The 117,926-nt window shown below is 39.6% G+C and overlaps 4 protein-coding genes across 6 annotated transcripts; 1 reads left to right on the forward strand and 3 right to left on the reverse strand.

The window, feature by feature from the left end:
* Window positions 1-15,459: 15,459 nt before the first annotated feature.
* On the reverse strand, window positions 15,460-29,663 carry C1D (C1D nuclear receptor corepressor). 2 transcript variants are annotated; one of them, XM_053974633.1, is made up of 5 exons: window positions 29,575-29,663; window positions 20,808-20,954; window positions 19,435-19,501; window positions 18,891-18,946; window positions 15,460-16,030 (listed from the first exon to the last, which is right to left on the reverse strand). In XM_053974633.1, the coding sequence occupies exons 2-5, from the start codon at window positions 20,952-20,954 to the stop codon at window positions 15,854-15,856; spliced, it is 447 nt and encodes a 148-aa protein (XP_053830608.1). In that variant the 5' UTR covers window positions 29,575-29,663; the 3' UTR covers window positions 15,460-15,853. The 2 variants fall into 2 exon arrangements, with proteins under 2 accessions (XP_053830608.1, XP_053830607.1); XM_053974632.1 differs by lacking the exon at window positions 29,575-29,663 and adding an exon at window positions 29,270-29,348.
* An 11,738-nt stretch (window positions 29,664-41,401) lies between these two features.
* DNAAF10 (dynein axonemal assembly factor 10) lies at window positions 41,402-47,889 on the reverse strand. Its single transcript, XM_053973987.1, has 8 exons — window positions 47,675-47,889; window positions 46,536-46,636; window positions 45,363-45,493; window positions 44,801-44,902; window positions 43,946-44,061; window positions 43,460-43,594; window positions 42,604-42,701; window positions 41,402-41,878 (listed from the first exon to the last, which is right to left on the reverse strand). The coding sequence occupies exons 1-8, from the start codon at window positions 47,864-47,866 to the stop codon at window positions 41,671-41,673; spliced, it is 1,083 nt and encodes a 360-aa protein (XP_053829962.1). The 5' UTR covers window positions 47,867-47,889; the 3' UTR covers window positions 41,402-41,670.
* A 38-nt stretch (window positions 47,890-47,927) lies between these two features.
* PNO1 (partner of NOB1 homolog) lies at window positions 47,928-53,980 on the forward strand. Its single transcript, XM_053973988.1, has 7 exons — window positions 47,928-48,126; window positions 48,213-48,362; window positions 49,969-50,052; window positions 52,011-52,071; window positions 52,554-52,671; window positions 53,191-53,261; window positions 53,713-53,980. The coding sequence occupies exons 1-7, from the start codon at window positions 47,962-47,964 to the stop codon at window positions 53,778-53,780; spliced, it is 717 nt and encodes a 238-aa protein (XP_053829963.1). The 5' UTR covers window positions 47,928-47,961; the 3' UTR covers window positions 53,781-53,980.
* Window positions 53,981-55,393: 1,413 nt separating this feature from the next.
* On the reverse strand, window positions 55,394-93,385 carry PPP3R1 (protein phosphatase 3 regulatory subunit B, alpha). Of its 2 annotated transcripts, XM_053974192.1 has the most exons (7): window positions 93,211-93,385; window positions 72,252-72,276; window positions 70,052-70,091; window positions 61,395-61,571; window positions 59,901-59,960; window positions 58,995-59,179; window positions 55,394-57,563 (listed from the first exon to the last, which is right to left on the reverse strand). In XM_053974192.1, exons 3-7 carry the CDS (start codon window positions 70,062-70,064, stop codon window positions 57,516-57,518), a joined length of 483 nt encoding a protein of 160 aa, XP_053830167.1. In that variant the 5' UTR covers window positions 70,065-70,091; window positions 72,252-72,276; window positions 93,211-93,385; the 3' UTR covers window positions 55,394-57,515. The 2 variants fall into 2 exon arrangements, with proteins under 2 accessions (XP_053830167.1, XP_053830166.1); XM_053974191.1 differs by lacking the exon at window positions 72,252-72,276.
* Window positions 93,386-117,926: the final 24,541 nt, after the last annotated feature.

Genomic DNA, 117,926 nt, shown 5'->3' on the forward strand with positions numbered 1-117,926 from the left:
ATCTGAGAATTTTCCCCATCCTCAGTCATGCAGTTAGAATAAATGCCATTTCTTCTGCTCTGACACAATGCAAAGGCCTGGGAGTGAACCCAAAAATTCCTTACTAAACACTCTTCCAGAGCCAGTTCACTCATGCCATTCTTGGCTGGGGATGGGGGGTGGGGAGAGGGGGAGATGGAAGGAAACAAGAAAAAAGCAAAACAACACAATAAAATAATGAAGCCCTTCAAAATTAAGCCTTCAGAAGAAGACTCTGGAAGCCAATGTTGAATGTTACCATTCTGACTGCAGAGACAGCAAGGCTAAAATTAAGTTATGGTGTAGTCTTGCTTGACCTTAGAAGAGAAAGATCATGCATTTCAAAACTTCTCACTATTAGTAAGATTTATGCAATTCTGCACCAGTGACACTCACAGAATGTGCATTATGCTTGGCAATAGGCCTGCAATCCAGCTATTACTCCATCACGTATTATAACACAGAAACAGAGTCACACCTGCAAGGCCTATGACAAATGACATTTCACTAACTTTGAAGACTGTGGATCACTTTCCCAGGTTACATGTCAGCCAGGCTGTAATAGTCCTTTCAACAGTCTATCATGAATAGAAAGTCGCTAAAATGTCCCAGATATTTCAGGGAGTAAATACTTCTCAATTTGTTAATGATAAAGTTCTATGTCAATTAGATGTAATGGGATAAAAGCCTATCATTAGAGATCCTAGACCACACAAATTTAGAATGGTATTTCCCACTGCTTGTTTTGCCATTTCCCCGCCACTCTCTCTCTCTCTTATATTTATTTAATTTTTTACTGTTTCAAGTGACTAGCAGAGTGGTCCAGTACATTTCCCACTATCTGTTTTCATGGCAAACAGTCTTTTCAGGTGTTTCAGTCCCCTGATGATTTTGTGGGATCAACAAATCAAACTGTGAGGTTTTACAAACATGAAAATGTCAACAGAAGAACATAGGCTATAACACCTCAGGCGCTTTCTTTCCAAATAAAATTATTTTCCCCCCAGTCTGTGTCAGCTTAGTTACAACAACCAAACCCCATTTGGAATCATACATATTACAGGTGTACAAGGGCACCAGGATGTGCTGCCAGCAGAGAAGGGATAATAAAGCAGCTCTTTGTAGGACACATGTCCGTGTTTCACTCACTATGGCTTTTGCTGTGCTGAGCAATTGCACTTCTCTCTGCTGGAAGGAGAGGTGGGGATTACTCACACAGAAGCTCAGCACATCTTTAACAGCTCTGCTACACGAAGGCTCCAGACTTTGACCCAGACTTCCTCGTGAAACTCCATACAGCTCAGACCGTGGCCTGCAATTGGATCCCACAAGTGTGCAAGGTTCTGCAGGCAGCAGATCCAGGTGCGATTCAGCTCCTGAGGGCATTAACTGCAGCCCACTGGCCTCACAAAAGCCTAGCAAGGGAGACAGCATTCACCCCAGTCCTACAATTATTTCTCCAGCACCTGAGGATCACAGAGTGAAAGTCCTAAGGCATTCCTGGTGTGGGGAAACACTTGTAATAAACTGGCAGGTCCCCCTTTTGCTTAGCCAGAAGCAGAATCTGCCTGGACAGCTGCAAAGAGTCTCTTTGCAGGTCTTTGCTCTTAATGTGGACACGCTAGTCCATCAGTCTCCACTTGGGCTTATCCTGAAGAAGTTATCAGGAGCACCACAACCCTGCACGGTTTAACCGTCTGCTCTGAATGATATCCAGCCGCACCCCAGATCACAGCTTATACAGAACACTGTCAGAAAGCACCTGTAGATCCTCCCACAGAAGGCAGGCTGGCCCTCTATGCCATGTCATTATACATTTAGACATGAGAGCCTGCCCCTTGCTCTGGGCATTGCTCAGCCGCAGAGGAATTCGATCAGGATTAAGCTGCATGAGCTGCAAAGTCAGAGAGCTGCCAGGTCTCTGTCGGTGTCTGTTGGCTTCTCAAGGAATCATGCTGGCACCATTTATAATTGTAATGAAAAGCTATTTGCATCTTGAAAGCAAGAAAAAAAAAAAAAAGAAAAAAAAAATTCTAATATTCCCTAACTACAACCTCTGAGGCCAACTGAGGACATATTTCTCTTACGAGGACTCTGATTTTGAAGACACCAATGAATTTGACAAAGAGTAAACAACTCATTTCTAGAGTACAGAAACAAAGAGATGCAGGTGATAATGTGTCAACATGATGTTGCTCTTCCCTAAGGGAAGCAAACTCCATGGGAAAAAGCACAGCTTTGTAATTGTAAATACACCTACACCTAAGACTCATACTGCCTACGTTGCTCTGTGAGCTGCAAGTTACATCTCATAGCGTTTGGAAAAAATATCTGAAAGCAGTCTGTTATGTACAGATGGCCCATAAAAATTAGTCTTATGTATTGTGCTGATTTACTTAAAACAGGCTGTACTATTTTGGATTAGCTCAGAATGTTCTGCATCAAACACCATCACGATGATCTAAACTAGGTATTGATTGATTTATGTCCTTTTACCTTAAAACATACTATGTCAGGCTTCATCCATTAATTTTGCTCTGTTTAGGAGTTTAGGTTTATGTGTGTCTGTATTACTATTGTATTTCAGCTACATACCCTACAGTAAATAATCTTAATGATCAAATGACAGCCTTCATATCTCTCTGAGCAGAGTTCATCTGATTTATTAAAGTGACACCAGACATTTACTCAAGGAGTAAACAGAGCTGACATTATAGGATGATCTCTGAGGGAAACACTCCAAGGTAAATACTGAGGAGAAAGAGGAGTTATGCATTTCATTCCTTTGTATTTCTTGCCTAATTTTTTACTTTCTTATTTTTAATGTTCTTAGTATCTTTTGTGATCTTCAGGCAACAATCTGCAAAAGGGAGCCCTTTTAAATAGTTTTAACTGTCAGCTTTAAACAGAAAAAGAGTAACTGGTTGAATCTGGAGAAGAATCTGAAGAAACATCTGGAGAAGCCCAATGCCTCTTTGTCTGAAATCATAGTCTCAGTTAATCTGTGACTACTTGTTCTGCAGTGGGATCCTGCCTTTACAAGGCAGGAGGAATGCTGGCTGAACCTCCTCATCTCTAGTGATTACTTAAAAATAGCATTGCTGCCTTTCATCCCCTCAAAACATCAGCCAGATTTCCTTGTTAGGATCCTGTGTTTGTATTTGTTAATAAGACAAAGGGAAACAAAAGGGAAAAGGGGAACAATATATATTAAAAGTGATAAGTCTTCCAGTCTAACCACAAGTCCAGAATTTTCTCTTATGACATACAGACAAAATGACACATGGATTGGAATGACTTGATCCAGCAATCCTGCCCCTTCTGTGAATGACAGTAAGAAGCTCTGTAGCTCACTTTGAGCAGCCAATTAAATTAAAAGTTAAGATAAATACTGTTATTTGTATGCAAAATAAGCCTTACCCTCTTAAAATCTGGGACAACTTATTCTGTTTCAAGGCCCTGCTCTGGTGACCATGTATCCCTGCCCTCAAGAGCCTCATAGAAGCAAAATGATTTTCTATGCTCACTGACCAAAGCCAACAGAAAAGGGAACGCATGACTGTTGATTTTTAAATCACAAGCAAGAGCACAAGAGAGTAAGATGCATCTGAAGAGGGGAAACAAAATGTCAGGGCCAAGAGGGCTGCAAAGAACTTCTTTACAGCTTTCAGTTTTACAGAGATGGTGGTCTGGTGACAGCAGGGAGAAGACAGACCCTCAGACAATTAAACAATACCCACAGGCAGAACAAAAGGTAGGTCTGGCATGAGGCACAAAGAGGGGCAAGAGCACGCAGAAGACAGCTCTAGGTGGTCTAGAAGCATGCAAGCATTACCTCCTCTCACCTTTTTTCTGACACTCTTTGACAAAGTCCTTGGACAAAGCTGAAGCAATGCCAAACAGCTCTCTCTCTGTCAAAAAGAAAAGCCTTCACACTTGTACACAGGCAAGGGAGAAGCCCTTGAAAGTGCTTCATCTTTTCAGCTAAAATTTGGCTAAAATCCTGCTAAAAACCATAACTTTGCCTTTCAAGATTGTTCCACCTGCAACATGGCCCCACACATAGAGGTCCACTTCTGCAGCTGGCATAATTCAAAATAATACTCCTTCAGCCAGTAGTGATGTGAAGAGCACATATGGCTTCAAACTTAAAGGCCTCACTGCCATAAACACTAAAGACAACTAGAAAATTATATTTCACTATAACCAGCAAGTTAACCTGATTCTGTCATGAAAAATGTCTGTTTCCTTGACTCATCCATCATCAAGGCATAATAAACTTATAATCAAAATTATATCAATTCAAATGATTCTGCCAATCTTTCCTTAATGGATTTAATTTAATAAAATTTTTAAAAATTTTCCATGCCTGCCTATAATAGACAACAATAGTAACAATGGATTCATAGGGACTGTGGGAAAAAAACCCCAAAGTGGGTTGTGCAAAGTGCTGTGTGTACCAGCTGCTGCTGGGGAAGCACGGAGGGACTTACCCCCACAGGACAGAAGGGAGCTTACCTGCCCTTTCAGGGAAATGCAGGGAAAAGAGTTGACAGATTCTTTTCCCAGTTCTATTTTCTCTGCCACTGGCTGGGATATGAGCCCAGGAGGTTTGTTTGCTGCTGTCTGAGGAGGGTTTGAGGAGTTAAAAAGAGTTAGGTCTCTGCACCTGTAAATAACATTGCAAAGTCATGAGCTGGCAAGCTGCTGTTCCCCTTTGGCAATTTGCCTCATTATAAAAAAAAAAAAAATTAATCTTTAATATCCTCCCTTCTTCCAATTACTCCTGACAATGGGCACAACCGAGTGCTGACTGAAGTTTTGGGCCTCCTGCTGAGCTTGAGAAGACTAATTACTTCTTTCAGTAGAAAACAGCACCCACCATTAGAAGCACTCATTAGTAGAAAGGTAAATTAACTTCTGCATTCAAGGCAGAGATTCACCTCCAGATCCAGAAGATAGAAGGAAACTTGTAATGCAAAACCTAAGCCAAAGTCACTGGAAAATTTGCTTGGGACTTGAGATCAGAGTGCTAGTATGGTCTTTTCAGCACCTACAGACAGGTTTCTACCAGCTGTAGTCATACTTCCTCCATCACAAAGCAAACCTATGAATAACGAAGATTGTAATGGATCAAAACCGGAAAAAATCACTTCAGTTGCAGCAAAACTGGGTTTTCCATTTAAACTAAAGCAGTAGTTAGACACAGGAGCAAATGGCTTGTAAGCTGCACATGGGCACATTTTGGTTTGAAATAAGAAAGCTATCACTAAACCAACTGCTTCAATACAGGAATACAGCTATGGAGCAACTTTTTGGGGGTCAATAAACCTAGCTAGTTAGGGATGTTGATGGGATTTTTTAACAGAACTAGGCAAGTCTAACGAAGTGCAGAAACCATGGCTGTCTAATGGAGGACTTCATGTGCCTGTCTTAAAATCCATCTTAATTGTTACACCAGTGCCCTTTATGGTGATACTCAGGAGTGTTATGAGAAGCAGAACAAGTCTAGACAAATCATTTAAGAAGAAAAGGGAGGAGGAGAAAGAGTAAAAGCTCTTTTTTTTTTTTTCTCAATGGATGTGCATAAGAGTGTTTTCCCTCTAAAATGAGACAAGAAAAACAAACAAACAAAAAAAAAAAAAAAAACTAGATTCATTCTTTACAGGGTTTCTTCTGGAAGCTGAGTATTTTGCATTCACTCTCCAAGATTCAAACGGAATTAATCTTGGAATTCAGCCAGAATAATCTCATACCAATAGGTTGATTCAGGAGCAAAATCTTCAAAGGGACTCCAACTGCTGAAAATCTGGATAGAAAAAGAGAAAAACCAATGTGCAAGTAACTACATGGGTCAGTGGGCTGTGACTGAACCCAAAGGACTTGATTTTGCATTCCTCCTAAATTCAGAGGGCAAACTTGGGCAGGAGAAGTGAATCACCAGAAGGTTTGCCCATGGAATGTAAAACAGAACTCAAGCTCTATTTCCCCCATCAGGATTTCACAACCACATAACACCAGTGATTTCATTAGAGTCATACCTGATTTATTAAAAAACAGAATCAAATTTTAGGTCTAAGGAAACCCTTAAAATAAGTCATTATTAATATCTTAATATTTTTAATGGTGTAAATCCACAGGAATCAGTTAGGCTACCAGGATTTATACAGACATATAAGTTAAAGCAAGATTTAAGACTTAACATAGAAAGAAGAAACCTGTGATGTGCTTATTTGCTAGTTTAGGCACAGGCATGAAGATAATTAGTGACTAGCTGCTAAGCAGAGAAAAAAACCCACGAAAATTAGACTTTGCCTCAAAAAAACTTTCCCAGATAAAGTCATTAAAAAAAAAAAAAAAAAGGGTATTTGGGGCTACCATCCTGTGCTGGTGAAACTCAACACCATTCCATTAAGAGAGGAACATCTATTTTTGCTGGCCAAGCCCTTGATCATCTTTTCCCATCCAGGGGGAAGGACACAGCTCTGATCTGGAGAGGGCACTGCACAGATGTGCTCACCTCAAACACATCCAGTGTGACACATCAGGCCAGCAGTAACACCGAAAACAAGGCAACACCTGCTTAGCCCTTCTGGTAAAATCATTCCTTCCCAAAGAAATGCAGAGCCCTTAGAGCCCCCAGGGCACCAGCTGGGGTCCTGTTCTCCAGTCTGCAGTGGAGAAACGCTGCCCTTTTCCACTCAATATTTGGCACCTATCAGGATCCGGAGAATAAAGGACCTAATCTACTTCTTGCTTACACCACTGTAAATCAGGAGCAGAGCTATCCACATTAGCAGCCTTCCATGAGTATAAAACAGGTGTAAGTGAGAGAAGAAACAGGTCTATAAACTCAGCTGAATTTAGAAGTCAGTGTATTACTTTCCAATTTTGCAGAGATTACATTACATTATGTGCGTACATAAACACACACATATACACACACCATTTTTAAAACCTCTCCAGGAAATCAGACAAACTAAGCAGAACATATGGAAATTTAACTGGTTGCTCATAAAAAGCTGCTAAAATCTGCCAAAGTCAAAAGACACAGTGCAGTCTGCTACATGGGCTTGTTAAAAAGAGGAAAGGTTAAAAAAAGCAGCATTTTTAACTAAACTACCCGATGTAGCAGCAGTTTCACTTGTCTCAGAAATGCAGTATTTTCGCATTTTTAAAGACTTCGAGAGCTTGGTTTTTGGGGTTGGTTGGTTTTGTTGTGGGTGTTGTTGTTGTTGGGGTTTTTTTTTGGTTTTTTTTTAGGGGGGTGCTGTATGGGGTCTTTTTTCCCCCCACAGAACCCCGGGAGCAGATTTCCGTGACTGAAGCTCGTCTCGCCGCTGCCTCTTTGATGCTCCTTTGCTGCCACCGCGTGGAAAAGAAACGGGGTGGCAAAAATGTGCCAAAAGCGGCCGGAGCCGAGGCCGAAGCGCTCCTCTCCATCTGCTGTGCCAGTTATCCATCCCCTCAGGCACTGCCTCCGCAGGGATGGGCAGGTGGGAAGCACAGGGTCACCGCCGGCGATGCCACCCCGAGCAGCCTCCCTTAACTGGGGACACACAAAAAGAGACTGTGACAACACCAGAGACACGACAGCACCACACAGCACCTCTCACAGACACTGTAGGGAAGGGGCTCCTCAGGGATTCAATGTATTTCCTCAGTAACCTGTCCCCACTTTGCTGCTCCTCCACCGAGGGACGCAGGAGTGCTTGATGTAGATAGAAACACAAGGAAAAGTCGATGCTTTACTTGCTCTTCTTCTCGCAGAGGAAGTGAAGTACAGGTCAGCAAGTGCTGGGAAGCAAACACAGCACCTGCCAGGCCTGCTCAGGTGAGGGGAGGTGCCCCTTAAGGCAGCACCACTAAGCTCCTCTGCTGATGAGATGCATGAAGTGGTTAAAGGAACAAACATCTGTTTCGTTGTACTGTGAACAGATGATTTTGGGGCAGGAATGCTGCCCACACTGGAGGGGTGCACAGGACACTGTGGAGACTGCTGAGGGGGACACCTGGGTGAAGATGCTCTCAAGGAGCCCAGCAGTTCATACTGGTTTCCAGGGATGTATACACTGTTCACTTTTGCTTTTAATTTAAACTGATTTAACATACCTCAAGATATTCTCCCCGTTTTAATACGTCTTGTTTTTGTAGCAATTACTGTCTTTTAGGTAATATCACACAGATGTGCTCAAGGAGCACAGAACTGTGAGGAGCCCTGAAGAATTTCTGGCAGTATTTCTTTCATTCAGTCTAATTTCAGAGGCAGACATAGAGCCACACAGTTGAATTTTGTTGAAGATGAACATAGGAAAGGCAGCTGAAAGACTGAAAAAGAGATTAAATGACCTTTAAGCACTAACATAATTAAACATGAGAATTTGCCCACCTTCTCTGTTGTGCTGTAATCAAACTGAAAAAAAAAAAAAACCAACTTAATGACTTAAACAAGTTAAACAACTAAAAAAAAAGAAGTACAAGATACACTAGATAGAGAAAAATGACAAACTTCTAAGCTCATGGTTGACTGGTTCCCTTTCCAGGTGCTTTTCAAAACCTAAGCTCTGTGCTCAGCAGTTACATCAAAGATATATTCAGATATTTTAGCAACATGGGGAGTCACAAATGTGTTAACACACACACACTGCCAGCAAAGTCACTGTAGGTAATGCCAGCTGAGAATCAGCTTTCAGATTTTTGTTGGTTTTTTTCCCTGTTGTTGGTGGGATGCCTGAGTAGAGTAAATCATTGCTAATCTTTGCCAGCTGAGGTACTGACTACTGAGGCTCCTGAGGCCAGCCAGCTACCCTGTGCAGGCTTTGTCTTAAATGACTTAGGACCTTAAATTCTCTTTGGCCCAGATGAACTTACCATTATGCATTAACTGAAGGCTTGGCTCAATTATATCTTGCATTTTTGCCATGAGACTCTATGCATCAGATAATTCTGCAAGTCAGAAGTCACTGTAGCTAATATCAGAATCCAGCCTTTTGCATTCTGAAAACTTGTGCAAGAAAATTCATGGGCAAAATCTGGCCCTTCATTTTTCTGATAGTACAACCTCACCCAGGTAGCAAAAGACAAAACAAAACAAGAAGGTTTTTCCAAGCTTATTTTCTTCCTGTTAAATTGTGGAAGTGGGTATAAAGTGTGCAAGGTGCATAAGTCTCAGTCTGGGCAGTTTGTCCTGGTTTGGGGAAAAAGTACAGGTACACCTAGAAATACTAACCTATGCCCAGGAATTACTCATTTACCTACCAAAGGTCTTCTGTGTAATTCTATATATAAGGAATGAGGTTGAATTCTTAGTCTTTAATGAGCTATCTTCCAAAAAAAGGGATACTTCATTCTACACATCACAAGAACACCTATTAAAAAGAATATGTGAAATGGACTAGTCTTCATTTTACCAGCCCCCACAGCTTAAAAAAATAAAGGCACCTCCTTTTACAAAACAAATAAACAAACTCAGTATGACAACTGTAACCCTTTTTTATGCTCTGAGGTGAGACAAAATCAAAATTTCAGATTTTTAATACATTGAACATACTTAAACAGTGAAAAGAGTCACCCTTACACTGGAGTTGCCACTTAGGGAGGTGACACGAGTTCATTCCATCTTAGTTTAACTCGTACAAAACTAAATCCCAGTGTGATCATAGTGTAAATGAATCAGATACATATAAGAGCATCTGTGGTCTACATTAAGTATTTTAAAATCTGAAATTAATATAAAGCTACATTAAAACAACACCATTAAAAATGGCAAAGTTGTACTAGAGCTGCAATTCTTCAAGTATAGTATGTTACAGAGGCCTGTCATCATCTGAGATATACTGAACTTTAATTTTCAAGCCCATATTACTCCCTAAGCAATTTGTGGCCTCGGAACTGTGCTGGGAGCTTCTCATGCACTGCAAAACCAGAACACGAGCAGAGTAAGGGCCAGTACCTACCAAGGAGTTTGTGAGGTTCCCCAGAGCCCTTATCTGGATAAATTTTCACTGAGATAACTTTTCTTTTTAATCTCCTAACAATGCATTTCGAATTTTTACCTCAGTGAAGAAGAGTTACAAGCTTTAAAAAAACATTGTTGGAAATTTTAAGCTGACGTTCCAATATGGCCTGTACTTTACACACCATGTTCTTCAACAACTGTAAGAACTACTCAATCTTTCTGGTTTTTGGGGAATTCACTCATGGCAGAGACCAAAATGAAAAAGTCCAATATAAGTAGCTAAAAGCTGGCAAAATTACAGATATCTGGGAACACATTACCATAAGAAGTTGAGGCACTGTGTGGCAGTATGAATAGTAAGCCCTGTATATAATAAAAGGCTTAACAAATACTGTCAAAGCAGGGAGGGAGTAGACTTTAACAGACAAATAAATTTCACTGGAAGTAAATATCTCAGTGCTGGTTCTGTTACATAAAGATATTCATACCTACATAAAGCCAAATTCTCAGTTCTTTTGTACTGGATTTTTGCTACTGTGACCTTAATGAAATCAAGAGCTGAACTGACTTAAAGCAAAGAGAATTAAGCTTGTGATGTTACACAGAGTCTCCAACAATAGCATTTCAGCAACATGAACTTTGTATTGTTGAACACTGAACTTCCTGACAACCAAGAGATCTATAACACACAGGTGGATGTGTAATGTGCACATCCTCAGACAGCAGCACCCCATGTGATTAACTGCCTTAAGGAATCGCTCTCTCCATGGAAATTTTCACAGGGGAAAACGTGTTTTGTCTTGTGTGTGAGTTGGGGAGTAGGTCTGTCAGCCCAGGGCAACAAATTAAAAAGATTGTTTATGTTATCCAACTTGTCAGTGTTTGTAACTAGGCATTTCTCCTTCTCACCTTTCAATAATAGGGACCGGAATTTTGTTACTTTAAACAATGACTCATTTGTTCCCATGGGGGCAAAAAAACACCCAGGTGACAATGAAACAAAAAAGCATTCTAGAAAACAAATGCTACACTATATTCCTGGAAATATCCATACCACGTGAGAGAATATCAAAGACTACTTTTTCACTTGCAGAACTCAGCAGCTGCTCATTTACTTTAACAGACTCTGCTGGTAAACAGCAGCTAAGGATTTACCCCTAGAATTAGTACTTTAATAAGGTACATTTGCAACCACATTTGAGTTTTACTTCTTTTCTGTCTATTCTGGATCATTGTTAGGCAAGATAGAGCACAATAAATTGAAGGTGATCCTTCACTTAAAAATTAGTTTGTGGTTCATGTACTCTTTGGATATGCTCTCTAGGTACCTTTGATACCAAGACTGTCTTGAAGTAAAGTTGGAACAATATAGAGCAGAATTAAATCCATTTTCTATCACTTAGACTTTAAATTTGTCCATGGAACATGTCCACACTAGACTCAGAAGAAGCCTCTTGGCAATACTGAATTATCATACTGAATTGCTTCCATCAATTTGCTGGGGCTGCCAAGTTGAAATGATGCATGTCAAGGCAACCCTACACTGAAAAGTAAAAGATAGCCTCTTAAACGTTCCATTTATAAAGCTTTTTATTCACAGTCAAATTTAGTATCCCTTCTGAAATATATCACTTTACAAATTGATACCTTGCCATTACAAGATTTCCATGCTATATTCACTCAGCTTAGTAGTAAAAACAAGCTTTTGCTCTTTCCCCTTTGGTACAGCTGATGAAAACGGTGCAGTTCAAGGTCTGCTTCTTAGATCACCAGCACTAAATATTCCATAGATCTCTAATCTTCTGCTACAGGAAAGGTTAAAAGTCAGCAAAAAGATACACTGTTGGTTTTATCAATAAAATATCACAAGTGTATGCCACTGGAAAGCAGAAATTGAAGAAAAAAAAAAAACAACAATCACTAATGTTAAGATGCTAAGAGTGCTCTGCAAAACAAAAGCATTCATGTGGACTTTCTGAAACTTTGTGTAAGAAATACTACTCAAAGCAGATTAGGAGAAAGAAAATTACACTGTCCCATTGCAGAACATAAATGCATTTTTAAACAAATATGTATCATGTGTGATTCTAAAATGACAAATTGTATTTATTTTCTGTAACTGATGTAGCTTTACACCTTTTTTTTAAGTCACTAGCAAGTGAATGTGTAAGAAAGATAAATAATAACATAAACTAATAATGACCTGTTTTGACATCTTTACATCTCAGTTTATGAGAAATTAATTACATGTACACATTTGGGGTGCAACCACTTTCAATTATTTTGGCACTTCTAAGTTGGAAACCCTGTGCCACAGAAGCCACTTCCATCAATGTAACTCCACCCATGTTTCCAGTTACAGACTGGAGTTTGCTGCCGATGGCTCCCAAAAGCTGATACAAGTCTTGATCTAGGTAACCAAGGTCTCTCCCTCCAGAGCTGCAGAAACGGGTCACCATCACCTCCTGGGTAATGTATGTCATTTACTATGAAAATTAGGATTTCCCTCTACATTTGTAATATTCCCAGCCCTGCAGATAAAAACTGACTATCAGTCTACCCTCTTAAACCCAAGAAAGTTCCCAACCCTGAGAGAATTTTGTTTGCTTAGCTTTTATTATTCCAGATAAATATGTTTGAGATTTTCAATATAACTGCAACACTGACAGTTTTTGACAAAGCTCTGTGCTCGCACTGATTTTCAAGGCCAGGAAAAATAAGATGACTTAATAAAAAACAAACCCTTAGGAATGCAGTTCTCCAGTAATAAAAATACTGAAGGAGTAGAAATGAGCCTCATTGATATGTTGACTTCCCAAGCCATATGGCAAGCACTTTTAAGGCTGGAAATTTAAGCCCTAGGAAAATTCCCCCTTTGTTCACAGCCACAGTAAACTCTCTGTCAGATAAACATTTTCTAGGAAGAGACCTGTGGAAACTTCACACAGCTCCGAGAATACCTCGTTTCTCATGCCAGATAGTCATTTTGTTACAGTAAAAATCTCCTTAATGGCTAGGACAGTTAATGGCAAATTGCTATTTTTATGTAGTTATTTGCCACTAACACGAGTGGGATTTAACATCCTGAGCTGCATTTTCATTTCTCTTCTGAAATATATTTTTGTGAACTTGGAAAATTCCTCATGCAACCTCATACCAAATTCAAGTCCCAGCTGCTAATTTCACATGCTCTCACCAACCTCACCACTTCCTTGGTGCAATGAGTGGAAAGCAAGAAAAGTTCCAAGAACTCATTAAATGTCTGAATCAAAACAAAGTCTTTAACAAAGTAATCACTTCAATGATATAAAAACCACTTAGCATTCATAATCATGATTTCAAGCTTCTTTCAAATAGGGCTGTTAGTGAATAATAAGCACAGGGTGAGGATTCTTAGTTTGTGGGGTATTTGTCTGGGTTGTGTTGTGTCAGAAAACCAAAGCTGCAATCCACACCATTAACAGCTGTACTGAATGATGCAAGGCTTAAAAAAAAATCACAAAATTGCACATGCTATATCTATTTAAACTGCCCTATTACAAATGTCAAATACCTGCATATAATTAATTATGCCAGATGGACTTCTACCTCAGTAAGTCTCAGCTAATAGCCTTGCATTACTCTTGTTTAAACATTTACCAATGAAACCTGTGTACTTTACTGGACAATGAATTATGATCCTTTTCAGAAATTATCCTTTTAAAACAAAACCTATAATTGAAGCTTAAGAGGAAAATCATGTAATGGAAATGTCCTCCAATCCCCTTTTAATTAACAGCACTGCACATAAGTACAAGCTGAGCTACTCATTTCCTCAAGACAATGCCTCTCAAAGCAGAAGATGTTATCTCCCAGAAAATTTCTATATTAAAGTGCTCTGGTTTGTGCTACTTCAGACCACTTCTATCCTCCAAACGTCTTCCCCACTAGTCCAAAGAACACCTGACCTTCTTTCTTTTTTTTAGATCGGTGGGTTTGAGATTAACATTTTGAACCTCATGCTTTGTACATGCAGACCTCAACACTCACACCTAGTCCAGAAGTCTATTTATAACAGTCTAACACTGCCATCTGCAGTGTCACGTTGAACGGGGTACGAGACAGGGCACACAGACTTCCAAACAAACACCATCCAAACCTATTCAGAAGAACTGCTTCACATAAATGTGTTATTTAGGTCAAGAACACACTTTGGGTCTTTTGAATTTTTAACCTTAATTAAAAAAAAACAAAAAAAAAAACAAAAAAAACAAAAAAAAAAAACCAAAAAAAAAAAAAAAGGCACAAAACACAACTTTCCCAACTCTCCTATTTTTTTGACTCCAAAGTCCAACAGCTCCTTCATTTGACACAACCATGACATTAACCTGAAGAAATAAAGAACTGTCATTTGTCATTTTAGCTTTTTATAGGCCTTTGATATGTATACTCACATAAGCAGTCCTGTGATTTGAGGCAGCAAGGTTAGGTACCCACACCTAAATAGTTCTCTTGTTAGATGGATTGAAGGCATTGCTATTTACCTGAAGAGTTTATTGTAAACAATAATATGGAAATTCATACCAGTCACTAAAAAAGTTTCTAGACTTGTAATGAGTTTAATAAACTTGTCAATACATTTAATTTTTCCTTTCAAATGTGTATTTTTAGATAACAGTTAGGGAAAACCCTTCATTTTAATACCTAATTCAGTTTAGTTCACACTCTGCACTGCCTGCTGCAGTACAATGCCAAGGACAGCAACCATCCACTGAACATCATTCAGCTTGCAATACCAGAGCTTGTTCTTATCCTTTAGTCTTTCACACTAACAGCATTTCCCAAACACTTGTATGGACTGCCACCCATACTGCATTTTTTCGAGCAAAATAATCTATTTTTCCTTCGTAATTGTTAATTCCTTGCTAATTGTTAAATAGCTTTTGGGCAGTTAATTGAGCTTTGCATTGTAGCATATTGAAAACTGAACTCACCTAACACCCCACCCTTCCTAAATAACTAATCTTCAAATTTTGAGGGAAAATACAGTATTTCCAAGATGGAGCAGTAGTTTTTATTGCACCAGAGGATGCTTTCCCTAGTGAAGATTTGAGAAACACCAATAGATGGCCACACTCCTACCACCCCAGAGCACATTTCTCTGAGCATTAGCAGTAAGGGATGAGCACTGCAGCCAAAATTCCATCAAGCCCCTGCATGTGCTGTTTCCTAATAGCCATCCCCAGCCTGCTCCTTCTTTTTGGACCCTACAAACTGCCCTTAGGGGATATCTAACTTTTCCACTGACTAGACACAGGGGCTTAGAGCAGAATCCAGGGTGTTTGGTTGTGGCCCTTGAAGCCCTGCTTCCTCAGAGGCAAGAAAGTAAGGGAACATTGCACACCTTCAAGTTGAAAAGAGTTTAACACAGTGAATAAACCTTACAAAACTCTACAAATATGTCATTTCACACAATGCTCTTTCAGAAAACACCACAGACTGGATAGCAGTGTTTGAAACTTTTTAATATTGAGGAGATTGAGGACATATAAAAAAGTATCAATAAATCATTTAAAATGTTGAATTCATAGGCATTATAAACAAAACATCACTAGTATTTATTACCAACAAGTATATGTCAGGTCATTATCATCTGAGTAATGAAATGTCCAGTGTGCATCAAATGGCACTTTTAGATACACATTAAATGTGATCACCTCAGTGACAAATGGATAAAGTAGAATCCTGTAAAATTTATTCTGGATAAAATAGAATCCTGTAAAATTTGTAAGTATAAATTAATCTGTTATACAGCACTTCTTTGAGATGCATGCAGTATGCAAAACATTTCCAAGTAAGTTCTAGGTGTCTGCAATTCTTATGAGGGGAAAAAAGGATTTAGTCCCTCTGTTGCTTTTTTCCTTTAGCAGGAGTTTTGGAAGTATGTCCATTTTCTGCATTTGGTTCCCAGAGTGCATTTTTTACAAATCTAGAAGCAGCTCCTTTATCGAGTTTGGATGCCTTTTTCTTGTCTGCTATTTCTTTGACTTTGTTCATGTATGTTCTTATTCTCTCCTAGGGAGAAAAGAAAAAAGGAAAAGTATTTCAAACCATTCTCCCAAGATTACTGCTAAAATGAATCAATGAGTAGAAGTTCTCCACACTGTGCACTTCTAGAATTATAATACCTAGAAGATTAGTATTACTTAAATAAATATACCAGGCAATATATTGCAATCTTGAGACTTCCCTTTAGCATATTTTCCATCACAGGTACCTACCACACCATCTGCATGACACCTGCCATAACAGGAACACAAAGTCCTACAGAGATGCAGACTCTCAGACTCTGCATCTAATTTGCAGAGATATGGGGACTGCTCTTGCAAGCAAAGTTAGAAAATAAAATACTGAACTCAGTTTGGAGTTTGACCTACATAAAGATGCCAAAATAATATATATTTAGGTATTTGACACATTTATGGATGCATTATACTGCCTGACTACTGTCCACAAAAAAAAAAAAAAAAAAAAAAAAAAAAATCAGCAAGTCCAAGCAAAGCTAAAAAGGCATCTTAGACAAAATCAAACATGGCACAAGCATCACACATGCAACTACCCAGAAGTCTAGGGATTAAGTTCCTGAAATGGTCAAGGGGCCTTAGCAAAGAACTTGTTTAGGGCAGCCTGATGAATTTCCAGCCATTTAAGAAGTTCATTTTATGGCCATAAATAACAATACAGGCCTATTTCCAGGGAAAAGGGCACACTTACTTGACATATCTTAGCCTACCAGTTATTTGGTATTTATGGTTTGGTTTTTGGTTTTTTTTGGGTTTTTTTTGACCAAACCATGAGTTGGACTCAGCCCCACAGAACTATACCCTCCCAGCTTAACAATCTCATTTATATGCCTACTCATCCTCATCTGCTCCTGCAACAAATAAAGAAAATTACTTTGAGAGGGTACTAAGCAGCTTTAAGAAGGGAATCTACCTCTGATAAGTGCCTGCTTCTCTTTACTGATGAGGGAGTACACTTACAGTAACTCTGCAAAATATTTAACAATTTGGTTTACAGATTTCAGGGCTACATATTTAGACTAATATGGCCTTTAACTGTAGGGCCTTTGGGTGTTACTGTCATACAAACAACAGTAATATATATATACACATATATGTAGTGCTCTACCTGATACCTGAATTATGAATGTGGATTAACAGAACACGTGTGGATACTGCTAAAATGAATTTTGATATGTAACCCACACACTTCTCACACAGCCACTGCTACCTCTTTGTAACAAAAGTTACAGGACTTACACTACAGAACTGATTTTCAAATCTTCAGTGATCATTATAAGCAACTGTCAAAAACTTGGCCACTCTTTCTGTATCAAAATCACAGCTTTAACAAGGAGGGCTTTACAGGATCTGAAATCGTGATCAGCCGTAATATTTCTTTGGTGACTGAGATGGCTAATGAGAACAGATGGCAAACCTAATGCATTAACATGGGAAAAAGGAGCTGGAAAATGTCAACTTGACAAAAGAAATGAATTCTGATAGCCTGAGTGTAAGTTTTATTAATACAGTTTGAATACCTGCATGTACACAAGGAGAGCAATTCTACAAACAAAATAATCATGACAGAACAGTCTTTTTTAATGCCCTTTCCACATGAATAAGAACATCACAATGCCTTTGGAAGGAAGAAATGTGCATTCATTCAACCTTGATACTTGCAAAAGGAAAAGAGACCTGAGTAACAATCTAGGCTATGAAAATATTCACTCTTTCTTCAGAGTTAAAACAGCAGTTGTGAAGCAAAATACAAACATAAAATATCCACAGCAGAAGAGATAAAAGTTCTTGGTATCACTAAATTAACACGATATTCATACACAATATAATATAGGAGGAACAAAAAACTGACAGAAAGCTCATGAAGTATTAACTGATGCATTTTTTAATATGACACAGTCTAGACTACTGAAAAGCTCACAAAATTAAAAATAGAAGCATTCTTGTTATTCAGGCTAGCTTTCTGCATTTTTTAGTCCTCTTTCTCATTCCACTGATTATGTAAGGATTACATCTAAGCTAAGTACTTTACATCTGCTGAGATTTAATATTTTCATTTATTCAGGAACTAAAATGAATAGTGAGAAGTTTTGATTTCAGTTTTTTCTTCAGGCTAAATGATTTGGGTTTTTAAGTCAGCAGAATTTTCAAGATAGCTGGCCTTCTATACTGTAGTCATGCATCTAAATGGAATATAAAGACAAAACTAAAGATTTATTATAGGTCATAAATATGTCACTAATGCAGAATTACTGGACAATACACATACAACTGGTGCCAAAAAAGCTTTTAGCTTTGTTGCTGAACTGGATTCTTTACTGCTGAGAAAATGAATTAATGGAGGGCTTGGAAGGGGGAGGGGGGCACTTTCCCGTCTTCGCTAGTAAATCAACCACACTGTACTTTTAGAGTCAAACAAAAGTAAGAAAAGGCAGCCTCAGAGATTAACATGATTCCAAGTATTTGTAAGAAAAAAAATGCCATACTGGAAGTTATAAATTATTATCAGGTCTGTAACATTTTTCCATTTAACAGATACAAGTGAAAAGCTGCTCTGCACAGAATCCAATTCTCGACCAAAGGTGGAAAAAAAGAAAAGGTAATATCATTCATCATCCTTTTCTAATTTCAGCAGACTCTACAACTTTACTTTAAACAGTACTGTTTAAAAGTAAAAAAAAATACTTTCTTAATTTAGAGGCAGGGCATATAAATAGTTTTATAACACCATGTAGCATATGCACGCCATTAGAGTAATGTATCATTTTTAAATGTAGATATAAACATTTTTAAACTTCTATTTGGTCTAACCATCCTGCACAAGTAGGACACATGCAGTGTAAGCAACTCACCAGTTCTTGTTTCACTGGATGTTCCTTTGGATTGATTCCCTGGGTAGCCAAGTATACTACAAGAAAAAAACACGATTGTTTTGAAACTGAAAGCTGTCTATGACTGAGGACCCTATCAAGCAGTCACATAGGAAAACCAAACCTTCCACACAAAATCATTAATAAGAATTGTTAGCTGTGTCATTAAGTATCTGAAGAACTATTATTATTAAATATTGCAGCTAAAATACCCCCAACAACTAAAATGGTTAAAATTTAACAACTAAAATTGTTAAACTTTCAGTCCTTTAAAGAACAGAAAAGAGTGCCACAAAGGAATCAGAAACATACTTACACATGTGCAAAATTAGCTGTTCTAAATATAGATTTTTGATTTGGAATTTCAGCATCATTTACCCTATGGATGGCAATAATGTGGGTTCTCAGGGTAATTGCAAGTTTTTAGTTATTTGGCTATGAGATATGATTATTTAGTGTTTGTGGTTGTCTAGGTGTTTGAATGGTAATCATAAATACTATGTTTTCCTTTCTACCACATACTTACCCCAGAACATAGAATTTAATGCGTACACCGAAACCAAATCCAGCTTTGCTTGCTCAAGAGGATCTAACTAGAATGAAAAAAAAAACCAACATTTTTAAGATTTTTAAGCAAGATATGCACAGATTCTGTTAATGTGCACATTTTATAATTGAAAATGTATTAATAAAAGAATACACACTGAAGGAGCACGTTTTTGCATCACAAGTTCATGGAGACTATGCTTGTGCCTTATTTCCATGCCATCACAAGACCATTCATTCTCTCCTCTCCGAGTGTTCATGTAATTCTCCCAGTCTGAAGTTAAATGCCACAGTCCCATACAACCAAATGCACAATCCCTTAGCATGTAGCTCTTGGACTACTGCTCCCATAGTCAGAAATTAAGTCCCCGTTTTTCCACAGAAACTTAATTCAAAATAGCTGTTGCCATCAATGGAAGGGAAAAAAAAAAAGTTTAAAAGTTGCTGAAACACAAACATCAATATGCAATCAATGAATGTTAACACTACACTTGGCAGACTGGGTCTTCAATGCATGACAGAAGAATTATGGATATAAAGGAAAGGAAGGATAAAGGCAATGAAAGGGTTTTTGTTTCCCTTGACTGTCAAAGTCAATTTATTATTTTAGTCCTACACGACTTCCAGAAACTCTGATAAGATCATTGTACAGCTCACTAGTTCTAACATGGATACTGTCAAAAGATCTGTGTTGTCAAGACTGTTTTCTTCATAATTTATTTGTGTAAGAAATCCTCACAGGATAAAGAAGTTCCCTCATGTGCTGCCTTTTTCTTGCCCTACAGAAAGAAATTACACGTTAGGCTTTAAAAGTTACAAGACAAGAGATGCTTATATGAAATTCTCAGGCACTAGCTTCCTCTGACAAAAAGACACATTTTGCAGATTTATAGCACAGCTAGAGGAAACAGCTCAGATTCTGCAAGTCTAGACTTCTGGAATCAGATCAATTCTCACTTCTGCCAGCTCACCTTCACATCCTGCTGGGTACACCAGTTCCATTCAGTTTGATGTGAAAAAGTCTCAGTCAAAAATGTGAGTGACCTCTCCATTATGGACAAGCATGTTAAGGAAGGTCAGGAATAAGCTATAATGTCCCTGAGCTAAATGACTCACTGGTAAAGTCATCACTTACCAGCTTGGAAGAGCATGTGTTGCATTGCTGAGCTTGTACGACCATCTGGGTATCTTAGAAATGTAAGGATTTAACAGTAGGTGTCAACTGTAGGAGTGTCATTTTTGTTATTTCTCAGTGAAGTGGCTGGCCTAACCACTGACCCTTTTATTTCAATCCAGGCTCTCAAGTATTTGTGTATTAATAAGGAAAAGAGTTTCAAAAGGAAGATAACTTACCTTTTGCAAAAGCTCACTCCTAGAAACTGACATCATTGTCTTCAGCATCTCATCTACAGAACCAAGAGACTTTTCAAATGCTGTGAGATAATCATGAATTTCAGTGGGGTATTCTTCCATGTTATTATCATCTTCCGACATTTCCATCTGGAAAGCGGAAACAAAAATAATAATCCTTTTCATTAAGTACCTACAGACTGTAATTTACAACACAAAGCATTAGCATTCGTTCATTAAACGTTATAAGAAATGCCTACATGTGTAGAGTTCTAGCAGATAATGCCAGCAGCAACACAGTTAAAGGTCCTGCAATTTCAGGGATATCTCCTAAGTCCTGTGCAAAATGGCATGAAGGAGCATTACAATTTACATGACTTTAGTACCTGTTCTTGCAATAGTCCTAAAACAGTATTTAGCTTTTATGATCTATGATAGAAAGTAATTATTTGCATGTTTAAAAGAAGTGCTCTGTAAATCACACTATATAAAGAGCTACACCAAGCAGCAGGCAGGACACCAGGAAAAACAAAACTAAAACTAACTAACTAACCAAAAAAAAAAAAAAAAACCCAAACCACAAACCAAACCAATGGGGATACAGCTTCAATCTGTCTTAGGAAGAGACATTACTTCAGCACCAGTTATGTCATGGTCAGTTCATTTAGGAGTAGGTCCAAAAAATTCTGCTTGTGACCCCTGTATCCAGCTTTCTGAAGTCCCTACGGGGTATTATAATCCCCAATATAACTCTACCTGTAACAAAGCTGAGTTGATTATGGGATTTCAGAAAACTCTTGCAACCCTGTCAACAGATCAGTGCACAGCAACTGGGAAATAAGATGTGAAAAATTCCAAAGCACCCCTTTTTTGTTCCCAGAATTCATAGTACCACGCTATGGCTACTGCCAAGCCATCTGGCTGCTGGTTTATAATCAATATCTTTAATTCCTCTCAAATCATAAATCATGTATTATCTTGGGGAGTTAATGTTACTTAGAGCTATGTTATTTTCTACAACTTCTACTGAGCAACAACTTTTTGAATGTTCTAAGGAAAGAAGAGAAGAAATATGTAATTTTCCTGCCTATTTGGTGAGCTGCATCAAGAATAGTGGGAGTACCTGGATCATTGCAGACTTTTCTTCTTAGAATCAGTGTGAGAATCCCACTCTCCAGGTACTGAGTACAGAGGGAGGGAACAGAAATTGGAGAGAATGCACTTCATCTATGAACACCAAGCCACACAGCCAGTGCAAACAGCAAAGAGCTGTCACATCACTGCAGTTTGTTTTAGATAACCATTTGATCTTTCCCTGGCAAGAGCATGGGATGTGTGAGAGAGGTTTATTTATATTGTCTCTTGGAGGTCAAAAAGGAAGACGATTGGGAGAAAAAACAGTGTGGAGCTACTCAAACTTGTCTGCAACTTCAGTTTTAACCACACCATGTGATTTCAGAAATATGATCAGGCAGTTAACCAGCCCAGTTTTGCTGCTATTGTTTGCACAGTTAAGAATTATAATCCTACTCAGCTGCATGACTGCTCATCCTGGTCAGAGCTGGTTCTCACACTGAGTACAGAATCACAATGCCAGCCATGCTAAAGGTCCCCTCCCCACCCCAGCATGAAACCCACACACCACACACATAAGTATTACTTCTGTCAGCTGTGGCAGACACAAGGAAGAAAGCTGAGCTGGATCCACAAGATGCTGCCCACAGAAAGGTAAAATACCAATACAATTATTTCTGACATTCACAATAACACTGTTTGTGTTTCGTTCTACCCTCCTGGCCTCCCGCTTTATAATCTGCCATATTAGGTTGATTAAAAGGGTTCAGAAACAACATCTGTTGTTAACTTTTGGTCATATAATACAGCATTAAAAACCCCTCAAAACTACAAAAGAAACTAGATTTTCCTGGTTGTTAATACAGCCAAGTTTGGCTAGAAGGTGTCTGTCAACAGATGCTCCCTACACTTACACAAACAGGGAGAGAGGTAATCCAATCCAACAATCACCTACAGATCTTTCCAACACTGCAGTACTTAACCTACGATGGTCTTGATTTGACAGGCAGGCACAAACATAGTGATAAATTCCAACTTCTCTCTCTCCCTTAATCAGTGTATCCAGCACCAGCAAGAATAAAAAAGAGAACTAACAAAAGCCTGTACCAAGTATGTGTTACCAAAATTAATTGGAGCTGGTTTATAGGGATAAATAGTCACATATTTGAAATTCTTTTCAGTATACCAAGTTAGACTTAAGAAATAAGACAGAAGAAGAATAGGAACAAAGAAGGAAAAGATAACAAATACAGTCTGAAATACACTTTGCTATCATTGCTGTCTCATGAACCAGAAAGAATTATGTTTATCCTCATATTTACAGAGTATTTACTTGACACTATTAGCAAGGAAAGGGAAAAATCTGCATCAGTGTCTTGGTTTGAAAACCAGGTGTCTGCCAAAGAAGGCAGAAACCTCCCTTGGAATGGAAAAATATGACCCACTTCCCTCCAAATTATTATAAATTTGAAATTAAGGAGATTTCATGCAAAGATATGGGGAAAGGAATGACAGCTCTTTAGCAGTACGTACAGGGATAACAAGGCAGACAAACAAGGCCAGCAGCAGCACGGACGCAGTCCCAGCCTCTCGGGGCTGCAGGCACTTTCCCCTGCGGTGCAGTTCCGGGCACAGCCGGCAGGGGCGCTGCTGGCTCCCGGCCGGGCAGGGCGGGTGCGATGATTCCCCCGCGCCTGCAGGGGGCGCTGCGGAGCGAGCTCGGCCGCGTCTCCCTCACGCGGCAATGGCGGGCGGGCCGGATGGCGAAGTGGGACTGCAGGGGAAGGCACACCCGGGGGGCAAAACAAAATGTAACAGAAAACCCCGCAGCTTTAGCAGGAGCTTCGGGGCTCGGGTGGACATGGGGTGCTGGGTAAGAGTGTAGCGAAAAAGCCTGAGGCAGCGTCAGAAAACAGCGAGGCTGGGCAGCAGCAGCCGTGCTTCCCTGCAGCAGCTGCCGCACACAGCCGGGGAGACGCGCCCTCTAGGAAGGGGGAGAGGGTCGGGGTCCCCTCGGGTTTTCCCCTGAGACACCCGAGGAGATGGTGAGGGTCCTTTCCAGTGGGACCGGGTGTTAATTAGGTCCCAGTTCATGAGGTGAGCAAAGGCTCGCCTGTGGTAGGAGAAGCAGTGGGAGGACAAAGCTCTGTAGAGGCAGCAAATCCTCCCGGCAGTGACCACAGACCGGCTGTCCCTCTGTCCCCATGCCGAGAGTGAGAGAGAGCCGGGGCAAAGCCCAGCCCCTCATGCCCCAGCCAGAATCTCACCACATCTCTGCCCTTCCCAAGAAAAAGCCCCTCAGGTAAGAGAGGAGCCAGCCACACCCTTCCCCCACCTTGGCCATTTCTTTTGTCTCTTATAAGTAGCGGTTGTTATTGTCTCTTACAACAAATGGGACAAAATTCCATGAGAGAAAGATAAAAGAAAGAAAAGGAAAAACCTTAACCTCCAACAATCGAACTTCAATGGAACAAGGCTGCCCTTTAGCCTGTGTACAGAACCCTTCACTGTAAGTCTGCTGCTTCTGCCTGGGGAGCGGGAAGAAATTATTAAACTTGTGTTTTCTGTTCACTTCAACAGGAACTACCAAGCTCCTACTCCTGCTGTGTAGGGACCTCTGTCTTTTCATTACACTGCTGTTTCAGTATAACTAATCTCTAAGCAGGATATACATGCCAACAATGAGGCAAAAGTCAACAGCCTAAAATAATTTTGGTAACCTTAACAAGAGCAAACTACATTAGAAAACATGTACACCAGAAACTCCACAAAGCTGTTTCTGCCAAAATCAACGCATGGGTTGTGTACTCACACCTGCACAATGACAAAGCCAAGGACAGCAGGGAATTCCATGACTCTCTAAACATACCCAAAAGCTGTACTGCCCTCAGTAGTTATGTTTCAGTTATTAAATAACAAACAAATCTTTCCTCAAAGTTCTTCAAGTGTTTCTTTTTGTATTTTGAACAAGCAAAAACTTAAGTCAGACCCTGAAGACAATGTTAATTAGACAGGTTTTCTGTCTTGAATTTACTGACGTTCAACAAGCTTTTATTTGGCACTGAGTTCTACCTTTAAAAATTAAGGATAGTAGAAATATTCAGGTAAGAGAAGTAATGAAAAATTCTAGCTAGGTAAGTAATGTGAACAATGGGGAATTCTAAAGGAAGTAAGACGGAATTTTCATTATCAAGCAGTAAGACCTATGATGCACAATGCATAACCTGTGGTTGCGTTACAATTGTAACACTTTAAAAGATTATTTTTGAGAATGCAAAGAAAGGTTCATAAACCATAAACATAAAATGCAAAAGAAATGGACAACTTTGATTAAGGACACTGAGGCAAAAAAACTGTGATGAAAAATGTTGTACAACTTCCTAACACCAACTTACCAGAAACAAACTTCCCTTTTAATAACCTGAGCTGCCATGTAATTTTTGGGGAAAAAAAAAAACATAAGAATATGTATTTGATGAAGAAAAGGACTTTAGATTGCAAAAGTAAACCATTTTCATGAGAAAATTTATGCATTGCATTTAGGTCTGTTTAAAAAATGTTTATTAGTTTCCATAGGTGCAAAATTTCTGAATATTCTGAAATTTCTGAAAAATTCTGAATAAAACCTCATTTATTCAGAAAGATGACTCCATTTTCTGCTTAGAACACAAGGAACACCTTGTTCTCTTTGCAGCCAACATATCAATATACTATAAGCCAAAGTAGGTAATACAAACTGCAAAAAGGCAGGGAAATATCAGACATTATTAAAGAACCACAGAAAAGACACAAATATGAAAAGGAGAAAGAGAAGATATGTCATCTTCTGCAGACTCTATAAAAACAACTACACAGGTGACAATCAAATGCAGTTTACTGTAGTGTTAACATGGCTATTGATCTAAGATACAACAAGTGAAATGCCATATGAAGCTATTTTAAATAAAAACACACAGAATACAGATGGTTGACAATACTACTGGCAAAATTAGCTATATTTATCTTCCAGGATAAAAAAAGAGAAGAACTACAGACCCCTTTTAAGAAAAGCACACCCAGGAAAAAGAGAAACTGCAGTCAATTTTCAGGTGGCTTTTATGAATAATCCTTTAATATATCTAGAGGTCATTTAACACAAGCCTTCGAAAGCAATTGCCAGCTGTCTTCAAAAGCAAAACCAAACTTCCCTTCCTGCTCACACCCCTCTCTGCCCTCAGCAAAGCCCTGTCATACTGAAAGATACAAATTCTAATTTAGGCCAGAAGTACCTCCATGAGAGATTTTGCTGAAGATACATTGTGAAAGTAGTGGAAGCTACATGCATCTGTCAACACGGCAATAGGAAACCACTTAAGCAGAAATGAAAAATGCTCAGCGTTAGCATCATGCACGTGGTTTTCAACTGGAATTAAAACTGCAAGTCCAGGATAAAAATGGTGTATTTGAAATATTTTGTAACATGTAAACAGAAGACAAAAAGCGATTTAGCATTCTGCTAAATATTGCAATTCATACATCATGTTAATTCTTGCGTGTTTCTTAAGCATTAAAAGGTCTTTTCTTCATACTTAGCTCAGATCCTTTATTTTTTCAGATTTTTCACCTAATAAAAATCAGATTAGGTAATTAGATTATTTCTTCTTTTCATGGATATTTACTGATTGCAGAGAGGAAAAAAAATACAAACTAGAGAAAACATAAACAAACCCAAAACCTTTTGGTCAGGACACATAAAACTGTTCTCAAATTCAAAATAAACACATGAACATCATTGATATGACGAACCATCTCTGTCAGCTCCTGAAAACTGGCACTGTCCTCCCTCTTGTGAGCTCTGACTCTCAGCCTGCAGTGAAAGCAGCTGATGTGCAGGTGCAGCAAAGTGTAACTTCTACTCTAACACTGTAGGTCACTGCTGTGGCTGTAGGGCAACAGAACAACCAGCATCCTAAATTTAAAGCTACCAGAGATGAGGATTAGGTTCTTTGGCCACAAACCTCCTTGTTTGCAAAGTTTTGAGTTCGAAAGGCTCTAATCTGTGACAGACACGTCTTATTGCTCATAAAAAATAATTACTTGCCCCCTAGTCATCACTGTGTCCACAGGCCTGCTTTGCTTTGTCCTTTCAAGCCTGCTTGGTTGGGGCAGCTGGAGAGCAAAGCTAGCACAATTAGAGCACTCTTGCAATGCCAACTCACAATCCTGTTTGCAAGAAAGATTTCCATTGCAAAAGTAAAGAAGCCTACAATGAAATATCAGGTGTACACCAGTAGGCTTATCTTGATCCCCTTAAAAATATCCCAGCTCAAGCCACGGTAGTTAAGCAGGGCATCATTTGCACTACAGTACAACTGGGAAACAGCCTTCAAGAAATCCCTGTCTTCAAAGCCAGGCTCCAGCCACCAAAAAATCCTGCACTGAGCCATCCTACAAAACAGCTCACACCTATCAATCTCTTGCTGATGCCACTGAGTCACTTGAGCTTCAGAGGATTCGTGAAGTTTATTCTCATCTGTTTTAAAAGGAGATTAAAATTTTAAGGGAGAGAATAGTATTATAGGCTCATTTACACTTCAGCCAATAAAGGCTGAAGGATTTCCCATGGGAAAACAGCTTGGATTAAACATCCCTCATTCACCACAGCCCCACCTACATCCACTGATGTAAACCTTCAACTCCATCTGCACGATTTATAAAACATTCTTTTACTCTCTGTAATCAACTGTCTCGAATTCCACATCTTGGATGACACAGTGGTTTCTCTTTCTGAACAAATCCAATATAACCTGCCTCTTGTTCAGCTCCAACCCATCAGTACACCCAGCATAAGTACAATAATAAAAACAGCTTTCTTCAGGTATATGCAGAACATTTCTTCGTGAGAGGTTTTTATAAAAGCTCCCACATTCAGATATGCTGCCACACTTCCGTTCAAGTTCACTCTAAAGTGATACTAAATTTGTGTCTCTAAACTGGTCTTTAAAACATATACTTTTCTTGGCACTGAACCTACCAGGAACTTCTTGTGCAACAAATGACTGTCTCCTTGGACAAGTCAGTTTACACACAGTGGGGATAACAATCCATACGGAATACCTCTGTCCTACCAAATTTGCAGCAAACAGGAAATGACCTGCCTGCAGTTTGCACCGCCTGTATACCTGTAAACTATGGAGAGTTTACTACTACAACCTGCTGCCACTCTCCACTGATACCAGCACCATGAATATGAATATCCAGAATTAAAGCCAAGAGGTTTTTCCAATCCTTTTGAACTGCTGACCTAGTTTTCTTTAGCCACTAGTTCCACAATACATGAAAAAGCACTTCCCTTTACTGGAATGCAATTTTCTGTATTTGCAATTTATGTAGTGCCTCTCTGTACCATTTTGAACAGCAATTTAAATGTATTTTGGGCTGGTTTTTATTTGGCTGTGCTAACTATTATTTTTATTTGGCTGTTCACTATTAGAAGCATGTATACCCATTTTTTGGTTCAATATAATGTAGTAATTGTGGGATGTTTGTGTTCTTAGCATCAATTTTACTGATGCTGGAAAAAAAACCTAGAGCTATGGTGGCCAGTCCATTTCAGTGTACTGTTTATTTATTTAGGGGAAAAGCAGACCACAGATGAAAAAACAATGCTAAAAATCTTAAGCCACTTCAAAGGGAAAGGCACTTCTCATAAAGGTTTGTGTGCCTTGTGCACTGCTTTTCTGACATGAAGCCTGAAAATTCTACCAATTACTTTGAAGTTTCTCACACTCTGGAGAAGAGCCTTGGGTTGAGTGTTTTCTCATTTCTTTACCAATGGTCATACTGCCACAGGATTAGCAATATACAGGTATTTTAGATTTGAAGTGGTTTTTTATACTTTTAAAACCAAGAAATGTGCCAGACACATGCCAATGCTGATTCTAAAATCCAGTTCTTCCATTTTTGTTTGTCTCAAAAATGAAGCCTTTTAATCGGCATCACCTAAAGTTTAATTTGCTAGTGGAAGTCCATTCCACGATGCTGGCAGCAACTAAGCTTGTGGTCAGAAAGCTGAGACAAAGCCTAAGGAAGGGAACATCTTGACCTTTGCAGCAACACGAGAGCGACAGAAGCTTCACTCCAAGGTACTCATAACTTTAAGGACCACCTGCCCTTCTGTTAGGTGCTGCTCAGCTGCGTTCACGGCCTGCATATGCACACTGTACCTTCTCTTGGAAAAACTTGGCCAACTTCTCGAGGCTCCTCAAGTTGCATCATTTTTTGCCAATCTTTAACAGGAATCTAACAGTTTACTGCCTACAGAATAACCATCCCCAAAAATGCAAAAAAAAAAAAAAAAAAAAAAAATAAAAGCCTAAAGCCCATGTTTTGTTTTTTTTTTTCTCACGTACACGTAAGCAAGTCGTGAACACGTCAGACATTAAACATTCAAGGCCAGGCCGGATGGAGTGTAAGCAACCTCGCCTAGTGGAAGGCGTCCCTGTGCACAGCAGAGGGGTTGGAACGACACGATCTTTAAAATCCCTTCCGCCGCCCAGCACGCCGTGACTCCATGAACCGCGCTGATAACGCTCACTAACAACGCACGCACAGCGGCCCCGCCTCCCGGCAGCGCGCTCCCCGCTTCCCAAGGCCTCGGGAAAGGCCTAAAGCCACGGGAAGTCCGCGGGGAAAGCCGGCGGGTGGCCGCGCTTACCTGCGGGCGGGTGGCCGAGCACCCCGGGCGGCTCCCGGGCACGGCGGCGGCGGCGGCAGCGGCAGCGGGGCGGGAGCCGCGCCCGGCGCCGGCGGTGACGTGACGGAGCGCAGCGGAGGCGGAAGCGGCGGCCCGGGAGCCGGCCGTGAGGGGAAACGATTCCGGTCTCGGAATTGCGCTTGGGCGGAAGGGAGCCCGGCAATAGGGCCCGCAAAGAACCGGATTTGAGTAGGAAATCATGCACTCGGCGTAGGAGTTGGTGTGAAGTGTGTCCCTGGCATGCGCGGAAAGCGCACGGCAGGGGGTTTTGCATAAAGGGGAAGGGGGAAAGGGAAGAGTGAAAGGAAGAGAAGCATTAAAGGGGGAAGAGAGAGAAAGAGAGAGGGAAAGGGAAAGAGAAAGTGATCCAGCGGATGTTCAGTGCAGGGATACCTTTTTGTGGCTAGGTTTCCCTGCCCTGAAAACTCGTTTCTCTCTTTCTGTGTAAATTAGCTCTCATGCACAGTCTATTCTGTCAAGGGTCTGGGGTGGCCTTGATCCCTCCTACAGCCCATGCCCATGTCTTGGCCTCATTCCTGTGCTTGCACTGTGGTTTGTTGTGCTTATCTCCAAGAACTTAAGCAAGGATGTTTGTCCGAGGAAAGTGGTGCCCTACCTCCTCATGGCCCCCTTCTCCAGTCACAACTTGTTCTTCCTCACAGTGTGTTAATACCAACAGTCTTTTGGTCTTACCAATGTTAGGAATGAGACACTTGACTCAGCCAATATATCAAGCAGCAATTCAATTTATTAATTAATATGGTAATGTATGAGCAAAGACAGCGCTGGGTACAGTGGTGGGGGTTTTCCCCTCTGACTGCACACCAGTTGTTGGGCTTGCTGGTGTTTATCAATCATATTCATGCATATTCATAATCTTTTCCCAGTTTCTACATGAGCTTTCAACAGTTTCCATTTCTACCTTTAACATCACAATTCTATACTCCAGGATCATAAATCTATGATGGTGATGTTTGGTTCCTTTCCAATTTCTATACCCTATTGTGTATGTCCCAGGATGTGTGTCCAGATGGTGGGGTCCAATTTCTATTTTCTGGGATCATTAATCTATGGTAGTGATGTCCAGCTTCCCCTTTCGATGTCACTAATCAGCAATCTTGATGTCCATCTTCCTCCTCCAGGAGCTTGAGATAAGGTCACTTCCCTTTCTGTTTAAATCCTTTGTACATTCTAAAGCTACAGTTTAAAATCCTTAGTACTAAGCAACATTCTAAGGTTATAATTCAAAAGTTCTTATTACAGAACAGCTTAAGACTTATACTTGTTATTTGCAAACAAAAGATTGGTTCAAAAGCCTTATCTCATGCTTTCCTCGGTTGTTTATTAGAACTCATCTTTGTAGCTGTCCCATGGCCATGTTCCACACATTTCATAACCACAACTACACAGGTTGCCTTTATTTACCTGACACGAAACACAGTTTTGTATTTCACACCAAGAATTCTTGTCTGATGGGATTCCTGTCTGATTCACTGGCTCCACAGCCATCCAGTTATCAGTGTTTGAGACACACATTGGGCACTTATCTTCTGGGATTCTAGAGTGGGGAGGGAGATGCTCTTTTAAAGCAGGAACATGCTTTCCAGCCGCTGGCTCCTCCGAGTGGAGAAGGTAAACAGGCAGCATGACATATCTCCACCTGTTCCCAAGCTCTTGCAGTCGCTTCCTGGAAAAAGGAGGCACAAACTGTGTGTAGAGGTGGTCTCCTAAAGCCAGAGATTGCATGGAGTGTCCCAGGGGGTCAGCACTGGTTCCTGCCTGACATTGCACATCTTCACCTCACCCTCAAGAGAGAGCTGGTTTCCAGTTGTGTTATTGGCTGTGTTTTGGACTGTGTTTCTCCACAAGTCCAGAGGAGGCTACCACAAGGATTGGAAAGACAGAGCACTTCTTCTATGAGGGAATTCGTTCAGCCTGGAAAAGAAGTGGCTTTGGGGTGATCTAAGCCACTATCTACCAGATAGAGCGAGACTTGTTTACAAGGGCATGTGATGACAGGACAAGAGGGAATGGGTCCAAACTGAGCGTAGTTTTAGATTAGGTATTAGGAAAATGTTCTTGACTGTGGGGGTGGTGAGGCACTGGAGCAGGCTGTCCAGAGAAGTGAATGTCCCATCCCTGGAAATGTTCAAGGCCAGGCTGAATGTGGCTCTGGTCTAGTGGAAGGTGGCCCATGACAGGGGATTGGAACTAGAGGATCTCTAAGGTCCCTTCCAACCCAAGCCATTCTAGGATTCTATAAGATTTCAGCAAAAAATCTGGGTTCAAAATGCAGTGGATTAATATTTCTCCACTGCAAAAGCTCACTGACTGGAAGATTGTGCCAACACATCTGTGGCTCCCAAAGATAAGATACGCATTTTACAGGTTTACATTCTGATAAACAGTAAAGCAGAAGTCAGTATCTGCATCAACAGTATTGGCATTACTTGCCAAAGACCTCTTTTTGCCTCCTGTTCACAATCTCATCTGAAGCTTATTGTAACTCGGGTTTTGCAGCCTATCCCCTCCAAGACAAGATCACTGGAGTCTTTCATCATAATTGAAGAGGGCATCCACTCGGCCATAGGTTACCAGGAGCCTGCATGTGGCTGACTAACAGAGTTTCTAGAGGAAGAGAAAAACAGGTCCTGTCTGGAGAAGGACAAGTTCAAGGCTGGGGAAAGTAGAGTTGTATCTCTAGGGGAAACAGGAGTAGAACTTGGGGATCTTACCTAGCTTCAGTGCACCTCCCTGCACCTTCAGTGCTTTTAAAAATACCACAAAAGTGAGCTTCCTTTTAATAAGCTGGTTTACATCATCTAAGTGCTATACGATGTCAAATCTAATTAGATCAGTGTGTGCTGCAAATAAGAGTCTTTCTCCCTAGTCCCAGCTGGAAGCATATCTAAAGATCTTCAGATGACATTGTTACTTGTTTACATCTTGTCTCTTTTTCTGCAGGAGATTTGAAGGTTTAACTTTTCAGTTTCAACCAAAAGTGGCTGCAAATGAATAAAAACTTGGGTTTTATGAGTATTATAAAAACAGCAAACACAGGGATTATTTAAGAGCCTTTCAGCCATATGTGGGACACATACAAGTGGTAAAATCACTGGGGTAGAGAATGGTATCCCTACTGTGTGCTAATATTTTGGTGTAATAATAAAATATTTCACTGCATTTTCCTAGACATTTCTTGCTTTCAAAAAGCACAGTCTTACTTATTTTCTCATGTTCATTTTTACTAGTACAAGTACAAAATTGTGCACTGTAAATAAAAGGGAATTTAGGAGAGTTTTCTTTTCAAAATGTTCAGAAATGGAACAATCTGAAGGGTAACAGAGAATTAGCAAGACCTGCACTCCTAAATAGAATAACACTTTGCAATTCTAGTATGCCAAATGTCTACAAGGAGGTCAGAACACTTAACATATGATTAGTTCATTCTTACCTCAGTATTCACATGTCACAAACCAGGAAATACAGAGAGGGGATTTGACTGATAGACTAATTGATTTACCAAATGTTAGGTAGAAATTGTTGCCAGAGTCTTATTTCCTAAACCCAATATTTTGTTTCAATTACAAGATCAAAGGAAAATGCAACACTTGCCGATCAATGTTCAGATTCAGCCAACTCTGTTTGTAGAAGATTGTAACCATGTAGAGCATTAATGCAGTACAGATTGTGCTCCAGATTCCCTGGTCATACAGTGTGGCTCTGTCTCCTTCTACTGGTTTACATTTGTTGTAGATTTGCTCCTTCTGGCTCTGGACTACTACAGATTTATACTTTTTGTTCAGTTAACTGGAGTTCCTACGCTGAGTGCCTACACTGACTGCCAATTGGAATTTCTCAAGCCAATTCACTCAGGAGATTATTAGGTATAAAAACATTAATTCTCAGCTTAAAATGGCTGCACTGCCTGTTCGGTTTTCAGGAGCAGTGAGTGAGGAGTTAAGAATTCACATTTATCCCAGCCAAAATCTGATTGAGATACAGCTCATATAATTCAAATGGTTTATGCTGGTGCCACTCTGAAAATATATTATTATTTTATATATGGATATCTATAGACAAGTCTATCCACAAAAAGCTGTACTGGCATCTGGTACTTAATGGAAACCATTTCATTTGAGAGGCCTATGAATGATTATTGATTTTTCTCTATCATTCCCGAAACAAGAGCAAACAAGTCTGAATATTTTTGCCGAAGTAGTCAAAGTGACAGGCATCTTTAACATAATTACTGCATTATTATGATGCATCTCATCCACTGTACATACAACATCATGATTCCTGCAAAGTCCATGTTCTTTGTGGAGCAAAGTGGAGGCCAGATCCTGTAGTCTTGGCCTCATTGGAATCATACAGCCTGGGTCATGCAAAGCACCACAGCCTGATGTACAGACCAGCCGTGGCTACTCCATCTCCCTGAAACAACGCCACTGGAAAAGCTTTAGGAGATGTCATGCAGAATACAATGTACATTAAAAAATATAGCCTAGATTCTTCTGCTGTGAATCTGCTGTGACTATAACAAAGATTACTAGAAGCTACTTGTAACAAAAGGGTTAATAAACCATTGGCAGGATAAAAATACAGACTCTAAAATCAGACCAAAAGTCTGGCAAGCAGACCAGTTTGGGAGATGTTCGTGTGTGTAGTACACATGTGTCTGAAGGGCACCTTGGGCCTTTTGGAATAGGCATTTTGTTTTTGTGAGGCCCACTACTTGGCAGTGTAATCTAATGAATTTGCAATCTAATTTCTTTGCAGTGTAATCTAATGAATCTGCAATTCCACGTGTGGGCAGACAGCAAGTTACCAGAAGAGGGTGTAGCAGGAATAAACTGAAGCACAAACATCCATCTGCCAGTATCGATGTGCATTTGTTCCTTGGTAGAAGAAGGGTGAGTACCCAATGTTTCCTCTAGTAAATCAGAAGACAGACACTCCTAAAAGGACAGTGACAGGCAGCTGCCTGGCTCAATGCCCTGTTCATGGGAATTTATGTCTCTGCCTGAATTCTGCTGAGACCAGATGTATGCAGGGAGGGAGGGCAGGGATAGAGATTTTACAGTGATTTATTGCAATGCAGATGGTGAGACCAGAAAGAGAGACCGAGGTATCTATCTGGCTGCCAGTTTTGTTTTTCTTACTTGCTAGATGGTGTTAGAAGGAGAAGAGAGTCTTGAGGCTAACCCACATTTTCAGCAACTAAAAATCCTATAGTAAGTAGTGACATCATTAGCACTATGGAAAAGAAATGTAACCTCCAAAATTTTCCATGTTCTGTTACACTCTGCTGAACTTAGGGGCAGTGTATGTGGCAGTCTGAGCCCAAGTGAACTTAGACTCACCTTTCAGTTAAAATGGTCTGGAAGTGCCTTTTTTTTCTGCGCTCAGATTAAATTAAAATGGCTTTAAACCTACTAAACACAGACTCTTTTCTCTTTTGAAAACAGGATTTCTAATCAAAATACAGATGCAAAAGTACACAGAAAGAGGGAAACTGAGATTGATGTATCTTTGGTTTAGAGAGGAAAAATAATATAATTCAATAAGACTAGCTTAAGCCCTCTAATTACAGCTTTTTAGCATAACAGATAGGGAGTATGAGATCTACACTGAGATAGTGATAGTTGGTACAGATCAAAAGAGCTTGTGTTCATGCCAGCTAGATTAAATGACAGGATGTGGTGAAGTACTGGGTTACTTTACATACAAAGCCTTATTTACTCAATGTATATATATCTATTAGGTTAAATGCATTTATAAATGGAAACTGTAGAAATAAATTGAAAGCAATCTATCATGTGTAGAATATTTGTTCTGATGCTATTCTAAGATTGCATTTCTTCCAATTAGTATGTAAATCTGTAATTTTTTTACAGCTATCTCTCTTTTATTAAGATTTGAAGTAAATTGTATTAGAAATTGAGGTTTATTTTTATATGCAGTAGCATTCCACCTGTCTCACTTGTTAGCTTCTGTGCCTAAATTCAATAGAATCATATACTTTATACTCTGTTTTAGCAGAAAACCTAAGACAACTTTAGGAGTAAATTAAACTTAGGGTCCAAAATGTAGTTGTCATTTTAAAGTGTTTTATAATATTTATTTATCTGCACATGGCCCCTGAAGAAGCAGGATAGAAGCCTTTGGCCTAACCAAGTGTGGCTGCTGTTACGTTCCTTATGCACTCTGCAACAGCAGGATGTGGGAGGAAGGGAATGCAAATGTCAGGAAGGAAAAACACTGCTGGATATAAAGATGCCACAGGCCTGTGCCATCACACTCTTCTGCAGGGCAGGAGTGTCTGTCCCTCAGGTCTGCTGAACAGGCCACAAAGTCCTGCCTGGTTGAGCTGTGCTAGAAAGAAACAAGGAGGGTTTCTGTCATCTCTGCAGGAGGACTGATGACCCAAAAATCAAAGGTTTAGCATGGGAGGCAACTGAACTGGTTTCATTAGATGCATCTACCTGAGTTTTGCCAGTGGTGGTTTTACTGTAAGTAGACACTCCAAAAGCAGCAGGGACTTAGGGAGTTAACTAGGAATTTACTTGAAGGAAAGAGTAATTTCAGCTGCAAAGCTGTAACAGTCAGTCTAATAGTGAGCAACTGATACAATGTAATCTGGTGAACAGGCTGAGCTACTATTCTGGTCCACTGTCACATGAAAAGGTCCCATCATGTCTCAATTGCTGTGCAGTTCTGTGGGCTTTACTGCTCTTCTGCAACCCACATGTCCTCTGGCTTCAGAGAATGTTTTCAATGTTTCATAACCTTAAAATCACAAGCAACCTAGGAGAGCTTGCTTGTACTTATTTATGCTGCTGATGGACTTTTCATAGTGATGAAAATATTCAGCTTCACTGCCATGCTGAAGAACCATATAATCCGTACCATTGTTTAGAAAGAAATCCTTAGGAAAGATCATCAAGTTAACCCAGCACTGCCACGCCCACCACTAAACCATGTCTCTAACTGCCACATCTACATGGTCCTCTTAAAAACCACTAGGGATGGTGACTTCACCGCTTCCCTGGGCAGGCTTTTCCAAAGCTTGCTTACCATGTCTTCACCACAGTGAAGAAAGTTTTCCAACTATCCAGTCTGAACCTTCCCCGGTGCAAGTTGAGGCCCTTTCCTTATCCTGTTGCTTGCTACGTAGAAGATGCCAGCCCTTATGTGGCTACAACCTACTTTCAGAGCAATAACATCTCCCTTGGGCCTTCTTTTCTCCAGAGCTGGGGCTAGACAACCCCAGCTCCTTCAGCTGCTCCTTGTAGGACTTGTGGTCTTCTACTCAGGACTGAGGCAAACAAGGCAATAAGTACCTCAGCCTTCACCTTCATCTTTTGTCACCGTGCTTCCTCTGGCATCCAATAAAGGATGGATATACTCCTTAGCCCTCCATTTGTTGATAATGTATTTAAGAAGGATTTTTTTATTGTGTGGCAGTTGACAGGTTAAGTTCTATCTGGGCTTTGGCCCTTCTAGTTTTCTCCCTCCATAAAACTTCATGACATTCTTGTCCTCCTGAGTTTCTTGCCTCTTCTTCCACAAGTCACAAACTCTCTTTTTTTCCCAAGTTCCAGCCAACACTCTCTGTTCAGCTGCACACTTCAGGAACCTTCTCAACTGTTTCCTCTCTGCTGTATTTCTAGAAGACATCTGGCAAGTTGAAGTCCCTCACAAGAACAAGGACTATCAATTGTGGAATTCTCAGCTGCTTATAGAGTCTTTCATCTGCCTCTTCACTCTGGATGGATGATCTCTAACATATTCCCACCAGGTTATCTGACTTGTTGGCCTGCCCCCCTGATTTTCACCTATAAAGGCTCAACCCTTCTGCCACCATCATTAAGCTCTAGACAATCAAAACACTCCTTAACATATATGGCTACTCCAGAAGGAAATCAGGGTGTGAAGCAGAGATTGCCAGCCTAGGGTGGCCTCTTGCACATTGACAAGAGTGGAAAGAGCCATTGTTCTGGGAAGGGAACCCCAATCCATACATTCTGCACACGCTATTTTTACTGCCAGGCGTAACAGAAGAGGGAACTTACATGTGCCCTTACGTGGTTTTGCACCTCAGCTCCCTCTGCAAATCCCCAGACATGGAGATGGTGACAGAAGATTTAACTAAGATTGCAGAGGCAGGGGAGTACAGGAGGAGATCTCTTGGAAAGAGAGAAAAGTACTCTTTGAAGAGAAATCTGTCCCAGAGGCTGTAGTTGTACTAAGCTAAACAGCAGTGGGCTCACACTCTTTGGCTCAGACTGATTGATAAAATGTGGGACCATACTGTGAAATGGAGCTAGTCTCCAAAGCAGGGCTGCCACACACATATTGCCTATTAGAAGCAGCTCCTGCTCATGCTGCAGCTCCTGCTCATGCTACAGTCCTGAATCACACCAGCAAAGTATTGGGCCAGTTGGCCCAGATCAGCCATGTAAGAATGTAACACTGGAGAATATGACAGTATTCTGGGAAGAGATGCCCTGCTGTGATCACCTTTCCCGCAGGATCCTGCAAAACTTCCCTGACAATTTCCTTGTTGGTGGCTGAGGAGGAGACAGACCAGAATGTGGGGCAGCTACTCAGTGCCCTTGAGAGCCTGGATACTCTTGCAGCCATCAGGAAACACTAATCCAGTTCCAGTGTTCTCTACGGGTCAGTGTTGTGCAACTCCCAAGGCAGGCTGTGCTGTGGGAAGCAGGTCCTCCCAAAAAGGCCAGAAGTAATGGAAACATTTCGCAGCCAAGGCTAAAACTGGCCACCATCATCAAGTCGCCAAATAGCTCTGGCCCAGATCCACAGAACCCCATCTGGTCTTTCCTCTGGGCTGAACCTGCACTGCTAGAGGCAGTCCCACAGCCATGCTTGGCACTGCACTCCAGGTGATACAGCTCTTGGCTCCTGCCTCAGTCAACAGCTGCCCTTGCCCAATGTACTGGGACTTGGGTTTGTTACTGCAAAATAGTTTGCATGTAGAAAGGCTTTAAATACATAGACATACAGACTGTGGTCTGAACATTTTTGAGGAGTGAGCAGTTCTGTTTAAAGTGAATGCTACTGAAAACTTGACAGTAACAGCATCATGAGCAAGAAAATGCAGGATTGATAATGGGGTAAAAAAAAGCAGTAAATCAATGTATTTTCCTGGCACTTTGTCAATACCAACTTTAGACAACTTCATTACAGAGTTGAATATGCAGGCCACAAGCCTCTTACAGATAAATCAGCTTAACCCAAAATCCCTCTTTGCTATCAAATCTATTTGAAAGGAATAATTTGGGGAAGATGAGCTGAACTGTATTGACAAGCTGTGTCTGCTGTCTCTGAATGAATCACTGAAGAGCACATGGTCTTTCTTTTTCTGTGCAATTCCCCATCTTCCTTCTTTGTACCAATTCCATTGTGTCCCTAACAGAATCAGTGGTTTTGAAGAAGTGAGAGCACAGCATTGTAGCTTCCCATACAGAGTTACAACCTGCCTTATATTGCTTAAAATTTGGTCCGAGTCATGCCTCAATTGTAAATTATCTTTTTTTTTTTTGTGATGAAAACTATATATTGTATGCAAATACTGACTCCATGCACAGGAACCACGGAGGGCTGTAATCTCCAAGGACCTGTACAAATGATGAAATTCAAAAGAACTGGTGTGAAACAGAAGACCCAAACCTGATCACTGGGGATTTGAGCAGCATCTCGTTAAAAAAAAACACAAAGCACAAACCCAAAAAACGTGTAAAATGTCCCTGTACATGGGCTGCAGTCATGCTGTAAACAGATTTTTTTTCTTCCATGAGCACACAGGGATGGTTTGCACAGGAAACAAGCGAGAGCTGCCAGGCAGCTCCACTTGTTAAATGTAGTCACTCCAAATTTGGGAGCACATTCCATTTCCTGGCCTTGGGCGAGGCAGGGGTTTTCCAGAGCACTCCTCAGAGCTGTGTCAGAGAGTATTTGGTCTGGGCATGACATCTCAGATGCATTATGATTTTATTTAGAACACACTTCAGCTCTGCAGGCTGCAGAGGCAAGGTGCCACACTTCAGCAAGAAGGGGAAGGACTATAAATAGAGCAGGCTGGGCTGCCACAGGCAGCTTTTTCTGGTTTAGCCTCGAAGAAGCAGAAATCCAATCTGCTGAGGAGAAAATGCACAGTACAGGCACAAGCAACAGCTCTTCTCTCCAACCAGTAACTGTCTTTCATTTTGTAGGACACAGGTACAGCCACTTACCTTTAAGGAACAAGGACACACCACCTTCCATCTCTGCTTTCCTCCAGCTCTCAGTTTTTTGCAAGCTCCTTATATGCAAAGTGTCATGTTTTCATGAAATGATGTGTTCCCCTCTACTCACGAGGAGAACACATTCCTTCATTTACAGAACAAGGAATAAAATTAATCTCAAAATTAAGTGCACAGAGGCCTCATATTTTTGAGGCCCATGGAGCTTTAAGAATTGTTGTTTAATAATTTTTGCTCTAAGTTGTATCCCACTAGGAGATCTCCCCGGAATTGTTCAAATAGAGAAGGAACATTTTTGCTGCAGGACAAGTACATAAAAATAGCACCAAGAGCCCAGTCCTGTGCACAGGAGATTTTTGTTTTCCCTTGCAGGTACCTACACTGAGAGCTTTTTCTTCCCTTACTCTGTGCTTAGCTCAGTTACTGTTAAAGAGAGAAAACTTATTTCTACCTATTTCCACAGCCTTTCACACCTTTCAGTGAGGATATTTTATTTACAGCACAAAGCTAATGGAAGCCATCTTTGAACAGTGCATTTTAGACTCAAAGCACTTGAATTCTTTGAATTCCACACCCCCAAACTGCAGCCAAGAGTGCAGAGTAACAGTTCCCCTTATTCCCTCCTGCTGGAATGCACCCTAAGAAGGACAATATTTAAAATCATTTCAGAATATGCTCTCAACATTACACCATGCAAAAAAGGAGATGTGATTACTTGGGTCAAAAAAATCAGATAGTAACTATTACATTTGAAAGCAAACCATCAAGTCTTAGGGAAGACAGGTGAATCTCATAAATCTTTGTCTTCCACAAAATATTTAGCCTACATTGCCTGTGTTTTCGTCCCTGCTGGCCCTTGCTAAATCTGAGATACAAGAACCTAAGTTTGTAGAGGAGAGTATCAGTGACCTACTAAAACCAAGGACTTCCACAGACACACTTTGTTTATGGTCTACTGTAATGTTCCTCCTGCCCACCTTCTGCTACACAGGCATGAAGGATTTCTCCATTCCACAAAGTTTAGTGTTTAATAGCCTGTGAGGTTTTTCTATACATTACTTCTCTAAATCTCTGGATATTTGAATGATATACTTTGTTCATATTAAGAAAACACTACATGTAATTTTATTTGTAGAATATCAAGTTGAAAACAGATATAAAAACAACAGAACATATAAACTTAATAGGAAACCCAACTAAAATAATAAAACAGTGCATTTTGCTCGATAGTTTAATTTCAGTATGATCTTCAATAAAAATCTCACTCCTTTAAACCTGAGTATTTTAGCCTTTGTTATTGTTTCTCTATTGTAATAAAGAATCCTAAGTCACTTTAACAAACATTCTAATTAATAAATCCAGTAACACAACAAGTTTCTGTACAAGTTCCCACTGCATGAATGAACATGGACAACACTATATATAATAAAGCCAAACCATTTAACAAGTGTGAAGAGATTTGCACTATGAATAAACTGAACACAAACCCAAGTGAACTCTGAAATTACAGAGCTGTGTTAACACAAAGGCACATTTTATTTTCAGTGTAAATTCACATTTCTACAAGGTTAAATTTTGTGCCCAGGCAACTTCAAGTCATCACAGCACAATCAGCCAAACAACTCTGATTGCACATATCTGAACTTTCAATAGAAAAATCTGGCTTCTATTTCTTTAATCCAGTTTTATTAAAGAAGAAATTAAATTAGAAATAGAAGGGCTCCCCCTCCCATATTTACAGACTGCAAACTATATTGCTTTCTCATCAGAAATTCTAGTTTTCTTGTCAAATTTTGTTAAGCTTTGTAACTATCAGCACCCTCACAGTTTGGTCAAAAGACCCACAGACACAAAGTCCCTTCTTGTCAGGGCTCCAGTCCAGGCTAGAGATGGGCTGTGTTGACAGAGTCACATTTTGCAAGAGACTAAGAGACCCTGCCACCCCCATCTCAGATCCTTCCGAATCCTTCTTCGAGCGCTGGGCTGGGTACTCACTGCCAAGGAGAAAATTAAACAAAAACACCTACTTAGAAATGCATTGATACAAACACATCATCATCATCCTCTTTATTTCCTGCTCTACAGATAAGGCAAATAAATGTCTTAGAAGTAGTGAATAATCAAATCCAGCTGTATCTACGCTGCATACTTTAGTAGACATTTCATGAAAGAAAAAAGGAGGTGGGAAATTTTGAATCCTGACACCCCTATCCTATAGCTCTTCACTTTTTAACTGGTTGGCTTTTACCACAGCCAGAAAAATTTCATCACAACTATGCTTCTGAAACTTAATGCACCAACTTCATTGCATTTAGGACAAATAAATTATTTTTCCATTTAATGTAAGAAAATGTAAACATAAGAATGATTAAGTCAAGGCTTTCAATATTCTTCTCAGATGTAACTGCTACCATATTAGAATTTTAAGATACCCATTTTTTTCCATTTATCACCTTGTTAACCAAGGATATAATTAGATCTTCATTACATGAAGACAACAAGGGCAAAATTCACCTGTGCTGTAACATTCTCTTAGGGATTAATTCAAGATTCCAGATCAAGCACTGAAATCACCCTCTCTACTGCATTTGTAAGCAATAATTTTAACTAGATACTCTGAGGTTGAAAGCAGGAGCCCACTCATCATTTTCAGGAAGATTCTTTCTTAAAACATTAAATGGTTGGTTTCTTACTCCTGGCTGGAGAAGTGATCACTTACTATTTCCAGAGATGAAGGCTCCCAGATCCTCCACTTGTCATAAATATATCTCTGTTCTGTGGCAGGTGCCGAACCTGCCAAATGGTTGATTTTTGTGCCTAATAAAAAGAAATCAGCATTGTACAGAAGTCATTTGGAGATGAATTTCATAGGAAAGGACACAGAATGTTAAAACAGAGATCACTTGTATGAAAAGAGCCCAGCCTTCCCAAAGTGGATAGTTAATTTCACTGTATGCTATCTCTTAAAATCATTACTGGAAGGGAATATATTACAAACACTCTGCAAACACAACACACAGTCAACAACTCAAACCTCATCCAGGGCACTAAGATCATACAGCAACAGAAATCACTTAGGGAAAAACCCCAGCACATCCTCTGACTCAATGTATATCTGTCTGCAAATGTCCACAAGGAAAAGCTTAAATGCACTAAATGAACAACAAATGCTGTTTTCACATTTTACCTCAAAATTATTTATAAAAAAATAAAAATAAATTTATTGTTTTATTCTGTAAAAAAATTCTTTGATTCAGAACAAAGAACCTCCAACACTTTATCTGCTTTGAATGATAACATGGAAAATACTAAGAGATACTAAGTTGAAACTCAGCCTTTTCTAAAAAAAAAACCAAAAAAAACCAAAAAAAAAAAAAAAAGAAAAAAACCCCCAAAAAAACCCCCAAAAACACCACAAAACAAAACAACAAAAACAACACCAAAAAAAAACCAAAACAAAAAAATTATGAAGTAACCTGGGCATTTCTTACATATTTGTACTACACCTGTAGTAATTTGACAGCATGAATTTAGAAAGTTTGTCTCTTATTAAGAAATTCTCAGCCTCCCCATACCTTCTCTGAAACAGAAGCAAAACCTTTGGTTGGATGCTGAGTTCTCATATCAAAAACATGGAATTTTCCCTCAAGCGATGTTGCCACCAGCTTATTCATATTTATATCTTTTCTGTCAAACTCCACACTGCAAACCTGGATACAAAACAAAATAAATTCAGTCTTGTAATTTAATCATTGTTAAAAAAAAATGGGTGTTTTATGATTTGTAAATATGTACTAATCATTGGTTATTTCCACAATAATATCACCATCAAACAGGAAATAAGTATGTTGTATCTGAAAACATTAATCCACTGAAAAAACACCCCATCCTGTCCTGATCAAGAATGTGAGGGGTACAACTTGCTGAACCTAAGGAAAATTATTCCTTGGTACAATCTCAGCAGAAACATCTTCTGGGTAAGTTTCACACAGAAAGAGTCCTTTTAATTTTTCCATCCTACATAGGAGCTGGAATGAAAAACACTTTTATGATTTCCTTACCCCATTCTTAATGTTGGTCTCCCATCGTAGTGACATGGTTTTTAAGTCAAACAATTTAATGTCCCCATTGTCATATCCGGCACATACAACACGTTCCTCTTGATTGTAAGCATTGCCTGGACACAGAGGGAGAATTAACCAGAAAACACAAAACCTCTTTAGCCTGTAAATTTCAGAAGTCCCAGGCCTGCAGTTTCAACTTCCATTTATACCACAACAACAAAAAGTTGTTTGGATATTAAGATGCAGTGAAGCGGATAGTTTTCAAACTTGAAGGGTCCGGAAAAAATCTTGTGTGGGACAAAAGCAGCTTTGCTCTCTCCAAAGAAAATGCAGAGCTCCCACCAAGCATTGCTGTTTTCTTTAATTGGCTCTTAAGCTTCAAGGGCCTTCTCTTAAATTAACTCCTTAATGCTTGGTAGCTGCAACCACACTACAACAGTGGTGAGTTCCCTGTACATGGTAACATTTGCACTCCTTCCGGACCACACAGCTAGATACACTGTTTTTACACTTCCAGGCACATAAATAAAGCTTGCACAGCTTATCTGTGAAACCATAGAATCATCAAATCATTTAGGTTGGAAAAGACCTTCAAGATGATCAAGTCCAACTACAAACGGTGACCAAAAGCGTTTAGAGAATGAGTCCAAAACCTAACTATCACAAACCCACAAAACTGGTTTATTTTGAAGACAAAAAACCCCACACATAAATTTAGCAGTGTAGAAAAGCAAAACCTGCTACTTATGCATCCATACAAAATAAAGTATTCCATAACATCCTGAAATACATTGACAATCATCAAAACACCTTCATGTGAGAGGGCGGAATGGTCATAATCTGATCATTTACCAAATGCCACAGTCCAGCAGTCCCTCTTGCTCTCCCCCTGTACAGGTTCCATACTAGCCACAGGAGTGTCATTCTGCCTTGGGTCCCACACCTTCACAGTTCCTGGGAAAGAAAGACAATATATTTTGTATTAGGAATACAGTCATACTGTCTTCACCTTCCCAGGAAAGCCCTTTGCTTTTCATCCTAATCATTCAAAAGACAAGAACAACTCTTTCAATTCTACCAAGCCTCCAAGTTTTGTGGATATAAGAAAGAACCACAAAACCAAACAGAAACAGAGTGAAAGCATTTGTTAAGGATGTATTTTCTCTAGCTGATATTTTGCATTTATCATGGTTTGTGTTCCTTCTGTCTCATGCCCAGTGACAACAGTACCTTTTGCTTATCTGTGGCTTCTAGAAGAATTAGGAAAAATCAGTCCCAAGCAAGATTCAAAAGACAGTGTACAAAGAACTAGTTGCAACAGCTTGTAACTAGTTCAGATGGCAGACTGTGCCCTGCCATCAAGAGCTTGCAGGCTCAGAGGAACTGGGAAGACTTGCAGAGTTCACTAACTCACCATCTCGACTGCCAGTCACAATTTCTGGTGCACCTTCCCCAATTCCTAAGCCACCTACACCATCTATACTGTTTATGATTTCCTTATGACCTTTCACAGAATACACTGGTATTTCAGGAGCTTCTAAATTCCTAGGCAAGAAAGAAAAAAAACAGAAAACATGGCATTTTTCCTTGACACTCAGGATTTGTATAAAAATGAAAGGAAACTTGAGCACAAATCATAAAAGCTCAGATTACCAGTGAGAACAAATATGGATATCACCACTAAGAACCATGAGTCTTTGTTTGATTCCTTCTTTGGCTACTGCTTTGGACTGCTCCAAAAGATTTTGCTCTGTTCTGGACCTCCCTGTTTGTAAAGGCAGTTGTGGGATTCACCACAGCAATCACTCAGACCCAGTTTTACATGCTGGGCTCAAAAATGAATCACACTACAGATCAAGATTGTCCAAGTATCTTTACTTTCAGTAGGTCTATAAAATAACTTGATTCATTGATCCTCACCTAGCTCTGACTACTGCTCTCTAACTTCAGTGAATATTGTATCCAGCCCTAAGTTTTATGGTTCTTTCCCACTGCTTCCCATTCTTTGAGAATCCTTCAGAATTTTATTTTACATTTCAGCTAGTAACTGTTTGTGTAATTCTTGCTATTCCAACAAGAACCAGTAGTTCCTTGACACAGGGCAATGAAAGAATGATAATAAAAAATCCCCTTTTAACACTACTACTTTATTTGATCATAAATTTACCTAGACATTACTTACACCAATAATTCAGGGACCTAGAGGAAACATTTGAAATGTCAAGATTGAAAATATATATTTAATCTAGACATGAAATTTAGGTTGAACACAACCTCTTGTTTGTACTCATGCATCCAAATATGGATGTCCTTTTCACAGGCCAACCTCAGAGAACTTTAACAGGTTTTTGTAGCTGCACACAGAAGATGGGAGTGAAGCAGCACTGAATTAAACACAGTGCAGAATTCTGTGTTGTTTCTACAAAACAGGCACGTTCCAAATACAGTAGCCAGCAAAGCTTGCACTGGGTCTCAACCACGGGCAGCATGGAGAGCATCTCATGCAAAATCCACAAACAGAAACCTCTGTTGAGACAGACATGGACAACATCAAGTGAAAATCCTTCCAGAGAATATCTGTGCTTACCATATGTTAAGGTTTCCATCGAAATCTCCTGTAGCTAAGTATCTTTGCTGCAGAGATGTAGCACCAAAAGTTCCACATTTTATAGGTTTGGGCTTTTCGATCTTTTAAAGAAAGGAAATGTCTGTGTCAGCACATGGGAAAGGCAAAAACACCCACAGGCCACAGAGATGTCAGGAGTGCACAGAGGCAAGTGTCAGCAAAGCACACATGGGATATTTGGTGCAGAATGCTATCAAGATGCTATTGAAGGCAAGCTGCAGTTTGAGTTTAGTCCTTGTGCACAGAACAGCAGAGGGCCCAGGTTGCAGGTCTGGAAGAAAACACTTTGCTTGTGGCCTAGTGGGGCCTTATGCACCTGAGGAACTGCTGCCTTCAGAAGTGAGCACTCAGTGGCCAATCTGAGAGAAAAAAACAACCAAACAAAAAAGCAAGCAACCAAACAACCAGCCAAAAAAACACCCCAAAACCCAATCAAAAACCCAACCAGCCAACCTAAAACACCAACAAAAAAAAACCAAAAAACAAAACAAAACAAAAAACACACAAAAAAAACCAAAACCACAAAAAAAACCACAAAGAACCCACAAAACAAACAAACAAACAAACGAAAAAAACACCCCCAAAAAGCCAAACGAAGGCAGAAACCAGAAATCCATAACACAACACATAAAAACAACGTACAAAACACAGCAGGAAACAAAATCAGTGAATCACAGCCTCAGTCAGGTTGAAAAAGACCCCTGAGATGGTCGAGTCCAACCTATGACCGGCCACTACCTTGTCAACTAAACCATGGCACTGACCGCCAAACCCAGTCTTTCCTTAAACATCTCCAGGGACGGTGAGCCCATCACCTCCCTGGGCAGCCCATTCCAATGTGTAATCACCCCTTCTGTGAGGAAATTCTTCCTAAAGTCGAACCGAAACCTCAGCGGCTGAGGTTCTATCAGTAGCTGCCCGGGAGAAGAGACAGGCTCCCACCCGGCTACAACCTTTCAGGGAGCTGTGGAGAGCGGTGAGGGTACCCCTTACCAAGGAACGACAGCGTACCAGCGAATCAGCACATTTAACACGCAAATCAGCTCCTGGTTTTTATCCCCGGGCTCTGGACAAGCCGTTCCCGAGGGGACGGCGCTCACCTCCCGCAGCAGCTCCAGACGGGCTCCGTGCAGCTCGTACAGCTGGAGGACGCCGGTGCCGCGGGCGGCGCTGCCCAGGCACAGCAGGCGGGCGCTGCGGGGCACCCACTTGCAATCGAACACGGTGTAGCTCAGCGCCTGCTGGACGTGCGACACCACCTGCGGCCGCTCGGCTCCCAGCACCGCCGACATCCCGCGCCGCTCCCGCCCCCGCCCCGGCGGCTGCGGCGGAAGCGCCCGCCGGCCCCTTCCGGCGGGAGCCGCACCACGTGTGCTCCGCGGCCGGCATGGAGACCGCGGGCGGCGGCTTCACCAGCGTCGTGTCCCGGCGGGGCCGGAGGAAGCGGCGGGCGGGCGGCGAGGAGCCGGCGGCGGGAGCCGCCATGGACACGGCGGAGCCGAGGCCCAGCAAGCGGCCGGCCTTCCCGCCCGTGGCCGCCGAGGCGCTCGGGGTACGCGGGGCGCTGGGGAAATGCCGGCCGGCCCCGGGTCTCCGCCGCCCCCCGCCTCACGGCCCGCTCTGTCTCGCCCCCGGCAGGTTGGGAAAGGTGAGCTGAGGAAGATCCCTGTGCCGGCCAACAGGTACACGCCGCTTAAGGAGAACTGGATGAAGATATTCACGCCCATTGTGGAGCATCTGCAGCTTCAAATCAGGTTCAACTTGAAAACGAGGAATGTTGAGATCAAGGTAAGGGGAGCAACTTCTGCGGCCTTCCCCGGTAAGGGAAGGCTGTGTGCAGACCTCGTAGCGCCTTCCCTGTCTGGAGGGGCTCCAAGGAAGCTGGAGAGGGGCTCTTTGTCAGGAACTGTAGTGACAGGACGAGGAGTTACGTCTACGGATTGAAAGAGGGGAAGTTTAGTTTGGATGTTGGGGAGAATTTTTTTACTGTGAGAGTGGTGAGACACTGGAACAGGTTGCCCGGGACTACCCCAGCCCTGGCAGTGTTCAAAGCAGGCTGGATAAGGCCTTGAGCAGCCTGGTTTAGTGACAGGTGTCCCGTGGGACTAGATGGGACTAGATGATCTTACGGTCCACTCCAACCCCTTACCATTCTATGATTCTGCCTCCTGAAAAGGAGGGCTTCTCCTCATGGGTGTTCTCGGTCCACAGGTTAAAGACTAGAGAAGTCGTAAATCCCATATAATGCTTGGAACAATGGAAACTCTGGGGTGTCACCTCCCCGGGGACCACATCTGGCAATTACTGCTTAGAACAAGTAGTTACTGCACATAAAATCCAAAACTACAGATCTGTTCCAGAAGGAGCCAGCAGAAGCTGGGGGAGTGTCCAGTTTTTGTAGGAGAAAGTTGTGTACTATAGAAAGTTATGTACATTAAAGAAGAATTTTCACCTGTGTCTTAGATTCGATTTTGTAATTCAGTGTTTTCTGGCTATTTAAGGTTACCAAATACTGACCTGACAGTAAACAGTATCTTATAAGGGGGCACTGAATCTCCTAATGCCTTTGTTTGTGGCAGATGATAAGCGCCCATAGTTTAATAGCATGTGATTTTTCTTTAGTGGATTGCACTGGAATACCTTAGGGCACAGACACCAGTATAAACCTGTAAATCTTGTAGATGCTCATTCTTTATCCTTATTCCTCCTGAGGAATGTTCACACCAGGAGTTTTTAAGGGCATATCTAAAGTTTTGACATACGACTCACTGTATTAGCAACACTGACATATGAGATCTTCCAATGTAATAGTGAAAATACAACAGGAATTTTGCTTCCTAACCATGAAATGTTACCACAAGTTTGATGGCAGGAATTGGAGGAAAGGTGACAGAATTATCTGTTATTTACTTTACTTCCTAGAAATAACCTCAGGGGAAAGGTAGGGAAGAGCAGGAACTCCTGCAGTTTCACTCAATAACTGTGCAGGAGAAAACCCTGGAATTTTAACACCACCTTTTGATATGAAATGATGTCTGATGAAAAACAAGGTAGTTTTGTTCTTAAGCAAGCTGATTTCATTTTGCTCATATCTATCATGAATATAAAACTTCGAAATGAATTTCATTCATCTGCTAAGGCATATTTAGAATATTGTCATCAGAATAACTCTCCTGCCATCACCATCCTTCTCTTTTTCCTGCTGTTTGCTGCTGCAGGTTAGTTTGTGTTGGTTTTGGGTTTTCTCCACCAAAGGAGTTCTACTCAGTCAGTGGTGGTGTGGATTTTCAGCAGCTTTTCTCTTCACTCCCCTCCAAGCACAGGCTGATCACTTTTAAGTTCTGCTCCTAACTTGCCTGGTCTTAATTTGCAAACATAACTTCTTGTCTTGCAGACTTGTCAAGAGACAAAGGATCTCAGTGCTCTGACGAAAGCAGCTGATTTTGTGAAAGCCTTTATACTTGGATTTCAAGTAGAGGTGAGTCTCCCAACAACCAGATTGTGAGATTGCTCCACTTTACTGACCTGTCCCTGGCCTCTCTGCAAATTACAGTAAGAAATAAAGAGAGAAAAATCCTTTGGTGGTTTTCTAGAAATCAGTGTTTTCTAGAAATTGTGACTGGAGTAGACATTTAGTTTCTTAAGATAATGCTGGATAAAACAGTAGCCTTCAAATGGCACATTAACAGAGAACATAGGTTGTGTGAGACAAGCATAAAGCTATAACCTCTCTCTGAGGTCCTCTGCACTGGTAGACTCTGCTCATTTTTCTTAAGCCCAGTCTGTGCAAAACTGTCAGAATCACAGAATTAACTAGGTCAGAAAAGATCTTTGAGATCATCAAATCCAACCTAAGACTTTATCAATTAAACCATGGCACTGAGTGTCACATCCAGTCATTTTTTAAACACCTCCAGGGATGGTGACTCTATCAGCTCCCTGGGAAGCCCATCCAGTGCCCAGTCACTCTTTCTGTGAAGAACTTCTTCCTAATATCCAGCCTAAACTTCCCCTGGTGCAGTTTGAGACTGTGTCCTCTTGTCCTGTCGCTGGTTGCCTGGGAGGAGAGACCGACCCCCACCTGGCTACACCCTCCTTTCAGGCAGATGTAGAGTGATGAGGTCTCCCCTGAGTCTCCTTTTTTCCAGGCTGAGCCCCTCCAGCTCCCTCAATCACTTCTCATAGGACTTTTGTTCCAGATCCTTCATCAGCCTTGCTGCCCTTCTCTGGGCACATTCGAGCATCTAAAAGTCCTTCTTAAATCAGTGTGTCCAAAACAGTACTGGACATAATACTCAAGGTGTGGCCTAACCAGTGCCAAGTACAGGAGAAGAATGACTTCCCTGGTGCTGCTGGCCACACTGTCCCTGATACGGGCCAGCATGCCATTTGCTTTCTTGGCTGTGTGGGTACACTGCTGGCTTGTGTTCAGCCAGCTGTCAGCTGAACCCCCAGGTGCCTTTCTGCCTGGTTGCTGTCCCCAGCCTGTAGCTCTGCACGGGATTGTTGTGGCCAAAGTGTAGGACCCACAGAATCACAGAATAATGAGGTTGGAAGAGACCTCTAAGATCATCATATGCCCTAACACCTCAACTAGACTATAGCACCAAGTGCCATGTCCAGTCTTTTTTTAAACACATCCAGAGATGGTGATTCCACCACCTCCCTGGGAAGACAATTCCAGTACTTTATTATTCTTTCGGTGAAAATTTTTTTCCTGATATTCAACCTGTACCTTCCCTGACATAGCTTGAGGCTGTGTCCTCGTGTTCTGTCAGTGCTGCCTGGTGGAAGAGACCGACCCCCAGCTGTCTACAGCCTCCCTTCAGGAAGTTTAGAGAGCAATGAGGTCACCTCTAAGCCTCCTCTTCTCCAGGCTAAACAACCCCAGCTCCTTCAAACTTTCCTCATAGGGCTTGTGTTCCAAGCCCCTCACCAGCCTTGTTGCCCACCTCTGGACGTGGCACATGGACTTATTAAACCTTGTATTAATGGATTTGGCCCATCTATCCAGCCTGTCCAGGTCCCTCTGCAGAGCCCTCCCTGCCTCCAGCAGATCAACACTGGCACTTGCAGCTTGGTGTCATCTGCACATTTGCTGAAGGTGGACTCAATCCCCTCATCCAGACCATCAGTAGATACTAAATAGGACTGGGCCTGTTGGAGAAAACAAACCCATTGTTTTCAGTGTTGTAGGAGCTGCTCCTTGCTCTAGACCTGTACTGGATTCACTAGCACTGGGGAGGCAGGCTGAATTGCAGGGGCATCCAAACCTGTGTAGGGTTCTCTAAATGGAAATATTTGTATTGCTGTTGAAAAGAAGTGGATTTAACTTTAGTTGTTATTTGCTAGGTTGTGTGTATAAAGAGAACAGCAGCTTTGAGCTGTGTTACTGGAACAAAACAACTGCTGATAACAGATCTCCTGCTCTTTTAGGATGCCCTTGCTCTCATCAGATTAGACGATCTTTTTCTAGAGTCATTTGAAGTTACAGATGGTGAGTATTTTCTGATGCAGCATTCAAGAAGTCATGTGTGTGTCCTGCTACTATGGATTTGTTTTCTTTTTTCCCCTGCTCCAATTTTATCACTTGCCCTCACAGATCAGGAAAGCCAGAAACATCTAATTTTATGTAGTACTGGGATTCCTTGGAGTTTCCTGTAGAGCAGGATCTAAACCTGACCTACTTCATTTCTACCAGTGTTAACTTAGTGACTTTGACTCTGTTTCCTCAACACAAAGTGCAGTGCCTTCCTCTGCAGTTCTAAAGGAGACTTCTGCGTGCCAGAAGCCCTATGTCAGCACTGGCTGCAGTGTGCACTAGCCAAAAAAAAGCTGAAATCCAGATGGATCTGTGTTGACCAGTGAAGTTGCTTTTGTAGTACTTGGCACGAATTGTTTCCAGCAACTTGACCAAGGGAAGCATTAACAGGAATACACACCACTGCTGTTACCCTGGGCATGCTATTCTCATTTCAGTCAAACCTTTGAAAGGAGATCATCTGTCAAGAGCAATAGGGAGAATAGCAGGGAAAGGTGGAAAAACCAAATTCACCATAGAAAATGTGACCAGGACACGCATCGTTCTTGCCGACACGTAAGTACAGACTGACTTTCTCCTTGGCAAAGCACGACCCCTCGGCTAACCCATGTCCTGTGCCAGAAACAAAGATAACTTAAATTTTATGAAACTGTTGTAGTAAGAAAAAATATTTAAGAGAATATTTTAATGAACACAAGTTATTTGACCTTTTGTTATGAGAATGACGGTGTCACCAGCACATCTAGAATTCAGTCACTCCCCACAGCATAAGAATTCCTTCTTATGAATAATCGAAGTTGAACTCACCAACACAGCAACGTTTTCCTCCTGAAGCTGCTACACTGTTAAATTTGCAAATGGTAAAATCTATTTTAAAGGGATTTCAAAGAGCACAAGTCTTATGTTACAGGTTTTGTGGGTTTCGGTTGGGTTTTTTTTTTGTTTACAAGTGTAGAAAATAAACTAGTACACTGATACAAAATTCTACATTTATATCTAACCTCCAATTCTCTATTAACTGTGCAATCTCTTTAAGTTACTTTCTGTTAACTACTGCTACTTTTCTTTTTACAGAAAAATTCATATTTTAGGATCTTTTCAGAACATTAAAATGGCACGAACAGCAATTTGCAATCTAATTTTAGGTAAGTCCTCTTATCTAATCTTCACTACATATGAATCTTGCAGTTTGAGAAACTGCTTTGTGGCTCTCACCCTCTTCCCTGTCCCGTCCACACCTACATTTGGAGGAAGTAGCTTGCTGGCAGTTGGCTTGTTGCTCTTATGAGAAAAATCTGGGGGAGAAGCAGGGACTCCAGGACTTGCTTTCTGGCTCCAAAACCCTCACCACATTGCAGAAAGATGTTCTGCATTTCGATTTAGCTGCAGCATTCCCTAAGGGGTCTCAAAAGCCAAAGGGAGCAACCCACTCTGAAAGCAAAGTTGAGCTCTGCACTTGCAGTAATATGGTGACTGACCTTGCCCATTCTTCTCACCCTTTGGCTTAGTTCTTCACTTTAACACAGGTGTGAGCACAACACATCCATTTTTGTGACAGATTGCGTTTCTTGACTAGATTTGTGCCTTCTTCTGCAGGAAGTCCTCCATCCAAAGTTTATGGCAATATTAGGGCAGTGGCCAGCAGAGCAGCTGAGAGGTTCTGAGCTGCACCACCAAGCACTGGGACTGGAAGTCCAGGTTCCTGGACACAGGAGAAGCCAAGAAGCCATCAGTTTTCTGCTGGATTTGGAAGCCCAGAAGAAAACCACAACTGTGTGTGCAGTCTGATTGACTTTGGACATGTGGTCTGATTTGAACATACCTAATGATTATGTCTAGTCATTAAAAGGGGTTTTAAATTGTGTCTATATCAAAAGTCCATGATTTTACTTAACAGCCTGCTTAGTTATGGATTTTCTGAACATCAGACTTAAGAGGCTGCTTCTTCAGAAAGCCTTGGTGTTTAATGTTTTGATTTATAAGCACATATCATGGTTTAGTATCTTCCTGAAAGGAGGAGTCAACTGGAATACAGAGTTCAATGGCAGGCTGTCCACTGAGTCTCTGCTGCTGCTGGAACAATGCATCACATGAAAAGAGTAAGATGAAGGGGTAAATAACACATTTGAACTGAATCCTGAATCTGCACACACAGAGATTTATTAATTCATAAAAATAATCTGTAAGGACATCCTAGTGAAGCCAAGAGCCACCAGGTTAAGCACTTTCCAGTGTACCAGAGCACCAACAACTCTAAGGTCCTGTGTGTCTCCTTAAAATGTTACATAAGTAGCATAATGCAACAAAAGTGGGGGGAGAAATTAGAGTGACCAGTCCTGGTATGATTTAAAAATGGAGCCTCTTCTCCTAAACCTGCTAGGCCACCTTCTGTAAAGTGTCTTGCAAAATATATCAGTTCAGGTTTGGGAATGAAAACAAACTGAAATAACAATATCAAACACACAAGCGAATTGAGTAAGCATTTAGGTCAATGTCCAAGTTTCCAGAACAGCACTTCACAGTATGAGATTATCACTACAGCCAAATTGAGTCAAGCCTTCAGTCTTGAGTAGATTTAAGACTTGCTGGAGTTACCTCAGCACACACAGTTTAGCAGTCTGAGCGATACAGGGGACGGTGTGTGCATTCTGAGCAGCTCCAGGCACACCTACCTGCTCACTATGTTTTCTGTTCCTTGGCTGCTTATGGCATTTACTTCAATTAGCCTGAAAGATAAAGGACAGTGAGGCAAGAGCACACAAAATTGATGATTATCCTAAATTAGGTGCATACCAACACTGACCCAAAGCAGCAGAGGGGAGAGGGCAGCACGCAGAAGGTCCAAATACCTGCCCCCCACAAAGAGCACAGCACAGAGCTGCTGTGAAGGGCACACCTGAGCAAGGAGGGCTGGTGTCATCAATACAAAGCTCAGACATTTTCTGAGACATGAACTGCCTTTTATTCTCCACCTACACTAGTGTTAGGGGCGGGGGGGTTACTTTGTTTTTTAAAACCACTTTCCACAGGGATTTCAAATGAAGTAGGTTATCCACTTTGAATGTTTAGCAAAGAGACCCAAGTGTGCCATTAAACAACCTCAACGTGTCTTGAAACACTGAAATGGGCCCTGGGAGTTTTCAGCAGACTGCACCCTCTGGAGTTTTTCAGTAAATCTTAATAATCAAGGAATGGACAAAAAAATATGAGCAAGTTTTCTTCAGAGCAAGGTGCAGAGGAAAGGAAGGTGAACAGGAAAGGTACTGAGCACCCCAGCTAAGGTTCAAATATTTTATTTTGTATTCATACAGTATGAAGGTTCTTATAGTTCCCACAATATATGATGTAGCATGCAGAGGAAAAACTAAACATTCAACATAAATCATTTTTCCCCACACAAACTGAAAAAAAAAAAACCTCATCCCTCCCCTTCCAGTCCCCCTAAGGAAATAACATTAGCACTAATTTCTATAATGCCAGCCAAGATATGCACAAGCAAGAAAAACTGAAAGCATTTGCTAAAATGTTTGTAACAAATACTTATGTACAAAAAATTCACAAAAGACTAATTCCCCCTTGAAGCAGAGCACATGGCAGTTGACACTGGAACAGATACAACCACTGGCTGGGATTATAAACCACGTACTGATCCAGAAGAAGAAAAAAGTTACATGTAATGGAGATTTTTGTTTTGAACATTAACATTTACCAAAGTTTGGCAACATTATCTTTTTAATTATGCAAATTATGTAAACAAGAGGAACATTTCAAATCGATCTACATGCAAAACTTCATGTCATGCAAGGACACTAAGCACCTGGATTTCTCTCTCACAGACAGAGCCCATGATGTGCAGCACTCAGTTGAAGGAACAGCTATGGCAGACAGGTGCTCGATTGAAGAGGTTCAGACAACCTGCACTTTCCACTGCTCATTATAAAACAATTTTTTTTTTTAAATAGAAAAACTACTATACAGGAAAGATGTGATGTCCTAAAAAATCTAGCAAACGTTTTTCTTCCAGCCAATAGTACCACTGCAGAAAAGGGAAGGGATGATATAAAGTTGTAAAACATGGCTCGCTACTTTTATATCACACAAATAGATCAAGTTACCTTCCATTACAAATTATGATATGGACAAATCTAGAAAAGAAAAAAAATTCTCCAGGAAAAGGACTGGAGAACTGCAAGAGGTATAAATTTAGATAGTGTGAAGTTTTCCTCCTCTATGGCATAGGTTAACAAGATTCCCCCCCTGTATGAATCATATATACATATATATATATAAAATATTACCAGTTATTTAGCTACCTGTAGTATTTTTTAAATGCAAGGGGGAAAACTATCATGGGTGAAACAACAGAATTTAAGTGGCGAGAACATTTTATAATCTAAGTACGTATAAAATAAGTAGATGGGAATCTTGCAGAGTTATGTTGATCCTAATTTCATTAAGCTAAGCACAAGAGAAAATCATGAATGCATCTACCACCTTAAGCAGCTGTATCTAAATTGAACCCAGAACAGCAGAGTTGTCTTGGCTTCAGGACAGCTGTAACTGCTCCCAATTCCTGGGTGACGGAATCTAACAGCCATCAAAGCATTCTGCAGTCACTATATGCACACGAGGACTAGTTCTTGGCAGTAGCATTAAACTATATTCTCATATTAAGTAGAACTGTACTAAGTTATTTAGCAAAGAGACACAGTCCCTGGTAATATATTAACAGGTATAAATAAACTTAGTCTCCCGTGTTACAAAAAAAAAAGTAATTAAGGTGATTTAATAAGAAGCAATGCTTTGTCAGCCATTCAATATATAGAAACATCTGAACAGTCACAGGAAAAGGAAAAGAGTTGACCTAAGACCCAGTTAAAACTTTACATTCTTCTACTATATATATAAAACTGTGTGAAATAAAAGTAAGGATGTATATCCATATATTGAACTGTTAATATTCTGCTTGGCACTTTGTACTCTAGTTTTGTTTCTGAGTCAAGTATATTAAATTAAAGCCCACCTAGCTACTACATATAGAAAGCTACATATATATCTATATATAAATACACACACACATATATATATATAGATAGATATTTCCTTGTTATAAAAGATGAAGAAAAATAAATTAAAAAGCCAACCCCTTCCCTTTCTCCGCCACACTGATATGCTCTTTCCATCTTTGCTGTCCTTCAGACTTTAAAGTGCTACACTGAGTTATTGAGAGAATAAAAGTTCAATAACACTTAGTTGGCTTCATGAGGCTCATGTTGGAAAATGTGGCTTCACAGAGAAAAATACTTCCATTTAAATACACAGAGAGCATTGCTGGACGTCTGGAGCAGATCTTCAGAGATGGAGAAGAAAGCAAAAGTGTTGGGTGGTGCCCTACAGAGTCACACATCTACGACCATCTTTTTGTGGATATCTAGGCCTCCTACAACCTGGGAGAAAAATAAAGTTCAGAAAGATGAGAATTGAAAATTAGCAAGCTGCAAAGAACACATTCAATAGATGCACTGAGGTCAATCACAGGCAGTACTTCCCTGGCCTCTCCAAACTGATGTACATTTTACAAGTACTGTGAGAGATGAAATTAATTATGTACAAACCAAGGTAGTTCAGTACACTTAGTACAATTCACACGCTCAAGGGCCTGAAAACCAGTGCAAATAACACCATTCTGGCATTCCTCTCATTCTGGCATTCCTCTCCATCTCATAATATGACCTTGTAGTATGTTTGTGCATGCTAAATAAAATGGTGACTTCTAAAACACCCTGTAAAACTGTGAACCTTCCCAGGAAAAGGAAAGGGCCTTAGGAACAGCAGCAGGATTTCTGACAGAACACACACCCAGGAAAGAATTACCCGTGTTCACAGGGGTGTGATCCATGCAGAGCAGAGGGAAAAGGAAAGGTGCCATGTCAGAGGAACATTTGATAATGCAGGAACAAAATTCAAAGGCCAAATGGTACATGCCAAAGACAACAAATTAAAAAACGTTTTTGTAGATACATGGCACCAGATTAAGAGAGGGTAAAATGCAAGAAAAATAATAAGATGTTGTAGAACTGAAAAGCATCTTCACATGAGGTCAACAAAAACTGAAGAAATTAAAAGTAAAGAAGAGGAAAATCCATCAGTAGCACAAGGAAAGAAGCCTGGGCAGAAGCCCAAAGACAAAAGAAGGGGCAACATCACATTTGATGCACGGCTGGAAGATGACAGACCAGCACAAAAAATAAACAATAATGCAGTAATCCAGGCATTTGCAGGCTGTAGCTCTAACTTCTTTGAAGACAAAATGTTTTTTACATTATGTCACAAAAATAATTAAATTAAAGAAAAAAAAAATCCCCAAAATGCAAACAAAAGAACCTTTTCACTTCAATAGTTGGCAGCATGGCAGATTTCCACCACCCTCACTCCCTCTTTTTTTTAGAACTCACATATTCTTTGAATATGAACAAGTTATGTTTGAACTGAAGTTGTAAATTCAAAGATTAGGAAAAAAAAATCAAGGCCCAAACCATGCTATCAAGTGTATCCTCCTTAATATAGCATTTAAAATCAATGTGTAAACACTCATTATTGCAATTTTCAAAGGATCAAGATTCAATGTGTCATTTACTTTTTTTGAGGAAAGAATTTAAAATTTGCTGTCAACTAATCAAACAAATATATCACATGGGTTGAAATCAACCCCTTCAAGTGTTAGATGTTACATTTAAGCATTCTGTTCAGTAAACCTCTAAGTTCATAAAAATGCACCTTTTAACTGTTTACTCTTTTTCCAGAGCAGCACTTGAGAGGTTTTTTTTTTCTTTTTCTTTCTCTGTAAATTAGTCATTTTTTCTTTAGAAGTTACTTACAGCACAAAATTCTTCAAAGGATATTCTTCCATCACCATCCTTATCTGCATTAATTATGGTTTTATCTACAATTTGCTGTAACTGAGTGTCTTTGAGATTGTTCCCAACCATCATCTTCAGCACCTGGAAGAGCTCTCCATTTGAGATATAGCCATCTTTGTCCATATCATAAATGCGAAAAGCAACTGCAAAAAAAAATCAAAAATAAATAAACCAACCATTTGGTAGCAACTGTGGTTGGAAAACAATATATACTCACTTTAGGAAACACCTGAAATTGTTCTAGCACCAGCAGTAAAAGCATTCTGTGAACACCAAAAAAGAAAATCTTCCCCACCACAAGGAAAGCACCCAGCCAGCAAAAAAATTACAACCTTCCAGGAAACAGATGACTCAAAATCCCATCTGGTTACTTTGCTGCAAACAACTTGGCATCAAGACTGAATTTATTTTTAAACATTTCAGTCTTAGTTATTGGAAGCTACATCTGTAACTGAACCTGTCTCTTTTCTACTCCTAAAGCCTGGGTCTGGAGATGCAGTTCTGAAACAAGAATTTAATGCTTTCCTACTGTAATAGCAAATAATTGAGTATTATTCTTAGGCCCTGTAAGTTCACAGAACTATACAGCAAGCTGCTCTTAAATGAATTTACTTTTTTTAAAAAACATAAAGCAACTGAAATTCTTCAGAAAGCAACCAAACTCCTCCAACCTTCCCTGCAGAAAAGAGTACTAACAAATCTTCACAACAAATAAAGGACAAAATGTGCAAAAAGCTTACAATCTACTTTCATTATTTTCCACTCTTTACAACAATTTGGATTTGCCATTTTCTTAATCTTAACTTACAAAAGTGTATTTTTGAGGATCAGAAATTTTTTGTTAAGGAAAATCAAAATACTTACACCTCAACTTCTGTTCTTTATCTCCTTTGACACTGAACTGGGAGACTCCTTCTATAAATTCTAAACAATGCAAGGAAAACATGTATAAAAAAGCACATTTTTTAATAAACAAAGAAGTCAACATTCAGAAAAATGTAGAAATTGTAAAAGCAATCTAATCTTTAAAATATTGTCTACCTTGTGATACCTAAATGTCTGTGTACTTTGATATTTAATGTTCTTCAGTGGGAGAAACCCCAAATCCAATGCAGAACTCACTAAACAGACAATGTCACACCAGCATTTAAGTAATTTTGTTGCTGGGCCTTCACAAGAACTTGAGAGAAAACTCTAAGATCTTTACTAAAGCTACTCCAGTTGAGACTCTAATTGTGGAGTTCCTCTCAGTACTGGTTTCTCAATGTAAAGAATGACACTGAAACTGAAAACTGCTTTTGAAGAAATACTGAAGTAATATTTTTCTATAAAAGAAAATTGATTTTGCCAACTTCCTGTTCCCTTCCAAGAGGAACAACTCCTGATAAGTGTATTACTCACAGGTCAGTGTCACAGACAACATGATCATCATTGCTCAGAACTATTTTTTACAAGGGGATTATGAATAGTTCCATGCAACAATTACTGCTTCTGATCAAAACTCAAAATTCTGGTTATACTGTAGCTACCCCTAAAGACATTTAATGGATTTTGCAAAGGTCACCAGCTCTTGTATATTAATATCTCATTTAGAATGTCAGTCAGTATAAATAAGATTTAAGTACATTCTCCTATTAAAAAAAAAAAAAAGCAAGGCTGATTAACTTCTCTAGTCATAAGAAATACTAAGTATCACCTTGAACAGAAATGACAAACATTATAATTTCAGACACTGTTTTAAGATGAACTAGTGAGGAAGATTATAGCCTGTTGGCCCTTTTAATCATGAATATTTAAAATTAATCTAGAATTTTAAGAAATGTACTAAATCAAATCTTCTGGGTTGTTTGGATTTTTTTTTTCTTCAAGTCTCAATCTAAGATCTACCTAAAAATAACCCCATAAAAGAAGTATCAACAGAAAAACCTGGGCTACTTCCTATTTTCTAAATATTCCAAAGGAGAGATTTCATTTGGACAAATACAACTTATGCAGAAACACACCACTTAGCCTGCCACACTTTCTTCAGTCTCTCCTCAGCATCAAAATTAAGAGTCTAAATTGGTGTACTTTAAGAGGTATTTAATGAGTAGTCCTCAGTGAGCCTGACCTTAAAGGCTATTACTAAACAATCTGGTCTTTGAAACATTTCACTCAGAAGTGCCCTAATGCAAAGAAACTAGTTTTACTGGTATTCAGTTTCACTAGGATTTAGCATCTTATTTTAACATATCTTCTTCAGATATGTTAAAATCTGATGATTTGCCATATCTCCTCTCTCAGATGAAGAAAAACCTGAATTCTAAAGCTCTAGGAATTCTGAAGTATCACCACCTGCCACAGAACATTGTGCCTTACCTTTAAAATCCACTTCTCCATTGCCATCTGTGTCAAATATATCTATTACTCGCTGTACTAACGGGTTCTGTTGCAATTCAGGTAAAGACATGAACTCTTCCACGCTCAGAGAACCAGAGTTGTCCAAATCAAGCTTCTTAAATCTCTTTCCTAGTCTTTTTATCTCATCAGCATCAACTGAAATGAAAAACAACCCCATGCTTATTCTCAGGAAGGCTTCAGTAAACCCTTTGCAGTTAAACACAAGGCACAATTCATTGCTTTCCTACAAGATTTTCTCCTACTTTATTATAACTATTAAACACCTAGAAAGACAACATGAAATTCTGAAGACAAACACAATTTTATTTTAAGTAAGACTTACCTTTTTTCCTCCCTGCACCCGCCATAATACAGCTATTAGCCTTGTGACTCACTGAATACCACATGCTGACACAACATTTTGAAGGATTAAGGATGCTTAGCTAGTTAGTTCTTAGTCAGCTCTTACAAATATCAGATATGAAGAATTTGAGGAAGAGACCAAGTGTTCTCTGAAGGAGACAGCATTATGTTTACACTGGACTAACATAGTATGTCAGAAAGATGGTTATATTAAACTTATTAGCAAAACTAGTGCTTCTTCAGCACACTGAATGTGAGATCTCCTGGGATATGAGTCAAGTTAAGCAGGTTAACAGTCCTACTTGTAACCTGTTCTCTCTCACCTACTCAAAACATCCCTCTGACTGACCTAAGATTATTTTTCCTCTCCATCTCAGACAGGAAACAGACACATCTGTAGCCACAACTTGCATACAGCTTTTTTTTTTTTTTTTTGTCACAGAAATTAAAGTAGATTCATGTTCTGCAGCAGCACTTCTTCATCTAATCTGTTCAAATGTATAGAGAATCTCAATTAAAGCATATACCTAGTACCCTATTTTACACATCTGGTTATGCCAAGAATAGACTAAACCTGTGAATCCATAAAAACAATTAAAAGCAATCATGTACTTTGCTACTGCTGAAAAGCTTAAAAAAATTCCCCATAACAACTTGAAAATACCCTGTCAGCAGCTTCATTTACGAGATCCAAATCTGTTCACATGTTGCTCACCCTTTTTAGCTATGAAGGAACAACTGAGGTTCTTAGGAAGCCTAGAAGGAGCCCAGCACAGAGCAAACCACAGCAAACATACCTTGCAGAACCTAAGGCTGCAAACTCACCCTACCAACCTTCTCCTTAATGTGAGCAGTTCCCACAAATTTCTTAGATCCATTTAGTAGTGTTTGCTCCAATAGTAACAGAAATTGTATGTTATCTTCTACAAGGCACCTGATCCATTTCACATCACATCAGTACCTTCTCAGGCTTTTGTCAAAGTGCAGCATAAAATCGAACAGCTCTGAGTCTTTCCAACAGATAAGGTCAGCCAACCTGCAGAGCTTGATGTTTTGAAATTGTAGCCAACTCAAAGACCTGATCCTCTACCAACAGTAACCCACTTCCACTTCAGTTCCTGGATATCCTTGTCTAAAAACCAGTGAGACACAGAGTCCTCAGGATTGTGCTATTTCAGAATGAAAGAGAGCCTGACAGAAGTCCAAAGGCACAAGATGATTTTCTGACATTCTGCAGTCAGTCTCAGTTACTGCTTGCAACTGCAGAGGCAAAGGGCAAAAACCAATCTGCAGTCCCAGAATAATCTTCTCTTTGCTGTGCCAGAAGGTGACAGACCTGATTCTGCCTCTAGGGCTACAAAAGTGAGACTAAACATAATTCACTTTCCTCAGTTTCTAGTAAGCAGTGTGGTATTTCACATAATTCACCTCTCGACTGCGTTGAACTATTCCTTTTACCCCAGTTTGTGCAGAAGCCTTGACCATAACTGGAGGTGTGCCCTGAACAGCCCAGCAGCACAGCAGTGGCAGCAGCACACTGCACAGCTACCCAGGAACCCCTCCAGATGACACAGGAGACAGCAGCATACAGTAACCTGGACGTAGAACATCACCATGGGACTAGAGGAATACAGTATTGAAGAGGAATGGCAAAGCAGAGCTCTACAAGCAATTTTATGAGTTCCATCAGCACAAAATGCTGCTTCTCACCAATACACTGAAAGGTATTTGCCAGCTTTTGCTTCTGTGCACAGAAACTCTTTTGCTTCTACTCAACCTCACTCCCAGTCCTGCCACTGGACAATTACTGGGCCCAGCTCATTTTCATGCAGACAGCACCTTGGCAACCTTCAAATGTGGGAACTTCATTTTTAGTGCAAGCTCTACTTGCAACTCCCATAGAAGAGTTCATAGCTTCAAAAAAGCCTCACAGCACAAGCATTTGAGAAAGCACAAAAATAATAAGGGTGACTTATCACACTACCTATGTAAGCACATTTCTCCTGGTAAAATAAGTACATGAATAGACATAATTTATACCTGTATTACTTCACTTTAAAACAACTAAGCAGCAAACTGAAAATACTGTCTATGGTGTATATAATGCACTGTCAGCTTCTCACCACATCAGTGGAATCTCACTTCCAGTATTAATAGAAAGACTAATCTTTCCATTTTGGTCAGTTCTAAAGCCTCCCAAACAACCTGAAATACTTCATAGTTCTGCCACTTTGCAAAATCACAATGGAGAACAATGGTAAGAAGCATGAACACGGCTGGATCTCTTCTCTCTTGCCACAAAAACTAATGAGTTAATGAACTGCAAATTCTGTAACATTTCTAAGTAACATGTAAGAAACTCCTATGTACCAAAACACAGCAATAACATTTTCACAAATTAGGACAGAAACACGGAGCTGCCTGAAGCAGAACTACAGACCTCTGATCATTAGGTAACAGCATTTCCTCACAACCCAGAGGTCACATTAAGCAAAGTCTTATTTCATTACAACAGTTCCACCTCCTGGTTTGGGAGTTCCATGCCATTTTTTGTCACAAATATAAGAGCAAAGATTGACAGTGACCACCCAGAGCTCTGTCAATATTCTGCTATGAAATGGAGTTAATTACCCACATAGACAAGTCACTCACACACAGCTACACAGCTTAAATTGACACAAGCTGGCACTAAAGACAGACAAGACCAACTCTGCCATTGCAGAGACGTGCTAAGAAAACAAACCCTTCTCAGAAATGGATTTTATCTCTAGTTAATACATCTCCAGCAGGAAGTACCAATATGAACTATAAAAAGAACATTTTCTTGCAGCATTCAGAAACTGATGCACTGGACACAGTATTAACAAGCAATGCTGCTCTGCCATCATCTGCTGGTCACAAGAACCATTGTTGGGTTAACCAGCCTCACAGCTGCAGTTAACAAGGTCCTTAAATTCCAAAACTAGCAAGTGTAAGAGAAGAAATTCTTTTTTGTTTTGTTTCAAAGATGGTAGACAAGAAGGTCAAGATTGTGGATGATAAAGAAAAGAACCAGATCACAGGAAGGGGAGGAGGTTGCAAAGGGATGTAAGAGTATTTCTCAATAATTTCATGTTTTGCTGAACTGTAACAAAGCAACAGCTGCCACAATTATGAACTTTAGGATATTTGAAAAATGTTAATTACTCTTTCTCCACATATACACACGTCCCATTTCATAGCTCATACCAGCTCAACTTCAAGGCACAGTCCAGGTACAAATATCTGGCAGCAGTTTCTAATAGAAATGGGATTAAAATTTCTCATTCCAAACCTTGAAACATTCAAGCAAAGGGTTTGGCTGCACTGGAGATCTGAGAGAGGTTCTTTTCTTAACAGGAGTCAAAACAAGTGAAAAAACAGTACTGAAAAAACCAGCATCTCTGCCAAAAGCTGACCAAATAGCAAACTCTTCCTATGTTTTGTTTCTGGCATTGATACAGCAGGAATGACAGTACTTGGAGGAGGAAATAACAAAAAAGCAAAGTAAATGCAGGACTAAGAAAATTTTCTTTAATAGTTCATCAGCATATAAACCTCTGTTCCTAATGAACATATCTGGATAAACACTGTGTCCATAACTGACTGTATGAGAGTCTCAGAATGTCATTATTTTTCCTTAAATATATTGCAGTCACCTCACTTACCATTAAACCCTTTCCACAAGCTGAATTTTAAAAACCTTATACACTTGAAAAAAATGTGTATTTCAGTAGCATCTTTGTCTTCATAGAATAGCTTTAAGAAATAAGAATACAAATATAAAATAAGGGATGAATACATCACAGTATAATATGCCTTAGATGGGCATACCTTCTGTCTATTTTTTCTTCAGTTCACAGTCTTCATTTCTGGCAACTCTCCCTGCCTATGCTGAATTTACCTAAAAACTATGCAGGTCTTCTGGAGCTTAATGTTTGTTTCTTTGTTCTCCTTTGGATTTTTTTAAAGGAAAACAGCACATACATTTATGTATAACAGCAGATTTCAATAACATCTTATTCATTTTTTGTTGACATTACCTCCCAGAATGCACATATACAACAGTTCCCATCTAAGATGGATGCTCCCCTGTTTTACAATGCCTATATTTTCCTTGTCATTATCAACAGACTTTCTTAAAATTCCACATAGCTCTCACTGAAGAACAGAGCACAGAAATTAATTCTCAGTGTCTGAACAAAAAATATGACTGCGCCCACACAAACTCTCCTAAGTTCTGCTGGAAAAGTAAGGCACAAGATAGTTCAGCTCAAGGGAAAGCTGAGCTGAAAGGACTGATGGTGGCAGTAGCAGACAGAATTTAAGACCAGCTCAGGAGACCAGGCCAGATAAAAACACTAGGAACTCCTAGGAAGTCCAAGTTCCCAGTAGTGTAAAAAGGGTGACACCACCACTAAGGAAAATCAGGACTGAGCTTTGTTTACACTGTTTGAGGCAGAGTTTGCCTGTGACTCATCACCACACTCCCAGCAACCCTGAGCATTCAGATCCAAATCAGCCTTTTTTGTGCTGTGCTCCCCAGCTGACAGGGGGCTCTGTGCTTCCCAGCTTTTCAGCAGAAGCAGACAGCATCCCCTCACCTTGGCACTGATGCCTGAGCTCAGAAACTTACTAACTGGCTGGAAATAATAACTGCTAAGTGCTTTTCTTTAAAATGCTTTATTGGCAGGCCTGCACACACATCAAATTCCGTTTTAAAACACTTAAGAGGTATTTATGCTTATTTCATAATCCATTTTGGATTTTGTTCCCCTTATAATGAATATAAAGCAGGTGTTAAGTAGTTCTGGTACTAAGGATTTTTTTGTTAAAGAACTATCAGTACTTTCAAAAGACTCCTATCCAAGTATTAAAATTCTTAGGGCCAACACCTGCTTCATCTCTTGAATTCATTTGCATACATCTAAAAATACGATGAATCAGGTTAAAATGCTTCCAAGAAACTACTTGCAAATGCTTTGCCTCACTCCCATTTTAGTGCTTGAGTCTTATCTCCCAGTTGCTCACTTTCTAATATGCTGATCCTCACTTCTGCCCCTCAACACAGCAGTAGAGGATGATCCATCCGATTTTAAAACAATTCTGTTTCAAATTGTTATGCATGTAACTGATGCTCAGGTAAAACTGTAAAAAACTACTGAAGTGGCAACTCAAAAAGCTTTATTAGAAGCCAATTTCAGTGTGTTCTATGTTGAAAACAGTAACTTCAGAAAAAAAATATGTTTTACAGTTAACATAAAGGTACATAGCTAACTTTTTCTTAATCTGAGAGCTGAAAGTAAAGAATGCCCTAAAACTACAGATTTCTGAAATCCACTACATTCAGTGATGCTTTAACAGGATAATTGCATATGCATTAAGAAGCATGGTACATCATTGCTGCACACAGTATACACACAGGCATCTGCAAAGGGTACAGCCCTTAGAAAAGCTGTACATCTCTCAGCAATTAGGTGCTGAGCACTCCTGAAATCTAAATGTTTACCCCTGTATTTAAAAGGTTGGCTTTTCAGATACTCTTAGAATATTGTCTCAAAGGTTTAACTAACAAAAGCCAGACCAGAGCGCGGTCACAGAGAGCCCCGTTTCCACTAACTTTTCAAACATGAAATCATTATAGACAAGAATATTGCAAAGGTATTAGGAGAAATTTTGCAAATCACACATGTTCTGAAATTAATTTTACATGTTTCCAGACTAATTTTCCCCCAGAAGAATGTATTGCAGAGATCTCAAAATAAAACAGGCCTTCAGCAAAACTCGCACCTCTACCTACAGCCTCATCTGATTGACGAATATAACGTTTCAGACTAGCAACCACGTCAGCCATTTCAGTTTTGGAGATCAGATTTCAAAAAGATGATACCCTTGAGAACACATTCAACCACTCATCTTGTATATGCTCCCACACAGCTGGCCTAATCCTTTTCATGACTTCAGATGTGTCAATTACAATCTCCTAAGTTAGGAAAGAGATACTAGTCTTCTTATCCTAAAATCCAAACACTCTACAAATGAGTGTTTATATTAAAAATACTGTACTATAAACTATTCTTTACTCTATTACAAAATAGTCTTCTCTAAATCTTTTTGCTGTGATAAAATTTCCATATGGACAATTTGACAGATTCTGGCTGACATCAAATTTTCACCATGGAAAGCAGTGGTAGGTTTTCAGTACTTTCTGGCACAGCACAGCTGAGAAACAAAACCAAACCACTTTAAGGAATCCAACAACACTAATTCACCCCCTGAGAAGAACTAATGTTCTAAAATTAAAGGTTAAAAGAATATGCTTGACTATCTAATGGTGTGCATCCTCTCTGTAGCATCCTGAATTTGCTTCATGTAACTGCCTACTTTAACACAAAATAAATTCAAAATCCCTATCACATGATTTTCTAAGACATTGTCTGGCCTTGCCTTGAAAACTTTAGACCTGTCAGTGACAACTTCTGGGAAGCAGCAGGAACATTTAACATTTGAAGAACAATGTGAACATCTACTTGGCAAGCTTGCTTCCAGCCAGCAGCTGTGCATAGCCGTGCCCAAAACCCCTGGCTTTCAGAATGCTGAGGCACTCGGGATTTTTAAGTACAGCACCATCACTGCAGTGGCTGGGCCCATCCAAGCAAAGGGACAGTGATAAATCCATTTTCCTGGTGTGTTGAGTTTTGCTGCCCAGGGATACAGCCAACCTTCTGCTGGGAGAAAGGCCATCAGAGCAGAGCAACCTTTAAGAACTTCACATTTAAACAATAACAGCCCCAACATACTGTTTAACCACAGAATATTGTGCAAAAATCCTCACTTTCTCTGCAATAAAAATGGGCAAAGAAGTTCAATAATAAACCTTTAGGCTGCCCATTGCTACCAATGAAAAAAGTTGGTCCTAGAATGAGAAGTTAAGGATGGCAACACACTGCTTACAACTCTGACATTGACATGACTAGCTAAAAAAATAGTTCTTCAGAAACCAGTTTGTCCATAACAAAACACTGACCAATGGAGCACTAATAAAAGATTGATATATATATATATATATGTATATATGTGTATATATATATATATATATATATATATATATATATGTATATGATTCAGGAAAACACTACTGAAGTCTTCATCAAGTACAAAACTCCAACCATGTATTTGCATTTAACAAAATATACTGAGAACATTATACAGCTATGCACTGTTTTGGATGATATTCCCAAGTGTTTGCAAACTTATGACACAAATTAGAATCCATGTAGATGTTCCTATTAGGCACAGAGGACTTGCAAATTACCAGCTGAAGTCTCACTTCTCTGAAAAAACATATTTAGATGAAGATTTCTCCATGACCATTTATTTTCTTTTACAGTTTGAGTTACATGAGCCACAGGCCAGCACAAGCACATGACAAGCACTGTGAAAGGAATCTAGAAAACAGTCCCTCTCCTGAAGGGTTACCCTGTTTAAAAACAAGATCCAATTAACCTAAGATAAGGAATTTCATCAACTGGTTCAGAAGACACATACACAGGTCTACACACACTTTAGGGCTGAAGAAAATCATCAAATAGAAAAAGCACTAAGAATAGGTACACTTAGCACAACACCACAAAGACATTTCACAAGACAACCCTTTCTTTGGTCAGCTTTAAGCAAAAAATACTTTGTCATTTTTACAGGGTAGCCTAACCCCATGAGATGGAGCAACGAATTTTATTCTCACATGGCCAAAAGCAAGTAACACCAAGTGGGTTCTCACCTAACTGCTTGGCTGCAAACATACACAGGGGAAAAAAGAGCTCATTTAGTCTCAACCTGTCCCTTCCTCTGAGACTACAAGGCCAGATTAAGCAATATACTTCACTCCTAACACGGCACAGACTGCACCATACCCCTGAGGAACTGGCACCAGGACTGATGGAAAAGCCCCAATGGGTGAACTACACTTCACCCTACAGACAGCAAGACTATCATAAGTTTTTTTAATATTCTAATGGAAGACTCAAAGAAAACCCTCAAACCTTTAAGTGATTTTTATTTTAAGGACAGACTGATTTTTGATTTTACAATCTAATAGCAAAAGCTGTATTACTTCCAAAGGTAATTTTTAACCTTGTAATTTTATTCTTTTAGTTAGTATGTAAACTGCATAACATACATGGAAACTGTACATATCAACCCTCATACAAAATTGACTTCTGCAACAATACAGTGTAGCAATTAAAAAAACTTACAGTGCGAGCACATTTCCAAAGGGTAGCTTGCCTCATTTCCCTGAAACACAACAAGAAAAAAAGAACAAAGTTGCAATTACTCCCAGATTAGCTTTGAGCAACTATTTCCATTTCAGCACTGTAAAAATCTCAGGCAATACAAGTTACATTGTTATTTAAAAACATATATTTCAGACCAAACGATCACAGACAGTGTTTTATTTGGATAGATCTATGTTACCAAAACATACAAAGAAATACAAAACCATTAAGAGGTCTCCTTAAATGAGAATTCTCATGAAAATGTCAGTTCACGTAATTATGACAAGAACTTCAATCCCATATTCTAAACCCAGAAAAACAAACTCACTACTTATATATTGAGCAAATGCTACTTTTCAAGTTAAAAATATTTAATTTCAAAACTTCACAAAACCTGCTTTACCATTTTATTTCATAAGCAGAAACAGGTATGTCCTCATAAATTCCGATGACAAATCTTACTCAATTTGCATAAGAAAACTGTTTTCTTCCCTGAACCACCTGCCCATTTCCCCCAAAAAAGAATTCACACAGCAAGAATTATGCAAAAGAAGAATTTTACATGACCAGAAACTCAGACGTAACAGCTTTACATTTAAATATTTTTGTAATGTACTGTGTTAATATGTTTCTGCTTTGTAACTGAATCAGAAAATCAGACTTGAAATCCTTGCTATACAACAACACAGCAATAGTACAAAAAAACTTAAGACTTTGAGGGTATCAACACTTTAAATTTGCACTCATGGAAATCAGCATGAACTACTGCAGTATGAACGCCAAAAAAACCACTTCAACTTGGTATTTTCCCCAGATGCCTCACTTTGAGCCAGAGATCGCAATACGCACATGCTTAATGACTTTTCTGAATCCATTAGCAAAGGAGCAGCCAGATAACTGAAGAGATTCATACCCACATTCAAAACAAATGTTTTTAAGGGAGTGTGTTACACAAGAAAATAAAACATATTTCAGATGAGTCTAAGATATTCTGTACAGCAGCAATTCTCTTATGGCGTGGAGCATAAGGGATTCCACAGCTGAGCACTTGCAAAGAAAGCCTCGTCAAAATGATACAAAATCAAGCAGAAATAGAGAGATTAATTGACAGAAGGGGGGGAAAAAAAGGAATAACTACATTTAACCTAGAAGCTAAAATGTGACTGCATTTCCTAATTAGAGCAGAAAGGGGCAGAACAAACATCTTGTGAATCTAAACATGTCCAAGAGGAGATGTGTTGTTGTTGAGGGGAGTTGTTTGCATTTTTTTATTTCAGGAATGCTTTCACTTTGCTTATCATCCCCCACAATCCACAGGCTCTCTTAGCTCTTTAAAAAAGGTTCATGCATTTGCTTTCTAAGTAGGGCAGCAAAAGGTACAGCCTTAATGTCTTCTCCAATGTCTACTTAGAGCAAGACAAAGCAGCAGAACAGAAATGCAGGTGAGGACCATCAGGCCACTAAAACCTCAAAAGCACATCAGGGATGTTCTTCAGACAAACTAACTGCACTGTGGCAGGGAATCCAGGAGAGCAGTGCCACATGGAAAATGCTGCATGGAACCCAACCAAAGTCTCAGGATAAATAGCAAAGACCAAAACAGGTAGCAAAAGGCTAGGGTATGTATGAATATAAAAGGGTGGGGAATCCAAAATGGGAGAAAGCAGAATTTTGAAACAAGAAGAAACAGGAACCAGGGGATCCAGCTAGGCTGCTCAAGACACGAGGTCATGAAGAGGCAAGAAAAACACCAGACTGGAAGGCTGCAAATTAAAGGAGAAAGTTGAATTAAAACCAGTGCATTTATGCACATGCACACAAATATATAATCTTAACTACTACTGTTCTGGGCATTTACATCCTTTTTCAGGTCTTGGGAGAAAATTAATTTCTGGTACAGGTTACCAAAATCAATCTGCCTAAAGACATATAAAATGCTTCTGAAAACTGAGCAGGACAAAACAAAAAAATGGGAGCAACTGTTTTCAGTTCATGAATTGAGTAAGTGTAATGTTTATAAGGAGCCTTACTATGCATTTAGATGCACATGCTAAGTCATAAGTAAGTTATTTAAATGGAGTAGCCTAAAAAAATATTTGGAGATCAGGCAAAAAAAGTGAATAAGCTTTAGCTTTTCTTTGAAACAGTTACTGCTAAAAAAAGTGTTCAGAATACTTACCTATCCAGGACTGGATCTTGGATATCTAAAAGGGTAGAAAAATGTAGTAAATGACAATGTAAAAATTACAAGATTATTCAACATTTTTCACATAGTATTTAAGTAAAGTATTTTAAAAAGTAGTTACCTGCTATTGATGCGTTGTATATTCATCTTCACAGGAGAATCCAAAATTCTTGTAAGATTTAAAAGGATGTTGGTGGGGAGGGGGTTTTTGGTACAAATAAATGTCTGAATTACTCATGCCAAAATTGTTGTTTGCACTGCTGTGACCCGGACAAACACAAAGATGGTGCTCTATACCAAAGCCTTGATCTTCAGAGATTAAGAGGAATGATTTGGTCTCAGGAGCAGGCATTTTTTATCATATTCCACAAGCAGCAGTACAAGAAGGTTGCTTACTTGTCCCCAAATACAATCAGAATGTGTATATGCTCTGAGACAGGAGATAAACCCTGAAACACAAGCACTAAGTAGGCTGAATACTCTTCTTGCTTAAGAAGCAAGGATTGTTTAAGAACAGGCAGGCAGTAAGTAAAATGGAGGGTCTAGAGCTATATCCACATTCATGTGTTCAGAAAAAAAGCAGGGAGCGAAGCACAGCTATGAGACATCATTAAGTATCAAATAAACCCTCTAAGAAAAGGGAAAGAAACTGGATACACATTTTCATCTGTACAGTTTTAATGCAAAGAATTACCTAATTTTAACACCAGATGAGGAAGCATTCTAAACAATGTTGAAAAATATTCTTTGTGATTGAGTACACTAACAGAAAATTTGAGTTACTGAAAAAGATTATAATTATACACCTTATTTATTAAAATAACACTGCATTTACAGTTTGTAGTTTTAAATTATACTCATCTATAAAAACCAAAGCCAGTGTAAAACTCCAAAGATGTAATTTCATCTCTGATAGAAAAGTTCATTTCTACAAATGCATCTGTAGACTAACAAGGTTCTGACACAGCATAAGACTGTTAATTTTAAAACCTCATTATAATATTAGTGTTTCCTGCCAGATATGTACTTAGCATACCTCACAAAAAGTCGAAGTATCTGCTCACATACACTGCATCAGCACATTTAGAAACCAGTGACACATGGTTTGTTGGAGAAATGCATCTTATACGGAGTCAACACTCCGCAAGAGATTTCCTTGGCACCTACGCCCAGTGTAGAGCATGCCTTCCCCAGCTGCATCTGGGTAGCTCTACCAGGCTGCTGGAACTCTGCTCTCACTCAAGCTGCACCAGCAGAAAAAGAAGCTGAAATACTACAGATACTTTGAATAGCCTTATCCTTTTAGAATAATCTTGAAGTTTTCTTAAATGCTGTTAGAAGGCTACGAGTTAATTCCTGGTTAAACAGGCACAAAATCATGACTTGTTAACAGAAATAATTACAGATAAGGGAAAAGTCCAAAATCTACTAACAGAATGTTGACCCAATTCTGAATACTGCAGAAATACCAGTTTCCTAGAGAAAAGTCAAAACACATCACTAAAGGAGTTGACATGACACGTAATGTGTTCCTTCAGGAACAAAAATGGGTTTTGCAATTTTCTACTAAGTATTCTTTTTCCTTTCAGCAGCTGTGCCTTTTTACTAGGAAAGAATAACCTCTTAGTGGACTTTAGTCATTATATATTCCGTAAATTATATTTAAAAAAAGTCTTTCTTGATTTTTTCCCTGGCAATTATTTCAAATACTAATCACTATTTCTCGTTAAGATCAGTTTTGTACATGCTGCTCCAAGGTACAACAGTTGAGGCAATTATCTTGACAAGTTTCCTCTTAGTGAAAGACACGAAGATCTGTGGATAGAAAATAAAAAAAGGAAATTAGCAATTAGGAAAATTAGTAACAGAATTTCAATGCTTAGCTGCATTTGTTTATACAAAAAAGCTTGTACACAGACATCACACTGCAAAGCAGTTCTTCAGCATATATTAGAACACTGTTTCTAGGTCTGATTATGCATAGCTTTTCTGCATGGTGTGCATCTTTTTGTAAACAGTGCAGAGCACTAAATTATAGCATCAGCCCTCAATTAGTTTTCTGCTTTTATAAAAGCAGAAAATGTATTCAAATGTCAGCAGGCCACAATTTTATCCTAGGACTAATCTCAAATTTAGTCCTCCAAAGGGGGTGGGGGGGTGTGTGAGTCACTACAACCAAAAATGAATCCCTGGACAGTTTAAAACATTAGGTTCTTTCCACAGCCAGGCAGTTAATTCAACAAGAGTGGTCTCCTGATCTGTTTAGTACGTGTACAAGAGTAGCTGTCCAAGACTTGCTACCTTCTGCAAAAGCATACAAAACCAAAAGGTGCTCATCCTTGTAAATTGCCTGAAATGTGCAAACCACCTTGTCACAGCACTGGCTGCTCCAGCTCTGCACTAAATGCTCCTGCATTTGTGTTTTTGATGCAAGGGCACCTCCTGGGGTGCTGGCAACACACTGTATGTTGTGCTTCTTGCATCTGCTCCTGTACCTTCTACACTTCTGATTACCAACTGTTAGCAAAAGCAACAAACTTCAGTGGGCAAGTGAAACAGTCCAAGCCATGTCAGCTGGGGACCAGAACGAGGCATTATCAAGATGGCCAACTTCAACTCTTAAATTACACAGAAAGCTGTTTTCCATCATCCCCTACCACAACTTAAAAGAATGGGAGTATTAAAAAGAAAGATAGAAGCAGCTGGCAGTTCACATTCAGGAAGAGCCTACACATAAGACCCTTCTCCCTGTGCCACAAACACAGAAAATGCTTCTCTGTCTTTTCTCATTCTTCTCCATACCACCAAAATTAATATTGATGACAATTACCTGTTGCAAAGAATTCTTCCTCCTCCTTCGAGCTCATTTTCCATGTATTGTCACTTTCATAAAGCTTTAACAGTGAAGAACTGCTTGGTGAAAAGAAGTTTGATTTGGTTGGTTATTTTTTTAATGATCATTGTTTAATGAATTACTAGGGCTTTGGCTGTCAGAGGTTCATATTCCTCATCAAAAAACAGCAGGCAAGTAGGCAAACTAAAAATTTCAAGGCTCTAAAAACTTCTGCATGAATAGACACATCTACAGTGGTTTAAAATAAATTTCACACAAAGCCCAGGAAAGCTTTAAGCCACTTTAATATTTGCATTTCTGAATTAAATGTTGGTTACAAAAATATGCAAGATGTCACTTATTGTAATTTATACATTTCATGAGGAACTTATCAGAGAATTAAACACTAAAAGGAGTTTACCAGTGCACAGATGAAAGACATACACAAAGTTTCTGTAGATACCACCAAAAAATATGGATTAAAACAAGAAAAGCAAGAACAAGATTTCAGTGTAAAAAAGCAGCAAGAAAAATACTTTAATCTACCCTGTTCAGAAAGAGTATGAATATACTTCTATTTGGCTTTTTTTGTTAAATTCTATGAGAAGAAGAAAAAAACCTTGAAAACCCTTGAACAAACTACTCAACACAGTAACGTGGTTGTCAGTCCAAGAGGAGTCTATGAATCAAGAAAAATACGTCACTGATTATCTTCTGTTTAATTATCCAATTTATACATGGCAAAGGGAAACTTGTAAAGGAAATGTTATAGATAAGATCACCAGGGAATTTGGCATTTGTGTTTTGACTTGGAGTAATTAAGTCGCCTTTTTGGCTTTTTATTGCAGGCAGTGAACAAATCTGCCTAAAAAGTGAATATCCAAACATAGTTATCTGAAAGCAAGACTTAACTGAAGAACTGGTAATAGTGCAGACTAACTGCCAAAATTTAGAAAATACCATTTAAAACAACTTGGTGACTTCGGTATTGTTTTATACAAACCAGCTCCTAAGTACTTCCTCCTTGAATTAGCAGCTCTCCAACACAAGACTTCTACTCAAAGAAAATAAATCTACCTCTGAGATTCTTACATTCATACTAATGTTGAGTTAGATTTTGCGATGCAAAAATTGAGTGAAGCTAAGAAATTAGAAGACATTGAATAAGAAGGCTTGTAGAAGTTCAAGCAACTTAGCAGCAGTGATAGTTTCACTGTTGACCCCAAATTCTCAGCTTGTTTTCTAAGATCATGTCCTAAAGAAGGAATTAAAGAAATACATAAAAATTCATGTGAGGTGATACCCACCTCACATTCGGTAACATCAAAAATTAAATACCTCCTAGCAGTGAGCTAGACTACAGTCGCCAATCTTGCATTATGTTTTCAGGTCACCAACAAGTCCAGTCTATCCTGAAGCTAGGCCAGTACGACAGCGGTTTAAGATCCAAGACTTCCAAGCTGAATCTAGCTCAAATGACAATTCATTGAGCCTTAAGGACTACACTACAATTTTCACCACCTCAGCTCTGCTCTGTGTTCCAATCATTGTTGTAACCAAAGCCCATGACATTTCATAGCTATTACCTTGGCTATCCAAAAATCCAATGTATTTTCTGGCACTGGACTGTCAAATCTGGGCATCTTGCTACCCTTTGGTGTGAGCCTTCAGTCATCCACTTGTGCAACAGAAGGAATTAAAGAGGGTACAAACAGGCAACAAATTCTTACAGGTTATACAGAAAAGTCATGGATTAAAGTAAAGTAAATAAATAAGGAAAGAAAAGACAGGAAAACAGAGAAGCAACAATAATGGCACCAGGTAAGTAGCACAGACAACAAGTGTGACAGTAAAGGACTTGGACATTCCACTGGTATGTAAGAGTTGCACTTCTCTGCACTTCTTCGGGTAAAACTTGCCATCAAAATCAGTAACTCTTACTATGAACACAACTGTAATAGCTAGAACTAGCAACATATATTGAACTCACAGAATGGCACAAGCCATGAAAGAAATCTGTTTTGGTATTTCTTAACCAAATAAATCTTTCAATGGTCCATATGCAAAAGAATGAACAGTATTCTTATGGAAGAGTATCCACCACTTCTTTAATTCTTTAGTCAACCAGCAACAAGACGCATATTGCAGCAATATATTATAGTTATTTTCTCCTGGACCACTGAAGATACAGCTACAAAAGCAAGCCATGAAATTTATGAACTCATCTTAAATGTTGGTATTTAGATTATCTTGGGTGCAATCACACAGTGCACGCAGGACAACAAGAACAATCTGTGCCTCTATCATCCCAGTCAGCCTGGGTTCCTGCAAGGCAGGCCCTGCTTGACCAACCTCATCTCCTTCTATGGCAAGGTGTCCCACTGAGCAGATGAAAGCAAGGTTGTGGATGTCATTTACCTGCACCTTCGGAAAGCCTTTGACACTTGTCTCGCACAGCATTCTCTTGGAGGAACTGTCTGCACATGCCTCAGGTGGGCCAGGAGTTCCCTGGGTAGAACCCCCTGAATGGCCAAGCCAAGAGTGGTGGTGAATGGCATTGCATTCAGCTGGGGGCCTGTCACCAGCTCCCCAGGGCTCAGTTTTGGGACAGGTCATATTTAATACCTTTGTCGATGATCTGGACAAGAGAATTGAGGGTACTCTCAGTCATTCTGCAGATGATACTATGGGAGTTGTGTTCTGCTGGAGGGTAGGAAGGCTCTGCAAGGGGGATCTGGACAGGCTGGATTGATGGGCCAAGGCCAATGGTGTAAGTTCAACAAGGTGAAGTGCCAGGTCCTTCCCTGGAGTCACAAACCCAGACAGCACCACAGGCTGGGGGAAAAGTAGCTGGAAAGTGTCCCAGCAGAAAATGACAAGATAGTGTTGACTGACAGCAGCTGAACATGAGCCAGTGTGTGCCCAGGTGGCCAAGGCAAATTACATCCTGGCTGGATCAGGAATAGTGTGGCCAGAAGAAGCAGGAACCTCATTCTTCCCCTGTACTTGGCACTGGTGGCACCTCAAAACCTATATCCAGTTCTAGGTCCCTTACTTCAAAAAGGACATTGAGGTTCTGGAGCAAGTCCAGAGAAGGTCTGGAACTTAAGTCCCATGAGGAGCAGCTGAGGGAGCTGGGGATGTTTAGCTGGGGAAAAAGGAAGTTCAGAGGGGACTTTATCTCACTATTCATTTGGGATTGAAAAGAAATCTTACAATTACATTTAGTTCACATATTTCTGTCCAATCAATTTAAGGTTTCCTTTAAATAGGTAGAGGCATTTTCCATTTACTGGCCACAACTACCTAGCATAATAAAACATCCACAACTCCCTAGCATCTCTGTTACAATTCCACCCAGCAGTTTAAAACCACTGATGCAAGCCAGTCAACATACTCTTCCATTCCACCTTCATGTTGGGAAATAACTTCCATTTAGATACATAAATTATGTTCTCCCCTACATCTGCCAATTTTATAGTAACTTTTTGTGGACACTTTCAGTTACATTTCTTGTAAAGGTAGATTTGTTTACTGCCTGCAATAAAAGCCTAAAAGGTGACTTAATTACTCCAAGCCAAAACACAAACCAGAAATCTGATAAACAACTGAACTTGTATCAGTGCTCAGTTTTTATGTATGACCTTAAAGGTGAAACCAAAAAAGTACAAAAGACAGGTCTTACAGCTGTTGTTAATATTCTAACTCAGTACCTCACCTGAATACTAATCAACAGCAAACACCAAGGAAGGCTGTAAGCATTTTATACAGAGAAAAGAGAGCACGTCAGGGAAAAAAAATCATAAACAAAACCACAAAATCAAATACAGCTTCTTTTAACTTACCTTGGAAACAAGAAGATTTCAAGTTTTAAATGTGTTATCCCCAAAGAAGCCTAAACTTTTAATCCTGCCTCTAAATAAAATACTCTGTGACCTTCAGTACTGATGGAACTCAAAAAAAGATTAATACCTAATTCTTCAACATATTTAAATTGCAGACATCAGAGATAATGAACCAAGGCAAAGGGGATTGGTGGATTTGGGATTACAGTAGAGATCAAGTCAGGTTAAAGCTGTTACAGCATTCTGGCATTGCTTCTTTCAAGTATGCTGAGTGTTATAATTCCCTTTGCCACAACAAAAAAAGAAAGTCTTATTTAAAAACAAACAAACAAAAAAACCCCACCAACTTATTTTAGATATATTTACTCCATTTGCTCATAACAAAGTAAGTGATGATTCCTTAGAAGACTCTCCCCTCTTGCATGTATGTCAGGTTCTACCACATCCCCGTTCTGGATACAGGAGGCAAGAAAGACTGTCCAAGTCTTAGGAAAAGCCCACAGTTTACTCCTTAGTCACCATCTAATCCAGTCATGTCTCTGCTCAAGCTTCATCAGTCATTTTAAGGGAAGCCACTTGTCCCCTGGCTGGCAGTTGGCCAGTAACTTCTGCTATGCTTTATTTAAATCCTTCACTGTCCACGGGTCTCCTCCAATGTGAGATATTAATGGCTTAAGGCCATCATAGTCAAGTAACTATTCCAGGATATCACAGGGAAGCCCTAAACCAATGAAGCACAAAGGAAAACCAACGTTAGTGATGGCTTCTGTTGCCAAAACCTCTACCAGACAGAAAAATTAAAGGAATAGAGAGTGTAATTTATGAGAGGATTCAGCCTTTAATATACCATTTGGCTTTTTTAAGGGAAACATAACAAAAAAAAAAAGTGCATCTACTCAAATAGGGTAAAACCACATTTTAAAATTTTCATGTTTTGAATTTCAAGTGTTCAGGACTGAAAAGCAATCTATGATGTCTGTACACTTACAGCAGGGATTATATGACATATATTCATATACATCAATCCCATAGCATTCCCTATCTGAACTCTGTTACACTTGCTCAGCTTCCAGCAAAAATCTAAGACTTGCATGATCTCGAAGGTATGATTAAGTAGTTGGTTTAATCATAGATCTCTACATGCAGACACAAACACTAATTACTCACCTGCAGAGTCTCCCAGAAAAAAAAAGTCACCCAAGACAGAATGAGACATACAGACCCAGCAGAAACAACAAAGAGCAGGTTGCTAAATAGCTTAGTAAGAAAGAATGACCAAAGATAAAAGCAGTTTTACTGCAAAATCCTTTTCCTGAATTTGGAGGACAAAAGAAGCCATGAGGTCAGAGCATACACCGATAATATCATTTACTAGGTATGTATGTATTCCCCCAAATCATCTCACACCAATCTGATGTAGACATAATAAAAACCTAAAGGATAACTAGACTACTATAAACTTAACTCAATTTTCCCATCTGTAATATGTGAGACTATTCACATTTTCTGTACCATTTTATGATCTCCCTAGTAGAGCTTGCAGTATGTCAGACAGACAGATAATAAAAAGTGCTAGAACAAATATAATGAGTTTTTAAAATTAGGTAAGGCAGAGAATAGATTGTGCCACATTTAGAAAACTAACAAATTAATCTTGTTATTCGAAGGAGAAAAGCAATACCTCATATGTATGAGAAACCACAGAAAACAGTAAGAGCTCTCATTGTAAAAAACTTGCAAAAACATTGCAATCTGTAAATAAAACTCGAGAGAAAAAACAGTGACAGGAACCGAAGTGTTAACTTTGAGCTAAGGTACATTTCACAATTTCATTTTTGGCAGTTCCCAGGTGCTACTCTTTAGCAGCAACAACCCAATCACTTCAAAGCTCACATTTCTTAAGCTTGCATCATTCTCAAAATTCTCAGAACCCTGCAATTTTAAGTGCAAAAATGAATAATGAACTCTCAAAAAGCCAAGGAAAGGAGTTTCCCAGAAGGATTCTCAAGCAACACAACCTTTAGTAGAGGAACAATAAAATTCTGACACCACTAAATGAAGTTCTGATGCAATTAATAGTTCACAATGGGAAGGCTTTGGGATTAACAGTTTGATCCTCCACTGCTTCTGAAGAAGTCACAGAAAAATTTACAAGATAATAATTTATTTGTTCCACTTAGGTTAATATACCAGTTTCACCTACAAAACTTCTTTCTACGTTTACAACACAGAGTGAAGTTTATTCAATTCCCTTAGCTAAAGAGCAGACCGTGGCAACTGGTCCTTTTCAGCTTTAAAGACAATTGCAGTAAAGTTTGTCAATCAATCCAGCCCATGACTGTGCTGTTACATGGACTAACCCCACGATACTAAAATCAAAACCAAGACCATATGTCCAGAACATCTGTGATCCAAGTCCAAAACAAGGTAGAAAATGCAAACGCCTGCAAAAGAATAGACACATCAATGACAAGTTACAAACCTCCCCCCAAACCTGAAACAAACCATAAATCTTTATGCATAACAAAAGCAGAACTAAAGAGCTTCAGAGAGCATTTCAAAGAAGGCAGCTTTGGAAGCATACAGTGCAAAAGCTTATCTAAAGAGTGTGGGAGAAAACATAAAATGGGACTGAAGACTTTCTCAAGTGACTGAGGTGTCCTGGGATTTTCAGAGTTAAGAGCCAACATCTTAACAAAGAAATTACATGAACTTACATTTAATAAGATATTAAAGAGAAACAAAAAGCTAAAGCATATCACACTGATCTTGTTTTTTGGGACAATGATGGATATAAACTGGATATCAGACACGATCACCAATTTAATCTTTTCATTAGCAGGAAGGACTTTTTCCCCCTTTGTTGGTGAATATGAACACAGAAAATCCAAGCAACTGCAAACAGTAAATTGTGTCACGTTCATGTGAAAGAACAACTTCAGATTTGGAAAAGTAAACTAACGCAGAGAGCAAAGGAACAAAACTTCGTTCAAAACATTAGGCCAAAACATGCAAGCATCACCAAGAACCTGGAGGAACTACAGAGTCCCACAGTTTTCACAAGAAATTAAGATTATACTCAAGCTGTTATTTAGCATACCATACTCTATCAAATGAAGAAAAGACAAAACTACCCAGAAGAGTCAAAACACTCATTTTTTGAAGGTAAAATATCTAGTAGGTAATTAAAGCTCTTTCAGCTTCTCTCCTGCTCCACGACAATTTGAAGACAAAATGAATTTTTCCCAGAAAACAGACAACGTTCCAGACTTCCACTTCAACACAAAGCAATAACGACCTCATCACTGGCTGACCTACATATAAATAGGTACAGAACAATTACTTTACAAGAAGATATTAACTTGACCTAAAGCCGTATTGAAATATAATTTGCTATCTATATTCTCATGAGGTTGCTTTTAATTAGGCCAATTTAATTCTCAGCATTTTGTGTGACTATAAAATGAAAAAAAATCAACTTGGGAACTTCAGCAAGCAGCTCTACAGACTAATCCCTGTAAAAACTCTACCAAGTTAACTCTACCAAGTTAACTGGTATTTCAATAGCCCTCCAAAATTAACAGTCAAAGAATTATATTCTCTGTAATACTTCCAAGTCAAGCACTCTTGCCACTGGATTGATGAGGAATGTGAAATACAGGCTTTCTTTTCTCTGCATTGTTTTTAACCATGTCTAGTAGATTGTGGAATTCACAGTCACTTAAGGTATAGGACTTGCTTGCAAATTTAAACCTCTTTTTGAGTAATCTTCAAAAACCCAAAGGCTATCAATACCTATAGAATCAAAAGTTACCTTTTAAAAATATGACTTGTGATATGCCAAATACAAGAAATGAGTAAATTAAAGGATGGCTCAGTCTTCTGAAGTTTCTGAACTTCTGGATTGGCTTGTACCAAGAAGACATTTAAATCCAAAAGCCTGAACAATTCAGGCAGGAAAAAACCCAATAACCATTAGATCAGTCTCCTACTATTACACTTCAGCAATAGTGTGATGCAGTGAGCATTAGAAGGGAGTAAGAACATTTCTCCTTGCAGAGGTTTTTCCAAAAAGTAGAAAAGGAGCTACAGCAGTCACAGAACCCCAAGCAAAGAAAAAAAATCTCCCCCCTAATTTCTGCAAGAAATGGCTACAGATCCTTGTGCCTGATTAGCCTGAGACAAATACCAAAGATAAGAATTTAGCTAGAAATGAAATGTAGCATGTTGTCCTCTGACAGCAAGTGATGAATATACAAATTACTATATTTGTTAATATATAATGAATATATATAACTAGTTATAGAATTAATGCCACATAATTAATGTATTTCTTCCTCATGTAGTTAGCAAAGGTCCCTTGCCACAAACTTGAGCAAGGAAAGTATGGAAGATCACTATCAGTTAGAAAATAAGTTTAGGTAGCTTCTTTTTTTAGGGGAGTTTAGACAGTAGATTCACTGTAAGTGGTATTTATAGAGGGTAAAGAAAATAGCAAAGATATATTAACAGATTATACTGCATCATATAACAGTATTATGCTACTTAATGTAAAAAACTCTACTGCAGTTCAACATAAATCCCTATTCACAGAAACAGTGAGGTTAGAAACAGTCAAGGACAACATGACCTGCACATCTTTCTCTATCAATTAATTTTCCTAAATTTTTAGATTTCAACAGTGTATTCAGTCATGTGTTAACTGCAAAGGGAAAGGCTTTAGGAACAGTTGCACAGGTATTATAAATCTGAAAAGGCCAGAAGCAAAAAAACAAGACGATGCAGCTCTGCTGCATACAACAGTTTAGTGCCAGTTTTAACAAATGCCCTTGAGCAGGGAAGTGCAAGAACCAAATCAGAAAGTATCAGTAATTCACAAGGCTCTGCCACAGGGGCTTAGAACAGAGTCAGGAAAGTCACAGAGAGTCAGGAAAGTCAGCATCCAGCACTGCACAAAAACAGGCTGCACAAGTAGATGCTGTCACCAGCCTTTCTTCCCATGTAAGAAACTTATAAATAGTTGAATACCACTCAGGAAATCAAAAAGGGAAATCTAAGTTTGAAAGGAGATAAACATCTTACTGCCCAACAAGAAGAGAGGAAGAGGAAACAGGATGATTAAAAAAGAGATCACAAAGCAGGCAAAATGTCATTCAGGCTTCATCACAAAAGAGGCTGAAGAGCATTGTGAAGAATTGTGAAAATGACACATACCTCAAAAAAGAAAAGACAGTTCAAAAATGGGATTTAATTTCACAAACTGACACGAACAAAAAACAATCAAGGAGGCAAAGATGTAGAACTGAGCAAGATGTGCAAATCAAAGGAAGAAGCAGGTTGTGCTGAAGGGGAATTGTTGCATAGAAACAGAACCTGAAATATAGACATTGTTCATATTCTCAACCTGTCTAGTTTTGTCTTTTGCTTTTTTACTAAAGGAAAATAACTTAATCAGAACTTGCAGCTGTCAGCTAATAAATGGAGACATTTTAACAAGTTCGGGTTTAGTTTATGCTATTCAAGGATTCACAAAGAATAAAAATTAATTACATGGTTTGAAAACAGGCCCTACCAACACTAAGATCCAAAACAGAGGGATTAAATCCACTGTAATTATCAAGAAATTTGCAAAATATTAAACAGGTCTTTTTGGCATTACCAGCTTCCATTCTAAAGTGAATACTTAATTTCCGGCACTCAGGAATTTTCCACAAATTAGAAATTGGTTTTCTGAAGATGCATTATAAATTTCCAAAGTCTTCAATTATCACAGATTTCCCAATAAAATGAAGCAAAATGAAACATAATAAAACAAACAAACAAAAAAAAAAACTAAACAAAAACCCAACCAAACCAACAAAAAACGCAACAAACCAACAACACAAATGCTTTCAATTAAGGTTTTCCCTGCTATGGAACATTTGCAACCTTCAAACAGTTTTCTTTTTATGACATGCGTCATAGAGAAAGTACTGACTATTTTTAGTCATAACACTGAGGTGATGTCCATTCAGGAGCTGGTTATATTAAGTAATACTCAAATGCTATTTAGAAGAATATTTCAGGTTAAGTTCTTCAGGACAGGAACTGGCTTATTTCTCACATACAGGAATGCAAATATTGAGTATCACTTCTGCTACAAGCTAGTAATAGGGTACTCAAAAGATTAAATTAGAAGTCCAAACCAATTTCAGTAGCTTATAAACATTCATGTCAAATGTTTGAAGCATTATCCAAAATCTCATTACCAGAATAGTTCGAAGATATCTAAACTAAAGCACTTTAGCACTTCCTGAGGATTGCTTAATCTTGACAGAAATCAAAGCTTATTAATTGCTGTAATTGACAACACAACCATAAAGAGCTGTCCTGAAGAGCTGTAAATTTTCTTAAGTAGTAAATGTACATAAAAGCAAGCACAGGAGTACAACACTACAGCACTAGAAAAATTACTGGTATTTACAGGCTCTACAGGTTCCAAAAGAAGTCCAGTGGATGTACCCCTGCAGAGACCCAGGGACTTCCAGTAATAATTACCAGTTGCTCACAATCAAGAATCCAGTCCAAGGTGCCATGCAAAGACTGACACAGTTGTGCATGTAATCACAACCTGCCCACAGAACCACAGGCCACCATTTTTCTGCTATTCACCATCTTATCTCTTCATGTGCCATACTTTCAAAAATTTGCAGTTTGCAAGCATTAAAGGCGGTATATAATGTATATACATTTGCATACTAGTCTGTAGAACTGCAAATCAAAGAACACTTGTAATTTTAAACAAAGTGTTTCAGCAGCTCTTTGTGAAACACTGGGTAACAAGGTTTGACTTGACACAACATTTACAGCACTGCACAGATGCTACACAGTATCTCTGAGAAAGTAGATAAAACTACTAGTAAAACCCATCCTTTTCCTAAACCAATTTTTCTGGAATCTTTAGTTGTTCTGCCCCCTGCTACAGAGCTATTACTGCCTCATTACATAAAATGCCTACATCTAAACCCACCATCTTCTCATTCTGCTCCATTTTAGACCCCTTTACTCACATGACTTGTTTTCCCACCACAAAGGGCATCTGGCCACCTTTTAACTCACCATCCCATTTTTTCAAGGCCTCTCAAAAGAGAATTTTTCAGAATTGACCTTTAGCAAAACTCAGCTGCACCACCACTAGAGCTGCACTATAACATTGAAGAGTACACAAGAGTCAAACTTACTAACCTTTCATATTTTACAAATTATGTTCATCTGATTTTTCAATGCATTGTCTGAAAACAAACAACAAAAATCCAATACCAGTGGTACCTACTACAAATGCCTTAGTCTTATTAATAAAATAAACAGTGTTTTGAATAAAATATTTCAGGAAAACACTGCTTCCATAAGAATCACTGGAAAAACTTAGTAAGTGGCAAACACGTATTTTACTCGATACCTCTGAGAAGAAAAGTTATTAGAGTGCCAAGATAGTCTACTTGAGTCAAATATAAAAATCATGTCTATTTATTCATCTGACATTTTTATTACTGCTGCTTAGAAGTTCTCCTATTTGTCATAGATTTTTTTCTAGACTTGTTAGCAGATCTACATGCAATCAAGCTTTAATCTAAAAAAAAATCTGTGAAGTGTCACTTCAGCATTATCAACAAAACTGATCCATGACTGCTCAGATACCACAGTGCTAAGCCTGTTAGCAGTGGCTCAATACTAAATTAAACTTCCCAAGGGAACATCTTATATACACAAGACTGAAAAGCTGTTCAGTCATCATGCCTACAAAGTACATGAGTTCTCCTTCACAAGCTCAGGCCTGAAGCATAGCCATGGAGTTTATTGAAAAAGAAACCCAACAACAAACCAAACAACTCCATTTAAAGTCCGCTCTGCTAGTCATAGTGTCATTCAGCAGAGGGAATTCAAATGACTTTTTTCAGCTTCAGTGATGCTATTCAGAACCTACACAGTCAGCAGTAAAACAACAGTTGGTTTTGTCCTTTACCACTTACTACAAAAAAAAACCCTAAACATCTGATAAATGCACACAGGGGAGATACTCACAGGGTAACAACAGAGAAGACGTAGGAAAAAAGTCCTGTGTTTTCCAGCTGATGAAAATAAGGGGTAAAAAAAATCTCCATATTTGTCACAAATACATCAGAGGAAGAAAAAGTTCCACAGCATTTAAAGATGATACTAGGATTGTATTCTAGTGAGAATCACAGCTGAATCCACTTTTCCAGTAGCTTGGTTTCTTCTCAGAACATATCAACCCCGGGCTTCATTTCTGGGCTTCCTGTTGTCCCATTCCTTTCTCTCCTGCCCCTCCCAAATTCTGACTGAATTGCTTCCATAAATGTCTTACTACATTTTTTAATTCCTACCTTACCTAAGTTAGGAACTATTATAACTTTAAGCCAACTCAAGCTTCAGTTCTTTGTCTTAAGTTTGCTTAAAAATGTTCATCAACATAGACTTTGCAAATATTCACTGACACAACCTGTTTACAGCTCAAAAGCCAAGATTTTTATTGGCAGATCACAAGAAATGCTCCCTTTAATCCAACACATTTAATAGGTTTCCAAGACTTCTTTAATGCAGTTAAGGATTATTTATATCACTAGATTTCTTCCTTAATTGTGGAAAGGAGTATCAACAGCAGGGCCAAATGACTGTCAAGTTACAAGTGAGTCAGATATAGTCTCCAGCCTGTTTTGTATCATTAACACAGTTTTGCCCAAACAGTTAAAGTGCTTGTAGCAACATCTAAAACACTGTCTATATGGAAAAAGCCTAATAAACTATAGCTATCAAATTAAAATTTTCAAGCAACACAGAATGTCAAAATTAAGATGAAATTACACTCCAGAAATTACTTCACTTGAAAGACGGGGGTTTTATTCTTAGACACACCTGAAACTTAAAGAAAACCCAACTCTCCACAGATTTCTGCCACTCAAATTATGTATGTAATACCTGAATTGAAAGACAACATAATTTAAGCTTAGCCCTCGTTAAAATCATCTCAGTATTACTAAATACATTATTTCATCCAGTGACCTAAAAAATCTAGCTACATCATTGTATTGCATGCACAAACTGTATGCACAAATTTATTGCTTCTAGTTCTGGACTCTCCCAGAATACCTGAATTGGTATATCAAAAGATTCCCACTTCATTCAGCACATTAATGCAATCCGTGTAGCTGATCTTTCTGACACTGCTGGTGTCAAGATTACTTTAGGCCACTGACAACTAAGAAACAGAGTAGCTTTTGCAAGATATTAAAGGCCCATCTCCAGCTCTAATCTCTAAAAGCAGTCACTTTTAAGTGGCTAAAACGCTGTGACAAAGATGTTGGAAGAAGGCAGCCAGTGACTACAGAACACCATCACATGCCCTAAGCCAAATGGACAATGCACAGTACATTTTCTAGGGGCTGCATTTTAACTCCAAGTCCCAAGACCCCTAAATTTTTAACAGCTAATTTGAATTAGACTTATTTCTTTTCAAATCTACAAACACACATTGCCAGTACCACATATTAATGGCAACTTCTAAACAATAACAAGGACCTAGGATAAGTTTACTACCCTGCCATGACCTCGACCTGCTCCATTTACAGAACAAGGGCAATATTTACCAGCTTCCCAAGAGCACAGAAAGTTAAATTCTTAGTCTTTGGGAAAGAAAGAATGTATTTAAGTAATTTATATAATCATGTCAGACAATAAAATTCCAACTGTTTCAGGAGTTCCAACTTTTCTATATTTTAATTAACATAAGCCTGCGAGTCAAACAAGATGCTTATTTTCTAATGGTGTCCTGCTCAGAGGTTCCAGCTGCGTAACCTTTAAGCACAAGCACTTTTTACTCCTCTTTTTATGCTGACATATTCCTGTTATCATTCCTTCCCCACCACCTCAATTTTTACTCCCCCATCCTCGCAGTGCTCACTCCTCCAGCAGCAGAAGAATTGGATCATGACAAGGACACCACACAGTAGCACCTTCTCTGTTTCTGTTGATTCTGGCAAAGAAATAGCATGTAGGATGTATGGAAAGAGCCAGTCCCCTTTACCCCCATGGTCCTTCTGTAAGGAACATATAGGAATAAACAAGGCCAGGAAAACAGAAAAACATATAGCCCAGAGAACACGATGGAAAAGTGGGAAATATGTCACTATATGAACTAGCTGCCAATGAACAAAGAACTGTTCTAATTTTTTACCAATTTTTCTCCCAATTACAACTTGACAAATGATATTACACAGAGAAGGGAAAACAGGCTTGGCAAGGAAGAGGAGGGGCAAGGAAATTGAGAGCAAATTGCTTTCAAGAAGTCACATATTAGCTCAAATTACAAAAAATGTTTTTTCCATTAAAACAATTTTTTGCCATCATTTCATATAGTTAAACCAAAGTCTTTAGAATCATTGAATCAGTTAGATTGGAAAAGACCTCTGAGATCACTGAGTCCAACCTACAGAACGTTATGCTCAACTACCATTCAGATCTAAACTGTTTTAAGAGAGTATACATTTTTCTGTAGTGAAACACAACTAAATACAAGCAGTAAAAATGGGGAGGGAAAGCAAAACAATTCTTCAAAATAGAAGAATAAAAATCCAAGCAATGTTGAAAAATCTTATGCAAGATTAATTTATGAATTACAGCAGAAGAACACTATCAAGCACACCTACAATTTAAAAAAGCTATTTCTTCTGTAACACTGCCAGGTAAGCATCAACTCAGCACCCAGATTAAGAGGCTGGAGTATCTCTCTTACAAAGAAAGGCTGAGGGAGCCAGGACCTAATCAGTGTGTATCAGTATCTGAAGGGAGGGTTCCAGAAGGGTGGACCAGGCTCTGCGTGGTAGTGCTGAGCAACAGGACAAGAGCAATGGGCAGAAACTGATGCACAGAAGTTCCACCTGAACATGAGGAAGAATTTTTTACTGTGTAGTGACCCTGCACTGGAACAGATCACCCAGAGAGGGTGTGGAGTCTCCCTCCCTGGAGATATTCAAGAACCACCTGGGCACAATCCTGTGCAATGTGCTCCCTGCTTGAGCAGGGAGGTTGAACCAGGTGACCCATTGTGGCACCTTCCAACCTGACCCATTCTGTGAGGAGGTAGAAGCAGACAAGGAAAAATGGTTTGGCATAAAAATGTGCATTTCTGCCTCATCTCGTTTCCTCGGAAACACCAGAATTACTGAATTCTCTTTTTCTGGCACTGATAGACAGAAGACAGTCCCATCTACTTTAAGACAGGAATAAACCCCACAATTCAGGTGTTATTAATCCACTCCCTTAAAATTTTCCTTTCACCTGCTAAGCCAGATGCCTTAGGTGATGAATACACTGAAACTTCTGGGGTATGCCCACCATAAGCTAGCTTCCCTTCAACTACTCAATTGTCATACTCCCTATTGTTAAATTAATAGTTAAACCATATAAAAACAGAATTCTACTTCTACCACATGAATGGTTAAAAAATATAACTGCTTTTTAAAAATGTCTTTTTCCCTCTCCACCAACAGGCTCTATCTTCCTGTTTAGGGATAACTAGCTTTTTGTTCAGCTAATAACCAAAGCATGTAACACTCTCCCTGCTAAATAGTACAGAATTGTTTAAGATCATCTTTGGGGTTGGTTTTTTTTTGTTTTGTTTTATTGCAAAAAAAAAAAGTTTAGGAGGTTCTTTACTCCAGTAATTTAGAACCAGTGTTAGATCAGCTCTGGCAGGAGAAAATGCACCAGAGGCACAGGTATTCAAGTGAAGTGAGTCAAAACAACTGAATAAGAGACGAGTTAAGATGGATGCACGATGTAACATGTTTTGGGTGATTCCTGTAGAATTCTGGGGCTTCTGTACTACATCTATGAAGTTCAAGAACTGGATATGAACCAGAACACAGACCATCCCAAGAAGACAGTATTTATCTAAAACTAAGATCATTTAATACCTTTATCTGTGCTGTTTACCTTTTCCTAGAAAACACTACTCATAGGAAAAACTTGCTAAGTCAACTCTGACAAAAATAGCTTATCAACATTACTTCCAGCATTATGTAATGGACTCATCATCGTATGCTCTGACAGATTATTTTCGAACCAGCTACACCTAAACATCCAGAAGAACATTCTTTGACTCACTAGATGTTTTTGTTTTATCTTAAGCTACCTATTACAAACACAACAACACATTCATCTCTTTTTCCACCATTACTGTCAGCTCTCATTCTGCAAGAACATAAAAGAAATGTTGTACTAGACTGTGAAAAAAGAATTTCTCTAATACCATAAGGGTTGAAAACAAGATGTACTCCATTTAAAACTGAACTCTTTCAATGAAAATATCCCCTGATTAATGACAAAAAAAAAAAAAAAAAAAAGGCAACTTAAATGCTGGGTGTGGTTTTTTGTTAATGTATAGTTTTATATTGATTTTCAGACTAAAAGACACCTAAGATCAGGTGGTACCAGAACCAGTGTAGTGATACAGGTACAGTAGTGCTCTGCTTACTTAAGAAAACAAGCATCTCTACTGGCAGAGATAACATTCATACCATAACACCTTTTTTCCCCAGTATATGCATTTCCACATTGCAATGCATCATACACAAATACTATTCAGGAAGCAATGAAGTAATGGTCAACATGATTACACCATCAAAAGATCATAGGAAAGCTTTAGTTACAACAGAATGGATGAAAAAATAATCAAAGGTAATAATACATGAAAGTTAAGTTCATTAAAGGTCACTGACATACACATGGGCATCATAGTTCAATAATATTTCTTTCCTTTTATGTATGTTAGTCTATCTCATCTGGCAGATCTTTGAGAACAAAATTTTCACAGAAGATCCAACTACTGGCAGGATGAGCACAACTGTTGTGTGGAAAATGATCACTGCTCATGATGATCTATACATTCAAAGTAATTAGCAGTACTGTAACCATGGCATAAGTGATAATAATTTTTTAAGCCTCAAATTTATTAATACCTTATTCTCAATATGTGAACTTCCCCCCCCAGTCTTGATGTGCTCCCAACCAAAACCAAAGCTTAATACACGTCAAAGCACTTCTCCAAATGCACATCTATTAAAGTGTACGCACAAAACCAGCCTGAGCATGGCACATTAGTTTCTGCCACAACTTTATTTTTTAAAGGAAAGACTGCAAGGCCTGCTTAAAAACAAAAGGAAACCCATTTTTGACTTCCAGGCCCTGTGAGGTCTAACGTGCAATGTGATAACCAGCTGGCCTCGCTCTGAAAGGGTTAAAAACAACAACAACAAAAAAAATTGAAACCACTTGCATTTCTCCAGCAGCAGAACCAAAATATTGCCAGGTCTTCCTGCAGCCAGAGTACCGCATAATTTGGGCTAAAATAAATGTTTATTAAAAAACAGGGCGTTGATTTCTTGGCAGCGGCGAAAAGCAGGAGACACCCCTAGTGTCGACGTAAAATACTACAGGACTCCATACTGTACCTCCAGGTTAATTTCACGGCAGAAAAAAAGGAAATTTAAACCCGTCAAGATTGAAAAAACAGAGCGACTCCCGCACACAGACACACACACCTGGAGACACCGCACTCCCGCGGGCTCAGTCCCCGAGCACCCATCGTGTGTGAAGTGCCAGCTCTGCGCCCCAGCCCCGCTCCAGCGCGCATTATCCCGTCCATCGGGCTACGTGCATTACAGCTTTCCGGTCCGCACACGAACAGCACGGCGCTACTGCCGCTGCACCGGGGGCGGGGGGAGAACCCCGCCGAGCTGCGAAACAACCCCCGCACGGCAGCGCCGCCGAAATCGCCGGAGTTTGGTTTGGAAAAGGCTCCGGGGGCCGATGGTGCCTCCGCGGAACAGACGAGGCGCAGCACGGGCGACGCGAATCCCCGGACGGCGGGGAGGGCCGGGTGGGGGCGAGGTGAGAGGGCGCTGGGGAAGGGAAGGGCCGAGCCCGGCAAGCGCTGCTAAGGCGGTGGAGGGAGGAGGCGGAGAGCCCGCGGGGCTCCGTGGGCGGCGGAGGAGAGCGGGGGATGCGCCCGCCGCCGGGAAGGAAGCCCAAAGAGGCGCTCGCCCGCGGGAGGACGTGGACGGCCCGGGGGCGGGAGGAGCCGGGTCAGGGGCAGGGCAGCGCCGAGGCGGAGCGGCGGTGGGGCCGCGGGGGTGGGGGGACCCGGCCCGGTCTGGAATATTCCAGCGGGGCGGGAGCGGGGAAGAGCTAAGGAGGGGAAGCGAGGGAGGGTCCTCACCATGGCGGCGGGTGGGCGTCAGGCGTCTCCCCCGCAGATGAATCCGCCGACCCCGGCCTCGCTGTGCGTTGTCCGGCGTCGCCGCCGCCGTTGCCACTCCCAGTCCGCTGCCGCCGCCGCTGCCGTCACTGCGGCAAAGGCTCCGCTGACCCGCGCACCGAGCGAGCGAGCGAGGGAGGGAGGGAGGGAGGGAGGGGGCGCGAGCGGCGCTGGCGCGGGGCGGAGGGGGCGGGGCTCTCACATCCGGGAACTCCGCTGCGCCGGGGGGCGGGGCGAGCTCGTGACGCCACCGGCGGGGCGGGCAGGTGGGAGCGCAAAATGGCGGCGGGGCGCTCGTGGGGTTGTCGGGGCCGGGAGAGATGTTTGAGATCATCGAGTCCAACCGGCGTTGTCACTGTAACTCTAACCTCGAAGCCGCTAAACTACATCACCCAGCACCAAGTGCAGGCGCCTCCTAAGCACCTCCGGGTTTTTGGTGACTTCACCGCCTCCATCGGCAGTCCATTCCAATGTCTGGCCACCAGACCAGATAAAAAAATATTTTTTCCGACTGTCTAATCCCAATCTCCCTTGTCGCAGTTTGAGGCCATTTTCTCAGGTCCCCTCACTGCAGGCAGGTAGAAGAGGCCGGACTCAGTTACTCGGAGAGGGCCATGAGGGTCCCCTGAGCCTCCCCCAGGCCAAACTACCCCCGGGCCCTCAGCCGCTCCTCATGTGCGGAAAAGGGACTTTTGGGGCTGCCAGAAGGTCCCTTTTAGTAGGCCTTCTGTGTTAAATGTTAGCTACAAAACACAGCTGTTTATTTTTTTTCTGTGACTAAACCAGGACTGATCAGGGTGATGGCAAACACTTTTTTTTTTTTTCCCCTTGTAAGATGTGATAGATGAATGTGTGATCATTTTCAGTGCTGGGCCTGGCTAAATGTGACTGTGGGGCTGTAGGGAATGGCTTGAAAAGTCTTGAAAAGGGCTCCAAGAATGTGGATTTCCTCACCTGTGCAGCAGATGTACAAAAATACCTTAATAAACTCAAGGTTTATTGCTGCTGCAGCTACTGGTGCTAACAATTGTTATCTTTGCTCCTTCAGGCCTCTGCCTGGGGAAAGGTTCCCTCAGGAAAACTGCCAGAGCTGCGGGTTGTCCTTGTTCTCCCAAACACCCTCTGCTTAGGCTGGTCTCCTTCAGCTATAACCTGTATATCTGTATTATTATATACATAATTATTTTATATATGTATGCATGTGTGTGTATGCATGCATGTATTTTTATAAGCTTTGCTGCTTGAGCTTCCTCGTGCGACTTCTGCGTTCTGCAAAAGGCGGGGAAAAAAAAATCCGTGCAGGGAGGAAGCTCTGTGCAAGGAGGCATTGGAAGCATGCCTTTGAGAGGTGGCTGCTCTGCCTATGTCCTGGCTGTTATTTTCCTCAGGTTTTTAAAGTTGTACTGCAAGAGGCTATCCAGGCTTGAAGCTGCTCAGTAAAGACCAGAGAGTTTTTAGTGTTGGAAGGGGCCTCTAGAGATCATCTAGTCCAGCCCCCATGTTTAACAGATTTTTGGAGTATGGTGTTTCAGTACTGCTAATAGTTAATTGCACAAAACTAAAGGAATTGTGCAGTGATGAGATAATCCTTAAAAGTGTATCCGTGTATCTTTGTTTCATGCCAGCTTTGTACCCTGCATAGTCTACAAAATAAAATTACTGAGCTGAATGCAAGCTCAGATGAAGGATGTAGTCTCAGTAACCCCTTTGAGGCAAGATTTAGGGCAATGCAACTGCTTGCATAAGTAAGGCTGACCCTCAGGGAGTGATCTCTATATCTTGTGAAGTTTTAAGTAGGCCAGATGACACCTTTAAAAACCTCTGTAATGGGTAAAATAAAATAGTTAATAAAGAGGGTGTGGTTCCACGTTTCCTTTGGTGTTTTTGCCTTTCTGTCCTTTCACTGCTAAATGCGTTTATTTTGGAGCACCATGACACAGCACATAACACTGTAACAAATGAGGTGGTGATGACAAAATAATAATTATGCATAGTTGTGTTAATAGTGCCAAAGAGAAGACTCTGTACCACGTTGATGTTTTTCAGGCATTTGTTCCTTGGCTCTCAATAGCTAGACACTTTGCCAGGGAAATGCAAATTAATTCTGTCAAGGTCAAGGTGAATGGTTAGCTAATTCATAGGAGAAGGGAAGACTGGATTGTTGCTTTAAAACCAGGTTAATTTTTTAGGACCACAGCTGAGAGCATGAGCTTTCCAGTCTAAAATGGCAATATCCTCTCCCTTCAGCTCCTTCTGGAAGAAGAACTGCCTCATCACTGTTTCCCTATTAGTGGGAGTCTGAGCTGATCTAAGATTAGCAAAGGTTACCTTTGGAGTGCATGGAGAAACCTGGAATCTTGAAATTAAATGCACAAATCCTAAGAGGGATTGAAATCTCCCATGGGGAAGTCTGCTCAGGGACCTACATAAATGAAGGGTGACTGTGGAGTTCAAGGATAGATGAAAAGTTGTCCTGTTCTAGAAGACTGAAGCAAAGCAGAACAATAAATGTGCAGTTCTTAGCAACTGTTCATGACTGACAAATGTTCTGTTCCCAAACTGATGCAGCAAGGGGGAAGCTTCAGCAGGAAGAGCCAAGAGTGGGTCAGGGAGATTGCACAGAAAAGCCTGGCAAAAGTAACGAAGTGAAGGTGGTGGTGATGAGTGAAACTGAATGGTGGTCATTTGCACCAGAATAAAACAAAACAAGCACGGAAACATAAGTGTAAGATGTGAGTTAATAAAGATGTGAGTTAATAAATCAGCAAAACAGGCTGGTAAGAACCTGGGCCTGGCCACAGTGGGAGGTTATACATCAGAAAATGGTCTGGTCCAGGGAAGGAATTTTCTGCCTGTTTTTATTAACAGATACCGATGGTTAGGATGTCTCTTCTTTGGAGGGGAAAAAACCCCTAATTGATAGGATGTCTAGGGATAAACTATTCCCAGATTTTACTAAAAGTTAGCATTAAAACTGACTGGCCTCTACCAGAAAAATAATAACTTGAGATCTCCAAGAGGAAAAGGAATTATCAGATAAAACAGTCTTGCTCCTTGCATCTCTGTCATTGCAGCTGTGTCTAGCAGATGTAAATCTGGAGCAAAATCAGCTAAATTAAATTGAAGGAAAGTAGAATTTCTATTGAATAATGTAATGAGATGAAAATAAACAGAAATGAGGAACATAATACCTTATTTGTTACCTTTGTGAGTTCCAAGTAGACAGAGCCAAGAACTTAGGAAAATACAATTTTAATCTCGTGATGCAGTTATGTCACTGCTAATAGTTTTGAACCTCTAGATGCAGTACAAAGAAGAACTAGGACACTTTTAATTCCCTTCTTTTGTTCTAATGTATCCAAGTTGCTTTTCTTTTATCTCTAACTTCTAAAAGAAGTTAAAAATGAAAGATGGTGTTTGTTAGTGTATAGGTAAGAGCTGTAGAAAACCATGACTTGCATTTAACACTTTGCATTATGGTACCTGTATTTCTGACTAATATTTTTGAAAATATTGATATGTGATTTTTTTTTTTTTTAGAGTAAGACATTGCTTTGTCATTTTTTTGCTGGAAGTAAAGCTCAGCTGCAGCATAATTACAACCATTCAAACTAGGATCATAACATCATGGAATAATTTGGATTGGAAGGGACCTTTAGGGGCCACTTAGTCCAGCCAAGGGGCTACCTATGTCCACCATAAATAGGGACATCTTCAACTATACCAGGTTGTTCAGGGCCTGGTCCAATCTGACCTTGAATATTCCTAGGGGTGGGCCTTCTACCACCCCTCTGGGCTCATTTCATAGCATGTTTCTTTGAAAGTGCTATTTGTGCTATTTGTGCTGCTCTACCTGTCTCAAGGTTTTGAGGATTTTTTAATATAGCATGTGTCTTCGATGTCCTGAGCATATCCTTCTTTGTCTTGCCTTGCCCTGCTCTTCATATAAACATTCCTGACTCACAAACCTTGCTGGGTGCAATTTGTCAGCATTCCCCTCTCTGTTAACCCAGGGTTAGGGCTGCCACCTAATTATATAATCTTCTGTCCTGACCCTTAACAGGCTGTAAGCAGCTTTCCCAGCAAGGCAGGTAAACTCTTGGGGCTGAGTGCAATAAAGCTTGAAATACAGTATTTTTAAGCATGTTTGTGTGTTTGTATATAATAGTGTTTTATAAAAATCAATAAACTCTTATTCTTCTGTAATTCTGTAAGAGGAAGAAAGGAAAGCAACTTATGAACTGGCTTTGAGAGAAAGTGTTTTCAGTTACAGTGGGCAAGGGAAGATGTACTTTATCAGCAAAAGAGGAAGCCTTTTCAGATAGAAATGAAAACTGTCCTTTCTCAGCATGTTTGAATTGCCCTGTTAGTGCAGGTCCTGAACTCTTAATGTCTGTAAAACCAATGCACCATATTGATTCATCATTTCAATTGTAATAAACAAATAATAAGCAAATCCAAAGATACAAAACTGACTAGAACTGACAAATGGTTGGAAGGATAATGTGCCTCTCATCGTATCTCTCTTACTCCTACATTTGTCTTTTCAGGTTAAAGAAATCAAAGGAAACCTGTCCTTATTTTGTGGCATATTTGTGAGAGCATATATAAAGTGCCAAGACTTGGGAGGAAAGGGAGATGATACTTTTCAGATCCAGTAAGGCACGGCCGAAAAAGCTGATCTAATGAAAGACCAGAAGAATACTGTGGGGCACAGAAGCCTTGTGAAGCTGTAGGTAATAGGGTGAGTTTTAGTTACCCATTGGTTTATTTTGTGTCACTGTGGGATGCTAGATTTCAAATTGCTAGAAGGGGTGCAGATGTATGGTTGTCTCTTGCATATGTGCATTTACTGAAACAGTGCTTGTTAATGCTTCTGATCTGTGGATCTTCCTGCCCAAGGTGCTGTGAATTAAATGACCTGATAGTAGGATTATTTATTTTCAACTCTTGTTTGTCATTAACAGCCCCCAAGGACTTGAAGACACAAACTGAAAACCATTACAATAAACTTTTTGTTTTTTTCTTAACTGCATTATGAAGAGTGGCCTTCTGATTTCCTAATCTTACTGCCGGTTCTGGCTAGGATGAACTGGGGATAAAAATTTTTTTTGGTCTTTGTCTCTGTGCTTGTAATAATCACATTACCAGATAACTCTCTGCAGAACAATATGGAAACAATTTGCAAGAAAGATTGAGACTAAAAGGTTGTATTTTTCTAGAGACTCTGCTGTTAGTGTAATACTTTCATGCAGTGCTCTTGTTTGCCTAGCAGTTTTTTAAGAATTCCTGATGGCATCCAGCTGTAGCTGGGGTTGGTATAATTGGCTGCTTTTTTTCTGAAGACATTTGTTTTGGGGAGCTGTTATGGGCTGACTGCTCAGACCTTGCAACAAATGGAAGCAAGTGCTGGAGTAGTGTTTGATTTTTTTTTTTTTTTTTTTCACTTATGTGCTTATTTACAATCTTTGCAAAGTCTTACCTATTTTGCTTAATTCTGCTAGAGATATATGTGTGTCAGTCTGACTTGTGAAGTTCCTACCTTCTTGCAGTAACTGACTAAGGCCGTAGAGACCAGCCTGCACAGGTTGCTAGTGAGCTATTAATGTATGTAACTCCAATATTGCAGAAACAATCTCTTGAATTACTGTTTTATCACTGGTCACGTATTGGCTGACTGGTTCAGGTTTGGGCCAGTGCAAATTCTGAAGGTGATGACTCAGGCAGTAAACTAGACCAATGATTTAATGGCAAAACAACATTCTGAACTGAAACTATGCCAAAAGGTCTTTATTTGTTCACTGTCTTTCTTGTAGCAGAGAGAAAAGTAGGGAATTGCTTTGTTGCTGATCCTCTAACAGTTTGAGCTGGGGACAAATTTTGAATACCAGTTAGTAACCTGACACTTTCAAAACAGCATACATATTTTCCTGTGGAGTACCTTTTAGCATATCAGTATGTGTTGTGGGGAGTTAATTAGTGCAAGGTTCTGTGTCTATTACCCTCTTTTTGTTGTCATGGAGGACAAAACCAATGGCATTAAGAAATGCTGTCTGTGGTGTGATATGTTAAAGTGCATCTAGCTTAGTTGTGTGTTTATTCTATAGCTTGCACTGCCATGATCTCTGTGCTCATGTAATCTGTTTTCATTTGCAGTGCTGTCAGCAGTATGAAAAATAAAGTAGCATGTTAGAGATTTCAAGGAAAACATGATGCAGCATGATCACATATATTAATGTTAGAGCCCTTTAGCTGAGGCAGAGACCACACTAAGGGAGTCACTTGTGTGTGGAATTCTCTGCTCAGGGCTGTTGTTCCATGCAGAGACTCTTGGGAGGGCAGATGGAGGACTGTGTCGTTTGTCATTGAGGGAGTATAACCCCCTATGCCAATGTTTGCCACAGAATGGGATTTTTTTCTTTCCCAGGGAATTCAGAAGGTGATATTCTTTTCTCAAGGTGCAAAGCACCTGGCCTATCAGCTGTGCCTGTCTGTCAGTGTTTCGATCAACATTGGATACCACCTTTTTCTTATCATGGTAGTATTCAGGTATTTTGCACCTGCAGCAAAGCACTAGAAAATCACCTCAGCTCTTTAGTGGTGTGTGGAAGTTTCAGTAGAAAGTGAAATTACACTCAAGCTGCTGGATGGGGATTCTGTGTTTTGTTCACATAAAGCAGGTTCAGGTCCTGAATCCCCAGCATTTAGACTTCCTAGGTTTGATGCTTGCTCTTTGCACTTGTAACATGGTATAGTTACCCAAGGAATCATGACTAGGTTTAGCTTCCTGGCATCCTCCTCCTCTTTAGAGGTAAGTAATAGACTGCAGGTAACAGATTGCAACATTTTTGCAGAGTGTGTATGTGTGTGTCGCTAAAGCTACTGGGAGGTCTTGCTTTGCACTGAAGTTAAAGAATCTATTACAGGAATTAAAAATTGGCGGGACTTGCTGTTAATCTTTGTTAATCTGCAGATTTTGAGTGATTTAAGTCTTTGGGCCTTCATCTCACAGAAGACTGTCTAATTAAAAGGGGCACTTGCCAGGGATGGTGTGCAGCTTGTTACCCTGAACAGTGTTAAGTCATGGTGCTTCTGCCTTCTACTTATTTGCCAAAGTACCATCAAGTTTCTGGTGTGGAATTGATTTATAACTTCAGTATATTTAATATCAGCTTCTGATCCATCCTGCTGTTTCTGAACTCTCCCACAAGAAAAAAAATAGAAATTTTCCTTTCCTGAAAGGACCTGCAATGTTTCCAGAGGAGATTTCAAAAGTCAGAATAAAGACATTTTCTCTTATTTTCCTATCAAAATTCCCCCCAATTTGTCCCCCTGCAGATAAAATGTATGCATAATGACAGTGAGGTTCCTAGGTAAATACCATGAAATTTTGGGTGTCTTAGTCATACAGTGCTATTTTTCTTTCCTCTGTCAATAGGGAAGAATACTGCTCTCTGAAATTTGTGCATTTCAGATTTTGTACTGTAAAGTACCACTGCTGGAATTTTGCTGAAGCCCAAACAATTTTCCACTGGATCATAATACCCTTAAACGTACTGTCCCTAGTTTATGCAGCATGTATTATACAAGAAGAGATACTCCAGACTGTCCTCAATATGAAATCTAGTTTCAAAAAACCCACTTCTGTAAGCTTTGTCTGTGGCAGGAACAATAAGACCAGTAATGATTCTGATGCTTTTCAGCTGGTGGGGAATGCAACAGAACATTTTGGATGTTCCATGACCTTGGATCATGTGTTTATGCATAAATAACCAAGAAGAGGCTTAAGAGAACAGTGTCAGAAAAAAAAAAAAATAGTGCAGATTAAGTTATCAGGATAGTACTAATGAGATGAGACTGTGTTGAAAAAAATTGTATTATCTTTTAAAGAACTTCAGGTTTGTCTTTTCCCATTCAGTTGAAGTTGTAATATGACCCCTTCTGCGATTTAGGAACAGCTGGTAAATTTGCAGAGGAGAGTTAATGCCCAGGAAAGTGAGGTATGCACTTGAACCTCACAATGCCATGAGACCTTTGTACTGCATGTAAATCTCAGTATTAAAAAAATATGGAAACTTGTTCAATGTTATAATAAGCATTTTACTAATGCTATGACTCCATGGGTTAGAACTGAAAAAGATTTACTGAAGTGTGTGTCCAGTTCTGCTGGACCCCTGGGACCCAGTGTTCCCAGGGTAAGCACAGCCTGTGGATGAGGCACTACTGCCATTCTGACAAACCTCAGTGGAATTGCAGTCAGTGTCTTTTTCCTGTTATAGCTCACACCAATTTTGGACTAGAAGAAACAACACTGTAGTGGCTTTTTGGTCAACGTAATTTGCAGTTTTCTCGCTGACTTGTGCTCACAGGAGTATTTTGCTACCTCCCCAGAGCTAAAAGTGTAGGATGTGTCTGGGAAATGTTTATTTTATGTCCCTCTTGCAAATAGAAACCATTCTGAGCAGCACCATCATGGCACAGTGAGGCAACATGCTGCTTCCCGATTCTGACATCTGTAGCAAAGAATAAACACAGGTTATCAATACTCTCTTGTGCTGCTGGATATGACCTCTCCAGCTCTAGCAGTACTTAAACCAAGACCTCAGGAGTAGGCAGCTGAAAGCTTTCATTCTCTTTGTCTGCATCCTGTAATCATACTGTGGGATGGAAGGGACTAATTGATGCCTGAATACCAGGGAATACATACCCAGTCTTTTGCTGATCAAATGCAGCAGCAGTTAGCACTGGATTTAGCCTAAGGTCAGGGAAGAGAGAAGGGATGCTGTTAGGGTGAAGGAGTAATCTGTAATCCTCTTGGTGGTGTAACCCAATCTGCCTCTCCTGACCAGGTCAGTCTATATGGGTAGCACACCAGATATGCCCACATCTGGTACAGTGAGAGAATTTCTCTGGTGTGTATGAAGGATTCCACTTTTTCTCACACATACAAATGAAAATCTACATTTAATGTTGAACAATCTGCAGCCCTTCTTGTGTGGGCTGTTAGCTTTAAGCACTTCTGTTCTGAGTGCAATAAATAGAGCATATTTTAGATTAACTCTACAGAGAAATAAATTCCAGTATAACCTGGTTTTCAACACTCAAAAACCTTTGGGTATACCCTAAAGCTGTTGCAAACCCTGGGAGATAAGAGCCTTTGAAATAGCTGTGTGGAGTAAGCAGTGTTTTAAAAACAAAACAAAAATCTTCCTCAGATATGAGTTGTGTTGCTCTCAAGGCCTCCCAGTTCCTGCAAATCTGAGTGACTCTGCAAATGGACTTTTTAAAGAGGAAATGGTCCTACATGATCAAGGTCCCCAGAGGTACTAAAAAAGAGCAGTTTCTGTATAAAGCCAGTAAAGCTTATGGTATTAAGATAAAAACCATCCATCACTGAAGCAGTCAGGACTCCCCTTTTAAGAGTATATCTTATTTTTACAGTGTTCAATTATGTATATAGTTTGTATAATCATTAAGGTAGAACTAGCCTCACAGCGTAAATCCTTTGGTTTATTGGTATTTTAGTAACAGACAGCACACATTTTACTGCTCAAATGGTTAATTTGTTAGTGATGATGGTTATTTATCTTGTTCTGAACATGTGGGTGTTGATTCTGACTGAATGCATACATGTGTAGATGTATGTTGTAGCATATGACGAAAGCTTAAAGTACTCAGTTCTTGGCATCATAGTAGCCAGTTTAAGTATTTGCTCAAGATCTACATTTATGAGTAGCCAGCTTTGAAGCTTCTCCTGTGTATCTCATGACAGTTTTGGGATATTTATATTTTGAGAGAGTTTGGATTGGGGTGACCCTGCAGATAACTTCCAGTTAAGATATAAAACCAGTTTCCCAGGAATTTCACTGGGAGTGAGTCTAGTTTCAATGAGCTGTGAGACTGAGCTGGAAGCATGCTGCATCCCTGAGGAGAGCAGTGAAAAGCTGTTGCTGTGGGCAGCCCCTCTTGCCCAGTCCCTTAGAGGTATGTGTAGGCTCTGCAGCATCCTTAATTGTCCCCAGGTGGTGTGTGGTCTTGTTCATGAATCACACCTTGGTCAACTGTATCCTCAACTGTAGTAAAGTGTTCTGGCCTGCTGCTGTTGTGATGAGGACCAGAGAACAGGTCCAGACATTGTTATCTGCACAAGTTTTAGCTTACACCCTGTTATTTCTCTTCTGGTTTATGGGATCACTAAGCACTTGAGTATTGAGTTTCTCGTGGAGCTTTGGATGCCAAATCTTGGTCATGACCACGGTGATTTTTTGCTACAACTATGAACAAATCCATTAGTTAAGCATCAGTGAGGTTGGTAAGTGGTAATCCTGATGTCTAAGACAAGTGCTCTAGTGCACATGCTCTTCTGGATGTCAGAATAATACTCAGTTTACACCAGTGAGCTGAAAATAGAGGATTTTTAACAACAGATTGGTCATTCATTTTCTATGTGACCTTATACAGTAGGTATCTCAGGTGGATGTGTAGACTTTAGGCCCTCTTTTGAAATCTCCTTTTTGAAATGTAATAGGTGGAGGATTCAGAAATTCTCATCCAAATGTGTAGTGTATTTATATGTGCATTGTTATTTACATAGTATAATCCATATTTAACTTACTGAAAAGTACATGATATTAAAATATGGTAAATTCAACCTTGCTTGATATGTCCAGCCTAAATACTTTTTTGTAGAGGAAAAATGGAAAGAACAAAAGGATTCTTAATGACTTACAGAAGTTTCAAAATGCAATGTCATTAGTGTTAGATGAACTTCTGTGTCTGCATAGAAGAGATAAACAGACCAGCTCATTACTGAAATGTCAGGTATTAAAAGCAAGACAAATCTTAAAAGCTGCTCCTTCTTTGCCTTTTTTTTTTCTTTTTCTTTTGCTACGGCCTTAATTGCCAGTGGTTCCAGTAAAGGTATTCAACTAAACTCTTACTGTCTTTACTGTTTCACATGTAAATGAAAATAGGATCCTTAAGCCTGTGTGCCATAGAAGTTGGAAACAACTCAATATATTAAAGGTATGATAAAAGAACCTCCACTTGGAAATTGCTTTGCTGCATAATAGTCAATTTATCTGGCTCTCAGCACAACCAACAGCTCTAGTATCTGTGTTTGGGGATGTCTGGTTCTTTGCTATGGATTATCTTGTAAATGAATCTTTTGTGAATTAATAGTAACACATAATTTTATGTTTATAATGATAAAAGGGCATTTAGTTTGACTTAATTGTCTAGGTACTGCCTTTTGGAATAACACACTGCTTTCTGCAGCTAAACACTCAATTGAAACAAAAATAGCTTAAATATGTAACTGATTATCACTTAAAACTCTCTTGATGCTAAAGCTGTAAACCTTGGTGTTGGAGAAGGTATTTTAAAATTTGGGTGGTTTCTGAAGAGATAATCAGATTCTAAGCTGAGTTTCTTCCCTCAAATACCTGCATTGTCTTCAGTGATACATTTGCATGCAAACTGGAGGAAGGCATTTGGCCTATTCTTAGAGCAAGTCAAAATTAGGTTCTGCTTCTTGATGATCAGCTGTACATCTTACCTTTATATCTTGTGTGTCAACAAGTGCAGGGCACTGAAGAAGCTCTTTGCCTTGGAGGAGCTGACAGCCTACATGTAAAGGATAACTAAATGTTATTCTATGAGTTTATTAGGGTTAGGATCTCACTATTCCTTACCAGTGGGTTGTAGTGAGTGGGTAGATAGCAGGTGTGTGCATTGGCTCCTGCCATGCTGCAGGAAAAGGGAATATACCATTGGTTTTGCCCTCCTTTCTGGGAGTTTCCCACGTATGATCTGCTTGTGTGAACCTGCACGTGTCTGCTTCCTAACTCAGTTCTTAAAATATTATCCCTCTTAGCTTAAACACTTCATGTAGCTGAAGTTTTTCTAAAGTTAATTTATCAAGCAGTTGGGCTGGGGAGAGAATACACATGCAGTTATTTGGCAGACTAGAAAATGAATAAAAATTTCTGTAAAAGAAAAGAGCTGTATTAGGTGACTGGGACTAGAAGCCTCTTTAGTTGCCCACTGTCACCAAAAGCCCATCTCTAACCACCAGTCAGTCATTGATGCCCATTGGGTGGGTAAAGCTTGATTTCATTATCACACTTGAGACCAGGGCTGGATCTGGGTCAGGCTGAGAGAGGAGTGTAGTGCATGTGGATAGGCAAGAGCTGGCAACAGATGGTATCATAGTGGGAAGAAAGAGACAGCTCATCAGCTGGCAATGTTTCTACTGCATTTTGTCAATTCTTTTTCTTCAGGAAAGAACGCAGTGTTTGGTTAAGTTTCGTTGTTATTTTTTATAGTTATTGATCCTAGGAAATCTTGTCTACTCTGAACTTAGTATTCCTTTAATTTAAGGCTATTTTATATCCTAAGTAATGTGATTAGTGCTCACATTTTAGGACTGCATTTTCTTAATCAAAAAAACCCCTCAAGTTACACATAAATATTTTGGCAAAGGGTTCTCCAAAACCGTGAGCAGAACATTCATCTTTGTGGCAGATGGTTCTACAGTAATTGCTGATTCATAGTCCTTTGAAAAAGGAAGTAAGCTACTCATGAGTTTATGGACTAAGCATTTTGACTAAATTAACTTGTTTATATCAGCATATGGCTTTTGCAGTAAGCTTAGAGTTAGAAAACACTGCTTATATTTTACAAGTAGGATTGACTTAATTTAGTGATTGCATGGATGAAAAGGACTCATGCATTAGTTTTTCATTCAGTAAGTGTTTTTTAGGTTTTGTTACACAAGAAGATAATTTTATTTTTCATTGCTGTTTTTCTTAAGCAAAACCCTAAAATGTTTAAAACCAAGCATTAGCTTGTTTTGTAGGGCATTTACATTGTAGTTTTCAGAAGAGATGGGTTTCTCATAGACTAATTTTTTTTTTTATTCTTGCTATAGATTTAAATTATCATTAACTTATGGATGAGTAGTAGTGATTCTTAAGCTTTAAAAATTTGATTTGTTTTTACATCTATTTAATTTTAAAAATATGAGTAGCTGCCTGTGAGAAGGACGACTGCTTTCTTGAAGGGATAATTTAACTAATTATGTATAAACATTTATTCCATGCTTATCACCATAGTAACTGAGGCCTCAAGTCAGTGTGCTTTGCTGAGCAGGGTTACAAATGCTGTAGTGAGCCAAGGCCTGAACTTCTGTATGAAAATACAGTTTCACGTTTCGTTAAGGCACAGCTAATCCCTGCTACACCTTTTTGACCTTGTGCCATTATTTGTATTCCTGGGGCTGCAAGCATGGCAGAAACCTGGGAGTTAATGTGTCTGAAAATTAACCTCCCTGAAAATTAGTGTGCACCAAATCATCCTCCTGATCTGCTCAAGCATGGGATTGTGTGGCCACTAGTGAGGCACTGGGGAGAGTCAGGAATGTGTGATTGTGATAAGTATGGAGACACAGCTCCAAATTAAGGTGATTGATTACAAAGCTGCTCTGGAAGCCACTTGTTTAGGGCCTGACTATGCTGTAGCAGTAATTGTTGAAAAATTGTTGGGTTGGGCGTTAAGCCAGTTTAAGTCAGGAAATTATCTAACTGATATTAATTTGAAGTGCTTTTTGTGACTTTGGACGTATATCCCCGAGCCAAGTATCTACTTGGTGCTGTTATGAGAATGGAAGATGCTGTCAGGATTGACTTTTGATGTCTCTTACCATTTGCTGACCTCTGACAGCTGGCCACAGAATTTCATCAGAATGTTCACTTCAGAGATCGTGTTGCAATTAACTTAATTGAATCTCTTTATTTTCATCTTCTTTTTATATGTACCTAGATAATTGCTGTCAGAGAAACCTCATCTTTTTACTTCACCTTTCATTTTAACAGCAGCAAGGGTAGTACTAGCTATTTCTGTAGCCTGTTTGTAGGTAAATCTCAGATTCATGTTTCTGATGCTCCCTCTATCTTATAAAACATGGCAATGTGTTTTATAACTACAAAGCTTTAGAAACTCAGACTTTAAAACTCAGAAAGACTTTTAAACATTTATCCTAAAAACTTGATGAAGGCTTTTAATTTTTATCTGTTACATTAACCAAGCCATCATTTTGAGCCTTAAAAATTACACTGCCATTGTATTTTTCCAGTGCACTTTAGATCATCACTTCGCCATCCAAGGTCCTGATCCCATGGAGACTTGCACACTTGTTTAACAATGCATGTTTCAAACAATACTACTGATTTATTACTCTTCATTTACTGTTACCTGATTTGGAGACAATCAGATACTGGGGCATCAGCATTAATTCTGCAGTATTTGCAAACAGAGAAATGATTTGCAGGTGTAGCACAGCTGTTAAGCACACTTGCAAACTGCAGTGTGAAGTGTGATATTGTATGGCCATTTATAGCCTGAGTTTTTAAGAGCTGTAACTCTGCTTTTCGCTTGGCTCACTTCCATGGCTGTTGTAGATTACATTTGCAATCAAGTTGTTGCCAAACTTCCACTCAGTGTTAAGGTCATGTTTACTACTGCACAGCTGCATAGTGAAGAAAACAAAATAAATTTAAGGCTATTTGAAGAGCAGCTCTCTATGTGACTGGAGAGCAAGTGGATATTGGGCAAAAGCTCAAATTGTCTGTAGACCAAAGCCGAATATTTTTGGCAGCATTTAAGTTTTACTGTTTCATTATAGCTGATGTGTTCTTGACTGCAGATCTAATAAAAACAACTTGTGCATGTTCTGAGTACTGTTTAAAAAGAACATAGATGTAAGAAAACTGGAGTCTGCTGCTCTCCATATGTGGTGTTGGAATGGTGCAAGGTTTTCATCTATTAGCCAGAGTGAGGAGCCTCTTAAAAACCCCATGCACATTAAATTTCTGGCACTGCTCATGAAACGAATGCTGTTGGACTCTTGAGGACCTGGCTAAAGGCTAAATGTGGTCCTCCCAGATGAGGGTTGAAGTATACTACAAATGAGCTGCAATGTAGCTTTCATTATGACTTATCTGTTGGGGATAAGACACCCTCACCTATATCCCCCTTTTTTGTCTTAAAACTTCATAGATAGATGCATTTTTGGTGGTATGAATGCCAGTAACTCTTTGAGCTTAAAAAACCCCGAAACCCAAAAACCATGGGTGGGGAAGGGCCATTACTGCCACTGACATTTTGACAAGCCTTTTTTAGCTAGCTTTAAGTAATGAGGTATATGTGGTGGTGATCAGCTGCATTTTACAAGCAAAATTCTCCAAAATACTAAGTTTTCTGTGTGAAAACAGACCACAGAGCAGAGGAGAAGGATTTTTGTATTATCCTTACATGAGGAAAGAGATAAGTTTATATCTTTCATTAAACACCAAAAATCCATAGAAGACTAACACCTTATTGTCCCACTTGAATGAAATCTTCAGCTGGAATTCTCAACTTTTTAAAGACCAGTCAATCAAATACAGAACATTTGTGTGCAGGAAACCAAAGTTCTTTATTTCTGGTACTATAAACATATTTTTTTTTCCTTTTCTGAAAAGCAGATTTTGAAGCTGGTATTTGGGGATATGATCATTCGAGTTGTGTGATGTATTGCAAATACACAGTGCAAAAGTTCACAGAACACTGTTAGAATTGGAGATATAATTGATTTTTGGCCTGTCTCACTATGGGTTGTGTGCTCTCAAATCTCAGTGAACCTGGGTGGGGTCTGAAACCTTTTTCTCATACCTGGAGTCAATTCTTTTTTCTACTGTCAATTTTTGCTGATCCATTTTTTTTTTAGTATTATTTCTCTTTATAGATATGATGAAAACTAATTTCAAATAATTCTTATTCCTATTGTGATGGATTTACTCTGGCTGAACACCAGGTGCCCACCAAAATTCTATTTACAGCCCTCCTCAGCTGGACAGAGGAGAGAAAAACATAACCAAAGGCTCGTGGATTGCAACAAGGGCAGAAAGAGATCACTCACCAGTTACTGCCACAGGGAAAAAGACTCAACTTGGGGAAACCAATTTAATTTATTAGCAATTGAATCAGAGTAGGATGATGAGAAATAAAAAAATCTTAAAACACCTTCCCACACACACTCCCTTTTTCCAGGCTTAACTTTACTCACAAACTCCCAAGATGCAGGCACTTTTGCAGTCTCCTGCTCTTATTTGCTGTACTCTAAGTATTGGAAGTAAGAACACATTTGTGTCCTTTGCTATTTCACAGATACAAATTACTCAGAAATGGCAGTGCATCACATAGACTGTTATAAGTCTCTTACCAGACAGGCCAAATACCTTAAGGAAAGCCATTTTGGATTGTAAAACTTTTAACATGATTTAATGAATTTGGAAAGCTGAATGTATGTTGCAATAATATCCAGAGATCATATGAGTATTTCATTTTCCATGGAAGTGAGCTTCCAAAACAATGTGTTTATTTTGCTTCTTAGCTGGAGGCGCTGTAGTTGCCCAAGTTCAGGTTTCACCTTCAAACAGAAATCTAACTGAAGCACAGGAGTCCTCATAACCATTCTGTTTTTCTGTGCTTGCTTCTTGTATTTGTTTTGCCAGGCACTCCTGTCCTCTGTAGACTGTGGTTCAACTCTCCAGTCAAAATCCTGGTATGCCTCCTATGCAAGAGTAGCACAAAAAGGAACCATACTGGGATAAAAGATCTGGGACCCATTAATGTTTAGGTTTAAGTAGATAGGTAGTTTAGGAAGGATTGTACCCTACAGTTTAATCTCACTAATTTGGAATAAGAAAAGGTTGAGGCAAATAAAATCTTAGAGAGCCAAATTATTATTTTAACCCTTCATCTTATTAGAAAGTAATACTTTGAATGAAAAAAAAAAATCACACTTGATGTTTATCACTTATGTCTGTGAGCTATAGTAACTTTACAGGTATGATAGAGGTAAGTAGTTTATATAATTTACTTAGTTATATACAGTCTTAGTTATGAAATACTACTTACAGAGCTCTTCAAATCAAAAGAGGGTTTTGCAGAAAAAAGTTTTGTCACAAAATTTCTGCCTTCTAGATCAAACAAATTAAGCATCCCAAAATTCCAGTTGACTCTTTTGTGTGTATATATATTTCATTTTCATTAGATCTGCTTGAAAATGAAGTTTTTTTGTAAAAGGTTTTAGTTGGCATGTGTTTTTGTAGTCCTTATTTGAAAAGAAATTTTTGAAGAATCTTTAGTATCAGGTAATGCTTTAAATAGCAAGAGACAATTTTCCCTTTTCAGAATGCTCCAAATTTTTCCTGTTTCTTAGAGCTTCTAATGTTCTTTTTTCTTTGAAGTAGATTAAAGCAGGTAGATGCTTAGCAACTCTGAAATTCAAACTATATATCTGAGTATCTAGTTTTGGTTAAAACATTGTGGCTCAGTTTATAATATTGGAACTTAAGTGAAACCAAGTAATTCTTGTTTTCCAGACAAGTTCTAATTAGCTACCTTATACTCTGTCCTTCATCTTTTTATCTTAGACTCCAGCATTTTGTGTTTCTCAATTGAAGTTTCAAGCTGTACGACAATGATTGTTTTCAGAATCTTTAAAAACTCCATCATTTCTTTTCAAATGCAGGAAAAAAAAAAAAAAAAACCAAAAAAAAACCCCAAACAATCAAAACCCCTACTTAAAGAAATAGAAGTCATCGATTGAATGTAATTATTGCAGTCCCAGTAAGTCAAGTGAGTGCTGATACACAGTGTCCCCCAGTAAAGATTTTTACTGGACCTAAAGAGATTTTCCAAGATGATCTTGACTAACTTTCAAAATGTATCACTGAGGATGCTTTTTCATCTGCTTTCTATGTCCAAGCTTTATCTGTATTCACCCTGAACTTTGAAAAGAATCTTCAGACCTTTCATTGTATGGAACATCAGCAACAGGTGTAATTGCAATGACAAAAAAAGGGACAGCTAAGGTGGCTTTACACAGCTGTCCCTTTTCCCTCTGGGACTTATTAATGTTAAACAAACAAGATTCTGGTTGCCTTGCAGACTCTTTTCAAACTGTGCTATCTGGCCCATATTGTTTCATTATTATTATTATTATTTGGATTTACATTTACCATATAGCATGATAATTACTGCTGAATAATTTACCATATAGCAGGGTTAATTACTGCTGAAGAGGAACAGTTTTGTTCTGAAAAATTACCTCAAGCATAGAGTGTGATCTGATGTGGTCTGTAGATTGCAGATATTTTAGGTAAGGCTTTCATTATTGAAAATTTGACGTTACAAAGTTATCAGTCAGAGCTGGCTTTTCTGACTTGATGTTTTAGCCTTCTGTGGAGCTGACCACAGCTTGCAGCTGAATCTGCTTTTACTAGGTGTTGATTATGTGTAAGCCAAAACACAGCCTGCATGATTATACCATAGTTGGCTTTGAAATAGTAGCAACCATTTGAAGACAAGGAAGATTTGTAATATTTTTTTCACTTATGACTTTAATAGGAGGAAGGGGTTCTGAGCAGCATGGAAGTCCTTTGGAGCAGAAGATGTATTTTCTCTAATCCTTTCTACCTCATTTTGCTCCACAGGGCTTTGATCTGGGATTAGATCTGCATCTATAGATCTGTATATACACAGCAATTGCTTATTCAGGGCAGAATGGTTTTTTGAAATTCCTGCAAACCTGGAAACAGGGTGGGTAGGGTGTCTGTAGTTCTCTGGGTGTGCAAACCCATAATTTACACTTCAACACAGAAAATGATGCCCAGGCTTATTACCTATCACATATGTTTCCCCTGATATTTTGAAGTTTGATACAACAGGCCTCAAGGACTCCTTGTCTCCTTTTGTACATGTGTTATTCCCACTGTCAATGATAGGAGTTAGCTATACACATCAGGAGGAGGATTTACCCATTGGACTAAACTTAGATAGCAGGGAATATAAAATTCTTTCTTCTCTAAAATTGGACAGTTTAAGCATCACTCTTACCTCTGCATTTTGTGATTTTTTTTGCTAAGGAAAAAGTTGTGGAAGTAGGAGCTGGGAAATGTGATGATAGCACAGTGTTACCTTGATGGAAATTGCAGCTCGGAGCTGTTTTTCTGGAAAAAATAGCCATTAAGGGTGACCCTGGTAAAAGCTGACTGTCACTTACTGGCTTCATGAATAGTTGACCGAAGAGAGGATTCCTTCTTTTTGTGTTACATAAGATATATTTTCAAATATTCAAATATTATTTTCAGTTGTTAGGCCAGATGTTAAATTCTCCATATTATTGTGATTTATTTTTCCTCTTCTAATACTATCTGGATAGCTGATATCTTTAGCCACATAAGTGACATTTATATACATCAGATCTATATATACATATATACATATGTATACATCTGGACATAAATGGTGTTGGACTTGATGTGCTCAGGTCTTTCCACTATTGCATTAGTAATTGCATTAGGGGATAGTAATAGTGTGACATAAGCAAGGGTGCAAGAAGGGTTCAGCTTATAAATTCTTGATCTTTCATTTTATGGGCCTTTTTTTTTTTTTTTGTTTTGTTTTGTTTTGTTTTGTTTTTTTCAGTTTTTGAATCTTCTTTGGTAAGCCTGTGTGGAAGCTGTCAGGCGTGGGGCACTCCAGCATGTTTAGAGCTCCTACACATTTCCAAATTGAGAACTGCGAGAGTGTCATCTTCGCAAGAGAAAAGCTCCCTCCTGTGGAAAACATGAACCTCTGCTGTGGCAAGGAGCAACCATAAGGGCATCACACCGTGATTTTAAATTAGCAGGAAAAAGGGTTACAAGCACTGTGGGACTTCGCAAATGCAAGACCCTGCTCCCTATCATTTTTTTTTCTCAAAGTAAATTTTTCATATTTTGTATGATTTATAACTGAGATACAGTTTTAGAAATAACTGTTTGCTGTAAGTAAAATTGGATCATTTAAATACTATGATGTGGCCACAGTGTACTCTGTATTGTTAAAGGGATCTAAAGCAGCTGATATTTTTTCAGATTTTGCTTTCTGTAGCTCTTTGCTGAAAAACTATAGTATTTTGGACATTTCCATGAATTTGATTTTGTAGAGTTTATTTTTTTAAAAAAATTAAGATTGCTTAAAAAAATTAAAATTAATTAAAAAAAAAATTCATTTTCTTTTTCCTTTTTTTTTTAAGTTTGATAATCTGTATATCTCGAAGATCTGTATTAAAATGATTTTCAATCTTGCTGTGATTGGTGGTCCTTGGTAGAATGTTCTGCTGAGCTCAAAGCCCTGTATGACTTGGAAAACAAAACTGCATAGAAAGCATAAAGATGAAATTGTGATGGAGGGGCTGGAAGTAGAACTTGATATAAAATTCCTGCTAGAAACAGTATTTTTACCTTTGAGCTGAATATGATTCATGCTTGTGATCTGAAGGTGGAAGGCTCTAGCTCATTAGCACATTAACAAAAACCCTGAGGCATTTACTTCCATAAATGCTAATGTTATTCCCCTGAGAATGAAGCACTTTTGGGGAGGGGGAGATGGATCTTTAGTATTGCAGTGGAGTTTTAATTTTACCAATTCCAATTCATTGCCAGCTAGAGTGGAGTGAGCCAGCACCAAGTGCTCTGACCCACTGCAAAAACCTGCTGTGTTGAGATTGGGTATTGGGATCCTGTCCATTGGCCAAATTTCCAAATTGTCATCTTGTTCAGTTTGGAGTCATCTTTGAAGTAGGGAATGGTTGCTGTGTTAAGATAGTATTATTTTCATTTATGAGAACTGTTAAGATGTTATAGTTTGGGAGAGCAGTCCTAATGATTGTGCTTGCAAAGAAATGCAAGCTCCCGAACTTGTGGGCAAGCAGAGATTCTCATGAGGCTGCATGTAACAAAGGCTGAAGTCAGGGTCATGAGAGATGTTGGCAAAGTGCCTTATCAGTGAGGTTCAGTGCTGTGTGAGCTCCCTTGGACCTCTCTGATCTCTTTCTGGACCGCAGACCATCCGCTGGCTGCTGCTCTTCAGGTGCCAGTTCAGATTAAAGAAAATCAGCAATAGCAAAGGGGAGTCCCTTTCACATAGAAGTACTTGCAGTGGGTTCTGCAAGGCTGGAGTGTTTGTGTGGGAGGGGAAGTGGTCTGTGCTGCTCAGATGGGGATGGGGAGGCTTTTACATGTGGCTTACAGCTCACTAATGGCTCCTAGGATTGAAAGTTCCTTCCTGGTACATATGGGTCACCATGCCTGGAGGGATTAAGATGTGTGGATGTGGCATCTGGGGACGTGGTTCAGCGGTGCACTTGGCAGAGTTAACAATTGAACTCGAAGATCTTAAAGGACTTTTACAACCTGACTGATTCTACAGTTCTCTATTTCCTGTTAGTAGCTCCATCTGCCGATTGGCTGGAGTATTTCTGATTGCTGCTTTTTTCCCTACGGCAATTTTTGTCTGGTTTCTTAAGAAATTGAAACTTGTGTCGAGCATACTTTGTCTTGCTCTTCTCCTTCCTCTGCACTCCTCCACCCCCAATATTAAACGTTTTTTTATGAAAATCATCTACTGAGTTGCTTTAGTTTATGAAATTACAAATCTGAACACAGCACACTGGATGAAATTAGTTTCCCTAATGATAGAAGGGCTGCATCATGAGTTGAACTGCAATGTTATATCACCAGGGAATCCACAGGAGATGGACAGGAAATTAGTCTCTATAAGTCCTATGGTTCACCATGACACACTAAGAGAACAAAAGTAAAATAAAAGTTTTACTGTTTTTAGTATTCACATGGCAGTGACTTCTATAAAGCAACTGTGACCTGGAAGAAATGGCTTTAAATCTCTGAATCCTCAGCAGTTAATTTTCTTGTACTGGAGCTGTGGGGATTGAAATAATGATAAAAATACAGAGGAGAAAACTTACCAGAGCTGGACATTTTCTCTTGACTGGAATGACTAATAATTTGTACCTGCTCACTTTAAATGAAGTTTTGCTTGAAAACTTGTAGACTATGGTTGAAACAATTTCAGAGACATGTTCTGGTGGTTTTGAGTAATTTAAAGCACTGGTTTGTATCACCTATTGAAGATTGCATTAAAGCCTTGTCCTCCTTCCAGGAATTCTGTATTAATGGGGCTAAACACAGGTAACTCAGAGCTGGTCTGAGATTTGACAGTCAGCCTACTGTTTTCCACTGCACCCTACAGACCATTGTCTCATTTAATTTTTCATTTCTATGAGATTTTAATAAAAGCCCAGGAGACAAGAAGGAGATGGGCTAAAACTGATTCCACTCTTTTTTCTCCTCAATTGAAATTCTTTGTTAAGTAGTATAAAACTAGCTTCAATGTTGTTCAGCAACATGAGCAGCATGCTTAGCTTGGCTGAGTTGTGCCAACTCCTACTTGGAGTACTTGGAGTGTTTTGAGGAGTGCTGCTCCACAGGGTACTGATGTACTCAGTTGCTATGCCCTCTGTGTTGGAGGTATAAGGGCTTCCTTGCTCATTCCACACTAGGGAATATAGTGCTGTTTCTCCCACCCTCTTGGATTATTACAAGTTCCTCAATGACTGAGGGCCTTATATTTTGGAAATTGCCACTTACTCCAGAGCCTTCAAGGAAAATGAGTGATAGATTGAACAGCAAATGCTGAGAGAAGAGAAAGGCTTTTCTGTCTCTTCATTATGGATGAATGATGAGAGAGAGGGGATATAGATAAGTAATGACAGGATGTGAAACCTGAGAAGTTTGAGATTAGTATGAAATCTGTGGAAAGTTACTGACTGGGCTTAGTGAGCCAGAAGCTTAAAGCTACTTACCAATAAAAACTATGGGGAGTTCAGTAGGAGATTTTTGAGGTTAGGAACAGTCTTTCTAGCAGAACTGAGAAGAAGTATTAAAGGTGACTGACATGGAGACTACTAAAAGAGATTTTTTGGCAGTTCTCTGCTAGTGTTATATTTTCATATGGAGACTCCTAGTGACTGTTTCCCCCAGTGTCTGTGGGTCAAAAGCACACTCTGAGGAGATTCTCCTGTCTCTTTCTTGTACCATGACTCCAAGCCCATGCCTCTCCAACGTCTTCCCTTTAGATACCTGGACAGAAGCTGGTGCCTCTGATTAAGGCAGGCTCCTCATGGATTTGTAGAATGGAGTATAAGGAAAAAATTGTGTACTTAGCTGTCCTAGCCATGGTTCTCCAAGAATAAAGGCTATAGGCAGACTGCAAGGTGGCAAATAATCTCCCTTTCTTGTGCTGTTTGGATAATCTCTCAGTCTGGAGATAAGTATATGGCAGCATTCCTTCTTTGCTTATGTATTTGTGTTTGAGGGCTGCTGCTGGAATTGCAGGGCTGAAGCAGAAAGAAGTCAAAATTAATAGCTGCTTTTATGAAAAGAAAAAAAAAAAACAACCCTTCAAGAAAATTTTCAGCTCTGTAAGTTTATTGTACAACTGATTCTGTACCTGTTTCCAGGTGCAAAGTGTTAGTTCTTGCTTCCAAGAGAAAAAGAAATATAGTTTTTAAAATAGGGTAAATGATCAGTAGAGGAAATCTTTTCACTGTATCTATAACAAACAACCTCCCTGGAAGTGTTTCCTCAACTTCTTTAAGTTATACTTAATCTGTATTAAAATGGTTAGGTCTAAATTCTTACAGTTCTGTTTAAGCAAGGGAAGTTCATTCACATTTTAGCATATTAGGGCAAATTTGTCTCTCATGTTTACTCCATATGTTTTGGTGGTACTTTGTACCAGCAGTGCATTTGGGACTTTTGTTTTCTTAACCATCTACCTCCTACCTCCTTTAAGGTTAGCCAAGTTCAGTGTAAACATTGTAAATTTAATTCATTGTGTGACCAGCATATTTATATCTGGCTAGTACCTTGTCCTGATACACATAATGCTGTCAGGCTTGAAAAGAGTAGATGCATGATACTTTTTTGTTTGTTTGTTTTAATGCTTTTTAAATTTTTGGAGGGTAGTCATATAGTTTCCATACAGAACAGGGATGACTGCAGTTGTATTTTCATACCCTGGTGTTTCCTACATTTGCTCAGCTTACCTGTGGCATAGTATTTAGCCAGAGATGTCTCAGAAGTGAGTATTACACAGTTAATTAAAAAAAAACTCCAACACCCAACAAATTAAAAAAAGGCACCAACTCAGACTGTATATTCTATGCACAGAATTGGCCACAGCTTGTTCTCTCCAGTAAGTCTGAAATGTGGAAGTGCCTGAGGTGAATCTGTTGGCATTGCAACTTAGTGAGCAGGAGAATGCCATCCATCACAGTCAGAAAAGAGTGTATGTTGTGATATTGCACTACTGCCACTTGTTTGCAGACCCTCTGGAGTTCACATTAAACTCATAAAGATTCAGTTCAAACTTCTGAGAACATTTGGTCCCTGTAGCACACATTCTGTAATTTCACATGGATGTTACTGACAGTGTTGTCACAGTCACTCCTGTAACAGCAGGCTCCCAGCCTTGTCTTTACTGTGCTGAGAAAGAGCAGAAGGTCCAGTTAACCACCAGCATAGTTGTGTAGTTCTTGCCTTCACCATCATGCACTAATAGTTTGTCATTTCTTCTCCCAGGATTGTTCAAAGGCTGCAGAGCCTAGATGGGACACCAGGCTGTTCCTCACTATTGGAATAAAGGAAGTAGGAGTGCCTGTTCTCTGGGGGAAGGAAACAAAGGTGTTACAGAGAGTGTGCAAGGCACTTGTACATGGATTGCAG

Source organism: Vidua macroura, chromosome 3 (assembly GCF_024509145.1).
Source record: "Vidua macroura isolate BioBank_ID:100142 chromosome 3, ASM2450914v1, whole genome shotgun sequence".
Lineage (NCBI taxonomy): Eukaryota > Metazoa > Chordata > Aves > Passeriformes > Viduidae > Vidua > Vidua macroura.

Excerpts from the sequence above, each read along its gene's own strand:
- C1D (XM_053974632.1), bottom strand. The coding sequence starts at position 29,299 with ATGTCTGACGTGTTCACGACTTGCTTACGT. Across the intron at positions 18,947-19,434 it reads ATTAAATTCTATGTTCTGGG|TATACTTGGCTACCCAGGGA; the intron begins GTAAGTATGTGG and ends TTTTTCTTGTAG. Across the intron at positions 16,031-18,890 it reads ATCCAGTGAAACAAGAACTG|GAGAGAATAAGAACATACAT; the intron begins GTGAGTTGCTTA and ends TTTTCTCCCTAG.
- PNO1 (XM_053973988.1), top strand. The coding sequence starts at position 47,962 with ATGGAGACCGCGGGCGGCGGCTTCACCAGCGTCGTGTCCCGGCGGGGC. Across the intron at positions 48,363-49,968 it reads CGAGGAATGTTGAGATCAAG|ACTTGTCAAGAGACAAAGGA; the intron begins GTAAGGGGAGCA and ends CTTGTCTTGCAG. Across the intron at positions 52,072-52,553 it reads GTCATTTGAAGTTACAGATG|TCAAACCTTTGAAAGGAGAT; the intron begins GTGAGTATTTTC and ends TTCTCATTTCAG.
- PPP3R1 (XM_053974191.1), bottom strand. Across the intron at positions 59,961-61,394 it reads TGGAGAAGTGGATTTTAAAG|AATTTATAGAAGGAGTCTCC; the intron begins GTAAGGCACAAT and ends TGCATTGTTTAG. Across the intron at positions 59,180-59,900 it reads TAAAGAACAGAAGTTGAGGT|TTGCTTTTCGCATTTATGAT; the intron begins GTAAGTATTTTG and ends TTTTTTTTGCAG.
- DNAAF10 (XM_053973987.1), bottom strand. The coding sequence starts at position 47,866 with ATGTCGGCGGTGCTGGGAGCCGAGCGGCCGCAGGTGGTGTCGCACGTC. Across the intron at positions 46,637-47,674 it reads GTCTGGAGCTGCTGCGGGAG|ATCGAAAAGCCCAAACCTAT; the intron begins GTGAGCGCCGTC and ends TTTCTTTAAAAG. Across the intron at positions 41,879-42,603 it reads AGCCTTCATCTCTGGAAATA|TGAGTACCCAGCCCAGCGCT; the intron begins GTAAGTGATCAC and ends TCTCCTTGGCAG.